General features: G+C 45.5%; 6 protein-coding genes and 1 pseudogene across 7 annotated transcripts; 2 read left to right on the top strand and 5 right to left on the bottom strand.

Annotated features, from left to right (window-relative positions):
- Nucleotides 1-3,748: 3,748 nt before the first annotated feature.
- LOC119442119 (angiomotin-like) lies at nucleotides 3,749-23,237 on the top strand. Its single transcript, XM_037706869.2, is given in 14 exon segments — nucleotides 3,749-3,859; nucleotides 3,861-3,885; nucleotides 5,210-5,637; nucleotides 7,733-8,324; nucleotides 9,790-9,830; nucleotides 9,923-10,001; nucleotides 10,220-10,365; nucleotides 10,821-10,970; nucleotides 11,775-11,891; nucleotides 11,993-12,060; nucleotides 13,113-13,247; nucleotides 16,430-16,632; nucleotides 17,673-17,815; nucleotides 19,760-23,237. Coding segments are annotated over 14 exon segments (2,244 nt in total). The 5' UTR covers nucleotides 3,749-3,808; the 3' UTR covers nucleotides 19,826-23,237.
- Nucleotides 23,238-29,224: 5,987 nt separating this feature from the next.
- LOC119442121 (PAXIP1-associated glutamate-rich protein 1) lies at nucleotides 29,225-30,441 on the bottom strand. The gene has a single exon (XM_037706873.2). The coding sequence runs from the start codon at nucleotides 30,174-30,176 to the stop codon at nucleotides 29,694-29,696; it is 483 nt and encodes a 160-aa protein (XP_037562801.1). The 5' UTR covers nucleotides 30,177-30,441; the 3' UTR covers nucleotides 29,225-29,693.
- Nucleotides 30,442-30,639: 198 nt separating this feature from the next.
- LOC119442120 (SH3 domain-binding protein 5 homolog) lies at nucleotides 30,640-62,910 on the top strand. Of its 2 annotated transcripts, XM_037706870.2 has the most exons (9): nucleotides 30,641-30,737; nucleotides 38,480-38,542; nucleotides 41,202-41,330; nucleotides 43,724-43,891; nucleotides 44,832-44,962; nucleotides 46,602-46,644; nucleotides 47,955-48,159; nucleotides 52,715-53,182; nucleotides 56,692-62,910. In XM_037706870.2, exons 1-8 carry the CDS (start codon nucleotides 30,693-30,695, stop codon nucleotides 53,104-53,106), a joined length of 1,176 nt encoding a protein of 391 aa, XP_037562798.1. In that variant the 5' UTR covers nucleotides 30,641-30,692; the 3' UTR covers nucleotides 53,107-53,182; nucleotides 56,692-62,910. The 2 variants fall into 2 exon arrangements, with proteins under 2 accessions (XP_049517863.1, XP_037562798.1); XM_049661906.1 differs by lacking the exons at nucleotides 44,832-44,962; nucleotides 46,602-46,644 and having other exon boundaries at nucleotides 30,640-30,737.
- Nucleotides 62,911-72,107: 9,197 nt separating this feature from the next.
- Nucleotides 72,108-72,292, bottom strand: LOC119443266 (U1 spliceosomal RNA; annotated as a pseudogene).
- A 4,014-nt stretch (nucleotides 72,293-76,306) lies between these two features.
- On the bottom strand, nucleotides 76,307-79,674 carry LOC125939610 (progranulin-like). The gene is made up of 2 exons (XM_049661907.1): nucleotides 79,537-79,674; nucleotides 76,307-77,929 (listed from the first exon to the last, which is right to left on the bottom strand). Exons 1-2 carry the CDS (start codon nucleotides 79,628-79,630, stop codon nucleotides 77,250-77,252), a joined length of 774 nt encoding a protein of 257 aa, XP_049517864.1. The 5' UTR covers nucleotides 79,631-79,674; the 3' UTR covers nucleotides 76,307-77,249.
- A 3,817-nt stretch (nucleotides 79,675-83,491) lies between these two features.
- On the bottom strand, nucleotides 83,492-88,336 carry LOC119440553 (progranulin). The gene is made up of 2 exons (XM_037705452.2): nucleotides 88,181-88,336; nucleotides 83,492-84,739 (listed from the first exon to the last, which is right to left on the bottom strand). The coding sequence occupies exons 1-2, from the start codon at nucleotides 88,269-88,271 to the stop codon at nucleotides 84,015-84,017; spliced, it is 816 nt and encodes a 271-aa protein (XP_037561380.2). The 5' UTR covers nucleotides 88,272-88,336; the 3' UTR covers nucleotides 83,492-84,014.
- A 23,813-nt stretch (nucleotides 88,337-112,149) lies between these two features.
- On the bottom strand, nucleotides 112,150-132,595 carry LOC119440554 (uncharacterized). The gene is made up of 8 exons (XM_037705453.2): nucleotides 132,130-132,595; nucleotides 126,278-126,406; nucleotides 125,844-125,933; nucleotides 115,511-115,583; nucleotides 114,748-114,813; nucleotides 114,041-114,073; nucleotides 113,892-113,951; nucleotides 112,150-113,800 (listed from the first exon to the last, which is right to left on the bottom strand). Exons 1-8 carry the CDS (start codon nucleotides 132,357-132,359, stop codon nucleotides 112,526-112,528), a joined length of 1,956 nt encoding a protein of 651 aa, XP_037561381.1. The 5' UTR covers nucleotides 132,360-132,595; the 3' UTR covers nucleotides 112,150-112,525.
- Nucleotides 132,596-144,179: the final 11,584 nt, after the last annotated feature.

The following is a 144,179-nucleotide window of genomic DNA, read 5'->3' on the forward strand; positions in this document are numbered from 1 at the left end:
TGTTGGAAAGGGTGAAAGATTGGGTTAAAGTGCAGCGCGATAACTGTCTCTCAATAGAGGACACCTCAACCGCGCTGCACAGGGGGATGGGGAGTGAAAGGAAAGAGAAGGGAAAGAGGTCGCAGGCGCAGGAGCGGAAGCAGCAGCAGCATCATCTAAGGCGCCGCAGGCGCGTGGGGTTCACGACGCACACTGTCGCAAATTTGAACAGGTCGTAAGGAAAAAAAAAAAAAGTAACAACAACAACAATAAAAAACAACAACAACAAACAAACAAACAGAGGAAGGGCGTAGCCGCCGAGAGTGAGTGAGTGAGTGAGTGAGTGAGTGAGTGAGTGAGTGAGTGAGTGTGTGTGTGTGTGTGTGTGTGTGTGTGTGTGTGTGTGTGTGTGTGTGTGTGTGTGTGTGTGTGTGTGTGTGTGTGTGTGTGTGTGTGTGTGTGTGTGTATTGGCGCTGAGCCGTGCTCCCTCAAGGGCTGCAGAAGATAGCGCCAACCTTTCCAATTTCCCCACGAACCACTTACTACTACTGTGTGCGTGTGCGTGTGCGTGTGTGTGTGTGTGTGTGTGTGTGTGTGTGTGTGTGTGTGTGTGTGTGTGTGTGTGTGTGTGTGTGTGTGTGTGTGTGTGTGTGTGTGTGTGTGTGTGTGTGTGTGTGTGTGTGTGTGTGTGTGTGCATAAATATGTCTAATTCCTGATGCGTAAAAACTTGTGCTGGTTGGCATAAACGCAACGTGTGCGTCCTTTTTCTTGTACGCCGTCTAACCGCTGGTTCACAATGACTACATACCTGTGGTCTGTCCTTTCTTCATGACCGCTTGTCCTCGCACGTGTCTTTTGTCACTATATTTGCAGGGGTCCCCGGTTTAACGAGATACCATTTATAACGAATTTCTTCACCGTCCTATTAGTTCAGTTATGAAAGAGCCTCGCATGTTGCATTTTCTACATCGGGGTGTTTTTAAAAATGCCGTGGATGTTTGGCGCACGATAAACCAGGACCGTATGTTAGTATCAGTGTAGTGTCACCGGGAAGGTAGGTGGGTACTGCATAAGGCGCAGAACTGTTTACAACGACGTTACGTTAGGCGTGCGAATGAGAAGCACACATCGACTGCGATATCGAGTTAGTGCGTAAATCCTCTGCCCCGGCGACGTAGCTTTTCCTTATGAGCTTGAGAGAGAAGACTTCTAGTCTTGGAGAGCGGCCGTCATTATAGTTATTTCTATTCCTCCTGCGAATATGTAACGCTTTTTGAGTGACTTCTAACATGTTTCCTCCTTGAAGAGACGGTAAAGGTATTCCACGCGCGTATTGCAACTCCGCTATGAAAGCTTGCTTCGATGTGCTTTTTATTTAATACCGGAGACATTCCGCATGGTATTACGCAAAAAAAAAAAGAAAGAAAGAAATCGACGTGTTCTTCATTCATTCTGCCAAACAAGGTCGTTGCAAGCGCGTAATCGCAGAAGCTATGCCAGAGATTCGTAGTTGTCTGCAGCAGGAGAATATATATATATATATATATATATATATATATATATATATATATATATTATATTTTGGGGGGGGGAGGGGGGGTTGACAAGCTGCGGTCGGGTCGAGTAAGATTAGCCTACATAGACAAAAAAAAGGTGGTAAGGGAAAACTCACGTTCCTCCTTTTCAGGTGGATTACTTGAAGAGGCGGACTTCACTTCCAGAATTCACAATACTCAGTTAGCTATTTAAGAAGGTTATAATAAATAACTTTAATCGCTTCTTTAGACCACAAATGCAGCTGTGGAACTGAAGCCGGGCACCACTGAAAGCGGGGGCGGAGAGGGGGGATCACCAAAACATGCACAGAATGTCGAGGGGGGGTTGGGCAGCGCCCATTATGGCTCTGCCGGTAAGTGAAAGCATACCGATTTCGTCAAAAATCTTGAGACTGGCCGCAATTTTACGGAAAAACTGTATTTGCTTCAAACGCTAGAGACGACTGTGCATTAAATTGTAAGTGTGCTGCGGTATGTAAAATGCATTGTAACAAAACGCATACTAATTTCTGACACCGTTGTTCAGATAAACAGCGCAAATATGACTAGAATCGTAGCCGAACACGTGACTGTTCGGAGCGCTGACATTGCTGCAGTTGGCAGTTTCTTCTGTTTCTTATTGGAGCTCAGAGGAAGCCAACTTGCCGTCGCAAACAACGCAAGAATCACCGACAGAAGAGAGGAGGGGGTACTCCGCATCCTCTGCGCACTAGCAGCCACTACGGCGTCACCGCGAGCGAGCCATCTGCTTTGCTAGCCAGCGGAGCTCACCAGCGGAGTTCTTACGCACAAAAAGAGAACCAAAAGCAAGACACGCTGAGCGCCCTTTCATTGGTCAGTCGCCGACGCGTGACTCGAAACTCCGTATCGGGAGTTCCATGCGGCGTAACGGAACGTACAGCGTCGTCCGCGCCCCGTCGAGCCAATGTGGAGAGAACGAAAGCGCGCGGACGTCGTCGTGTTCCGCTGGAGCAAGACAGACGTGATAAAATATACTTCTTTCAGTTCAATAAGCTCAAATTAATAAAGGTTCATATATGGTTTTACCGGTGAATAAATTGTATTTTGTGTTAAAATGTGAATATAAACGTGTGTTTTAAGTTTCACATGCAGAACTATTTTCTGTCGCGTAGGAGAAAGCGGCAGAATAGGCACCATCCGGTTTTATAGCGCAACCAACGCTGCACCCAACTCTCCAGGAGCCGCCGCTCTCTCCGCTAAGCCTGAAATTCCAGAGGGAGAGAATGCGCTTCCTTCCTCCTCGTAAGCGTTTATCCGTGGGCGAATTCCAAACATTTCTTTTCTTTCCGTGTCTTTAGTGTGCTTTATTGCTCGAACACGTTTCGTTTCTGCGCTCTCATTTTTGAGTTTTCTCGCGAAACCGACCAACGCGTACGACTGCGACCCAAGCCTACGAACAACTCTGCAGCATAAGGTAAGCATCAGTGGTGTTCTGTTGCCCGCTTGGCGAGTACGGGACGGAAGGCGCTGCGGCGGCCCCGGAGCACCCATCGCGAACGAAGAGGATAGGCCTAAAGCCAGTTGACTGAAGAATGCGCACGTAATCGTGGACGCCCGAGCGGACTCCGGATGCCTTGGATGTTGTGCCGATGCGTCTAGTGTGCGTAAGGGCCCTCTGTGAGGTGTGTCTGCGACGATCTCTCTGTCTTGCTCTGTGGCAAGCACATACGGGCCGTATGCGTCCCGTGCGGGAAACGAAAATGGAGCAGAACGTGCTGCGTTTCATACATTGAGGAAGACTGTGCGGCCTCCAATGTCTCGGCAACGCAAGCATTCCCGGTTGGGGGTCATATTTCTGCGTGTAATCTGTGTGTTACCTCTGCGACCTGGATTTGACTGTCATTTGCGTTAGGATTGTCTGTGTGTTCCTATGTGTGCGATACGTCGTAACTTGGCGGCCCCGAGACAAGCAACACGGCTCGCATTCCTACGATAAAGTGCTCGTCCCGCGTCCGGCGTCCCGCGTTTTGTTGTGGTTTGGTCGCAGTGATAACGTACCATGACATCGATCAGCGCTTGCTTTGTCTGAGTCGCACACTGTGATGACTAGCGATGCGATCGTTAGCGTATTTGCAATTCGTGTTGTTGCAGCATTGCGTTTCTGGATTTGGGGTAACAACAGCGGTGTCGATTACGTGTTCTAATTCGTGTTATTCTTATGTGTGCGTACTCTTGCCTTTGTTGCAGCATGCGCGAATGATCGAGCGGATGACAGTGTGAAACTATTACAATATCAATCAACGCTTGAAGATGAAAGCTGTGCGTAGTACCCTCTCCTCCACATCGTACTGCCACCCACAGTGGCCAAACGCCGTTCTACCAATCGAGTAAGTACTGCGCGTGTTTATTGCCTGTGTACCGTCGTTTTCATAGTACAACGTTGTGATGATCACGTACGCGCAGCCTAGCTATCGCGCACTTCCGCAGCGATTGCTGTCGGAAGCAGCGAGCGTCTTCGTGATAGTGCGACGTTAGCTCTCGGTGAGCTCCGCCATTTGCTCTAAATCGTTTTTGCCAGTTGTGTGAACTTAGAGGCGGTTTCTCCATTATCTACAGCACAAGACCCAGCCTGTGGCCTTGGAACGTTAAAATGTACCGATCACGAATTTTTAAAGTTTTACGTACAGTGAGCTTTGATGCGCAAAATCTCTGATGCAAATGTTAAACAAATTTCTCATGACTGATCAGCTGATGGATGTGTAAATGAAAAGCACTGTTTTAGTGTCAGGGTGGTGCGAGCAATCATGGCCCTTCTCCCACGAGAGCAGTTTCTCAGGCTTTGGATCTCCTCGAGTGCCTGCGATGGTGATGTGTTGTCGCACAAATAATCTGAAAAGCCTACCTACACTGTATACTTTCTTTTATGTTTGGCTTGATATGTTCTGACCTCATATACGACATATAATTACATTGACTCTAACGCTTTCTTCTGCATTATGTGTTTTGCTTCACCGTCATCACTACCTGGTGTGGCATCGTGTGGATGGATAGGTCAATCCTTATGATTTCCATTTAAAATTATTTTTATTCCATTTCACTTAGCTGTGCATGAGCATTGAGTCACTTAAAATTATGCTCATTTTATTTTGTCATTGATTTAATCAGACTTACTCATCAGTGACTAGATGTGTATGTTTGGTCTGTCTACATTCAAAGCAAGATGTTCCTTTTTCAGCAGTTCATATGCTAGGTGCAGATGACACTCCCTATTCCTTGCACAAAACTAGAAAGCAAATCTGGTAATATGGCATTATGAATATGTACAGTGGTGTACAAAGCATTGACACACCATATGATATGGGTCCCAACAAATTCACAGCTGCCAATCATTAAAGTAAGAAAAATGGGTATATTAGAGGAGTTTAGATGTAAATTTGAGCCTTATTCGGATGCTATGCAGTTTGATTATTGAGTATATTTTTGTACAGATCGCAAATATTTCATTTTACTATCTCTTCACTTTCTAGAGCATATATGATTAGGTGTCTGTATATTAGGAGACGGCAAGAACAGTGAAAAGAAATTACTTTTCAACTCTAAATTGTTGCAGTTTCACCATGTGCTGTGATATTCCTTAAGCTTTCTCCTTTTCTTTGTTAAGGCCCGAGTCAAGTACCCAGCAGTAAACACAATGAAACTGTCTTTATGCAGGCTACTGCCAGAGCTGCTCTGGGAGCGAGACAGATGTCTCCACATCGACTGAGAACTTGAGTGCAGAGGAACGACTTGCCCTGAGACGCGGGGAGCGACAGGAACCCCAGGGCGAGGAAACAGCGCTCACCGAGGACGAGCTCAGCTCGCGTTCCAACACTCTTGTGATTCGAAACAACAGTTCCATTGATGGTTTTACATCACCATTCTATGGGAAACCACCTGAGAGTGGTCCTGTAAAGGGCATGACACCGTTGCCAGCAGCAAATGCGCCTGTGCGTGAAATCACCGAGATACCCAAGCATTACTTGGACCAGTCGGAAGTGCTCAAGCACCTTGCCAAGGAAGTACACAAGGACCCTCAATGTGTACGCAAGGGCTCCACGGGAAGCTTCTCCTTTTCCCATTCACACAACGACCTCAGCCAGGTGAGCTACATTTGTAGTGTGCATCTCTTTTGAAGCTATGAAGCAAGCTGGGGCATCAACAGTGTCTTTTTGTTGGGTGCGAGAAGGTGGGGGTGGCGGTGGGCAGGCTGCACAATCCAGGGACAGGAATAGTTGGAGGGCATTGAGTGAATTAGAGCGATGATGATAATGATGGTGATTATGATGGTGCAATGACAGATCAAAAGTTACAAATTGTAGTAAGGAATCTGCCACAATGTACTGCGACTAGGGTGATGGCAGAAATAATCTGTGTGTGTGTGTGCAGCTTCAAGTTCAGTACTATATATGTCTATTGCAAATGCAGTATCAGTATGTTCTGCATTATTTGACAGACTTCTGTGGTATGTGTGGCAGTTTGTGAGCTGGGCACTCGGATCATTCATTCCGAATCGGTACAGTTGTGAATCAATGTTTCCCAATTTTGAGTTTATATTAAAATCCTGTGTGCCATGTTTTACTGCAGGGCATGGGAAACTAGCAAGAAATTTGTATTGGCAGCAATTTTTATATGTTTCTTGCATTTGCTAATAATACTTTTGGATAAAAACATGTGTCGGCTGTGGCGCTCGCCTCGAGTAAACAATGGAAAAAGCCTTTCTGGGCAGTTGTGCTTTGGCTTTGTGGCCTTGATCCACAAGCAGACTACTTTTTTTTCCCCGTTGTATTCTATAGCACCTGTTTTATCAGCTCTGTGCAGAGTTCGTATGAGGCAGCACAAAGGTATGCAGCAAACATGTGTAGCTTTGTACTTCTTACCACTCGTACGATTCCATTTTAATGTTGTTAAGGTTTATGAAATTCAGCATTTGCACTGTATAAGTTTCACTGTTAAAATGTTGGTGCAATAGAACCGATGCTCTCTTTTCTCCTATGGATATTCTTTTTCAAACAATATTGTCGCCCAGAGTTCATGCTTATTGCATATAACACTCACAAAATATTGTACTTGCATGCCCCATTTGTCCCGTATACTGTCTGTAACTATCACATGTGTGAAGTACATGTGAGGCTTTCTATGCTTACACTTCCATTCACTTTAGGAATTTAGAAGGCAATGTGGGAATATGAGGGCATTGTGTTTGTAAATTGATATGGCATGTGCTATGTGAGAACAAAAATCACAGTCTTGAGGCAGTGGTTATCATGATGGTGATGTGTTTTGACCTGAATAACATTCAAAACTCACTAGAACCTGAACATTTTCAGTTTCCAGTTTGCAATAAAAAATACACTGTTAAGCGTGACATTTGGTCACCGCTGCTTTTTCTGCCTGTATTGCTTAACAAGTGAGAATGTGTAGGGTACGAAGTGCAGCTTGTACTTTCATTGCCTCCTGCACACTCAGTTTGCAACTGCTAATCTTATTTCTAGCTTGCTTGCCTCCTTTGCTATCAATAACTCTGCCGAATGCCCATGTTGTAATATTGAATTGCTCATGCTGCTAGCCTGTTAGCATTGTGTCTGTGGAGCGGCCTCCACATAGCATGCTAATTGTGATTGGGCCGTCTATTTATGGCTGTGCATTATATGGCATCATGAGGTTTGGCGCTTCTTGCCCTGAGTGCAACAACAGGTTCGTATTTGTAGCCTTTATCTGACGAAATTTAGTTGGAATCCAACACGGTTCAATTTCAATGCAGATTATCATCAGTTCATAATGCTGATTACTGTCAGTTCATGCTTAGCTATTATTTAGCAATCTGCTGTCATGGCTTGTTTGATTTCTTCGATTATTATCGGTGTGCAGTGAATGCACAAAAAACAAAAAGTTGGCATAAACTCCTACATAATGCATATTGTGGGTGGACCTAGTAGATTACTAAGGGAGCCAGGTAGCGCATTCGCCAAATGACGAGCTGTACTTGTGCCACACTGGCCCCACTTGCCGAGGCAGGCTGGCCTGCTTCACAGTTTTTCATGTCTCACCCTCATGTTTTATTGCATCCTATTTGCTGCCCCTTCATTTCTCTTATCCTCATGGGCTTGTGATTATCGAGACACATACACGCATTTAAAAAAATCGGTAGATGTGTTCAACAACATCAAAATTCCCCTGTTTCTCTCATTCTTGCAGGTTGTGAATGGAGGCAGCAGCTCTCCACGTTGGAAGGTGGCAGCAGCTGACATTGAGGCAGCAGCAAGTGGAGGCGTAGGTGGTGGTAGGGGATCGCCGCCACGCATCTTTTCGCAGCACCAATCAATGCAGCAGCAGTACCAACAGCAGTTGCAGCAGCAAACCAACATGGCTGCTGCTGCAGCTGCACTTCTTTACCAGCAGCAACAGCAGCAGCAACTACAGCAGCAGCAGCAACTACAGCAGCAGCAGCAACTACAGCAGCAGCAACAGCTACAGCAGCAGCAACTACAGCAACAGCATCAGGCACATGCTCGTCCCAGTGGAAGTGCCATGACCTTGGAACCGGAGACTGCAGTGCAGGCGGTGCAGCAGTTGCTTGAAGAGAATAGCGCTCTGAAGGCTGAGCTAGACATGTACTACAGCAAGGTGTCCCGGCTGCAGCGGCTGGAATTGGAGCTTCAGAAGCTACAGAACGACCATGACAGCCTAGCACAGTCAACAGAAAAGCGTGAACGCTTGCACGCTGCCATGCAGTCTCGCCTTGAGCGGGAGCTCAGCAAGTCACAAGAGGTGTCACGCCGGCTCAAAGGTAGGCCTTTTATGGTCATCATGAAGACGGAGGCAGCTGTGATTGCAAGCACTTTGTGAAAAGCATGAGGGTCATTTCGAAGTGTAGTCAGGCAGTGCAGTTGGGCTACCCCGTGGTCTGTGTAGCATCTTCCCGTGATTTTGTTAGTGTGGATGCTTTTAAACTATATGGCTGATTCCATGGTACTGCGGTTAACCTGATATCAGCAAGGTAATTGAGTGTGCAGACACCACAGACACATGTTGAATGTGTTTTCTTACCATCACTGCTTGCAGCATTGGCCAAAAAATCATCCATTACCAGCATAGTGTTACCATTGTGAAAGGATGGCAGCACTGGTCTGTCATTGTTGAACTAGTCTGTATTGCCTGTCTATCATCAGCCATACGATTCGGGTCATGCGCGACCAAAAGCTAGTTTGTCATTTTACTCGCAATTGCTAGAAAGTGGCGTGGTTGTCATTGGTGAGCCACTGTGCTTTTTTGGGAGGTTAATCATGCCTAAAAATGACCACGGGAATAGAGAGGAGATAAAATTATGAGAAGCCTAAATTTCAGCCATCCTCGTCAGTCAGTGCTTTTAAGACCATTATTAAGGGGAAGGATAAGCCTGCCTTCTTGTGGCTTGCACTTATTGAGGCATTGTGTGGTGGGTTTACATATAGCTAAGGTTAGACCTCTAAGCTTTCAAGCTCTTGCTCACCTTGATCACCTCGATTCAGGGGAGGGCTGCACCACCCCTCAACTGAAATGGTCACTATTCTTTGATAACACTCCTTGGCAGTTCCTGAAATACAATTTTGGGATTTGACACTTTTAGCATTGGTAGGGTGTTTCTCAAGAAACTGTTTGTCACAGGTCAGTAAAGAGTGCTTTCGTAGCATAGTGGCTGTTTCCTTTCACGTGAGGGGCAGCAATTTCGTCTTGTTAATGGAGTTAAATGGGGTAGTCATTGAGGTCAGTTTGCAATACAGTTGTAACCCTTAGACCTCTGTCAAGGCCTTAAATGCATTGTGGCTCAGACTAAAACCTCCGTTAGCATGTACAAGTTACTATTTACTAGAGAAGTAAACCAGAAGAAGGGCATAATTATTAATGAGCATGTGCCCAGTAATTTATGTGACACTGCACAAAATGAGGTCAGAAAGGGCAAGGGGACAAGACAGGCAGTAATATGAGCTTGCACACACCCCATATTGGGAACAAAAGTTGTGTTCCTTCATGTCTTCTTGTGTGTGTGTGTGCGCGTGCGCATGCACTTGCACAGGTCATATTGACCAAGGGAACCAAAACAGCACTTGGTAGTTTTCTGTGTCATCGACCTAAAAAGTCAGCAAACACGAGGGCTTGTTCTTTAGGAATGATCCTTGTATTTCACTGTGGGGCTTATTCATGCACAGCTGTATCTAGAACCGCATTTTCATGCAAGGAAGGTTAAATTGTATTTGTTTACTTTACTTGTACAGAGCAACTGGATACCACGCTGGCACAGCTGTCCATTCGATCGGTAAGTGTTGCAATGACTACTTACATCACATCTAGTTCTTTCTTTTATGTACTGCCAAGAGTTCTAAAATGTGTCATGCATTTGAATCGCAGCTGCCAGATCACGGTGACTCTGAACTGAAGAAAGAAGTCAGCAGAAGGGATGTGCTAATTGCACAGCTTCTCACGCAAAGTAAGTAACCCTTCATTTAGTTTTGCATACACATATACGAGATACCCAATCTGAGGTGACTCGAGTGCAGACATATGTGTGCAACTTCATTTAACGATAGGTGCACAGTGAGAGATGTTCTATTCATGTAGTACTTGTGGTATTCTTGTAACATTAATCATTATATATTTGCCTAAGGGAGTTTTGCAGCCGTGCAATTCCTGTTTTGCTTTACGCAGACAAGGAGCTGACTGCTGAGAAGGAGCGCAAGGAGATCGAGCTACAGGCACAACGAGCGACGCTGCAGGAGCAGCGCAACCACATCGATATTCTTGACAATGCACTGAACAATGCACAAGCCAACGTGGTCAAGTTGGAAGAAGAGGTAGGAACTGGCAACATGCCTGCTTGAAGGATGCGTCCACATGCAAACTATATGTGCATGTGTGCATGTGTGTTGAATGATAACATTTTTCCATAGTGTAACAGGTTGTTTGACTCTGGGATCTCCAACCACTACATCCTCTTCCGTGCATTTCACTGTGCGTGTTTATATAGTCGTCGTGCGCCCTGCTCTGTCTGGGCCTCGGGTATACTACTTGGGTTGTCAATGGGGCATAGATTTGGTAAATTTATGATGTTGAGCACACTGAGTATTGTGAGCTAATTGTCTAGACTTCTAGTTATAGTTCTTGACATGCAATGTTAGCATTATATTCAATCTTGTTCTGTTAAGTAGTGGAATTTTTTAAAACCTGCCTGTCATTGTTTCCTTCTACTTCTTTGATGTGTTCGAGAAACACTGTGTCACACTATGTTTTCCTTTTTTTTTATTTGCAGTGTCGCAAGAAGCAGTTCTATGTGGAACGGGCTGGTCAGCTTCAGAAGCATCTAGCTGAAATGCAGATGGCAAGTGAACGGAGGCTGCAAATGGAGAAGCGTTTCCGAAGCCAGCTGGAGCGGGATGTAGAAAACCTAACCGCACAAAAGGTGGGTCACCTGTCTCTGTCTTATGACACACATTGCAGGAGCTTTCTGTACTTTTTGACGGACTTTCTCAGTTGACTGCAGTTATTTTGTCACAGCATACATGCTCAAATGATTCTCATTCGAATAAATTCTTTATTTGCTTTTCTGTTTCTTTAATAATGCCAACCCTACAGATTTGTTCCTGTAGATATATGATACCAGGTCATTTTGAGTACTTTAGGAATATTCTTCACAATTGGTGTGTTTGAAACCTATGTTGCTCATCCCCGTATTTCTTTTCTTATTATTCATTTTTTTGAACACTGCTAGTTCCAGGTGTTCATACACAACTTGTGCACATGTACCATGTGCATAATAAAAAAATCTTGGTTACTCTGTTGCAGCTCTGAAAAGAAAGAAAAGCTAAAAATGAAAATCAAGGGGAAAAAAATGCTGTAAATGGAGCGCTGTAGCTTTTCATAGTGCACCACTAAAATGTGCTGTTACATGTATAATTGGGTAACTCTTTGTTAAATGTGAATGCTCAGTTCTATTTCACATTTTAACTTCGCATTCTAACCAAGTACTCTGAAAAGTGTGACTCACTGAGCAGGAACTCAAGGAGGCTCACAGGCAGTGTTAAAAACAATTTCATTCACATGCCAGGATATTTAGAGGTGTGCTTCCAGAGATTAGCTAAAGTTGCAGGTTGGCAATACTGCTTATCAACAGCAGTCTGCCCATTGCTTGCTGTGTAAAATGTGTCTAAAACGCATCTGATCTGCTGAGTTGTTAGTAAAATTGCTGAATTTTTTGTGCCTTCAGACCGATGGTAAATCACCTAGCAATCCAAGAAAGGAGTCGGAGGATGTGGAGATCCTCAAGAAGACATTGAGAGAGTATGAGGAGAAGATAATTGGCCTGGAAAATGAAGTGGCAAAGGTGGGTAGCCAGTCCAAAATGGAAGGGCATATGTGCCATGTGAGCAGCATGTGAAATTCTCGGTCACATTGTAAGCCTCGTATTGTTTTCTATGCTTCCAGTGGGAGCAGAGATACCTGGAGGAAAGCACAATGCGGCAAATCGCTGTGGATGCTGCTTCTGTGCCAAAGTACGTAATGCTGCACAACTTGTTTTTGCTGTTGTTGGTTGTTGCAGGCATGGTTTTAGCATAGACTCTCCTACCAAGTGGCATTTTCACCATCATATGCTGTATATATGCCAGGCATGGAGAAGTGCGACATACCGGGACCACACAGATAACGATGTACCACGTAAAATGCTACCAGCACCATTTTCTCTTGGTTCAGATCTCGTCTCAATCTGTGATGTGGTAATACAGCTGACCAATTTTTTGCTCAACAAGGGTACTAAAAAAAATGGCCAAACACAGTGGAATCTTGTTAATTTGAACTTCCAGTTTATTCTAGCTGATGTCGTGGTCTTGTGAAAATTATTTGTATTTTAATGTGCGAAAACGCCCGATAATTCAAATGTATAAGCGTTTGGAGCGGTTCATTCGAACATACCACTTCGGCCGACCATGCTCTCTGCTATGCATCAACTCATGCGCCGGTGCATCCAACCCGGCAGTGCGGTCGTGCACTGGTTGCTGCTCCCATCTATGTATGGGCCTGCTTTGATGCCTCATCATACGGTTCCAATGTAACTGTGCTGTCTTATTGGCAACATTGCTGCGCTGTTGAGTTGGCAATCTTAAGTGTAGTCAATCTTAAGTGCAGTTTGGCACTAAATCAACGAAGCGTCTGATAAACGGTCATCCCAAAAAGACAATCACGTTCCAAAAACCAAACTAGACACCATATTGCATTCAAAATTTGTCATTGCTATACATTGCTTCAATAGTGCTCATGACAGTGCCACCAGTAAGTCGAAATGATTGGTTAGTGACTGTGTTTTAGTTGTGCAGATGGCATTGAAATGGTGTAGTGGATAGTTGTGTCCAAGTGCTGAGTTCTCCACCAAATGGATAATGAGCACAAAGATCAGAGCTGGCATGCTTGTAGGGGATGCCTAAACTTGCTTCAAAAGTTTGCCATTGCCTGATGCACTTCTGTGTGTTGTGCCTTTTGTGAAATTTGAAAAGCCATAGTGGAAATGTTAAGTCTCTACAACTTGCGATCACTTTCACATTGTTTGCAGGGATGCCAAGATAGCTGCGTTGGAGCGTACCTCCCAGGAGAGCGAGAAGCTGATTGCACAGGTCCGGTCAGAGAAGCTCAAGCAGATGGACGAGCTATATGCATCGCAACGAAAGTGTGCTGAGCAGGAAGGAAAGTAAGTGCTTCCTTGGCCTTGCCATTTGCGAGCAATGACTTTGCTTTACTGTTTTTCTGGCAAAATTAGCAGCAGTGACGTGGTGTATCATCAGCTGCTTGGCCATTGTTCTATGGATGTTACAGTGGATGACTGTTGTAGGTTCATTGCGTATAGTTTTCAGGTTCTTTGTGTATGCATGTGTAACCAGGGTTCTCCCCAGAAAATTTTGAGAGGTGAACATTTGAGGAGCAGAGGTGGGGGCACAGGCACATACTGAATAATGATAACACAACAGATGTTCGAGTGCAATCACACAACGCAACAATGCAAGAGACATATCTGCTAATGCAGCTTACGGGTGCTATTCTGGATACTTGTTAAAAACTCAAGGTCACCTTATCTGATTGGTTGAGAGTGCCAAAAGAGAGAAAGAAAAAAAAAGACCGGTAGGGGACTTTCTCTCGTTTTTATTATTGCGATAGCAATTATATGGACACTCCAGGAGCACATCGTCATCGTCTTCGAGAGGTTCCGTATAAAGTCCACGGCCGATGAAATCGTCGCCGTGCGCCGAATGCTCTTAATGCAAGTGAAAGTGTGTGAGGGTGAACCGGCAATCGCGGCTCAATCGCACGCACGCAAGGGCGGGAAGTGGAAAGGAAGCGTGCCGTCCAGTCGGTTCTCCGCGCTGCCCGAGCGACCGCGCATGCACGCCGGGCCGCAAGGCTCCGGGGCGTGGGTAGCAAGGGGGGAGGCTGGGTACTACGCCGCGCGCTCCCGCCCGGGCAGCTGTATCTTGAAAGCCATCTGCAGCGAGGGCAGTGTCCTTCCTGTTTGCACTGTGTTTTCGTGGCTTAATTCGCATTGATGCCAGCGGCAGGACATAGGTCAATTCGGTCGCTGCTGCGCTTACTCACTACAATGCTTTGACAGCGACTTTCTGCAGTCATCGAGTGAGATGCGTTCATGTTTGCTTGTGCGCGCGTGACACCATGCTTGTTAATTTAGTTCGTATGCCTCTGTTTACAAGTTTATATGGCCAAGAAAACTACTATCCTTACTGCGTATAGCTGTCCACTAGTTTGCTATCGCAATCGATGCTTTGCCCTTCGAGCGAAACTGCAACTTTTCGTGTTTGTTATTATTTTTTAAAATTCTATTGCGGGGGAGGCGACGACGCATTGGGTTTTGCCCTTTCTTTCTGTGCACCTGTCTCCTTTCTTTCGCGCTTCTTTCTGCGGCCATACCAGCTACGCACGTTGAGAAATGCCACACGGGGATGCCACACGGTCGCACTTTCCGAGGTCTAGTACCGCGATCGTTCACGTTCACCGCCAGCTTCCTGGCCTTTGTTTCTTGCTCTTGAGCGTGTGCGGCTACTTCCCGCCAGCGTCCATTCTTGCCTGTAACAGCGCGCTTGTGGAAGGCGGCCCCTCGCGCTCACAGCTTCTACTGCATAGGCACAGAAAGTTGTCCCCAAGTACAGAAAACTTAACCCGAGAGGTAGGCGGTGGTGGGCGGGTGGTCATAGAGGTGGATGGTAGGTGGGAGTGGTGGGCAGCAAAACCACCGCCACCCACCGTGGGGAGAACCCTGTGTGTAACGAATGTTGTTTGGTGAACCACCTTAAAGGTTGGCCTGGTGTGCTGCCTGCAGAAGAGGATCGGACTGAAATATATTAGATTACAGGTGCCTGCTGCCCTCAGTAATTTTTGTCAATTTCTATTTGAAAGAATAGCATGACAAAGTTACGCAGAGAATCAGAGTGGCAACGGTTGTTTTATATCATAGGATACTGGAGCACTGTGCATTTGGCTTCCTGCATATGGCTGCACATAATTGCACGGGATTTCACAGTAACCAGGAGTAGGACTCTATAATCACCAATGCATGCATTGACCCAACATTTTATTGAAATCTTGCTGTAATAAAGGTGCTTGCTATGGGCCATCCTAAGCATTTTAAATATGTATCTCAGTAGGCGCTAGAAATGCAATCCGAGCAGCCATTTGATCCCTGGTTATGTATTTGCTTGTTAAATACATACGGCCGTGGTATCTGCGCTACGTAGCACGACCGCAGCTACAAGCAACTGTAGTGCATATGTGCAGCGTTTGCTTTGTGCACGACAGGGCGTGAGTGCGTGCTCATATGCTCCAGTCTGGCTGTGCTACGTGGTGCAGACTGGCTTTATCCTGCACTAGCTTGACCAATGGATAGTAGCCACATCCAACTTGCGCATTTTGAAGCGCTATCAATAGCTCAATATAAAGCAAGGTCAGCCAAGGCATCTAACCAGGAGCGGCCAGCAGTGAGCTCGTGCGCACTGGCAAGCATGTATGTAGTCTGACCTTTAGTTTCACATGGTTCGAGGCTAGTTGAGTGTTCAAAACTAGTTGGAATTAGCAAAACCCGAGGGCTACGGCACCGATATCGGAAAAGCAGGGTGGCCAAAGTTTAATTCCCATGCGGGCGGCCGCGGCCAAGCATGAGCAGACGATCGTCTACTTCTGGAAGTACGTACTTATTATCGAAATTCGAGAGCAGGTTTTCGCTTACTTCAGCTTGTTTGTTAAACTGCGTCAATAAGTATGCACAGTAACAGTAAGAAGTGCGCGCACTGGACCAAATGTCCTTCTTAATTGATGTCAGCTGTTGGTCAATAGCAGCTGCTTATGGGAATCTGCTATATTGCGAAATAAAGCAGCCCGAAAAGAGTGAGGAGGAGGCTTCTGTTGAAAAGAGAGTGTGTGAGAGAAAGGTGACTTGGCGCTCCATTTGCGAGCTCAACGCGCTGCACACAACTGCAAAATTTGGCTATGTTCATAGCAGCGTATTCTAACCACGGACTCTTTTTTCACGGAGTCCGAGGGGTGGTTCAGGGCACCTTTAAGAATGGCAAAGGTGGAAATGAAAGGACGCAATCTAGTTAGGCCTAACTTGCTCACATTTTGTTTGTGTCTAATAATATATGCCACTGTCTAGAAAGGTTGGGCTGTGTGGTTTCCATGGAAATACTAATCAAGTCGTGCTTCTCCGAGCGGGATTTGAAAACTTAAGGAGCTGAGATTGAGTAACAGTGCTACATAAAAGACAAAGGCCTGTAGACATGACAGTGCCGTAATATTCATATTTGTGTGCTCTCACGGAGCATGTGACTTGAGCCCCATCTTCACGCGTGCCCTTCTTGCTGTGTGCAGGCTGAAGGACCTGGAGTCCCGGCTCGCAGAGAAAGATGCCATGATTCGGGTACTGCAGCAGCACTCCCAGGAGAAAGACGCGGTACTGCAGAGTGCTGTCATGGGGCGACCAAGGCATGCCCGGGCAGCTTCCTCTGTGACATTGGGCTCTGCCGCTACGGGGGCAGCTGCACATCGCAGGACAGGCAGCAAGGACGAGATTGGTGAGAATGCCGCTGCCATTATTTGTGGTCCATGCCTGGAAGATACCTTTTTGATACATTTGTCTTGGAATTGAAGGAAGATATTGTCATGCATGATAGAATTTTACGTACGCATGACCCATTCCATGTCACAAAATTGAGAACCTTGTGTCACGCATGTAGGCGACAGCAAGAAGCACACAAGACAGAATGCTAGCATTCTGTTTGTGTGCTTTTTGCTGTCGAGTCACAGCTTGTGCTGTTTCCAGTGACACACACACAGAACCACACACACACATGCATAAAGAGAGAGGAGTTGTCAGCAGCAAAAGTGTTGTTACTCCTGCCTTTGTATGTAATTTACTTAGCTTGCACAGTTCTTCCTTTTGAAGCTGCATTGAGGGGATCAACTAGTCAAAGTGAACAGGTTACTCCCAGTCCCACTTTTGCTTCCAGTTTGCCTCCTCCTTGCTAAAATATCACTGAAAGTGCAGTACAGTGAGCTCGCCGTAACAGAAAGTAGGCTAATTTCGGTTAATTAAAACAAAGCTAAATATTTTTGTTGGGCTGCTGTGTTTGCAATGCACTTTCAAGCTGCCGTACTCAAGCAAGACAAGCAAGTATTTCAGTTAATTTGGACTTTATGGCTAAACATGGTAGGGGAATGAAACAAAAACCAGCTTTAAAGAGGACATTCATGATGTGTAAATAGTCAAAGAGAAGCCCATGTCTCAGATTAAGGCTACTGCATGCATTTGTTGATGCGCAAAGCAACAATATGGTGCAACAGACACAGTTGCTGCCAGGTCATGCATGAATCTTTTCATATCGCTGCACTGACCATCTAGCTACTGGAATGCAACGAGAAATGCATGTGTAATAAACCACATTCTACATTGGCCCATATTTGTATCCACTTTGGCTCATCCAAGATTTCGATAATTCAAGCAAAATTCTGTTGATCTAGAAATTATAACTAATGCAGCTTTAGGTGCTTCCTTCTATTTGTGTTTGATTCTGCAACAGATAGTTCTGAACTGACAGAATGGAACTTGTTTCAGGCTCTTCTAGTCTCTCCGGTGTGGTCACCAGTGAAGCAGCAGCTAGTGCAACAAGTACTTCAGTCTCGCAGTCACAGTGCTCAGATTCCAAGAAGAGCATCGATGAACAGCTCAAGGAGTTTGGGTCCCGACTCTCCAACAAGGTCAGGAACATTCTGTCTTTATGTCATATTGTTGCTAGTTCATTAAGCCTTTGGCTCATTGAATGAATGTTTTACTTTCTCGCTTTGTTTTGTTTACATTCTGGTTGTTTACCTGAAATTCAGCATATATCAACAAGTACATTGATCATAAAGTACTGCCCGCAATGCGAGGTTTACAGGAAGATGACGTTTGAAGGGATAAATTGTGATTGAACAAGGGACGTCTCAGGCTGGAGCCAATGTTTCAGTGTTTCCGTATCCTGGTAAAAACCAGTCTCCTTGCCAAAACGTTAGTGCCAGGCTGAGACATCCCCTTGTTTGACTACTGTTGCCCAGAACATAGTTTTTCTGTTACATGCCATCGCTTCGGAAGAATTGTGTGGCTGTGATGATGAGGCTTTTGCAGACCGTTTCAAAGAGGTTGTGTTTAACGATCACACAACTTCGGTCAGTATGATAAGCAGGATCTGGTTGCTTTTCAAACTGCAGATGTGGCAGAAATACCCACCGTGGTAGCCCTGTGACCATAGTGTTGCGCCGCTGAGCTCGAGGTGACCGGTTCAATTCTGGCCATGCTGGCTACATTTCAATGGGTGCAAAATAAAAATTTAAAAACACTCAAATACTTGGGTTTATGTGCACATTGAACAATCCCAAGTGGTCATAATTAATTAGGAGTCCCCCACTACCTTGTGCCTGATAATTCGATTGTGTTTTGGCACGTAAAACCTCAGAATTTAATTTAATGTGGCAGAAATATTTTATCATAGTTAGCCATAGGTGCCTTGCACAGTTATGTATTGTAACTTTCACATAACTGACTGTGTGACTCGCTGCCCACAAGTACTCAGTCTTGGTGAAAATGAATTCTACTGTAGTAGTTGTGGTCATAATGCAGTTGTAGCTTGCTCGAGTCACCATTCTGAAGGTTTGCAACTCTTTGCATTGCAGTTTTTCTTTTAAATCACCGGCAACATTGATGGGCGTATCGGCTCGTGTCGAGGGAAATGAGGTAAACGCATGGGTGTGAACTATGAATGATGAAAATCCATAGTGCCCACTGTGTTGTTGCTGTGTGCTTTCTAACAGCCTGAAAAGCTCAATGTTTGCTACCATAATTTGTGATAACTATATCATGGATGCGATATGTCCTAACCGTGTGCCTACTTAAGACAAAATAAAGCTAATTGTGTGTAATCTACTATGTTTTGTTTCTGTGCTCGGAAGGTGTAATGCAGATGCACAGCATGGCATAAATTGACATAAATTGAACTGCATGGCATTATGTTTGGTTTATAGAGCTGTCCTTGCCCTATGTGTGTTGCGTGTGAGTAAGGAAAAATATGCTCCCTTTTTTGTAGGGAGTTCATATCTAGCTTATCGTAGGTAACTTTGGCATCGTGGATTGCTGCTATGAGAATGTACTAGCATCAATATACTTGGTTTGCTTTGATAATGACTTTGTGTGAAATTGCGGTACAAAATTATGAACTTATTCCCACGTTGGCATTTAAACTTGTGGTTTGATTTTCTTACATTTCACTAGCATTAAAATCATGAATAGTCTTCCTTGCGCCAAACGAGGATGAGATTATTGCTATAGCATTCACTTCTAAGAAGCTGCACATATGCACGCTTTCTTCAGCTGTGCTTTGATGAAGAGATGGGCACTACTACAAGTTGCTCATCCCCTTCAATCATTAGTATTTGTGTCATGCTTTGCCTACATCACAGGATGCTTTTGTGCCATGCCAATGTGTAAGGCGCAAAGTAATATGTCAGTACTCCTTCATTAATGGAGCTGACCCAACACAGAACACTGGAGAAACTTAGAAAGGACAGTGATGGACGTTGTACACTATACATGGCTGGCAGTGACCGCGCTGATGATGTGGCTGGCAGTTTTTACTCACTTTCTTGCAATCTATTTGTTTGCTGCTTCAGGAATCAATAATCGACACATTGCGGCTCGACAACGAACACACCACCACCCGGCTTTGGAGGGTCTGAGGAGAGAGAGCCATCTACTTGCCCAAGCCTGCTGCGATCACTCACTTGACTCATCTGCTGCTGCCCATTCCTGCCTCACTGACTTCTTTCCTCTACGTGCCTTTGTTCTTCCTCAGTGATGACTCCTCACTGCACTCGCACGCACGCATGCCACCATCACACCCACTGCAGCTGAGACAGCTCGCTGGCTGGCCAGCTGGTTTCACTGGCCCCAGTTTGATGTACAAGGAAAACAAGGGAGCTTGGCGAACTTGATTTTCATTTTTCTTTTTAGGAATGCGTTCCTTTTTGTTTTTGACTGTTTCCAACATGGGAGTGCTTGGTAAATGATAGCGTGTGCGGAGTTCATGTCTTTGCTTTTCATGTGCTCGAGTTAGTACGAACAGGAAGAGACACCAATTTCACTGTCATCAGGAGGCACTCTTTTACATTCTTTTGATGTCCTCTCTGTCTTTTACTGGCTGTGCCACTTCTTTTTGTCCCCGAAGTTTCAAGGCAGAGCGGTGTGTGTGTGTGTGTGTGCCAGGTCCCAAAGTTTGCTGTGCTGATATTTACACCACGTGGAAAAGAAACTGGTGAACAATGTTAGTGCCCTGCTTCTAAATGAAGCCTGCATTGTTTTAGACGGTCGTGCCATTACGGTTGGAATCTTGTGTTCTTTTACACTTTATGGAATGTATAACATTCTGGCCCTGGTGCAATCGGTCTCTCCTGCCCCTTTGCATAGCATTGTGAACCTTCTGCGAGACTGTGCACTGCATCAAGCGTGCATGTTAATTTGGTGGGTGCTGGGGGATCCATGGCTTGTTGTAAGGTGTGTGCCTTTTGTGGTGTGATCTGGTGCCTCTGTGAAGAAGCTAGTCAGTGTTTCTTGGTGCCAGCAAAACTAAATTAGGAAGTGTGTGCCGGTCTATAAAATGTGGTTTCACCCTCTCCGTGCTCCAGAAGAGAGCGGACGACTTCCCAGTGTGCAAGTTTCTTTTCTTTCTTCTTCTTTGCTGCTCACTTGTAGCCCGAAGAAGAAAGCGAAAGAATTAATTTAGCTGCGGTCCCTTTTAGTGTTAGTTTTTTAGCTTATTTGGTTGCACATTCTTCATTTGTACCTGCTGTGAAGAGATTGTGTCAGCACCGAGTGCTTAGTAAACTATCTGCTGCCATGAACAAGCCAGTTTGCGGATAATGCTCTCTTGCGCATGTCAAAGAGCATTGGAGAGGGTCACGTTAACATCAGCTGCCTGTTTTAATCAAGCTGATAAGCGGTTACCTGCACATACTCAGTGGCCCCCTCCCCCCTTCTTTTGTGTATTTGTCTTCTTTCTTTTAATTTTCTGTCAATATGATTTGTATTATGGATGCATTGATAACTAGGAGCAAATAATTTGTGCTCCTTGGTGCCTTTCTTGTGCCTCCATTTTGGCAACAAAACGGTTGAAAGAATATTTTAATATATTCCATGTAAATGTTACATTGTTGAAAAGCACTGTAAGATTTCAGTTGTGCCTTCACATTTGTAGAGCCTACAGTTCAGTAAAGCAGTGTTTTAGGAAACAGTTTTGAGCTCTGCACTGCAACACAAGCAGAATATGTTAGTGGCGAGGTTGTCACATTTACATTGTGAAACTTCTACAAGCCACCACTGAGCACAAGTTTAGTCCTAAGGCTTGTGCATTGATGAAAGGTGGAATTCTATGCCACTCAATCATTTGTGGCAGTAGCATGTGCAAGATGATGTCACGATAGAGATACAAGGACTGTAGAAGATATGTGCATTTCTTGTCCAGAACAAAAGAATCTCTTACATATTTTGTCTACACAGCTGATCCATCCCCACGCCGTTTCTGTTAATGGGGTGCCTATTGACAAGGCGGCAGGTGCTATTGCACTCTTTGTGGGAACCATCCTTTTCCTGCAGGAATGACTGACTGTTGTGTACGACTGTGCTGAAACTTTTTATACAGTATTCCACTGTTGACCACGTTCCCCTCTGCCTCGCTGTTGTGACGTGGCAGATTCGATTGTACTAGAACTTAGCTCTGCAACAAGGCACACATTCTCTTAATAGTACTGCATCGCGTTCAAGTCTCTTCAAGAACAAAGTAGGTCCTTTGTGTTCTCGATGCTTGACTCTCACAAGTGTGGCAGCCTTTATTGGGAAGCTCTTTTTTCAAAGTGGAATACTGTAAGAGCTTTTTAGTGTGCTTTAGTAGTGGATCCTTTTACATTTTTGAGCCAATCGAGAGTGCATTGGCACAAGTCTCTGCCACAGGAAAGTGTGAGCTAGCTACATCTGGCAGTCACCTTCGGGGGCTCTTTTTTTTGTTCCAGAACTTCCCATTTCCATTGGAAGTGCTCTGTAGTGCTAAAGGAGACTGTGCCACCTGCCTGCAGTTTGGCTTTGTGGTGTACATATATCTTGTGCTTATCTGTTAGCATATGGGTGCGTGTGTGTGTGTGTATGGGTGTGCTGAGAAAGAAAGTGACTGGCGCATTGAGCACTGTGTGCTGGCCGCATATGCACAATGCCAGAGAATGAAAAGATGTGTTTTGTTTTTCTTTGTGGTGTGTGCTGGCGTAAACAAGCAAACAAAAGCCCACTGTTCATTTGTTTTTCTTGTAATTTTTATTGTTTAGAGCCTTGCTTTTTTTTTTTTTTTTTTTACTGGTACAAAACTATAGCGTAGCGTCAATGACATGTGCTTGCTCAAAAGTGGCAATGTCGGCGTGAATCGGAAGTCTGTCTGACATTTGTAAGCTGTCAAAAAGGGCTAAGGGGACTACAGTGAAATCCTTATAGCCTTTATTTTCTTATCACTTGAGATGTAGCAACATTGTGGACTTAAAAAGCTGGTGTATCCCAGTGTCCCGGATGTTCTCTGGAAACAAAATTTTCTCCTCTGCCTTACTTGGTTAATTTTTAGAAAGAAAAATTCACACATGCCCTCGTGCTTTTTTTGCACCTGTGCATGTTTTTTGGCAAGGCAAACCAGAAAAGCTACCTATATGAATGTTTGGGGATGAGAGGTTACCTGCACTTAAAAAGGGGGGACTGTTCCGATTCACGTTGGCTTCTTTATGTTTATAAATTTTTTTAGACCTTCCTATTCATAAAATTTATTAGTATGCTATCTGCTGTGCAATGTTCTAATTGCTGCAAAAGAAATATATCGTCTAGTCCTGGTGCCATTTATGTTTAGCAAGTTTGTTTTGTTTTACTGCAAGTTTTTTTTTTTTTTTTTTCAAGCACAGAGATAATGTGGGTCATTGGTTATTATCTCAATGTTTTATTCAACAAGGCTGTTTTCTGTATAGTAAGTATTCTGCACTGCTTCACAATTTGTTCAACTGGTGCAGAAGTTAGCCTCCTTATATAACTTCGTGACAAATAAAAAAAAAATGAAAAGAAAAAAAAAAACTCCTCTCCTGTCACTTCATTTGTGAGCTCATTTGCGAGCTAACATACCACATGCACTAGATAGCTTGCAGATTAGATGCTTCAATTACACCACAAGGTCACCCCAGCATGAGCCCTCAACAGGAAGATTATTTCAGCTGTATTAGTAAACTACCATTCTACAATACCGAAATAAGCTCTGCCATGAGAGAAGGCTTGACAAGCCAAAAGAAACAAATGAAAAACAGGTGGTAATGCTGCCTCAAGTTTCTTACTCCAGATCGCCATGACAACGTAGATTGTGATGGTGTTTGCTCATGCTTAGTTAATTTTTTATTATTGAAGATGCACTACATTGTATTTCAAAAGAGCCGAAGACAAGTTCGCAAGTTTTGAGAACATTAACTGGGCCACAACAACCCGAAGCTGAAAAAAAAAAACAGAAAACTTTAATATTGGTGACATCACACTGATGGACTGGGGCTGGCTTTCAACAAAAAAAATAAAAGTTCCTTTTATTTAATAATCAACCCATTACCATAACATGAATGAAAGTAGAGCTTTTAAATAATAGTTAATCAGTATAAACTGATTTACTGCTTCTCTAGAGTCCTTTACAGCTTTGTACCTCACACTTCTGGAATTGCAACCACATGCCAGTCTTGCTTGCCATGACTGCAAGCCTAGTTTAGTGTAGAATACATAAAAACCGAAGTAACCAGTGGAAACACTACCTTTGAGAAGCTGCAACTGAGGCTTGTAAGTTTTGAGGGCCTCTTCTGCAGAACGAGAACAAATATGAGTAAAGAAAGACGCTGTGAAATCTGTGGCATCATTATAGTGTCCCGGGTGCAGCCATGATTTAGGCATGAAATTTCAGAAGTTTTTCATTTCACTGCTTATAAGTGATCCTCTTATGCCGAAAAAATGCAGCAAGTGTTGAAGTCCAATGGGTCAAAAAGAGTGCTGAAAGTGTAGGAGCCCAACACCTGTACTTGATTGAGCCTTATTGACTATTGCTTCATAATTACTTGTTTAGCGCAAAAACAACGGACACGTGAAAGACGACAGGACAAGGCGCTACTCTCAACTGACATCATTTTATTGCAGCCCTCCTTTATATAGAGCAGAAACAAGAACATGCGCAGTGAGCACCATGCGCGGCAACCACCACAACATCTGATCGCCAGAGTGCACTCATGACACATAATCCAAAAAACCATATTCAGTGCTGTACAAGCTTAAGGAAGGCACACTAATGCACTGCGAACCCAGTGACTGTATGAAAAAAGCTTCTGATAATTCTCGGGCGGTGGTATCACGGCTCTTTTTCAAAATCGTAGTGTCATGAAACATAGCTTTGCACTTGCATATTTTGCAATGTTGAGCTAAATGGGAACCTGTGCCTGTCGGTATAGATCGCTCGTGTTCTCTAAGGGGCTCGCTAACACAGCCGCCTGACTGCCCTACGTACACTTTGCCACATGACAACGGAATCTTTTATACTACACCGACGCTACAATCTACAATCTTCGCGTGGTTCTTTTCACAATCTGGTTTCTTACTTGTTTTTGAAATACGGCTACACAACATTGACAATTTCTGAGGAGCAGAAAACACTACTGGGATATTGTGTCTTGTGGCGACATTCTTTAGATTGTGAGCCACTCTATGGCAATACGGCACAACTTCAGGCCTCTTCTTTTGAGTAACACAGTTACTTTTGTGGCGCTTCTCTTTCAGTCTCTGAAGCAATACCTCAGAGACCGAGGTCACCATCACACTTGGGTAACCCGCCGCGCTGTACAGCGATGAATATGGTTTTTTGGATTATGTGTCATGAGTGCAACTCTGGCGATCAGATGTTCTGGTGGTTGCCGCGCATGGTGCTCACTGCGCATGTTCTTCTTGTTTCTGCTCTATATAAAGGAGGGATGCAATAAAACAATGTCAGTTGAGAGTAGCGCCTTGTCCTGTCGTCTTTCACGTGTCCGTTGTTTTTGCGCTAAACAAGTAATTATGGATTCGCATCAACTAGCCCGCCAACGCATTGTGCTGGACTATTGCTTCGTTTGCCCGAAACTGAGTGTTTGTGTCGGCTCATTTCCACATGCACAGTTGAAATATTATTTGTCCACTTTATCATGTGATTTTCATCCATATAATACAGCAACAGAGATCGGACATTGAACCCACATGTGTGTTGAGGGACACATCTATGTACCTGCCAAACTATGAACATTAAACCTGGTAAAAATTCCACAGACACTGCACTGTAAATGGGGGAGGGTGGAGGGGATCACATTATAAAGTGAAGTTTTCTAAGCGAACCTTCCCGGACTTTGCAGGTCATTGCTGCTGCTTCTCTTGTAGAATATATTTTTCTTTATTGTCTTGCTGAATATCGCACACAAACCTGCTCTTGTATAACAAATCGGCTTACATGTAGCCTCATCTCTACTACCACTGAAGATGAGCTGTTTGCTGGCTGTATTCTCTAGGGAATTATGCAGTGAAACAACAAACAGTGCCTAAATATCCTCAATGCAAGAAATGTATGCCTTAAGGTGCATAATTCCTTTAGTAAATTGAATCTTTTCATGCCTTCTTTCCCGGCATTTGGCACGTTTGCTCTGAAAGCTTCTTGCCGAGTGAGGTGGGCTGCTCTTGGACATAGCACAAACTGACAAGAAACACAATGTTTAGATCACAGTGACGTTGCTCTTGCTGATTTTGCCTGCTTCAGGAACTTGTCTGAATAAAAGTGCTTGAACAGCTACCCCTCTGGTGTCCTTACACCATCAAAAGACTTCGAAGGGTTTCATCAGGTACTGACGAACTTTTTCGGAAACAGAATTCATTTATCATTAAACTTGATGAAACACCCGCAATATCGTAGAAAAGGCCTGAATTTGTAAGTTTTATGGAAAATTCAGGACTTGGCACGTATGCACCTATCCCGCAGGCCCAAGCTGGTTGAGGGTGAGGGGAAATAAAGCCAGAAATTGATTATGCCTGTCAGCTCATTTCAGTATACACACATTCGAACCTCAGCATTTGCCCACTTTATCTTTTGGTTTGCATTTGCATAGTGAGAGAGTTCAGACATTAACAAACTTACATGTGTGTTCAAGGACACATCTATGCCACAGGGCAAGCAGCTCAGGAAAAAAATATCCACAAGCTTTGCTTTTTCAATATTTTAGAGCACAGCTCTTAGGCACCCGTTCCTGCGTTGAGCGTCGGCGTCCCGCGGTGTAACCGAGCGAACGAGCACAGCGAAGTATAAAAGAGCGAACGCGGAGCACAGCGGCGAATGAAAGATGGCGAGTGCGAGTAGGATAGCGGAGGAGGAGGGTACAGCATAAGCACGAGGAGGAAGCCACCTTGAAGCACCACCAGATGTTGCTCACGTCCATGCATCCGCGGCAATTACGATACTCCCTAATGCGAATAAAATTGAGCGCAGCTTTATACGCGTTTCCATTTCATGATATATTGAGGCATCGCACCAATCACCGCACCGAGTGGCAGAACTGCGACGCGCGCGCGGCACTATATATAGACCGGCAACTGCAGCTTATGCAACCGTAATCTTTACCGGGAAACACTTGTGGCGAACACTATACGCGGCGGCGAGTTTTCCGGTTCTTCTTATCTTTCCCCTGCACGGACAGTGCCGCGAATGTGTAAAGCCCTTGGAAAAAAACTTTAGCGAATGCGCAGACGTGAGCGCCATCTGGTGGTACTTCAAGGTGCCTGCCTCCTCATACTTCCGCTGCACCCTCATCCTCTCGCCGTCTTTCCTCCCGCTGCGCTCCGCGTTCGCTCTTTCATCCTTCGCTGTGCTCGTTCGCTCGGTTACACCGAGGCACGCCGACGCTCAACGCTGGAACGGGCACCGAGCTGCGCTCTAAAAGAAGAACCAGGAAGCTCGCCTTTGCGCATAGCATTCGCCGCAAGCGTTTCCCGGTAAAGATTATGGTTGCATAAGCTGCAGTTGCAGGGCAGCGGCAACCGCGCGTCGCGACTCTGCCAGTTATTGCGGTGATCGGTGTGTTGCCACAAGAGTGCTAAAGCTTGCATGTTACTTTTCTTTTACTCTGTTCTTTATGTTAACCTTATGCACTAAAATTGTGGCATAATAATAATAATGAAAAAAAGTTTTGCAAGTGTTTTCTTCTCTTTTTAGAGATAAAAGCATGGGAGTAACTTGGACCCCCCTTTTTTGGCAGGCCTGGAAAATTTCCGAACTGTCACATCCGTCAACAACAACAGCATGTTGAAACACTGCTATTAAGTTATACTGACATAATACGCCCTAGTTATAGTGGCTACACTGTAGCTGTGGTGATAGTTTCACATAAAATATTTTTGTTTGAAAATGCGGCTGTTATCAATCATAGCCGAAACCAAATGTATGCAGCGAGGCTTCCCATGTCAGAAGTCGCACTGCACTTAGGGTGCGTATTGAACCGGTCACTAGTATGGGTGTAACAAGGGGCTCTTTTGATTGCAATCGACCTGTATTGGGATCAAAATTTTCTATTGCCATTGGCTTCTTTGCACAAGCTGCAGAGAGGAGCCAATCGCGATCAAGAAATTCAATCACGATTGGACTCTATCGCAATTGAAAGTGCTCGTATGACGCCCATATAAGACATCTTTGTGGGCTAGTTGGCTCATTTCTATTAGCATGATTGATTGTGCTTGTCCTGTCCATGCTTTCTTGTGTGGTTTGTGCTTGTATGCACAGTCAATCATGCTAGTTGAACTGGTGGCATAAGAGACAATGTAATTCTTCGTTGTGGTCTCGCAGAATTTAAGCTCCATACCACAATTTCTTCATCAAAGGCAACCATAGTGCCATGAAAACCATAAGTGGTTACATTTGTTCTGCGATAGTCTTTAAATACGGGAGAATGCAACACAGTGAATTTTTCTTAGCAACATTAATTTCCAGATGTGCGGTAATTTACTGCAACAATGAAAGTCATATAACAGTCATGTTGAAATGGCAGTAGTGTTCATAGCACAATAGCTTTAAATCGCTTATTTGCATCCGAACAGAATATGGAACTTATGTTTCAAACTTTTAGGAACTTCCTACAGACCTCGTTTCGTCCGCTACCACTAGTGTTGCCATTTTAGCCATTTTGTCTCTAGACTTGGCAACATTTTGGTCTGCTAGCAACAAACCTTTTTATTTAGCGACCAGCAATATTCTTCAGCAAAATGAAATAACCATTGGTGACATGTTAGCGGCTTCAAAAATGGTGTACAGGAGGCATTTTAATATTGAAAACCTACAAGTAAGTGGCCCAAATTAACTATATGATGCACCGTGATGAAGCAACGGCTGTCTTCACATAGTGCTTGTGCTTCACAGATCGGTGTTTCAAGCAGGTCTCAGATTGTGCTCACAAAACACACATTTTTTTGCATAACCGATTCGAATGAATCTTCCAATCATTGCAGAAATTGCAGGTGCTGCAGTTTCACTAAACATGCTAGCTTAGTGAACATTCGCAGCCGTAGCTGTAAAATATTACCAAAACTAAGTGCAAAAAAAGAATCCGAGGACACTTAAGCACTAACGAGTTGTGAATGCGAAACCATTAATGTTCAATTGAACACCGCTGAGCAATCCTTCAAGTTATGCACTCCTTGCATGCAAGCGAATGCGTTGAGATGCTTGGTCAACGCTTCTTAGATAGAGCAAGGCCAGTGCACTTCAATCCGTGACGTCATGCTACCTTGCCTGATTGCCATAGAATCTAATGGGGACGCTCCCAAGTAAGCTGTGGCAGGGCGGCTGCGTGCGAGCAATGCGAAGGGGTGGTTCAGTAGCAGATGACGCGCGGAATGTGCCGCACCTGCGTCGTTTCACACGTGCGCTTGGTTTCCGCCACTTCTTGTACATGACGCTGCGCAGAGCATGAGCACGTGTTCCCTCTAACAGTGGACCCACCTGTACATATATCAGAAAATTAAAGGCTTTATACACCTTGGCAATAAATGTACTGTTTATTTCTCACCTGCGCGGACACTCGACAAATGCTTTGGTAGATGATTCACACCATGCTAGCTAATTTACACTGTTCCAAACGCCTGCGTTATTTACAATTCACTAGATAGGTTTAGCGACAGTTTCAGCGACCTTTCTGTCTCAGTTTAGCGACACGCATCAAAAAATTCGAGCAGCACTAGGTACGAATGGCATCGCGTAATTTATCCATACGTCACATATAAAATATGAATACAATAAAGAAAAAAAAAAGGGGGGGGGGGGGGGTGACGGGTGACAATTTAGCAGCATGCGTTGCTTCGCTCGAATCAGTAGTGCAAAGGATGGTGGCGCTTTGCACAACGCATTCAGACACAGCACGAAACTGCGAGAGTGAGTGTGCACTTGACTGAAAGTCATCACAGCGCGACGCGAGAACAAAACGTCCCCGCCGATTTCATGGCTCGTCATCACCGCTTGACGCTGGGTGACGAGCTGCTTTCCGCTTGCTGGGGCTGCTGTCGCTGCTCGATTTTATCAATGGCATCGAGCTCGCGCTGTCTGCGCACATCAAAAACGACCTTGTCAAATTTCGCGACCCGCTTCTGTACACTGCTAGCCGGCGCCGCTCGGCGCCGAGGCGTGATCTTCGGGCTGCAGCTGGTGTCCGGGCCCTCGTCGTCGTCGAAGTCGAACTCGTTTGGCTCGGACATCTTGGTCTGGTCCTCTTCCACGGCGCGCCGTTCCGCTCCTTCCGACTCGTTCGAGTGGACGCTCGGCGAACGCCGGCCCGGGCAACGCCATTCGAGCTCGAGCGTACCTTTTTCGACCAAAGTTGTGTACAAACGGATGATGTCCTCGGGACTGGGCTCCCAGCTTCTACCACCATGGTCATCGCGCTGCGACAGGTATTTCTCATCGTCGCTGCACTCCACTTTCCAGTCCTCTTCCATTGCGTTTATACACACTGTTCCCGTCGTGACAAGATGCAATATTGCGACACACCTGTCGACACAAACATCTAAAGCATTTAGGACGTATTTACAAGGCTGCCAGCCACGGTAGCCACACTACTGTGAGCTGGAATTCTAGCTATTCTAGCTCATATTCCCAAATTCTACCTCGCCGCACTTTTTCCACCGCACTCGTACAAGGCGCCATCGTAGAATAAAGAACCAACTTTGGCGCTTTAATAGGCGCCATTGCCTTATGAACTAGAAAATGGCGAGTTGTTTCGCGCATTTTCGTACACATTGTAAAATACTATTGTCAATAAAATGCTTTCATTTGACAAAAAATAAATTTTGTACTAAATATGTGTATTCAGATTTATTTAGTCTAATAATGCATTTCTTGTAACCACGTTGTAACATATATTATACGTGACTAAACGTTTGGTGAGACGAAATGAAAGGCTGAATCAAATCTTTTGCTTCAATGGCTGAAGTGGGTTTGGTCAGCGACGGCGGATGGCTGATGACGCTGGAGAGGAAACTTTGGATCCTCGAGTTCAAGTAATGTGACTCGCGATCGAAGCGCTTGATTGAGTTGCCAAGTGTTAGAATTTCATCCTGCGTAGTTAAATTATGCTGATAACTCGCTGCCTGGAGGTTCTTGCGTTGTCTTTGCAAAGTTTGTAAACAGTGTTGTGATCGTGGTAGGGATTCCTGACGATCCGCAGTTCTCTTTCGCTGCTTTGTAAGCTGAAAGCAATTGTGCTGTCACAACAGTGCGCACATTTTTTTGGGGTTGTGTACGATTCGTTTGCATTGACGTTGGCGATATCTAGATGCGTGATTTAGAATCAGTACTTTCGCATCGCAGGGCACTGATGAATGTAACCCCGTTGACCTTTCGGTCAGTGTTCTGCTTTCTTAATCTTGCTAGTAAGTACCTCAGCGAATGCGATTACCATACCTGACCTGCTTCGCAACGTGTAGCAGCAACGCATTGATTTTGTTTTTGGCGGTCGCTAGTAGCGGTTCCGAAAATAGACTTGGCCGCACGACTCGAGGAAGTGATCGATGCTATATACAGCATACGTGAAGCAAAATCAAATTTGTGCGCATTGATAATTTTTTGTTCCGTATCGAAAGACCGCTGTTGTTTTCCGCGTCCGTGACAGCGCTGTGCAGTGCCCGCGCGAAGATGCGTCTTGGAACGCGCGGAAGCTCAAGGCTGCGCGTTGCGTAAACAGGATTCCGCGAATCAAGCGTGCGTAGTCGGTCACCTATTACTCAGCTGCAAAGATATTGCACGCGAAGCGCGCGTGAGCAATTGCGCACTCTTCTGTTTCGTGGTTTCGCGCCTGCGTCGTCAAGTACGAATACGTATTGAAACTGAGCGAAACCGCTTCGCTGGAGGTTTAAGAAGACGCGGCATTCAGATTGTCGACTGCCGCGAGCATGTACACATAATTGCTGCTTCCGGCGTGTAGGCGACGAAGGACACTTGCTTTATTATTATTTATTGTCTCCTTAGCCTGTGTACAAATGCCACCCAAGGCTGCGCTCAGCTGCTCCAGCCTGTTGCAGGGCGTAAGGGAATCCAGTCGTAAAAATCTCCTGGCTATTTCTCCTAGTTATTTTCATGTAGCGCACGACGTATAAGAATTTGTAGCTTACGCATGCGGGCCCTTGCATACGCAGAGAAATAGATTTGGTCTTTAAATGTTTCATGGACAATGCAAACTCTAGGAATTTGCTTTCGAAGGCAGACATTTCGGTGCACAATATACTTTTGTTCTTAGTTACGGGTGCTCTAATACAGAGCGAAGTGTTTTCTAGTAAAGTTAAGCTCTTTTCGGCAGTTTGTGAATATTTCCAACTTCAGTGTCTGCATTGCCGTTATGACCTCTGCCAGAGGTGGCATTCATAGTATTCTTAAATATTGAGCACCTGTAAATATTAAACTTGGTGGTAAAATGTAGCAGAATGGAGAAAGCAGCTCAAGGATAGGAGAAACAGAGTGTACAGATTTAGCACCATCAGCCTTTTTGTTTTTCACACATGAAGGAACAGCCTTTCATGTGCAAGAAACATAGCCTTCGCCTGAATACTGCTGAAAAGTGGAGAATGTGCTGGTGGGGGGGGGGGGGGGGCGACTTGGCCCGAGCTAGTGCTCGCTCGTTGTTACACCAGGAAAGCTCATCATCTGGGCAAAATGTGTGGTTGTGGACCTTATCAGTAAAGCATGAATGGAAAAATGAAGCCCCTAAGCTACCATGCCTCGATTAGGATAATTGTTCGCAGTCTTCTGGATATAAAAATCTCGATTATTTTGCACACGGAAATAGAATGTTGAAGCGTAATTTTGCAATCAAAATGTTAAAAAAACATTTTTTTTTGACCCACATCTCCCTTCAGGATGTTATAAACATTAGGTAAAAGCTTTAGCTTAGACAAACAATTATTAATACTGGTATGTTATCGTTACATCAAGGCCAGCCAGCAGCTGTCAGTGCTACTGTCATCTTCTCAAGCTCTCTTTGACAGAGATACTGCATAACTGCTACTAAGATGGTCAGCTGTGCCCTGCCCATCTCCTGGTCTGAATCTTTTATCACTGATGATAATCTCAATGCAGTCACTTTTGTCTACCTTTACTGAGGACAGTGACACAGTAAATGAAATGTTACTGTATTTCGGTTAACACAGCTGCCTGAGATGGTGCCACTAACACTGCAAAATTTAGCTTTGCGGGGATACAGTTGACTTGTGATAAAGGAAACATAGAAGTTTAAATTTCAGGTAATTATATGATAGCTTTAGAACAGGAAGATGAAGACAACACAGAGGTAATGAATGAAACCGTAACTAGGCTGATCTCGGAAGCAGCAATTGAAGTGGGTGGTAAGGCACCAAGGCAACCAGTAGGTAAGCTCTCCCAAGTAACAAAGGACCTAATAAAGAAACGGCAAAACATGAAAGTGTCAAACTCGAGAGATCAGATAGAATTCACTGAACTGTCGAAACTGATCAACAAGAAGAAAGTAAGGGATATCCGAAATTATAACGTCGAAAAGATTGAGGAAGCAGTAAAATATGGACGTAGCATGAAATCAGTGAGAAGAAAACTTGGCATAGGACAAGGGAAAATGTATGCACTGAAAGATAAGCAGGGTAATATCATCAGCAATTTCGACACATAGTAAAAGCAGTGGAAGAATTCTATACTGACCTGTACAGTTCCCAAAGCAGCCAAGCTACTTTCATTCAAAGTAGTGATGAACAGGATACAGAGGCTCCTTCTATAACTAGCGATGAAGTTAGAAGGGCCTTGAAAGACATGACCAGGCACGTTAAAGAACCCCAGGTAGTCCAAATTTCCGGAGTCCCCCACTACGTCGTGCCTCATAATCAGATAGTGGTTTTGGCACGTAAAACCCCACAATTCTTTTTTTTACTGGGGGAAAAGCTGCTGGAGAAGATGGAATAACAGTCAATTTAAACAAAGGTGGAGGAGATATCACGCTTCAAAAGCTTGCCGCCCTTTATACGCAATGCCTCACGACTTCAAGTGTACCAAAAGGCTGTAAGAACGCCAACATTATACTCATCATAAGAAGGGAGACGTTAAAGAATTGAAGAATTATAGGCCCATTAGCTTGCTTTCAGTATTGTATAAAATATTCACCAAGATAATTTCCAATAGAATCAGGGCAACACTTGACTTCAGCCAACCAAGAGAACAGGCTGGCTTCAGGAAGGGATATTCTACGATGGATCCTATCCATGTCATAAATCAGGTAATAGAGAAATCTGCGGAGTACAATCAACCTCTCTATATGGCTTTCATAGATTATGAAAAAGCATTTGATTCAGTAGAGATACCAGCAGTCATAGAGGCATTGCATAATCAAGGAGTACAGGAGGCATACGTGAATATCTTGGCAAATATTTACAAGGACTGCACAGCAACCTTGTTTCTCCACAAGAAAAATAGAAAGATACCTATCAAGAAAGGGGTCAGGCAAGGAGACACAATCTCTCCAATGCTATTCACTGCATGCTTAGAAGTATTCAAGCTCTTAGACTGGGAAGGCTTAGGAGTGAGGATCAACGGCGAATATCTCAGCAAGCTTAACTTGGCAGATGACATTGTCCTATTCAGCAACAATGGGGATGAATTACAGCAAATGATTGAGGACCTTAACTGAGAAAGTGTAAGAGTGAGGCTGAAGATTAATATGCAGAAGACAAACATAATGTTCAATAGCCTGGTAAGGGAAAAAGAATTCAGGATCACCAGTCAGCCTCTAGAGTCTGTAAAGGAGTATGTTTATTTAGGTCAATTACTCACAGGCGACCCTGATCATGTGAAAGAAATTTACAGAAGAATAAGATTGGGTTGGAGTGCATACGGCAGGCATTGCCAAATCCTGACTGAGAGCTTACCAGTGTCATTGAAAATAAATGTGTACAGTCATTGCATTCTACCGGTGCTAACATATGGGGCAGAAACTTGGAAGTTAACAAAAAAACTCGAGAACAAGTTAAGCATCGCACAAAGAGGGATGGAACGAAAAATGTTAGACCTAACAAACAGGAAGAGAGCTTTGTGGATCAGAGAGCAAACAGGAATAACAGATATTCTAGTTGACATTAAGCAGAAAAAGTGGAGCTGGGCAGCCCATTTAATGCGTAAGATGGATAACCGGTGGACCATTAGAGTTACAGAATGGATACCAAAGGAAAGCGCAGTCGAGCACAGCAGAAAACTAGGTGGGGTGATGAAGTTAGGAAATTTGCAGGCGCAAGTTGGAATCAGCTAGCGCAAGACAGGGGTAATTGGAGATCACAGGGAGATGCCTTCGTCCTGCAGTGGACATAAATATAGGCTGATGATGATGATGATACCATAGCTTGAATTTTCGGGGGCTCACTACATCTGCAATGCAGTTTGAAGGTGGTAATTCAAATAAAGCTTTCGGTTAATTCAAATTTCTTGGCTTCCCATGCCAAGCTAATGTGACAAAAAACAAAAGAGAGAAAAAAATTTGAGGCAACATTCATAAGGCGCGAGTAGCCAAAATGTACCAGTGTTTATTTTTGAAGCTGCATTGTTTGTCGATGAGCACCAGTGCAAAGTGGTTCCAGTAGCCCGTACTCATGTTTGTGGCTATAAAGTATGCACGCGATCTTGCGCGCGACAGCGACAATTAAGCGACGCAATGGCGCAATGGCTGTGGCGTTCGCTCGTCGCGTACAAGTTGTACCAAACGCGAGCGACGACTTTGAGCGATGTCTCTCCAGTGTTGCCGGTTTGAAGGCAGCAAATATGCGCTGAAACTGGTGTGACACGTGCTTTATTAATTTAAGTTGATGTGTTTTACTGTAAAGAGCAGCATAAATTTTCAGACATAGGTCTTGCACTATGTTCTTATCCTTGCATGTATCAAAATTTAGTTCTTTGCTCATTCTGTGCGACAATCGGTAGTACTTGACTGATCTACATCCTGTTCCGGCATCGCTCTATTGGCTAGTTGCTCATAGTGCTTCCGGGCAACGAGCAACAAATTCTAGATTTCCAGAACCGAGCGATCTATTTGCGCGACAGCCCATTTCGTCGCTCGAAGCCGTCGCTCATTGCTGTTGCGCAAAAATCGCAAAAAGTCCCAAGTTTTCTTTAGTTGTATTGATGTGTACACTTGTAATGAATATTTTATGTGACAAGGGTGTCTTTCAAATGCAACTTCTTTATGCGCACAAGGTCCAACTGTAGGTTTATTGTGTAGTTTGGTGGAACAAGTTGATGCATTGTTGTATGCACGTGTGCTTGCTCTCAAGTGAACCTGTATTTCAGCCTATGTCAAGACAAAAGTACAGTCAGTGCCCTGCACTAAGTCTGCTTACAACTGCTGTGGTGTGGATTACATGTCATTCTTGCAGCCCGCAGATGGCAGCTCTCAACCACTTGGCAAGAAGTCTCCTTTTTTTTGCCTGAGACAAAATTTTTAACAGCTGACAATACTTCAAAATCACCTGAGACTGGACTCTCTGTATTTATTGCAAATAAAACGACCATCACAAGGAGTCTTTGCTTGTGAAATACACAGAGCTTCTTTAAGTTTGCAAGTCCTACATGGAATTGTTTGAAGGGAGCTCAGATAGCTCTGACAAGTTTCTATGATCTCCTTAAGATTGCATTCTACACTGATCAATTCGTTGAGTTTGGCGAATTTGTTGATTTTTAGTCAATGGGCTGGGAATTATGGATAGAGGGTTCAGTGTCAACCACCAGATATGTCACTGTAGTGAACTCAAATTAACTTTCTATATATTGTAGGGCATATTGTATGCGATGCGGTCACCAGAACATGGTGGCATCATAAGTGTACCTATCAATAAAGAACTTAAAATGGCTGTGTCCTCTGCAAGGCACTATTACCATGCCTTATAGAAATTGAAGAGAAAGCAGCGGCTTGAAGATAGGAGCCAGATGAGGAAATAAAAAGACTGACGAAAATTAAGCAGGAACTGGAAACAACTGTCGCTGCATTGAGAGCTACAGCAGACAATTTTGTGGAGAAGGCAGAAATGACCAGTGACCTTACATCTATCGAATCCAACAGCGTCAGAGAGACCACTAAAAGCAAGCATCGAGAAATTTTTAACCTAGGCATTCAAATCCATAAAAAACAATCTCGGCTCTCATAAGACACAATGAGAGCTGTCTCTTTGGATATTTTATCTTTCTTGGAGCGTTAAAGGTTTATTTCTGTGTTCAGAATAGTAGAATCGTAGAGGCTGCGTAGAATCACTGCATACAACATGGTCCTTTAAAATGTGCAGACTCGTCTTTGAAAGGCATTTGAAAGACAATTCTAATTGAATTTTCGTTCTACAAGCCAGCATGAAACTTGATACGAAAACAGATTGTTCAGTTGTTGGAAGCTGTGCAAGTTGTTCAGATAACTCGGGACAGTGCTGCTTTGCAGCACTCTTTCTTGTTAGTGGCACTGGTTATTCATGGTTGCTTAACATGATTGTGCATAGGCAATCATATGAGGAGTTTTTAAGAAATAAACTGCTTGAATTTTGTCGCAGCATAACTATACACAGTAAGTAACAAAGGAATCTATGTTCACTTTGTGCTTGTAAGTGCAAAGTAAGCACTGTGGCTTTCAGTTTTGGGCTTTGGAAACTACAGCAACCACTTTTGCCTTTATGATCCACTGTTTATGGTAATTACGTGGATATTAACTCGGGACTATGGCATTTTTTATTGAGCACAGGGTTATGGTATTCCCAGCCTTGGCAGCCAGCCACATCCTCATTGGGGACGCAATAAAAAAAACATGCTGGCCGAACTTTGGGTGCACATTTAAGTCCACCAGGTGGTAAAAACTAATCTGTAATCTTCCACTGCAGCATAATTCATAGCCATTAGGTTAATTGGGATGTTAAACATTCAATCGACAACCATTAAAAGACAACTACAATTTGAACCGCATAAAAAAGCCTAGCTTCAGATAGCGTAGTTATGTATCAAACACTGTTCAAAATGTTACGTTGGAAATACAAATGGGTGCATCACGGAAAAGCTAGCAAAAATAGAAGTATTGATATCAAATTACCGCTCTCTGAAAATTACACAGAACTAAAACATTGAGAATCAGCACAGCTCCCTTAGCATCACCTCTGAGATTAGGCAGAGCCAGCGGCATGTTGAAAATCTCGGGAATGATGTGCTAGGACTTGCATCGCATTTGCTAACCACCACCTGCATGCATTGTCTACTTAGGTGATATTTAAAGGCTGTTAATAAAAATTTCAGACAACCAACAGCCGTGAAGTTTTGCCACCATTGCTTGAATAGTATGTACTACTCATTTGTAATCATGTTAGCTAAAGTGAAATTTGGTTGCTGTTCACCTTTAAGCTGTACTGCTACACTGAACGAAGCTGGTGGCAAAAGAGCAAGATTCATTTCCATGGCTCGTTAATTCTGTAATTTTTGTTTCTTTTGTGGCAGTGGGGCATTGTTGGCCTGTCGTACCGATAACAGCAGTGCCGGCAAATCTGATAAGCATTGCTTCAAGGTTCTTAAGAGTGGCTGGCATGAGATATTGCTTGGGTTTGAGCAAGCCATCCCATAGGCCATATGCTTCCTGTTTGCCGTGCACTTGAAAGAGCCAGCATATTCTCGAAACCAGAAGGAGATAGGGTTCGAAGCTTTCCGTGGACTGGACAGTTGTGCAACTGCTGTTGCAGCTATGGCAGTGCCTCAAATCAAGGCTGTTTTCCTCACGCAGATCCAGTTGGAGAAATTGAATACCTGCACGGATGAAATCAACCGGCTAGAAGTTGAATTAGATGTAAGTAACACTGCTTAGTTCTGTTAGAAAGGCTGAGCATTTCTTCTACGTTGTTTAGTTTTGCATGCTGCATGCCATGGTACTATCATCTGACAGCTGTGCTCTGTTCAGGACTGAGGTACAGAATATAACACATTCGCGATGTATTGTTCCCTTTACAAAGTGAAAGGCCAAACTTGGTTGCAGAGCTTGACCCATCTTTCTTCACTTATTGCTTAATTTTAACTTGTGGCGAGCAGCCTATCTATATGAAATGCCTTTGCCACAACAAAGGTTTTCGTCATGTGGAATTCATTTACTGCCAGGTATCTGTTGTATACCACTGACTAAAGCAATTGATCACTTGCTGTGGTATGTGACTGCAACTGTGCAAGTATTTTATGCTGTTATTATGCCATATCTGTGGAATTGTTTTCTGCTTTTGTGTCACCTTATCAGCGACGTCCTTGTGAAAGAATGGCTACTAGAGAGATGATAAAGTAGCCGTAGCCAGCTGTTTTGATTGTGCCATGTGACTTCTCCCTCTCCAGGCTTGTATTACTTGCCTGGATTTTTATTTAAGAGTTTGTCATTGTCATTGGTTGATGATGTTGCTTTCTTTCTATCTCTTGTTTCTATCTCCTCTAACTTTTGAGTGAATGTTTTTTCCATTTCTACTTTTTTTGTTTTTTCTCTTGTGGCTTAAGAGACAATTGTTTTCATTATAGCAAACCTTGTGCTAGGTGGTAAAAGCTGTGGAAAAGCAAAGAATGATACGACACATCCTCTCTTCACTAGTCCGTGTCTTCTGCTGGCTCAACAGTTAATCTTAACCATAGCCAACGAAATCAATTTTAGTTTCACATAAACAAGAGAAACATTAACACATTTTTATACAGGTGAACCCCATAATTTGTTGAGTTGTTATAAGGGGCTCTTGTAAATAATACAACAATAAAAGAGCAGTAAGAAGTAGAGAACATTATTATTGTAGCCGAAAAGTGACACAAAACATTTCATTATTTCAACTTCAATTCCAGAATTGCAAGAATATGAAATTAAGGGGTACTAAGGTAGCTTTTAATTATATTCGTGACAAGGAAAATCTACTCTTCCAGTTCGGTTTTAAGGACCTAGTTATCTTTTTGTTTGTTATGTTCAGAGGGAGTGAATTTCACAGTTTAGAAGTGCTGTAGATGAAGGAAAAGGCTCTAGTTTGTTCAAAAAGCTGTGGACTTCAAGTTGAATTGATGGACAATATGATGCTGCAATCTTATAGCTGTTACAGAGCATGATGTTGTAAAACATCTTAAATATTCGGATGATTTTTCATTGTTCAGCAATTTGACTTACTGTTAGAATGTTTCGTAAAGAAAAAGTGAAAGGGTTAGAGTCATGCCTACCTAGAAACAGGATAATTCGCAGGGCATTGTTTTGGGTTATCTGCAGAGGAATTAATGTGGAAGGGTAAGCTGAATTGTATGCAGCAGTGGCATAAATTATGCAACAATGGACGACAATGGTAAAGTGCTCGTGAGTTTTGAGGGAGAAAGTATGTCACAATTTGTTAGTATCAACATGTTTTTGTAAACCTTTTTTGCACACTTTCTCCACGTGTCGGATAGCTTGCTAACTAGCTTGCTACATGTACATGTGCATGTAGTTACTTACGTGTACACTCTGTGACAATTCATTGTTCATGCGTAAGGTGTGTCTGAAATTAAGATGCATGTTTTTTGCATAAAAAATGCATGTAACTACTTTTGGAGTAATTAGGGACTATAATTTGTTTTCTGAAAGCCTCAAATAAATAGCCCAGTACTTCTTACTTTACAGCTGTTGTTCAGGTCATCGCACACAACAGAATAGCGGCGAGATACCTTAGTCAAGGAATTTGGTGCTCATTATCTGGATTGTTCCAGCCCGTTATTCGTTTTCTTTGTGCATTTCAAATGTAATTTTGAATACAAGGTTAAGCCTAGTGCCTTTTTCAGGCCTTTGAAGGCTTAGAGAGGGCACTACTTTTCTCTTTGAGTGGTGGCAGGGAAGTCCTAAATAGTTCATTACATATAACCTTAAAGGCAAACATTAAGTTTATCTGGACTGCTAAGATTGTGCTCTTGGAAACTTTATCAGCATTTGTCTTGTGCCAAGGTGCATCGTTAGTCACATAGAAAATTACCTATGAAAATGGCACAATTAAATTGTTAGTGAACGGTAAAGGGGTATCACCTTGTGTACACAGTTCTCAGTGCTGCTAGCAACTTTCCACCACACTGGGAATCTTTGAGGTCACACTGTCTCAATCTTAACAAGTTGAAGGGTGATGCAAACAGGTCGAACAGGTTTGAAAACAGTACCAGAAGAGTGTTATTAAGGTGTAGCATAAGTGGCATCATATTCAAATGTAATTTAATTTGTTTATCGTCAGTGGTTAGACTACTATTAATAAATCATAACCAGGACGATATGTCAGTTGCAGGTGGTTCCATATTTCTGACATGGGGGCGCCTTCTCTCTTACATTCTTAAGGCATTTTGTGCATTGCTCTCGCCCACAGCGATGCAGTTGAAAGATATTTTAGAGAATGCTGCTGAAAAAGCTTGACTTAATTTTTTCCCCTTTAACCTTGCTGGCTCATCTTGTAGTGTGTCACATATGCTCAAATTTGGGACTGCAGGATGCCAACTCCGCCTTTCGAGCAACTCTCAGTGAGTCTAGTCACAAGCTGCGCATTTTGGCAAAGAAGCTTGGAAAGTCCATTGAAGCTGCGCGACCATACTATGAAGCCAAAGAATATGCACAGAAGGTAAGTAGTTTTTCATCAATTATTGTCTAGCCGATACATTTGGAGCTTGTGGAACGTAAGCTTGACAATACATTTCTATGAAACATTGTACTACAGAAACTGGTAGCTGTAGCTGAATCAGATTGCACTTCATAGTACATTAGAATTCTTGATAAGATTTCAATAATGTATACAATGTCGTTGAAAATGCCTATATATAAATGTCTAATTGCATGCTAACACTGTTGCACCTAATATATTCAACTCGAGCATGTTGGATCTTGCTGCACGGCTTATGGCATTTTACGGCAAATAACTCTGGCATTTTAGCACATTTTTTGTGTGCTGAGATGAAAAAGCAGTTATGTATCGAACAAAAGGACCAGGCACTCGCAATATTTCGCACATTGCAGCTCCATGATGTGCTCAGGAAACTGGTTGGCTTCTTAAAATCACATTGCTGGGCTTGACTGTCAAAGGCCTACAATGCATCTTTTTGTTATAACATAGCAGTGACCTTGTCTTTTCTTTCTTGGCTCATTGCTGAGGAAAGGATGAAAGGAGCAGGACTGCCTTGTGCAGCTTCCCAATGCTATCAAGAGACATGCCGTAATGGATTGAACAGGGAACAGAAACAAACAGAAGGTCATTGCTACTTTGCCTAATAATTCTTTTGGGGTGGCTTGTCTACCATATAATTGCTTCCATTGAACAGCTGTTAATGGTTCATTACATGGTTTTTGGGTTCTCTGTGTACACAATTAGTAGGACTGCCTTTGGAAATCGGCACATTACGCTGCCTGTGAAACTGCACAGGATGGAAGAATATCAGGTTGCAAGCATGTGGTGCCATTGAAATTAGTTAAACCTGGATATAATGAAATTGACAAATTCCCGAAAAACTTAATTATAAAGCGTATTTCGTTATATGCAGGTTCAGCACGAAAATTAGAAAAAGAAACACTTACCATATTTACTCGATTCTAACGCGCCCTCGATTGTAATGCGCACCACTTTTCCGTGACCAAAAGAGAGGAAAAAAATCCTTTACAGTACCGCGCACCTCATGCTTTCATGCAGAAATACAACTATCGCTCAAGATTTACTCCCAATACACTAAAGTTGCGGTGAACAAAAAAGTCCCGAGGACGTGTGTCGTTTCGCACAAGCGCGAGGCGTCGGAAACGAAGAGCGAACGACACGATAGCATCGTAGCGTCGTATAGTGTCACCTAGTGTCAGGTTAGTGAAGTGAAGCGCAGAGACTTGCGCAGTAACCAAAAAGTGGCGCTGCCAGCGTGTTGAAAAAAAAAATTTTTTTTTCCTTTGGCAACATCAACTGGAAAAGAAGGGTGCCGGCTTGGCGGGTTAGGCCAGCTGCAGCAAGCAGTGGGATCAGGTTTGAATAAAGGGAGGGGGAAAGGTCACACCCGCGGCGGCAAGATCCCGGGTCGAGGGATGCAGGCCTGCCTCGCAGTCGCCGTGAATTCGAGCGTGCCAAGTACGACGCCGCGGCTTCGCATTCCGTCGCGGCTGAGAAGGTGCTTCCGGTTGCTGCTCGCACAAAAATGACAATATTTGGGGCGAAACCTCTAGGTTGTCAGTGGGGAAAATTCGTTATTTCGAGGGGGTCTCCCGCTGCCACTTCGTTACGTAGAGGTCTCAAATACATGTGCTTCTATGGAGTAACGGCGGGGAATAGAAAAACTTCGTTATATCCAGGAATTCGTTATATGGAGGTTCGTTATAAGCAGGTTTAACTGTATATGCCAAATTTTGTTTTTGCTTACATTTACTCGTAACTATTCACAAAATTTGACAAAGATGTGTTGAAAAGCAGTACAGCAATCACAGTTTTACATTGTAGCTTGCTGGAACATTGTGACTTTAGCTTCCCATGCATGCTTGTAGAACTTGCCACGGTGGCTTAGCGGCTATAGTGTTGCGCTGCTAAGCACGAGGTCGTGGGATCAAGTCCCGGCCACGGGGGCTGCATTTTGATGGGGGCAAAAATGCAAAAACGCCCGTGTCCTGTGCATTGGGGGCACATTAAAGATGGTGGTCAAAATTAATCCGGAATCTACGGCATGCCTCATAATCAAATCATGGTTTTTGCACGTAAAAACCCAAAATTGAATTCAATGATTGTAGAAGAGGATTGGGTAGGTTTTGCACAGGTGATACGTGATTGGACAGTATTAGAGAGGTGGTACATGGATTCACTGTGTAGGACTCTGTAAGCATTAACACATCTGCTAGACCTCGTGGTCTTTTGTTTTTTCCAACTCTAACTTCAACAGGGCAAGTTTTGAAGCATATGAATCTTATTGTCACGTTTTGTCGCATTTGATGTGTCGGCTGCGCCTCCATCCTGAAAAAATAGAAGTCAGGCGCAAACATTGCTGGTGGATGCAGGCACAGCTGGAGTGCCAGCGGGCGGCAGTGCAGTACCAGCGGGCATCGGAGGTGCACCAGGCAGCTAAGGAAACAATTTCGCTGGCGGAACAGCGCTTTCTTAGCAACCAGACACAGTGGGAGTTTGACAATGCCTGGCAGGAGATGCTCAACCACGCTACCATGAAGGTACGTGTGTAGCATGCACTGACTTGTCTGTCTGTGTAAGTGTTTCTCTGAAGAAGTATAGGTGCTACATGAGGAACTAAATTAGAGTGAGTATCCAGTGGCAGAAACTGACAACTCAATTTTCTAATGAACAGTGTGATGTCCAACGATGGGGTCATGTGCTCATTGTTATCTTGTACTTGTCCGAGTTAGCAGTTTGGATCGGGAAGCCATTGAAAGCAAAGAAAGTGCAGGATAGTTGTGGTGTAAAGTGGAGTGGGGTAATTGCCCATTTGTGCCGACCAAACCTGACTGTAATAGCTTTGTGTTCTACAAGCTATTGAGGTAGCTGCCTTTTTCTCTGGATATTGTTTGTGTGCATATTGGATGCCTGAACCATTCTTGAATGTTATCGAGCACTACTCCAGAACATTGTGAGCCTCTTCTTTGGTCAGCCTCTTTGACTTTATTGTTGAGTCCTCCCTAGCTAACAGCCGGAGCCAGCTTATTTGGATGTTGCACAAGACATCAAGTGAAGAATAGGGCTATAGCTCATTTTGTCATATTCTGTGTTATTATCTTGTAACACTCATGCAGATTCTTAATGGCTTCTTAGTTTATTGTTCATGCTCTCATGTACATTTGTGACCAATGGGCCACAGGCTTATCGAAAAAAACTGAATTTTTTCATAATTCAGATGCACAAACTGAGATTGACAAGTGCACTGGAATGTTCACAGTGCCAAGTTTGGATTGCAGTCCTCATTCCAAGTTACATTCATAAGTGGAGAAGACAGTCGGCTTTATTGAGGAATTCCTGGTCTGTGTACTTTTGCTCATGGGAGTAAATGTTGCACACAGTGCACCTGCACATGACTTTGGATACTGCTTGATGCAGCTTAGCCGGGTTGTAGCAGCTGATGACATTTAGGGAGCTGGTGTCCTGACATTTTTCTGCTAGGTGATGGAAGCAGAAGCAATGAGGCTTGATAGTGAAAGGGAGCACCGGAGACGGGCAGCTTCATTCACCGAAGCAGAACATAAGGTCCACTCACTCGAGCGAAGATTGAAGAAAGACATCGCCAAGTCTAGGTGAGTTGGCACTACATCCTGTACAATTTTGTTCATACAATAACTGAGACTGTACTATTTTATCGCCATTTCTAATGGCCTGCTTTGAAATTGCTAAAATATGTCACAATGTGTCAGTGCAGGCAAGCTAGCTAGTTGGTACGTTGATTCGGATGGGATTACAGTTACAGCACAAAGCACAAAATACTAGGTGAAGAAGACATTAGTTGATGTTCAGAACTTGTGTTTTTTTGCATTTGGAGTGTTGGGACCTAAAAGAACAGTAAAGTTCTTGGTGCTTGATGTTATTTGCTGTTAAAAGTGGGATTCTCCGCACAGACCACTTCATTTTGCTTTCGACTAGCTTGGTTCACAAATCGTGAGACTATGGTAGTGTGTTGATCATGGTTCTGAAGTATTTCTGGGCAGTTTGTTTTTTAACGCAATAGTACTATTTTATAGGGCTGGGGTTGTATTGATAGCCTTGTGACAGCGACCCTGTGCTAGGGTGGCAAGAACTGGGAGCTCTGAAGAGCATGGAGCATTTCCGCTGTCCGGAGGTGTCGCCTTGCATGCTCTCTCTACTAGGTCAAGATAGGGCATTGTGGTTGAGGGTGCCGGGGCCTGGTCAGCAGTCGAGATACGCAAGAGGCATCCTGGTATTAGTGTAAAAATAGCAAGGAATAGGAAGCTTGGAGCAGCTGGTTTTCAGACCTCCCAGTTCTAGCCTTCCTACCTGTGCACATTTATTGTACACAAAAAATGTCTTTAACTTGTTGACATGTGTAGGATGGTATTCAGCTAGCTACAGGTTTCCCTCTGTCCTGAAAAAAAAGAAGAAAAAAAAACCAGTGCACATAACAAAAAGTGGCGTAGTTGGTTTGAACCCCAGATGTGTCAACACCAGTCTGCTCAGAGGGTTGGATAAAAGAAATCCGAGGACAGCTAAGTACTTCTTATAAGTTATGAATGTGAAAGCATTAATGTCCAATTGAACGCCTCTGAGTGATCCTTCGAGTTATGAACTCCTTGCGGGCAAATGAGCATATTGAGGCGCTTGGCACGTTTCATTAGTGTGGTGCAGTTAGAACGCAGGCGAGAGCTTGCGTGGACAAGGAATGCGCAGATAACGTAGGCTTCCGAGAGCGAGGGTGACGTGGCGTCATGGTAACACCTAGCGTGCCAGCTCTGCAGCAGGTGTTCCCTTTCGCCTGCTCTGCTCTGTCTAGGCGAGCTCGTGATGTGGCATCGTAGCCAATGGCAATAGGAGCTTAAGTGCCGTTTCGCTGCTACAGACGACAGACGTGAGGTGTTTTCGCTGAATGGGCCCGGCCATTTGACGCTTTCGAATCAATAAGTCAACACTGACACTGATGGATCATTTGCAGCTGTATTGCAGCATTGTAAAAATTCATGTTAGCACACAGCTATTCCATGATCACACATTGCAGTTATAAGTAACTGTAAGCGCAAGAGCTGTTCGATTTTGTTTATTCCGGTTCTCATTTCATTACAGCATTTCAGTGCACATTCTTCTTGCATTCAGAACACAAAGCATGCGGAAAATATCTTTTTTTCCAGTTTTGAGTGAACAATTATGTGGCGTTCACATTATATGTGTGGATGTTGTGACATGTTTCGCTCAATTTCTGGTTTACAGGTTATACTTTGAAAAGAAGGCTGCCTTCCAGCAGAAACTCCAGGTACAGAAATGTTATAGTTTCTCCAGCTGCACATTGCAAAGCATCTTATGGCATCTTCTGATGGTTGTTCTCGAGAGCTCTAAAGCAATCTCAAAAGTCTGATCTTGTTCGTATGGTTGAAAAGGGGTGAGCCAGCTTCAGTTCAGCGCTTTTGTGTGGCAGTTCATATTGCTGTCGAAGCAGCTGAGAATCTAGCCTTGTTACTGGTCACGTGACCCTACCCGGTTTCATGGTTTTTGCTGCTTGTGTTAGCGCAGGTTGGTGACCTTGGGTACTACCTGCCTTGACTTCGATTGCTTCAATCATATCGTGACTTTCTTTGTTTGCCAGTGGTGGCAACATTGGCTGCGTTACCAGAAGTTCCCCTCAGCTTTTGCTTTGTTCCCTCTCAGTGCTCCGCAAAGCAGCCAGCTGTTTGGTTCGCACTGGATATCTCCGTCTTGTACCCAGAGCACCTCAGGAGTCTGTCGGTTTAGATTCTTAGGGTCTCAGCGACCATCCGAAGATGCCATTAAAGTGAAGCCCAGCACCTGCATCATCTGTACTAGATCTTTTGTTTCTCATTTTGGTGTGGAAAGGTTTCTTCAGTTCAGTTCGAGTACTCACTTGAATGAATGAACAATTAGAATCTGAAACGGAACCCTATTTAAATGTTCAGTTCATTTCAACAGCCAGCTGAAGGTGGCATTAAAGTATGATCAAAGCTTCTGCTTCGCACCCTTTGTCAGCCAACGTAGCTTCTTGCAAAATATGGGCATGGGTTTAATATTACTCATCTGCTTTGAACATACCGGGCACTCAGCTCTGCTGATGAGAATTGGATTAGTGGCCACAGGTAACTAATTTCCTGTCTGCATATGTTCAAAAAGTTCGATAGTCCAAAAGTCCAAGGTGCACTAAAAGGGTGCACCTTGGCACTTTACTATGCTCTAAAAGCACAATTTATAGCCTGATATGACACAGTTCGAGCAGCCTTTCTGGACCTAGTTACGTTTTTTGCAGTGGCCTATCCGATTGCATTCTGTAGCTCAGTTAGTTGTAATAGGATAGAATTTGAGCCGTGGTGTCTCAGCTGAGGCACCCATATTCCAAGAGAGGGCATGAATTGCGAAGACGTTTGTGTACAATGCTTTAGTTGCACAATAAATTACCCCAGCTAGTCAAAATTAGTTGTGTGTTATCCGCTACACGATCCCTCTAGCCCACTGTGCAGCTTGATGTCGTGAAACCTTATGATTCAGTATTTTTAAAACTTAAAGTACACTGATACAGTTTCTATATGACCGCATTTTCTCGGACTGACTTGACAGGAAATCAAGAGCCAGGTGGAAGTGTTGCGCAAAGCGGTGATACAGTCCAAGCAGGCGTACACAGACGCCCTGCACAGCCTGGAACAGATTTCTACGGAGATTCATGAGCGGCGTAAAGCGCACCTGCCAGCTCGAGAGCCAGGAGTTGGTGCCGAGCACAAGCCCTCATCAGTGCCAGGTGGAGATGCCAAGCCTGGGGACCCAGGTCTGTTCTTCTATGAGCCTATAACTTGCAGAGGTTTAAGCAGCCACATTATCCCCACAAAGCCCGAATGCCATTTCACATCAAAGAAAATTAAAACAGCTTATTCACATTTATTTATGGCTATACGGGGGTATATTGGTACAAAGAAAACAATGAAACAATAATTGTGTACACATTAATTAGTACGGTAATTAATTACTTAGTTATTGATTTGCAAAACTATCCACAACTGAGAACTCCCTCTGGTATATCAAAAACACGTCTATGGGCCTTGCATAGGGTTTCCAGTGCATCAGAGTTTTAGGTGCTAAAATCAGCGTATCAAAAATGATACATTGGGCTTTGTGGGGTTATATTGAAGTGAACACAAAACTCTTACATAAATTGTCATGTATTTCTGCCTTTACTTCAGCCAGCAGATTTACCCATGCACCCAGCAGATTTACCCATCCAGATATATTTTCCTCATTTTTTTCTTTTTCGTGCAAGTGTACATACACCCCACCCCATCTGTATAATCAGCGAAATTAAATCAGAGGCTGCCGAGCTGTGAGAGGGAGGCTAGCACCGGAGAAAGAGGGTGCTTGTAGGTCGGGAGGAGGTCCGCTGGTGGAGAGGTGGAGCGTTGCGAACGAGGACGGAGCAGCAACACAGTGGCAGCAGGCCAAGCGCGAGTCGACCAATCCCGAAGTCCTCGGCAAGTGCCAGGCATGAGTTGAACAAGATTGGCAAAAGGCGCAGGCTAGGTGTGCCCAGGAGACTCCTGAAGAATGTGCTAGGCGGCTTGCAACAATGCGGGTGTATCAGGCAAGACGGCATAGCTTAGAAACTCCGGAACAGCACCCATACGCTTGCATGTAGCCCATGTTCATGAAGTGAAACGTCACGATAATTTTTTTGCTTTGTATTCGCATTACAATCATTGTTCTCATGAAATTAACTATTTATTATTTGTCTCCTGGTTTTCAATGAGGAATGGATATTTTCATCGGTGAGAGCATCACTACCCACATTTGTCCAAACCTTCAAACTGTGAGTGAGCTTGACCAGAGTTGGCCTTGGAAGATCAGCAAGCACAGTTGCAATAGAGGGGAAAAGATGTATTGGTGATTTTGATAACATTGATGAATGGGTGAAAGTTTCAGAGTATGCAGCTTTGCTTACCATATGTACTGCATCCTCACCAACAAATAATTTGTGCTCATCCTCTCTAAGTGCATCATCCTCAGAAAAATGAGAAACAGGTGTTTCTCCTGTGTAACCTCATTTGTGTAACCTCAAGCATGTTCTATAAATCATCCAGCCTGTCTTTGTGAAGAAATAATTTGTCCACTTTTCCTTTTACTGCCCCTTAGCCCACGCGTGGTCTTGGTGTAGATGCAAAAGATGCCAATGTATCTTCAGAAACAGTTGCTTAACATGAGCCAAAATTTTGATGTAAAAAACGTTTTTTGCACCTTTAAGCAAGGCAACAAAAGTGCTGATACTGTATGATGTGCTCTTTTATATGTGCTATGAAACTTTGGTTAGTATAGTCATGCACAAGGAGTGCACCTGCATTTTCTTGCCATTTTATAGGCATCTTGTTCTTTTACTGTGCATTAAGGCCAACTCGTCCTGATTTGGTATCCCACAAGATCTAGACCAGGCCAAGGGCAGACATATTGCAGCCAGCCTTTTGCAAGTTTGCATGCAGTTCGTGGTCAGGCAGTAACTGTCTGCTTTGATAGAATGCAAAAATGTTTTGTTTCATTTCACAAGCGTTCATACACTAAGGCGTCCCTCATAATCATGCCATGGCTTTGGGATGTAAAATGTCATTAGTTATTGTGATTATGGGTACTCGTGAATTGAGCAAGCAATTTTACAATGTTGGCGCTGATAATTCGTACAGCTGTGCAAAGTGCAGATATTGTATGCTAACATGGAAGAGGGAGTCACTGACAGGGTGCCAGTAGGCATTGGCCGGGACGATAATGAGCCCACTCGTGCGCCCGCCTTATCGACAGTTATTGAGTCCCTGAACGTCATCCTCAGCTTTGTTGAGTGTAGCGGTGGTGACTGTGAGATGCTGCACATGATTATCAAGCTTGAGACCATGGGGGGTATTGATGCCCAATCAGTTTTTTAGATTTTAGTTTCACTTCGGCAGGACTCGTAGGCAGCGCTTTCGGATGCTGTGCCAAGCTTGTTATTTTCGCACAATACCAAAAGTACTGTTGGCCGTATACATAGTTTGCACGTGCATCACTTCCAGTCCGCTCCGTGAGCGTGTCTGCCATTGCTGGGTACATGCGGCATGCCCAGCTACTCTCGCTGCTGTGTTGTTGTTGATCCAGGTTCCTTCTCGCGTTGTGATCATGCCGATCTGCGCAATTTTCGGTTGCCGTACAAGAAGTAACATTGCCAAGAAGCCCAACTACACAGAACCAGGCATGTATAGGTCTGTACTGTTTACCAAAAGTGATAACAGGGCATCGTAAACGCACCATCCATGGAAATGCCTGTGGCTAGCCCAGAAACTCGGATAATTCAGAATCATTTCCAGAGCACAAAGGACTCCTTTGAATTCATGGATGGATTCATGGCTGGGGGTAGCGCAAGGGTTGAAGACAAAAAAAAAATTAATAAAACGCGAGCCAACAAACACGGTGCGAGCCCTGAGAGCACGGTGTTTGTTCTTACGCTTTCTTTGTCCCTTGCGCTGCCCCCTACGACAAATCCAAACCACACGCCAATTTTCTGGTCGACTGAACACATTAAATAAGATGTTAAAACGAAGCTTTTCCGATCAACTGGCTCATGTCCAGCCACTGCAGTTATGCCCAAACCACATGGTAAGCATAGAAGAGAGCTGCAAGCAGGGCAGTTGGTACTGCCCATCATGAGAATGATGGGTTGTACATGGATTTGCCTAAACTTCGTTATTCTGGCATCAAATGGCTTTGTTACTTTGTAAACTTCTAATTTTCAATCAAGTACTGTGTAAAAAGTAATTGAATACAAATTATTAAAATTGTCTGACAGCAGGATCCGAACAGAGGACCTCTAGTACAGAAGCCCGATATTGAAACCGTTAAGCAATGGACGCATGCATCCACAAGTGGCATAGAACACCTTTATGAATTTCTCGCGGGCAAGCCAGTGCGTTGAGACATTTGGCGCGTTTCGATTTGGCCACCTCGACAGGCTGAACCACTGCTAGTAGTAGCGATTGCGCGTGTTCACATGCTGCACTTTGAAAAGTATAGATTAGTAGCAATTGTGCGTGTTCACATGCTGCACTTTGAAAAGTATAGATTGCTCTGAAATTTAGGGCAGTGAAAGCAGATAAAGCATAATAAACAAAGCCACAAGAATGCCTGAATCCACAAGCATAGAGATCAGGCAAATCCATGTACTACCCTTCATTTCCATGGTGGCTGAATGATTGCAGGGCCGGAGTTCCCTCTGGTAATTATTGTAGCAAACTGTATGGGAAAACCAAACTTGCGGAAAGCAGCGAACAGCTGATTTGTGTTTCGCCCGCTCGTGTTTCACACACAGAAAAGTGCGCGCATGTTTGAACCTATGTGACAAGCAGGCCGTCTGTGACAAAAAATAATCAGGCAAGAAAGTTTTCACTGCCACACATGAAGGAGCTTGCTTTCATTGATTTCATGTAGGACGGTAATAAGACCTGCTTGCAGGCGCTGTGCTGATATGTTTCTCACTCAAAATAATGTGGGCCCACAGTGATTTGCAGATCTTCTTTTCTTGCAGAGTAACGTAGTTTGCGAACAGCGACAAGGAATTATATCCATGTGCATCATGGCTTGCAGCATATCGGGATCTGAAGTCGCATCCGCACCAATGCGCACATTGTGTAGTATATTCAGCGCTTAAAATTGGATGAAGGACGAAGAAGGTTTGCGCAGGTTGCAAAGGATGATGCGCAATTTGTATCATTCTATGCTGTCACACATTTCGACTTTTCCTTTAGTGAGACCACGTTGGCCCCACAAGACTGTCCATGTACAAAGGACAAAATTTGGGGCTTCTAACTTCTGCCATTGCACAGCTCCTTGGACCATAAACAAGTGGCGCGCGTATGTGTTGAAGCGAAGTGTGAACACACAGCCATGTACAAGTGAAGCGAAGTACCCAGCAATGGCAGACATTTAAGACAGATGACGGATGTGACATCACATGCAATAAGTATACTTCAATGTGTTTAGCACCAATTTTCGCGAAAGTGATCGCCCAAGACTGCCACTTCATGACCTTTGGTGCAGCAGACTACCATATGAAGCAATCCTGCATCAATGATTACTTGGAGTAGCCTTGCCACACTTAAAATGAAGGTGGCATGCCTGTGTCACGCAGTTTTGATCTTCTTTTTTTTTTCTTTTTTGAAAATCTATCTACTCCGAAAAGTTTTCGCAGTCCGGCTGACTTCAAATTAATGAGGTTTTACTGTAGTCAAAACTAATTCGGCAATATGCAACACCTGCAATGTCTGTCTGATATAAAACAGCCGCATTGTTTCTCTGCGGCCATCTTGTCTTGTGCGCAGCTGAATTCCACTCCCGAGTACTGGAAGCCTCCATGAATCTGCTTCGGCAAACGACGTCACGGCTGCTGGATATTCCTGGCGGTGACGGGCCGTTCTCTAAGGCAGAGTCCGAGTCCTACGGTTCCCTCGGCTCCTCGCCGTCCAACGGCAGCACCTTCTCGCTGCCCACCGACCTGTCCAAAACTACCATGTGTGAAGTTCTGTCTGGGCTTAGCCTACAGGAATCACCACCATCGGCTGACGATGAGCAGCAGAGCCCCGTGTTGCGAAGAAGCCTGACGTCATCTGCTCATTCCCACATTGGGCCAGTGCCACCTGCGATCCGTGCTTCAGCGCCACCCAGGATTTGCAGTCCAGATGACTTCGAAGAGGTGGACCTCAACGCAGACTAGAAGGCGCTGTTTTGCTACCTCGCAAGCTGAGGAGGGTACTGGTAACGAGTGGCTGCCAGGCCTTCACGCAGGTCAGGTGAGCTGGAGTGTACCATTACTGCAGTAGACAGCCTTGCTTTGCCGAAGGTGCAGATGTGCCACGGGTTAAAAAATGTGTGCTACATACAGTAAAATACCGACCAAATGCCTGTTTCAAATTTATAGACATTCATCAAAAGAAAAGTGACATGGGTGGTGGTTCTGTCAAGTAGCCGAAATGCAGACTCAGTAATTGATAGATCTGAGATCTGAATTGAACATGCAGGTAATTAATTTTGTGCAAGACATTAACTCTTTGCATACCATGAGGAAAATAGGTGTTTTTTGTAGGTTAAGGCAGATTTTTTTTTCTGAAGGAACTACTGCACTCAATATTTCATGAAATACATAAACAAAAAGCAGAATGAATGCACTTTTCACGCATAAACGTTTATTAACGAGATATATGTGATAAAAAAATATAAATTGCCAAAACCAAGATTGTGGAATAAAATTGAGCAAAGTTTGTAAAGACATGCTTGTATCTACTAAGAAAAAATGTTACGAAAATTATGAATTTAACTTCAAGCACTACAGTTGGGCGTGTCGGGCTACGGCCACCGATGTTTTGGGCTAGTTTGCGTTGTCGCTTCCAGACTCAAAGTCCAGCGAAAAGTCAGCATCCTCCGGCTTGCATTGATAAGATTGGCCGTATAGACAGCGGAATCGCGATATCTGCGATCTCCCGAAGCGCGCACACTGCTTCCGGAGCCGGACATTTTTACTTTCTACTTTAATGATCGCGAAACTTCGGAGCGCGTTTAAAAATCACCGCCTGGCGGGAAAAAAGTGAATTGCTTAGAAAACAAAAATATAGTTTCCCCTCCATCGCGCTGATGGTGCAGTGTGTCGTGAGCGACGCGGAAGGTCCCAAAAACGGCGTTTCAAACCATTGATAGCGGGCGCCCATTTTTGCTTTCTACTTTGCTGATCACGAAACGTCGGAGCACGTTCAAAAGTCACCGCCTCGCGGTAAAAAAGGGAACTGCTTAGAAAACTAAAATATAATTCTCCTCCTTCACGTCCGATAGCGCAGTATGTCTGTGAGCAGCGCGGAAGGTCTCGAAAGCGGCGTTACAAACCATCAATAGTGGGCTAACGATGCCCAATGGGCACGGTACGGACAGAGTTAACTGCACATATGGTTCATACATGTGAAAAATGCGAGGTTCTTGCACTTCAGAACATTCAAGCCCTCATAAATATTTTTTAATAGTTCCTGTAACTGGAAAGCATCAATTACATTGTCCAAGTCAGTATAAAATGCTTAAACTTTGCACCCATTGAAGAGCATTACAATTTCTGCACAGATACAAAGATACAATGGGTCAGTGGTGCCAGTAGAACCATTTTTGAAGCAAACAGCATTTGTGGAGGGAGAAGACATTCACTGACTGGGCGGGAAGCATACAAAATATGGAGCAAATTCACGATTTAATTTTGGCATGCTCTTTGAGAAGCCCGATAGAACGCACCAGTGTTGCTGTGACAGATTTATTTGACTGTGAGCTTGAGTTGTTATTCTCTTTAAAATGTGGACTGGGAACTTGCTATGTCAGAAAACAAAGTTCAGAATCACTTATAAAAAGGATGCAGGTGCTTATTAAAACCTGGGAACTTGTATGAAGCGTTACAGTAGGTTTCAGTTATGCGTTTTGTATCTTAGTCAGTAGAAGTGCTGACACATTTTCGAAGTTGTGGAAACTCTGCCACACACTTATCTCACTTGAAATGATGACACTTGGGAAGTATAAAGGTTGGGAAACAATAATAAGATTATAATACAAGGGCGAATCAGAAAGTCCTTGGCCCTATTTTTTTTTAAAGCCAAATTACGACTGTAAATGTGTAGTCAACATATCCATTCCCAGCGGTGGACCTTTCTTGGACTGCCCCGGCCTTATCTGCTGGTAGCTCCGCGGCACGGCACTGCTGTCAGTTGTTGAAGGTGGCGGTTGTGCTTCACATGTCCACGGCGTACGAGCGACGAAGTGTGATTCGTTTTCTGTGTAGCAAGGGACGAATGCCCGTCGAAATCCACAGGGAAATGCAGCCCACATATGGGGAAAGGTGTCTTGCTTTGAGATATGTGAAGTGGTGGTACCACGTTGTGAGTACAAAAAAGGCCATGAAGACTAGAGAGCAGTCCGACGGTGATTCTACCGTCAGCCGGACAAATTCTACCACAGGGGCATCTCAAATTTAGTGTTGCGATGGGACAAATGTCTGAACCGGTGCGGGTACATTGTGGAAAAATAGTGTAAGGTATGTAGAATAGTATGTATTTTTGTAATTACTTGTATGTACCTTGTTTTGGGTAATAAAAAAATAGGGGCAAAGACTTTGATTCGCCCTCGTATATTTTAATTGGATGCTAAAGCTAGTGTCAAAACGTGTGAGCTGTCGTCATCATTGTCATGCTGAAGAACTAAATTTGCTGATGTTGTGCTGCAATAAAGCTGTGTATGGCAATGTCGTTAAAAAAGAAACAAAAAAAACAAGGGGACTGCTCACGTTTCTTCTGGCTGCACTCGCGTGTGGCAGCTGCAGCAATGGCAATAACGGAGGGTGCTGGTGTGTCGTGACATCAGGAAACATCCACCTCTTTGGTATTGAACCCGTAACTTGTTCATAGAAAAAAGTATTATAATGAACTTTTTAGGATGCTGTGACGCTCGCCAATATCTTTTCTATGGTTTAGAGAGGTTTTGGACCGTCATCGGTCGCAAAAGAAATTACAGTCGAAAATTTCATGTCAGTACTGCTTTAAAGAAACTGCATCAGAGACATAACTGTACTCAAGTATTGCTACAGGTTCAAGTTTTCTATTCTGTTCCCATTATTTCCAATTTTCTTCTGGATTGGTAGTTTCATGCAGCTAGGACCGAAGAACCTAGCTGGTGTTCATGTATTCCTATGGGCCATACTTTGGTTATTTCTATCCTGAAATTGGCCTTCACCGGATAGCTCGAACTTGATCAGTCAGCACGCACGCACCTGAGCCCTATGGTGACACCAATAGCGACCCCTTCAATCACAGCATGTCTCAGTGGAGCTTAAGGGACAGTGAATGCGTTGAACATAAATCATCTCCCGTTGAAAACACTTATTTTAAGCGAAGCTTTATAGGCTCATAAGTTTCGGCGGTGGTGGTGGTGGTGTCACGCTGAAAAGTGGGCCGATCCTGGTGACAGTGCAGAAAGGGTCTAAGCTCAATGGCGCATACTAGGGACAAAAAAGAAAGAGAGAGAAAGAAAGAGAGCAAGAAAGTGAGAAAGAGGGAGAAATAAAGAAGTAAATAAAGAGAGAGAGAGAGAGAAAGAATATCACCAGCCCTTGCCCTGTCAAGAAAATGGGAGTAAGCGAAGATTGGGAACCTGAGGTCTTACGGGATTGGCATGTCCACCAATCCCATTTGTTGGATTTTGTAACTCGAACTAGTGCCAACTGACCCATGTTCAAGTTGCTGTTTATTAACAGGTGTCAACCTAATCCTTTCTTTTGCAGGCTGACCACATGTCCAATTACCGCTTCATACAGGGCTTCCTTCAGAAAGTGAGGTACCATATACCTACTTCACTGTTTAGCTCATTCAGCAACGTTTTACTCTAGGTTTTAAGAATGCATTGCACAACCAGTGATCTAACATGGCAGCGGAATCTCGCCTGAATACTGACGCTTTGCCAGTTAGTTTAGGGTTCATATTTTATTTTTGCTCTTTACGGTCTAGTATTCATCATGTGTAGTAGTTGTAGCATGCTCATACTTGCAAGTTGCTTGTTCAATTGTAGTTCGGACATTTGTTGGGTGCCATCAGTTATAAGGCCTTTTTTTTATATATATGCCTGCTGCATGTGTATATATGTTTTGAACTGATCATTCAGCAAGGACTGTGACCAGGAACTCAAACTGGTTTTGTTAGTTGTAATAATGTGCACTTCAAGTCCTTATGTAGCTGCTGTTTACAGTTTTGGTTTCTTGCTGTTCAGATGACATTGGACATTGTTATTGTTGGGACAGCATTGGTAAAAAGAAAAAAAAAAACAACTCTTACAAACTTGAACTTGCGCTTGTGTGCAGAGGCACTCGAGAAGCAATTGTTTTGCTGTTCTCATTTTGTTGTGAGAAGCCAAACTTGAAGCAAAGGGCAAGGAACGCAGGACATCTCTTGAACTGCTCATTTGAACACTGAAGGAAGATTTCAAACTGACGTGAGCTCAGAATACCTAGTACAGTGCAAAACAGAATTCACTATATTGGGTAAGGCATGTGTGTATTTAATATAAGCCGTGTGTCTTCAGAAAATTATTCTTGGTAAAACGTAGCAAATGCATGCTCAAGGTATTGGTTGATGGCTTGCACTTTCGAGCTATCTTGCAAAAGCAGCAGCAAGTGACACTTACGTAGTTTGCATTATCCTTTGACCAGTCCTTTCTCTTGTATAACCAGCAGGTTCATTTTTTACTTGACTTGCATTCGACAGCTCTTTATTATTAAAGGGGAGCAACATTTTTGATGTGTGAAAATGAAGTTCTTGTTGTCAATTGTTCATCATCCATCTTCTTCAGTCTCTTCCTTGTTCGTCTTTTATTCCCCGCAGACATTAGTACCATGTATAATTAGATTAAACTACTGGCCCCCCTTTTGTTTAACTTTGTGAAATGCTGTTCTACCTCTTTCAAGTGGCATGCTGCCACCTCTTTCTAGTCTAGATGTCCGTGTGAAAAATTTGAGTTCACGTGCATCGCTTTGCCATATCTGCGCAGCGCACATTAAGAGTTCTTTTTGGTTCAACATCTGGAAAGTGTGGCCCTACACATGCATCGTCAATCTTGGGGAGCTGAACTTCTCAGATGCCATAAATCTAAGCCAATTGTTAGAATTTTGAAGTTATTTTTAATGCTTTCAAACAATAAATCACTTATATTGATGTCATTCTTTTACATGTTATTTAGGGCTTTTGGAATACTTCGTTGTCAGTGATAAATCATTTTTTGTGTTTTGTTTCTTGTTCTTTTTTTCATGTCATTGTTTCACTAGTGCTCTAGCAGACGTCTGAGGCCTGTCTTTCCAAATTTTGTTCAACTTTTTTTTTTTCACGTGGGGCCATCCTGTTTAAAGATGCGTTAGCATCTGGTTAAAGAAGCATCCATTCATATATATGTGCATGTTGTATAATGTTACATTACTTTGATGGAGCTGTGAAACCTATGTTTCAAACTTTATTTATGCTGTTAAATTTGCTGAGCATCATCTTCAGCGATTCCAACTGATTTATGCACGCTTTCTTCCAACGTCCTTTAAGTATTGAGTAGATTGTAAACTTGACAAAACTGAATGCCTTTTCATTTGTGTTAAAATAATGTTTACTGTCTATTTCATACGTATTCGCATAGCGTGGAGTACCCTCCTTGTTAGTGTTTTATTAATTGTCTGTTGCATTCTGCAGTGCAGTTGCAACTTATAACTAATTTCTTGCTATATTTAGAGAGATCCTTAACTTAATCGGCATTTAGAATAGATGCTCAGTGGTTGGTTGATTTCTTCTATATTTTTTAGAAAGCTCACAACTTCTATGAAAGGTGCACTGAAATGCTTTTCAAACATGGCAAGAAAACATTCCCAATCTCTAAACAATGCTGCCGTGAACATGGGACCGTATTTTATTCCATTGCATAATAGCAGGTAGCCTACAATCTTGCATGATAGATTGCTTGCTCTCCCATGTGGTTTTCGAGGCACCCGCTTTTTTATTACCTCAGCCATGTCATTACAGCCAGCGCGACTTCCCATAGACTGCAGCCGTTGGGCCATCGTTCATAACCATGAAATAATTCGCGAGTGAAAGGCCATGCACACATGTCTATCTTGTCCCACCTTCCCTGTTACCACTCTTTTGCCATTCTCTAGCACCTTTGTCAGATGCCAACCTCGATAGGTTACCTTAAGTGCACCAGGGAAAAAAGGAACGATAGGCAAGGCACTGCTATCGGCGCTGTACCATCTGGAAGGAATCAATGAGTTGACGGGGAATGGGGAAAGTAAACATTCCATTCCTTCAGGAATATATTCGTTGAAAGACATCGCATTGATTCCAGCATGTTTCTCAGGTTCCAAGAAAAGTGTTTCAGTGGCCCTTTAACATACTAGCTAACAGTGCCCCTGGTCATGCACCTGTACTCTTTAAGAAAGATATGGTCTTCTGCTTTGACGGGCCTTTCATGTCAGTCAGTTGTGAAACACTGCAATATTGGCAAAGTTGTTGTTGAAGTAAGCTTGTCTTTGGGTTCGCACTCACTTGCATACCCCAGCACATGTTGCACTAGGCATAATTGCAACCATAGATAAATGTTGCCTAAACAGCAGAAATCTCTGTGCTACTTTTGCTTTTTTTTTTTTTTGACCTTGTCATGCTGGCAACATTGAAATGTAATCTTTGGCGGCTTTGGCATCCAAAAGGCTACAATAAGGCTGTTTCCACAGTGTCACGTCTGTCTAGGCTCGTTAAGGTGGCATTATTAATGCGTCATCTCCATTTTGTTCTGTAATGACAGTGCAAATGCTTCACGCAATCTGTGCGCCAGACAAACAGCATAGAACAGTGCTCCTTTTCTTTTTCAAACTCGATGAACTGAAAATTTTGACCCTGGCTTTGCAGGTGACAAGCTCTACTTTTCATTGTGAGGTTGCATGTTTAATTCAGCCATGATGGCCTCATGCTAAAACGTTGAAAAGCTTTTGGACTGAAATTTCGTTGCTCATCAAAGAGTGCTGGCTTGTTAAAATCAACCCAGCTTCTTTCATCGTGGCATGCCTCGTAGTTTACAGTGCAGTTTCCGGATATAAATTCATCATTTGAACTGAAAGAACTTGTTTAATCATCTAAGAATGTTCAAATAACAATGGGCAAGAAAAGCCATTTGAACTTGAAGCTGCCGTTGTGCAAAATTAACTTACATCGATGACAGGTTTTCTCACGGAAGGTTGTCTAGCACTTAAGCCATTGTTATGTTGTGGGAGGTTTGTATGTGCATTTGGCTTGTTTGACATTGATAGAAGCTGAAACGTTGATCAGCAATATTTCACACGATTTCCATAAAGTTTGATGGATCTTGTCTTATTTTGGCCAACCTTCAAATACCTGTTCAATGTTGTGTTGTCCATGACATTGTATGAAAATGTTTAAATAGCGACTTTTGTTGCTGAACTCGCGCACATTTTGTACATTCTTTTGTGAAGGGAACTTGCATCTCTCAATTAAGGCTTCATGTACTGCAATGTACTATTAAGCTATATTTATATAATGAAATGACATGTACAGTTACATATGTAGGCCGGAAAAGTTGAATTGCTTCCTCCTTTTTTTTTCTTTGCTAGTAATATGTAAAAATTTGCATTTAGTTATCTTTTAAATTATGACCAACGTAGTAATTATTCATCTATGGTCCAAATTTACACTTTGCCCCTGTATGTATGTAATGAATATCGAAGTGCTTTAGAGTTTATTTTTAAAACGATGAACTTCAGAACCTGTGAAACAGCTCAAACTGTTGATGTTGATAGGTTCCAGCATAGTACATGAAATTGTACCTACCATATTGTATTAGCAGGTATGTCATTCTGATGGTGCCAGGCCACAAAAATGTGTGCTTATTACAACTTGGGTGCATCATAGTGAGTCCCAGTTGACCAAAATCTTAGTGCTGTCTTAATGCCCCTCCACTGGAATATCTCTTATAGTGCCAGTATAGCCTTGGGACATAAAACTCCATCACTTTTTAGATTTCTTTCCCCCAAGCAATTCCGATGGGCCTGACATTTTAAGTTAGATTTTATAGAGAAATGACTAAACAGGTCATAGAATAGGCTGAGATAGAATGGAGATGACACTATATAAAAAGCTTTTTTTCACCCCTTCCTATTCTATGTCCTTAAACATGGTCTGATAAGAAGAGACAGCTGGTTTTTACAACCACAGTTCTCTAGGTTATGTACCCAGCTTCTCTATTGGACCTGTGAGCAGTTTGGAGATGCTTGCAAGAAAGTAATGCCAGCATGTGTAGGTTGCAGTTGCATGCTCACTCTCCAGACATTTCATTTATCCCCGCTATCCAAACTAGTTTTCCGATTATGCTAGTGTGAATGTTTTTGGAGTGAGAACCAAATGTGCGTACTGACTCATGTCAACACTTAGCCTCAACAACTGTGTGAGCATGAGTTTTCAAATAAGTGGTCAATGGGCTGCTGTTTCGCAAGAAAAGAACTTAATTTTATGCAATATCTTATGGAAAGATCTTACAACTAGACAAAATTTGTTGAGATTTGGCTTGTGCTGGATTGAAAAATGATATTTACAGCCGTCCTCTTGCTTCTGAAATTAAAGTCTGGTTATAATCGTTGGAGCTTGCATGTCCTATTGTCTTCACACGTTTCAGTTGTCACTTTTGCATTCCACATGGGAATTTTCCTCATGGAAGTGTTAGGACTGTGGAACTTGTGCTGGCATGTGCAGAGCAAGTACAGCATGCAGGGCAAGTACAGAATGTATTGAAGATTTGTCAATTCTTTTCCGAGTAGCCCAGCTTACAGTCATGTGGGGAAGACTCTTCCATTACACTACTGTCCTTATACGGTATAAAGTTTTTCCAAAGGAAACTATGTCCACCCACTTAATGCAGACTAAGAACTGTATTTCTAAGCATGCAGTATGAAATTTATCCTTTTAGGAAAGCAAAAGAAGGCCTCTTTATATGGATGTTGCATCTATTTTTCAAATTGTACACTTTCTCTCTCTATCTCGAATATCAATGTTGTGAATGTATCCACTGTTAAAACAAGTACAAAGAGTACCTTTTGCCCGATGTTAACAAAAATATGCAGATGTTTCTTGCACTGAATATTGTGCTCACCATAGTGGACAAGACAAAACAACAATGTCCGAAATCATTGAGACACATGTGTTTTTACGTTGCCAAATATTTTGTCTTAGTGTTTATAAACTAATATTCATTATGCTTTTAGACAGCTTGCACTATCTGCATGAAAGGTGTTCTGTGACTTGTTTTGTGCTTCAGTGCACCTGAAGTATTGGTAAATAATGGATTCATGCAGAACTTAATTCATTGAGGTTGCCTGTAACAGGCTCGTTGAATACAGAATGTATTTTTGTGAATACAGATGTGAATTGTTGTCTCGTTGCCGTGTTGTAACAGTTACACTGTAAGCGGGAAACGGCTGACTGTGTATTGTGATGACAAAAGCAGCAGACCTTGTATCACAATTAAGGAGTGTACACGCCATTTCACAGGAACTGCTCTAGTATTTTGAATTACACACTCTATTACCTGTTCCTTTGCTCATGTTTTTGTGATAGTGCACCATGTCTGGACTCATCCATGTCCTAATGGCTGTAGTTGTAATGTGTGCATGCTCGTTTGGTTAGGCATATGGTCGTGGGCTCCAAATACAATATTGGGAGCAATAACCTATATTCCTATATAGTATCATTAGCTTTAGTTCTCTTAAAAACGTGTGAGGGATACTTGCAGTGCGCAATAATGAATGGTGCAGCAATGGCATTGTGCACTAATGAAGCGCACAATTTACCAGTCCTGCATTGAATGGTAGGGGACCCTGCTCTTTAGAAAGTCTTGCGAGACTTCCTTGCCGTCCTCTTGAAGGGTGCAAACAACGGTCTTCTTGACTAATAAAATGGTGCCTTTGAAATTCCTGCCTTCTGTGTGGTAACTTTTGCAACACAATAATGAGCAGAAAAGCTCACCGCCTTGGATTTTATTGTTTCTGGCACTAGTTCGTTGCTCTATATATTATAAGCCAGCACAACCAGCAAGCAGACTTAAGAACTTTTTCTAATTTCATTTCTGAATGATTTGGGTGTGCTTTGCACGAGTTCTGTCTTACCCTGCCTCACCTAAAGGCTTTAGCCTCACCAACTCCGTTTACGACATTGAAGGCTGTGGGTGGCGTCAGCCAACTAGTAGTGAGAACCAGAAAGGTTCTTGCATTGGCCACTGTCAATCCTCTTGTGTGCGACACTGCCTTATGAAAGAATACTGTGAGGTTTAGTTGCGCACAATCCTCCTCCTTTTTCTGAAAAGCAGCCTGCTTGCGTTGATTGATTGACACTATCTTCTGTTGCAGAGTAGTGACCCTTCACGGAGTCGCTGCAGTGCTCACTTGAGTGCTCCCAAGCACATTTCATTCGCTTGCTAAAAAAGGCTCAGTTTCGCCACAAAGGCGTAGCATCTATTGCGATAGCCAATTAGTAAACAGCCATACGAAGTAAGGATAGTAGTTTTATCGGCCGTGTAAACTTGTAAACATAGGCATACTAACTGAATTAACAAGCATGCTGTCACGCACGCACAAGCAAACATGAACACATCTCACTCGATGACCGTGGAAACTTGCTGTCAGAACGCTGGAGTGAGGAAGCGCGGCAGCAGCAGCGAGAGATTGACCTTCGTGCTGCCTCGCATCAACACGAACTAAGCTGCGAAAACACAGCGCACGGCGGACTCTTTCTCCGTCGCAGATGGCTTTCAAGATAGCGCAGCCCGGGCGCGCGCGGCCGCGCCTTGCGCAGCAGCCACCGGGGTAAAACGCACCCCCCTCCCCTTCCTTCGGAGCCTTGCGTGCAATGAAAGACGGCACGCTTCCTCCCCGCTTTCTTCCCTTGCGTGCTCGAGATTGAGCCATCATCGCCATCTCACCCTCGCACGCTTTCACTCACGCATACAGCATACGGCGCGCGGCTACTTTTTTATTGTCCTTGGACTTTACACAGAACCTAACGGTGATGGCAGAAATGCGCCTGGAGTGTCCATATAATTGCTATCGCAATAAAAGTGCTGCTGGTAAAAGATTACAACACGCAGCTGTGGCTGCCGTGTTCTGCTTCTGAACAAAATGTCATCTGTTCTATTCCCAGCCACGTAGTTTGCGTTACAGTGGGGTGTAATGCAAAATTGGGTGTGTGCCTAGGTTTAGGTGCCTGAATTAAAACATGACGTATTTGGAAGCAGTTTGTCTTAACTCAGCGGCCTCTAGTGTAAACGCATTCCAGAAAGTAAAACCCCGAGACAGAATAATATACAGTTCAACCTCGTTCTGACGAAGTCGGAGTGGACACAAAATACCTCCTTTATATCCGATATTCGGGATAAGCATACCTGCAGATATTGACGGGGGGGGGGCTTATTCTGTAAGCGTCCACTACATGGACCATTTCAGTGCACGCTGAATGGATCGAACTTCAGAGCCAGCGGTGACGATTGGCGCCTGCCCTACCGGCTTCGAGTTCTGTTCAGTGAGTGTGCGCTGAAATTGACAGTCCACTACAAAAGACCCCCCCCCCCTGTCTCTGCAAAAGCAACGCAAACGGTGTGACAACGAAGTGCCAGCAGAGAGTCTCCTGTGGATTTTGATGACCCATCGGCATCTTGCTGTACCAATACGAGGCTCAATCACATGCGCTCTTCACCTCCGCGCTGCTAAGCACGAGGTCGCGGGATCGAATCCGGGCATCGTTGGCCACATTTCGATGCGGGTGAAATGAGAAAACACCCGTGTAGTTAGATTTAGGTGCACGTTAAAGAACCCCAGGTGGCCCAAATTTTCCGGAGTCCCCCACTACGGCATGCCTCATAATCAGATCGTGGTTTTGGCTTGTAAAACCCCAGTTTAATTTTTTTCTTCACCTCCGCAAATAGGCAATCGTGCGATCAGTATTATCACGTGGGATCGGCACGTTGGCTTGCTGACTGCGGTCCAAGCAAGTCAGGCCACTGGCAAAAACGCACGCCACTGATATTTTCCGGAAACGGAGATGACTGCACGTGAACTCGTACTCTGCTGCTATACGGCCGTCAGTCTAGCCCGTGCGCCTTATCCCACGCTCGACTGCCGATAAGGTCTACGAGTGCGAACATAAAAATGCGCAGCCGCCGACAGTCATTTTAAACACGGATGAGAACGCATGTGGTACTCCGCTACTATGGCCGTCAGTCTAACTTGTGCGTGCGTCTAACGATAAGGTATACAAATGCGAACATATTGACAGCGAGCTTCCTGCGATGGCTTGTCACCAGCCACTCCGCCGACCGCACTTCTTAGGCCAGCTAGGCCTAACCAGCACCGCTTCTTCGGGAGTCTGCAACCAAACTTTCGGTTTCGTGCCTAGTCTGCATGGGCGGCAACTAGACCGTATTCTAGTACACTCTAGCGGCAACTTTGTTCATGGCCGCCATGTTTGCGGCATGCGCGCTCGGTTTATGCCCGAGCACCGTGCAGCGTCCGAAATATTGGCTACTGCTGTTATACGTTGGTGCTATTGTTGGCGGTGCCGCAGCGAAGTCTGAATAATCATGCAGGAACAAAAAATCGGACGTCTGAATCAGTCGGCACTGTATTTGGCATTTTTAATGGCTACCAGAATATATATTTTGAATCACGTGCAAACAAAAATTTGCCTTTATAACCGATACCATGTCGGATCCCGCATTTTCAATCTCATAGTAGCAGGGAAATATATCATTGAAGTAAACCATGGCCAATCAAATTTTATGTTTACTTCGTTATATCCGATAATTTGTTATATCAGTGGTCTTGGTATAACTTCGTATATTGAGGTTCGACTGTACTTAAATGATGTGCTCGAAGCCTATTTAGGGAAGTGGATTAAAGCAAGGAAGATCAGGCCAAGTCAGGCACACTATAGAATCTTCACGTACGAAGCTTCTTTTCATGCTACCTTTTCATTATTTTCGTTCCTTTTCATGCTTCGTCAGTGGTTCGAGCGATGCTTCAGCCACATTATCGCTAGGATTGGCCACCGTTCACGGTAGAACAAATATAGAGTCAAGCTAAAGGAATCCTTGCATTATGCCGGCTGTGAAATATGGAGTGTGCATCACGTCTTTTCTCTGGGATGTCTCTCTCTATAGTGTGTCCCAGCTAATGTTAGCCAAACTGCTCACCAAAAAGTAAAAAAAGAAAAAAAAAAGATTTAAATAACGCGGTGCAAGATACAATCACAAGACCTAGGGTGGCCAGTAGTCAGTCGTCTGACAACTGAACACTGTAGGTCTTATAATTGTATCTTGGACCATGTTTTTAATACTTATTTTCGGTGAACGGCTTGGCTAACATTAGCTGGGACACACGGTACATTGTGGTTTGTATTGGTGACTCTGCACATAAGCCAAGCGCCTCTGTTTGGCTATTTTGATATAGTTCAACTAAGACATAGCTCACTGCGCCTACAGTTAACACAAGCGTGCAGGCTCGCACGTGCAGGCTCGCACGTGTGCACGCACGCGCCCGCACGCACACACACACACAGAGAGGGAGAGACAGCGAAATATTCAAGCACCACAAAACACCCTATATAGGAGAAAAAATAGAGCGTACTTGCCTTTGCGCATGGCCGGATTCATTCATAGACCAAGTTTTGGAGATGGCACATATTAAGCGGACGTTTATGTCGAAATACATTGCATTACGATTACAGATAAATTTAGGGGTGGGCGAATATTCAAAGTTTTGAATACGAATAGAATATTACTCTAACTATTGTATTCGAAAATGAACTATTCGGTATTTTCGTATATCTGAACTAACCAAATATTTTTCAGCAACCGACATTTAAATTCGGGTTACTGTTCTCCGTCTGCTAAACAGATTATCGCGAATTATCAGAAGTGAAAGAACGAAAGTTTCCAAGCAATGCACAAACAAAGTTAGTAATGCAAGTTTGTTCTCCATTTCCGATAGAAGCCTACAGCCAACCTTTGATTTTTGCTTGTGAAATTTAATTTCGTGTTTATTGCAGTCAAGTCATGTAGCAATTTTATCTTTTATGCTAAGACCAGCGATGTTTTTCTTGTAACAGGCCCTTTTACATGTGGGTACATGTAAAAACCTGTAAACATGTAAACAGAAATCCTTCAGCAGTTTTTTTTTTCTTCTTTTTTTTACGATGCGATTTTCTTCAGCAGTGATTTATTTAATGCTTTTGCAAAGCTAGTCATTCAGCAGCTATTAATTCTTGGAAACATTGCTTATAACCAGGCTCTAAAGATGTTGAGAGGCTATTCGTGCAGTTCCTTTAATAACAATTAGGGATCTTGTGTCTAAAACTTATTTTAATTGTATGTGATAGTTATGTCTTTTTTTCACTGGTCAGTATACAAGCGCGGTACCTAACTATACTAAAATAAATATTCCTGCTGTAAATATAAGCCTCTGCGTTTGACTGTTTGGTATTCGATACTGACTATTCGTATTTGATTCGTATTCGAAAAAGTTGATATTCGCCCATCTCTAATAGTTGTGCGTAACCTGCTTTTCCTTTTTTTCTTGCTGTTAGTGTTTCATTCTGGCCTACCTGCACATCATTAGCAGAAGTGGCAAAAAGAAATATTAGTATACATATAGCTTTGTTACAATGGAATATCTGTATAGTTAATTACTAAATACGACAATCAGTAAATACAGTTACTAAATACAGTAAATACGTTTTAATTGGTTATGTACCCTTCATTCAAGATGGATGTTGTATAGTTATACTACGTTACGCTCAGCAGGCAGGAACAACACCAATCATACCTAAACCCGCCCAAGCGGAGGGGGAGGGTGCAGCGGAACCATGAGACGGAAAGCGGAGGAGCAGGGTATGACGAAAGCGTGAAAAGAAATGCGTAGTGCTGCGCAAGACGGGTGACAATCGCTATGAGATGGCGCCAGAGTAGCGCGCCGTCGTCTGTTCACCGATGGCATGCGGCGAGCGCGTCCAACGATACCATGTATGGAAACAAAGCGCTCCATGAGCTGAGGTCAGTCTGCGGCGGCTGTTGTGAAACCATAGAGTTTCTTGCAATAATAACTAGAGGGAACTGTGGCGCTAGTATCTACGTGAGCTGCAAGCCAATTGGCTGAACGATCGCAGTGTCAGAGTTCCCTCTAGTAATTATTGTTGGAAACTCTACGCGCCGAACGTCGTAGGTAATGTTGGCAATTGACCTTCCGAAGGAAAGGTAAGGCTATTCTTCTTTATGACAGTTCACATATAGTTGAGTGCACTATTCAAGATGGATGTTGTATAGTTATACTATGTTACGCTCAGCATGCAGGAACAACACCAATCATACCTAAACCTGCCCAAGCGGAGGGGGAGGGTGCAGCGGAACCATGAGACGGAAAGCGGAGGAGCAGGGTATGACGAAAGCGTGAAAAGAAATGCGTAGTGCTGCGCAAGACGGGCGACAATCGCTATGAGATGGCGCCAGAGTAGCGCGCCGTCGTCTGTTCACCGATGGTATGCGGCGAGCGCGTCCAACAATACCATGTATGGAAACAAAGCACTCCATGAGCCGAGGTCAGTCTGCGGCGGCTGTTGTGAAACCATAGAGTTTCTTGCAATAATAACTAGAGGGAACTGTGGCGCTAGTATCTACGTGAGCTGCAAGCCAATTGGCTGAACGATCGCAGTGTCAGAGTTCCCTCTAGTAATTATTGTTGGAAACTCTATGCGCCGAACGTCGTAGGTAATGTTGGCAATTGACCTTCCGAAGGAAAGGTAAGGCTATTCTTCTTTATGACAGTTCACATATAGTTGAGTGCACTTCGTACTGAATTGTGTCCGAGAGTCCGACTGCGTACTTACCTGCAGTTATAACCAGTATCGAACAAAACACGCGCGGCTCGTCAACTTGGAGACTTCTTCATTATAAGGGGACTCAACAGTATATTCAAAGCGAAAGAGAATGAGAAATGTGATGCCGAGAAATATTTGATGCTGATGCAATCTTTATCAGTCGAGGAAGCTGTGGGAGGGTGTCATTTTAGGGGCACCATGCCAAATTTCTCATTGCAGCTAGCTTGTTAAGCGTATGTTTTTAATTTTGTTTTATTCAAAAACTCCATCAAAGCGACTTTTCATTGCGTTACAGTAGAACCCCGCTGATACGTTTTTTACGGGACCGTAAAAAAAAAAAAAAAAACCCGTAGGAGCCGGGAAACGCAAGTGCCGAGAAACAGGAAAAATTGAGAAATGGGAGTAGTGTTAAACTGCACACAATATTATTTTAATTCTTACTTGTGAAAAAAAAAGTAGTTTCGCCCGAAAGCCGAAGCATCGATTGCGATAGCAAATTAGTGGACAGCTATACAAAGTAAGGATAGTAGTTTTATCGTCCGTATAAACATTCGCTTATAAACTATATTAAGCGCCCACAGGCAAACATGAACACATCACACTCGATGAGCGCGGACACGCGCTGTCAAACGCTGGCGTGAGGAAGCGCCGCTGCAGAAGCGAGCGAAGTGACCTTCGTGCTGTTGTCTATCGCTTCAACGCAAACTGAGCGCCGAGAACACAGCACGCACAAAGCTACGAGCCGCTGACGCACCTACACTGCCTAGACTCTGCCCCCAACGCAGATCGCTTTCACGATACCGCCCGCGACCGCGCGCCACCGTGCAGTATGCAGTTTATGCCAGAGTACAACGCCGCCCGCTATCCCCCCCCCCCCCCCCCCCCCCTCGGTTCCTCGCCGGTGCCTCGAGCGCAACGGAAGAAGGCGCGCTTCCTGCTTTTCTTTCGCGCGCGAGATTTAGACGTGGTCGTCCTGATGGATAGGTTTTTGGAGACAGTGCGCCATATCCGATTCTGTGCGACTCTGTATGCGGTGGCGACAGTGTCGCCTGGATACGACACCCAGTACCTCATTCTCCTTGATTTAGGAACGCGGCGACGCCGCAACAGAAGAGAGCACACCAACATGATAATGATCACTGCCAACGACGTCATCTTCATAAGACATGACTTGCGTTAAGAACGAAGAACGTTAACACAGCTCCGACTTGTCGGCAGACTAAGGAAAAAGCACACGACATCTCGCACCTACAGAGAGGAGGCGAGTTTTCGTGCTGTCACCTGACTGCCGCAGCGGCTCGCCGCCAGTTGGTGTGGCCGCTCTGCCGCAGCTGCGGCGCGCCTTGCGCGTCTTACCGCTAGTGTGTATGGGGCTTTCTGCGGCGACGATCGCTTCGAGATAGCGCCAGAGTAGCGCGCATTATCTATTGACCGATGACGCCATCGGTAAGGCATGCGGCGAGCGCGTTAAAACAAAGCGCTGCATGAGCGAAAGTCTGTCTGCGGCGGGTACTCTCGCGCCTACGTGTCACCCGCGTGCTGCCTCTCGCGATCTCCAGATTAGCGAGTCAGTCGCGCCATACTTCGCTTCGTTTGCAACATGTCGCACGAGAGGGATTGTCCGCGCCAGCCAATATACCGCGAAAATGAAAACGCGTATTGAGCTGCACTCAAATTTCGCATTGGGTAGTATCGTAATCGTCGGTGAATATTTTTTTCAGTGCAGCTGTCTATGGCTTGGTTCCCAGGATTTCTTCGTGGCGTAAGGTCGACAGGGAACAGTTGTGGGCCGATCCCGGTGGCAGTGCGGGACAGAGCAATGGCTCATGACCCCCTAAGGCAGAGGCTACCAGCGGTGACTCATTGCAAGCAAAAATGGTTTTTGTGCGTTTCCGCGTAACAGAATTGTTTTTTCGTATATTCAAATTACAATCCTACGCCATCAGGGCTGCCGGTTATGTTTAAGTTGTACTTTAAGAATTTTCTGACGCATTTTACTTTGAGGAATTCTATTACTACAGTAACGCCTACGCGCCACGCGGTAGGTCGCTTGCGTGGTTACAGCGCGAACACCGGAATTTCTGCGACACGGGGCCCTTAAGGTAGCGGTCCCATTCCGGCGGCACGAGCCCCCCGTTTTCAGTACTTTTGGAGCAACCGTGGCGGCTCTTCTACTTAAGATATGAAGTTGTGGTATAAACCATAAAAATCTTAATTCTTGTAGATTCCAATTATATATAATATAAAGAAATTGATTGATGTGATTTAGAAATAAATGTTCAAGAACAAGCACGAGATACACGGTTTTTCCGAACTGTGTCTCAGTTGTGACCATATTTAGAAGAAACTACCGCACTTACTGCATTGCGGCTTGATCTGTAGCTTTAGGACATATTTATCTAGTTCCTAGACGTAGCAATATAATTTTGAATTTTTACTTTTTGCCAAATATCGCAAATTGCCAAATATCGCAATCTTCTGTTGTAAACAGCCCGGCAACTACATGCTCAAGGAAGCTACATTTTGGATAAAGTAGAGTTCAAAGAATTTACATTTAGAACGCAAAATTTCATTTATGTAACTTTATTAGTTTTCCTAATAATGCGGCCGAAAATAAGCAATATTTAGAATTCTGGTTTTATTTTTGCCCATTTTTGCGGGAAGGTAATAAAGCTACGAAGCTGCGCTTTAAAACTAATAAAGTTACATGAATGAAATTTTGTGTCCTAAATGGAAATTCCTTGAACTCTCCTTTATCCAAAATTTAGCTTCCTTGAGCATGTAGTTGCCGGGCTGTTTACAACGGAAGATTGCAATATTTGGCAATTTTAAAAAGCAAATTATCCAAAAAGTAAAAATTCAAAATTGTTTTGCTACGTCTAGGAACTAGATAAATATGTCCTAAAGCTACAGAGCAAGCCGCAATGCAGTAAGTGCGGTAGTTTCTTCTAAATATGGTCACAACTGAGACACAGTTCGCAAAAACCATGTATCTCATGCTTGTTCCTGAACATTTATTTCTAAATTAAATCACATTAATCAATTTCCTTATATTATATATAGTTGGAATCTACAAGAATTAAACCTTTTATGGTATATACCACAACTTTATATCCTAAGTAAAAGAGCCGCCGCGGTTACTCTGAAAGTACTGAAAACGGGGAACTCGTGCCGCCAGAGTGCGACCACCGCCTTACCATATGTGAACTCGTAGCAGCGCCCACGCTGCCATTTCCGCGCATCAATTCTCGGATAGCGCGAACGCAGTCCCCAACTACAAGAAATTGCATGCCCCATCTGCCCCAGTTTGGGGTAGTGGCAGGGGTCAACACAGGCGCAGTGCAATGCCCGCGCCTAACCCTGGATACACCACTATGGGTGTTCTGTGACACCACCTCCTTGATCGTGGTTATCTCGGCACCAGGTAAGTATGCTGATGCTTGGTCTTGCTTCCCCACCCCATCCTTCTATACACTCTGTGTTTCTCTGGTTATTAGCAAACTACTTGATTGAATGTTCTATAAATTTACAATTGTTAATCTAAATTTATAATGAATTTACTTACGCATTTTTCTTCTCCATATGTCCTTTAATTAGTCAGATTGTATATTTGCCGAAATAAGTTATAACAGCATAAAAGTTACACATACTATTTCCATTGTCAACGTTTACGTCGTTTCACAGGGCTGACTGGTGGTGGCGCAGCTTACCACTCCTTTTGGCGCTATTCCGGTTGGTGTTTGTTTAGCCAGTTTACCAATATTTTCTGCCGTTGATGCTTTGCATTAAGGAAGAATGCCGTTGTGTGTTCTATCGCAGTGCCACCGTGCTATGCTTGCTGAAATAGATCGCTAGCCTTCACCTGCTTCGCTTGAATAACTCGCACACACTCGTACGCACAGTTGATCAAGAACACGGCCCTGGAGGATCCAGATCTTGGTCCGTACCACGGTGGCAGTGCTGCCAACCCCAAGGAATTTTTCTTAGATCTAGGGAATTTATGTGTTCTTTAGAAAAAACTTCTTTATCCAGGAAAAATTTGGGAGGCAAATAAAAAATGTTGTACTGCAAAAACTTGCACTGCAACATCATTTAAACTTGAGCGCAGCGGCTTCATTAGTTAAAATTTATAAAAACGAGCTTGGCAATAAATCTAAACTATACTGTTGCAGTCTATCTGCATAAGAAACCAGTTTAGCTCTATGAAAAGTATATTGGGAAAGTGAAAAACTATATCCTTAAAAACTAGAGGAATCTTGGGAATTTCTTTATCTGATTTTGGGGGAAACTGCCTTCAGAGGTTGGCATCCTGTACGGTGGTCCGTACTGATACGTGTCGGTACGTGGACGTAGGGCACTGAACACACGCTGGTGATCGGTTCTGTCGTTATTTTCTTTATATGACAGTTCTGCTTAACCCTTGCTAGTTGCTACTGACTGCAATGCGTAGATGTTGCAGTGCGACGTAACACGTCTCCATCTCTCCCCGTTTGTCTGTGTTACATCGCGTTCATTGATTAACCGCGCTGCCCAAGCCTATAGCTATGAATGCCGTCCAACTTGCCCACCTTTCACTCATTCTGCAATACGAAAAGATTGCTTCAGAATTTAAACGTGGGTAAACTTCATGCGGGCGTCACTTCGACATATTGATTTCTCTTGGTGTGTGTATGCGCGAACGATCAAAAATACATATTTAGTTTCTTTTAACGGAGGATGCACATGCAGTCACGAAGCAAGTTCTCACATTACAAACATTGAAAATCTGCGTGCGCGTTTGCTCGCAAAACTGTCCTCTTCCTTGATGATGAACAAACTTTAATGTACGAAGAGACTCCGTGTGGTTAATCTCGGGTGGAGCCCTCTTGTAGAGCCCCACTCGCCGCGGCGGCTCGCCGGGCCTGGTCCAGGTTCGCCAGTTGGCTTCCCAGTGCCAGCTCGGAAAGCCGTGCCTCCCAAGACCACGTTGTGAGTGTCTGTGATGAGCTCACCAGCCTGGATACTGCCTGGGCTGGGCGCTCCGTACACTGGTAAGTAATGCGTGTCATTGTGGCTGTGTGCACATGGTCATTTCACCAGGGGCATACCCTGGTTGTGTATACCTCTGGAAAGATTGCGTTCAATCTCGATATGTACGGGTATGTGTTGGTTTGAAAGCGGTGCCAGTCCCTGGTTTGTTGGCTGCTTAACTTGGAATACGGAGGAGCGCACTTCCGTCTGGTCAGGCGTTGGTCCTCCAGAATCTGCCTGCTCGTGATGGGTTCTTCATGGTGGTCTGCGAGTGACCTCGAAGAGGGTTCCGCGGCTCGGCCAGCAATTCCGCGAGCTACGAAGTCGGCCTCCTCGTTGCCTTCCAGGCCCGTATGCCCTGGGCACCAGACGACCCCATGGTACTCAGTCAGCGTGGGGCCCAGGATATCGGTGACGCACCTGGGAAGTGTGCCTCTAAGATATAACCGACAGGCGGCTTGCGAATCCGTCAGGATATTTGAGGAGCGACCTCTTCGTTCTGCTTCTTTGATTGCGAGGGATATGGCTGCTGCCTCCGCGGTGGCGCGTGATCTGGTGCGTATAGATGCACAGGCCACCACTTTGTTTTGGCTAGATACTGACGTTTTGTATGCCGGTTTTCTGGGGCCTTGTGGTGTTGCGGAGTAAAGGCTAGCGTCGGTGTAGTAGGTCGCAAGAGTCTGGTGGTGTGACTGCAAAACGTATACGTATTCGAGGCTCGCTAACATCAGCAAATTGAGCTATATAGAACAATGCTGTTTTTTTTATAATAGACAAATTGAACAGTGAATGTAACACTAATAATTTTCAGCTATTCCTTGATGAGCAACATTTGCTTTCTCCATAAGTAAAACCAGCACCTGTCGATAGCAGTCGTTCAACAAAATCGGCTGTGATAGGTATTTACGCAGAGCTCAGATGTATATCAATGTACTTATTAGCAATTAAAATGTGCTAGAACTTACGGACTTAGCGCTGATATATCAGTGATATGTGACAGTGCGCATCTGCTCATTACAATTGATGCAGCTGAAATCTTCAGAACTTAATCATCGTTTGATATCAACATTCCTTAGCTAACCTAACCTGCTGGCCGATACATCTCTAAACCTTTCTGCTTCAGATGTAACGGTTTTCCCCGTTTCACAAGGCTCATTTATTTAAACGACAAAATACAGCAAAGGAATTAACAGTACAAACAAGAATCACGGCTCGTACAAGAGTACACAGAAAATACCACTGTGTGTATTCGAAGGATTATTTGTAGCAGTGAGAGGCTATATTGTGAATCGAAAATTTCACAGCTCATAAAGTGCCGGGCAGATTAAAAAAACAAATTATCGGAACGTACTATGCGAATGAAACGAACTCGTTTAATCAATTTCACATTGTGTATCCCTTGTAGAGCAGCTCAGCTCAGTGGATATGGTGTACTTTGTTTAACTAAACTCAGTAACTATTTTGTATTTGACAGAGAATCGAAAAAATGTCACAGTTTCGCCCTAAGGGCGAAGCGATGAATGCGATAGCAACACAGCAATGTCATACGAAGTAAGGTGAGCGGCTTTGGTAGCAATATGAATTGTAGTAAACATGAGCTGATTAAGTAAGCAGGTGTGCTGCGGCGTAAGTAGACCAACATGAAGAGAGACTCGATGACCACGAGAATGCGCGTGTGAAACGGTGGTGTTGATGAGAAGCGCTTCCCGTGGGCAGCGCGTGCGAAGGGACACACCTGTAGCGCTGCACTGCCGACCCGGGCAGCATTGCATGTGTAGCGTGCGTTGGAAAATGTGGCCCGACTATTACTAACTGATTGAAGAAGCGTGGTGTGAGCGCGCACAAACAAACATGAATAGATCACACTGAATGACTGCAGACAACGACCGTCAAAACGCTGGCAGCGAGCGGATATATACGCCGCAGTAGGGGGCGAAGGTACGCGCGGTCTATCGCTTCAACGGAAACTGAGCGGCGAATGCGCATAAAGGTCAGAGCCGTGTGGAGATAAGAGACGGTGCGGTCGAACGAACGACGAGCGCGGTTGTTGGCAGCGGAGAAGTGCGCCCCCCCCCGCTCCTTCCGGCGCTGGCTTCCCGCTTCCTTGCTTGCGCGTGGGAGAGATAAGAGACTGTGCGGACGAGCGACGAGCGCGGTTGTTGGCAGAGAAGTGCCCCCCCCCCCCCCCCTGCTCCCTCCGGCGCTGGCTTTCCGCTTTCTTGCTTGCGCGTGGGAGATTGAGTGCGTTCGCTCTCCGTGATAGCGCGCGTCCCCGCACGCTGCCTCTGGGGCATACGGCGCGCGGCGAAGATTTTATCTATACGGAACCTCACGGCGACGCCGACGGCGACGGCGACGGCAGAAATCCGGTTGAAGTCTCCATATAATTGCTATCGCAATAAAACTAAAAAAGCAGTTACTTACCTTTTACATCACCGAGTATATTTCAATGCGCGCCGCCGATCGCCCACCCACATTAACGCGGCGACGGTGCTGCCACCTGTAGCCCGATCTCGCGGCCATTGGAAATGACTCTTTCTGCTATCCAGCAGGGAGCACGGCTTAGCGCCCACAAGTAGGGTGCCTGAATGACCTTTTCCTCACCGTCAGGGAAAGACCTTTCAGGCACCCTACCCTCAAGTGTTGGGCGTAGAAGAAACGCAGCAAAACTTCAAAATAGTCCAACCTGTAAGCAGCATACAGTCGTACGACCGTGCGACAAAACCCGCACTTCACGATCTTTGTACGCCTGCATGCACGCACACCGGCCGCTCCAAAGTGTCTAGTATATAGTTCGCGAAAAATAAAATCGTTCCAGTGCCTTTGTTGCTTGTGTAATATTTCAATGTCACAACTTACCCTCGTATTCTGGAACATACCTCCATTCAGCACTCCGCTTCGACTCAATGATGATGATTTATTGGTATCACCTTCGAAACGGGGCGGCGACAAATAGTCCCCTAGCCTGCTTGAGCTAATCAAGTAATCTCTAGATAAGTCTAGCATTTTGTCTATGCCTCCATAGTCTTATCTCTCGTGTTCAAAAACATCTATAACATCTATATCTACCTTGAACACTTACCTATGCCTGTAACTGATCCGGTCCTATCAATTTCTCTCGCTTTTTTTCCCCACCAATACTCTAAATGTTTCTTCGTATTTTTGTTTTCTTGTCTATATGCTCATGCGCCTATGTAATTTCCTAATTGTCACAGCAGCTACAAACGAAATAGTAAACGATGTATGGTCCTTAGCATGGCGTTGTCGTCACGACTCGCGGCGTTCTTTACCAGAAAGCAGCCACAGGCCACGCTTTAATTGCGACTCGCAGCATACGCATATGTACTACATGGCTGCCTGGGCGCTGGAGTTAACAAGATCAGTTCTCGTAATGGCGCGCCGCGTCAATCTTTGGCACAAAGAACGGCATCGGCACGCAGGCGCCCGTGAACGTGCAGAGGAGGTTGACAGGACAGCAGTAGACAGGGTTTGAGCACTGGTAATAGTCCGGCGGACAGCGGCCAACAGTGTTCCGCGAAGAGCTTGTGGCACAGAATCCGCCTTTACATTCAGTCGGGATGGCCTTCACTGCCGTCGTCGTCCGCATCTTGTCGTACGGTTTCGCCGGAAGCCCAGTTCCCGGCGCGTCAGCGTCGTCGTAGCTGCACCGTCCAGACGCTGGCTGGCACGTGGTCCGTGCGGGACAGCAGTGTTTCCCATCAGCGCAGCACACGGCGTTCCGGGAGGGGCAGCAGCTGTGGTTGGTGGCTTTCGACTTCGACGTCGTCGTGCAGCACGTGTGGCTGGCGGGACAGACTGCGTCGTCCGGTAGACCGCACGGGACGTAGTCGTTTTGTTGTTGCCTGTCAGTGTTTTCGAGCGTCTGCAACACGAGGGCTTCGACGTGAGCCGTTCGTGCACTGGCCGGCTTGCAGGCGTCCGTCTCGTTGTCGCAGCGGTAACGGGAGGGACAGCAGTGCTCCTGGTCGTCGCAGCAGACAGCGTTGGGAAGGGGGCAGCAGCTGTACTTGCCGCTTCTCAGCTTGCAGCACGTGTCTCCTAATTAAGGTAGCGAGAGACGGACTCGGTAAACAGCAAATCATTGGCCCTAAGCATCCATTGTATCTCGACTCTTTCTAGATATTTTGGACATTCGTGGGCATTTGAAATTTTCACGAACGACGTACGTAGAAAATCAAATTACACCCATAAGGGTGTTTTTACGTGTCTAAAACGCACACCTTTAAACCATCAAAATGAGTGTTATGCATGAAGGGTGGAAGTAACACAATTACGCCTTTTTATAGGGTTGCCAACTATCGAGTGGACGAAGTCGGGACGGCGGGGAAGTGACGACTGGCCCTTTCAGTGCCAGGAGCCGCCAGTCTCTACGTGCAAACACATTTTTTTTTTTTTACTCTTACCATGTTGCGATTTACAACAATAAAGGTGCAGTATTCGCCTTGCTACGGCTTCCAATACAAATAGAGGTGCTGTGAACGGTAAGGGCCTAGGGTGCCTACATGCAACGCCATTTTAAAACGGCGTTGCATGTAGGCTCCCTATATATAAGGGCCTAAGCCACAACTAGAGGGGCCCAGCTAACGTTAGCCAAGCTGCTAAAAAAAAGTTGCAAGTAAAAGCGGTGCAAGATACAACTATAAGACATAGAGTATTCGGTCTCCAGACTCCTGACGACCAAACGCCTAGGTTTTACAATAGTATCTTGCAACGTGATTTTCTTTTCTATCTTCTTTTTCGTAGAACAACTTGGCTAACATTAGCTGGGACACTTGGAATACATATTAACCCCGCTAACAAAGCTTGGATAGCTTGGAATACATATTTAACCCCGCTTTTACACCAAGCACCATATATGCTGCTTGCGCCGTTTGGACATAGTTTAATCAGCTCCGAAAGCGCTTTTGCATGTTCTCTGAAGCTGTGATCAAAGCTTCGTGCCGTCCACCTAGTCACCGTCTACGATATCTCCGAAAACAGGTTTTCTAAGCCGCGCCGGCGTCATACACTTCCATAGTAAACAAGGAGGCAACGGAGGCAGTTGAGACAAGCAATGGACGCGTCACCACGTGATCAAACATGGCAGCGCCCACGGGATCGCCGCGAAAAGGGTAAATAGGAGATTTTAGGTATACTGCAAAGAAAGCTTAATTTGAGTAATTAATGATTCAATTTCCGTGATTTTTACGAATTGTCAGTATCCTCCGAGCAACTCTCACTGTGGATTGAAATTATACACAGACTGCGAAAAATAAAAATCATTCTATACTTAAAGCTAAATTTGGCCACCCACGGTTCACAACGAATCCACAGTTTAGGTCGGAAACGCATGCAATACATAAAGTGACAACTATAAGAATATAAACTGACATTTTCAGTGTTATTAAACGTACAAGCAGTGTGCGCGCAGTTAGGACGCGTGAGAAGAGCACGTATCAGAAACAAATCCACCCGAAGACACAAAGTTCCGTACACGTGTACACGATCTTCGTTATTTATAACGGGGCTATAGGTATTCTCCATCGATTGACCCATTCCTGGAAAACTTAACTTGAGCGTGACGATGCACCGAGTGCGGCGCGTGATTGGATGTGACACACGCGCAATAGGTTTATGTACTGTGATGCGAAAAAAAAAATCGATACCGGTGTTGCACAGTGATCCATCTGGGCAGGTCTTTTGGCTGGCGACAAGCCCCGCGAGGAGTGCAAGGATGTAGATTGCGGTTGGCATTCCCATTCGATTGCAAAAGATGAAACTGAAAGCCTAGCTGTTCCTCCCACACACGACGCGAAAGCCAAGGTCGGTATCTATCGGTGGAGTCCCGTCCCCGCGAGGTATCTGATAGCGGACCTGATATTCGAGGCATGAGGCTTTGTTCACTCAATTTGAAAGACATGTAAGTGCCAGCTATGCTGTTGAACAAGCGGAATGACCCGCCGTGGTTGCTTAGTGGCTATGGTGTTGGACTGCTAAGCACGAGGCTGCAGGCAAATAGCGGCCACGGCGGTCGCATTTCGATGGGGGCGAAATGCGAAAACACCCGTGTACTTAGATTTAGGTACACGTTAAAGAACCCCAAGGTGGTCCAAATTATTTCGGAGTCCCCCACTACGGCGTGCCTCAAAATCAGATAGTGGCTTTAGCACGTAAAACCCCATAATTTAATTAACAAGCGGAATGAAGACGAAAACAGCGGAAAATAACAATGTTATCTCTGTCTCGCTTGGCGGAGTGGTCATATGAAACGCTATAAATTTGCAATACATCCTGGGAAAGGAGAGGGTTCCAATTTGGCGATTTTTTTTTTTTTTTTCGCTGCTGACAGACAACTTGACGAAAGCTGAACAGCTAGACATGTACTGTCAGAACTTGCTGGTGAAAAATACTGTGCCGAAACCAGTCATGCATGATGATTGTCAATTTAAGCGAACAGAACGACGAACGAGCGAGCAAGCTAGAGAGAGAGAGAGAGAGAGAAAGAGCGAACGAGCGTTTTCCTTGCTTAGTCCGACCACCTATTATCGACCATCACAGACCTCCGACCATCCACGAAAACGGCCGAAAGAGCCAAAGATAGCTATTCGTTTTAAAAGCGGAAAACACATGCGTGTCAAAGCTATCCTACCCGTCGGAACGATAGTTGTTCCGTTTGTTTTATGTGTTTAAAGTTGTGACATGACCGACACTGAAGCATAACTCGGTTACTCGTCGAACACTGAATGGCAACCACAACGGATCTCGCCACTCTTTGTTCAACGTACCTTTTCAACGAGCGATGAATACCGTCCAGACTAATCGCGGTAAAACAGCTCAACGACCAAAATTTTACAGCGAAGCTGTTAAGGGCTCACTCTTCGATGGTCGCGTCCGGCAATAGGAAAAAACAAACAAAAAAAAACCTCTCATTGGCCGTATGCTGTATGTGCTAGTGAAAGCGCGCGAGGACGAGGGACGCGCGCTTTCACGGGGAGCGAACGCACGGCGGAGAGCAAACGCGACTTCCCAGTGCCTTCCGAAGGGGAGCGGTGGGCGAGGAGGGCGTCGAGGCACCCTAGACTGGGCGTGTGCGTGCCCGCTCTCCCACTGGGCCTCACGGCCTCCCACCCCACCCCGGGCCTGACCGGCCTGGCACAACACCCCTGCAGACTCTGCAGCACACCAAGGCCTTCCATCTCGGCCTGATACGTGCCGCCTATGCCTGCCGGTTTTGCTTCGCCCAGCCATGGCGACTCCACTCTATCCCTTCTTTCGCTCCCACTTACCCCTCCCCGTTGGCGCTGAGCCGTGCTCCCTCAAGGGCTGCAGAAGATAGCGCCTACCTTTCCCTTTCCCTCAAGAACCACTTATCTATCTCTCCCACTGCGGCGCATGCACGCAGCCCTGCCGGCCTCTGCCGCAGACTCTCTCTGGGCTCTCGCCCACCTCTCCCCTGACAGTGTCGACAAAGGCGTTAAGCCGTTCCGTCACGCAGCCAGCGTTTTAACAGCGGTTGTGTGCGGTCACAAAAACAACGCGCACAACTGTTGTCGACGGCGGCGGCGTTTTGACCGCGTTCGCACCGAACGCAGGCGGCGTTGGTGACGTGTTCATGAAGAACGTGCCAACCTTTGCCGTACACCCTATGGCGGTGCACCGTAGCGACCATAAGGCCATGGTCAATGTGGTCACTAAATAAATGAAAACCACCGGATCATATATATTTCTCATTCTTTAATAGTTCAAATGACCAATTACACCTTCACATCTTAATAGTCATAATTGGAAATACATAATTCCCACCATAGTACAGCTTCGCTGGTCTTCCATCTCCACCCCAGTGGAAGGGTCCGATGGGCTGACAGTTTTTTTTTTTTTTTTTGTCTTGTTTTTTACAGTTCTAGCTGCGTACTTTCATATACTGCGCTCAGAGAGTTGTGCTATGAGTCGACTTGTGCATGTTACAGAAAGAAAAAGTAACCGATTGCAATTACAACTACTTCATTAAAAATGTAATTGATTACAGTGATCAATTACTGCCTCAACTGGACAATTATTCTGGTTAACCTCACCGCCTTTCAGCGCTTGTTTTCTCTCTGTCTCTCTACTGCCACACGAAAGTGATTGATTCAATTATTAAAACGTGATCGATTACTTATACGTTACTTTCCTCCCAACCTTTATTGACATCCTACAAGTATATTCAATGAAACGAGATGGTCTGGGTCTGTCAGTGAGTCATCTGCCGTCCTTAACGTGTTAACTTCATTAACAATAGCGTTTCGAAATCTTCGTCCGCAATATTCATTCGTTTCATTGCGAAGACAACGTCAGTGACAATGAGAAATCGTTTGATGTGAGCGTTGAGGGGAAGTGCGGTGTTGTAACGTAGAGCACCTTAAGCACAAGACTGTGGTTACCCAATGCCGCAGTGCTCGCGTCTGGGTCCTTTGTGAAACGCAGCGCTACGTTGTTGCTAGGGCTCGGAGAAGGCGCTTCGGATAGGCCAAATGAAGAGTTTAAAAATTCGTCCACAGGTTATTTCCTGGCATCAATGCCCGAATTGTGGCCATCGCTATTGAGCCATGGCAGCGCCGGTTCAAATCGTTTGCCAACATGTGGTGGAGCGTGGAAATGAATATTGAACACCCTGGTGGCCCGGGCCTTGGAACGTGCGTTTTAATTGAGACTGACGCAAGGCATTACGTCTGCGAAGAAAATCGCGGAAGCAGAAGAAGCGTGCCAGCTTCACTAGGAACACAGTTCTCTACGAATGAACAGCCTGCATGGTCTTCGCATCTACAGTTTGGCTACAGCTGTGCACTCTCATTTGTCGTAACACTCGTCGTGCACTTTAATGCACCAATACAGTCACTTCGATACACTTCGCGTCCGTGAGGGTAGGATGCCACATTAAAGTTCCTTGACAAGACCATATTTTAGGTAGATTATTTTTATTTTTCAAAATAATTAAATAAGGCGTAACTCTGGCTGAAGCACCCAAACTACCCTATCTTATTTTGGCAATTCAGCGACAGTGACAACGGCTTCACAGGCTTATCCGTAGCTGCGTTTCGCTATCTTGAGATGACGCTGAATTTACAAATATGTGTTGCAGAAATTCATACACAAGAAATTCACGAAATCTTCACAGATGGATGCATTTGTGCAAAACACAGACACTCACCGTTTCGTTCGGTGCCCTCCGAAATAGAAGGCTATAAATACCCGTTATAGGCAGCTCTAACGGCGTCTCTCGGAATGGGTTGTAACTTGTTCCATTGGTCATCCACCTGCTGTCTGTTATCATGTGCCGCTTAGTGTGCAAACCATTGTCACCGTATTGCAATTCGGCGATGTTTGCGCCAAAATACAATTTTCGTCGCAAAACGTTCTCTCGTTCCTCAGGCATGTATTGCTTGTCTATATGCCGGCTATTACGCAATAAACCCCAGTCGTCAGCTCAACGCCGAGGCTGTACATTTTTGTCTATTACCTACCCAGTGCGGAGGAACAAGAAAAATTCTCGCGCAAACTGTTTTATTCTTTGTTACAAACTAAAATGGGTATCTGTTCGGCTTTCAGTACACATAATTTGCATATTTCTAGGCAGGAGCAAGGTTGAGTCATATAAAACAAGCGGCTTTTATCTTTATCGATTGCTATCAATCATGTAGCACATATGTTGAAATACAGACCATAGGCAGATGCTGTCCACTTTGCCGTGGTTGATATTCTGCGGTGTTCATGCGAGGTGGCGTCGGGCAAACGGCGCTGACATGCATGCCATGTGGGACCATTGCTCGGCACTGGCGTTGCACGAAAACGTTAATTATCAGTCAGCATCGGCTGCGACTGATTATACCATCAGTGAGCACGAAAGCCCGGGCGCCTTGTATCACGTCTTTTTCTTCCCGTTCTACGACAAACGTACCTACTCCGCATTTTGTCATCTTTTCCGCACTGAAAGTCGCGCAGCGACAGGTGATATGCGTGTTCCGTACGTTCAAGACAGCGAACAACCGCACGCCAAAAACGAATGAAAGTGGTAGCGTGAATAATGAGATTATACTCAACTTTATAATTCATATTGCCACTAAAGGACTTCTCAAAAGCGACGGCTTGGTGTTTCTCGATGACTGCTTCACGAGAGTGTGGTGGCGGGAACCTTGGTACTCCAAGGCACGTGCAAAAGCCCTTCCTTCTGGCAGGCACCGCGGTCTGGGTTGCACACGGTGCCGTGTGGGCAACAGTGCACGTTGTCGTTGCAACAAACAGCGTCTTTCAGCGGGCAGCAGCTGTACGATCCGCTAGGCGCCACGCAACAAGTGTAGCCGTCGGGGCAATGAGACTTCCCGTCGCTACAAGGCACTACGGTCCCCGAGACGGGGTGTGGCGTACTTGTTCGCTTCTTTCCGTACTGCCTCGCAGGAGTCAGCCTGAGCGTTCTGGTTCCCTGTGCATCGACCTCGTTGTGGGTGCACCGTCCAGCGGCAAGATCGCACGTTCTTCCTTTGGGACAGCAGTGTTTTCCGTCAGCGCAGCACACGGCGTCCCGGGACGGACAGCAGCTGAGGTTGGTGACGTTGTCCAGCGTCATCGTACAACATGTGTGGCTGGCGGGACAGACCGTTTCGCCTAGCAGACCACAGACGACGTAGTGGTCCTTCGGTTCGCGGTAGACGTTGCCAAGCGCCTGCGGCAAGAACGCCGCGTGAGCCACTCCTGCTCCTGGCGGCTTGCACGCATCGGTTTCGTTGTCGCACGTGTAACCCGATGGACAGCAGTGTTCCCGGTCCGGACAGCAGACGGCGTTGGTAAGAGGGCAGCATGTGTACCTTTGGCCGCGTAGCTTACAGCACGTGTCACCTAATGTTGGTAGAAAAGATAATGATCGAGAAGGGCGGATTAGTTAGCTGTGTTACGTTGACGTTCATGTTTCTTGAGTCTCAATTCACGAGAAATAACATATGCCAGTTATGTTTAGTTGCACAAAAAACATGAACTTCAACTTATATAAACCTCAAGGAGCTGTTCCAATGCTCCTTGATTATACGAAACAATGAAACGAAAAATGTTATATATTTTATCCTCTAGAAAGTGTACCCCTTCGAAACGTCTTTTTTTTTTTTTTTTTGTCGTTCCGAGTTCACAATCACCAAGAAAAAATTGATGCTGCATATATAGGGAACAACGGTATATATGCGAAATTAGGTTCTATAATAGACAACGTAGTGGAATTCCCGAATCCATGTTGCTTTGCATATACGGATGGGTTATCTGAAATGCCTCGCCGGACGATTCGCTCGCTCTTCGATAGGCGGCGTTCATCAATTGCGCTCCTAGCGTTGGGAATTCGCTCGAGGTCCCCACGGAGTCCGTGAATCATGTGCGAAGTGCCGTATACAAGAGGAAAATATTGAGCCTGAGTAAGAATGGCACGTCCCACGTCTCGAATGGCAAATAGGTGATCTATATAACAGAGAGCAGAGGGTTGGTATGAGCTAAAGACGACGTGAAAAGCAGACCCTAAGTGCCTATTTCGGCAAATTTTTGCGCTAGGCATCGAGTATAGAATGTCAGAGACAAGCGATATGTGACATCAAGTCCTCGGGACGTCATCTAGCCGAGCAGCCGAGGTTACTTTTTTTCGTTACTTATACACAGATGTGACCTCCCGATTGCTCGTGCGTGCGACAGGCCGCACTTTTTGCTTATTACCTTCTTCGTGGAATAATGTACACTACAATTAGGAGTGACCACTTGTCCATGCGTCTTCCTTCTTTTCTTCCTGTTTGCACCACAAACCATTACAATGTGGTATGCTCACTAATCAAAACTGCGAAGTGCAAGCGAGTGCTCGCGCGATACAGACATGACGCTGCAAGATTATTTTGCGAGTCTTGTGATGTACTCCTTGCCATCGAAAGGCTGCTGTGCACAGATAGTGAGCTCTAGCTTTGTCACTGTCCAGAACTCTGGAACACAATTGGCAATAGGTACAGGGTGCACCAGCAGTATGTCGGCTCGAGTTAGACACAGAGCAGTGTGAAAGAACGAGGACAAGAAGCTATACAACATATGCGGGTTAATTACATGATTACAGGTCACCGTAGCAGTCTTTTCCTTTCTTTATTTCCTCGAGCACAGAAGGCATTTGCGGTACCAACTGATCGCGTCTTGTTTAACTGCTGTTTTAAAATAGAAAGCAGTTGGGCCTATTGATGTTCGTTTTGCAAGGAATATTTTATCTCTGGGGGTCAGGTACAGGCCTGAGCGAAGTGATTATCTGCATCGTATCAATATAGCAGCAGCAAATTTCAGCAAACATTCGTTGTCGTCGTTTTGAGATCACAAAGTTTTAGTATCGTGCGCACAAGCTTTCTTATTTAATACACACATGCTTCATAGCGACCGGTGTTCACATGTTCGATTTCTTCAGTTTATACTTAATTTATAGGACTATGATTCTTCTGAATTAAATTCATATATATGGGCGTAAGTCGTATCGGCGATTGTCGACCAGCTTTTGCTTAAGTCGATCGTCATCCTCTTTTAACACGAACGTTGTATACAACTATGTACTCAAAACGAGTAAAAATTTGTTCTCTTATATATACCCACGCCATGAAAATATCTCCAGCGAAACGCCAGATTAGTAAAACACGCAGAAGGGAATGTGAGTGATACCAAAGGCTATGAGAAATAAAAAGTGTATAGTATTGCAGACACGTAGGCATATACCTGGATGTCTGAATGAGTACGCCCAGAGATTTTAGTCCCCACTGCATGTATATAGTACTTTTATTTTCAGTTTACTATAGTTACTGGTTTAGTTAATGCACATTTATTTGAAAATGCATTAACTAATTTCACACCGCTCTAAGTGATTCTGCACGACCCGGAGGCATGCAAATTAGGTTCTCTCGCGCACTGTCCGGAAAGCGCGAGAGAAACACGACACTATTGTCCTTCTTCCTTCTATCGTGCGCAGTATCGAGACGAGTATGGAGCTCAACTGCCGCTTTCTTTCTTTCTTTCTTTCTTTCTTTCTTTCTTTCTTTCTTACTTTCTTTCTTTTCTTCTCTTTTCTTTTCTTCTCACCACGGAGACAACACAGAGAAATTCGCGCATCCCGCGATCGAGCCGTCAAGCTCGGCTTGGCGGTCCCTACGTGGGACTATATCCGGGTGGCGCGGGGTCTCCCTTGCGTCTTCTCTGGACCTAAATAAAGTTATTTCACTCACTCATTCTGCCTGGCAGCTGATCACCGCGCGCGAAAGTGCATGCATGATACACCTGTTGCGTCGAAACAAAAGGAGCCTTATATATATATATATATATATATATATATATATATATATATATATAGCACAACTTCGCGGTTATCTTAGGTTTACCCAACAGTATCGGTCGGTGGACCGACTTTTTCAATATATATATATATATATATATATATATATATATATATATATATAGAGAGAGAGAGAGAGAGAGAGAGAGAGAGAGAACGCCGAAAGACAAGTTTAGTACGACGTAAATAGACTCGCATATGTATCGATCTTTGTACTTAGATAGTGTGTTGCTGATACCAATGAGCTACAGCGGAGGAACGGGCGACCCTCCTCTCCTTTCACCTTCACGCTGAATGTGCTTGCAACACGCAAAGGTGCAGAATTTTCTTCTAAAAAAAGTGAGTGCAGTCGTCAGCGAATATATGAAACGCGACAAACCGTGCGCAGGGCCTTTTCTATACATATTTCGCGGTACACGGTGAAAAATGTCCGTTAACTACACACATGATTGCTGATGTCGCGTTATGGTACACCAACACTATATACTGTATAGTCGGAGCGCACACTGTGTCAGACTAACGCAATCGCATTGTCAGGTTTCAGCCGTTGGAGACAACCATTCCAAGCGCCGCATCTGCAATCAATATCTATGCCGCGCCCGTGTCTTCTATTGCGGTCGAACGCTCTTGTCCATCTATGGCTGTCCTATTAAAACTGTGCAATGCTATACACAAGTGGCAAGGGTTCTCGACTGGCCAGCTCACGGCTGTCGACTGTGACAACTTGCACGCATGCGCACAGTCTCGGGAACCGCATATACCGAAACCGCCCAAGCTGTACTTTTCACAATATCGCGCAGAGATATATACGATCACTTTTAAATGTGCGACCGGGTGATCATCGTCGCAAAGCGTACGCATCCTTTTTGGCCGTTTAAGGACTATGCTATACTCACTTCTGCCTCTTAATATGCATGCATCGTGACGTACGATACAGTATACTAAATATATATTACCAGTGTTGCACACAGATCCATCTGGGCAGGTCTTCTGACTAGCGGCGACGAGCCCAGCGAGAAGCACAAACACGTACATCGCGGGCACCATATTTTTCGGACTGCTAATGCCCACTGTACATGCAGACCTCTGGTTGTAGTACGCGCCTCCTTGCTTGTTTCTCTCTCTCTCTCTCTCTCTCTCTGTTGCTTGAACTCGAACCCAGCGGAGATTACCGGGACGTCCCGTGCCCGAGAGCTCAGATAGCGAATGTGATAGCCGAGTCGTACCCTTGTGGCGTGTTCGCTTCCGTCGAGGAACGTGTCTCTGGTCAGCGCAGGGACCGAGCGAGATACGAAAAACTTCACCCTATCTTGTAATATATTGCTTTAATTTTTATTTGTCCAACGCGCGTTGACGCTCCCTTTTAACGGCTGTCCTTGTGTACGCAGTCTGGCAAAAAACACCGCCGGCCCGCAGTATTTGCTGGTTTAAAGTAGTAATTAACTAAGTTTGGTGAGGGATGAAAGTGTTGATCTTTCGTTCACAACCTTCTAAGCAAAAAAAAAGAAAAAAGAAAAACAAGAAAAGCGCTTAACCTTGCACGCCGCGCAACGCTTGAAACAGCGAAGCTGGGCGATCGTACCCCAGCATTTTCCGGAAGTGCGCGCGAACTTTTAATCTTATTACTCATGATGATGAGAATTTCTTTTCGCGCGTCTCGGACTTAGGGCCGTCAGTGCGCGTTGCATAGCGCACCTTGCAACACCGACACCGCGTTGCATTACCGACAACGCGTTCCAGCAGACACGCTCCGTGAATGCGTCCCTCTCTCTCTCTCGCTCTCATTTTCTTTATCTCTCTCCTGGGCATAGCGCGCAAAACCTCTTCTTCACCTCGCAGAGCACGAGCGTGCGAACAAGGTAAATACATCGACCTTGGTGCGAACGCGCCAGCTGTGGACGACGACGACGACGCGCGAACGCAATCATGTGGTTCGCATAAATGCACGTTCTGCAAGCGGGAACCACTATAGCTATACATCCACTTTTTTTTTTTTTTTTTCAATAAAGAGGGACGCGCGAGGACGCCGACTAGACCGCCCGAGCAAATATCGGCTCCTGCTTTCGAGAATGTATCCGGTCAGTTTCTTGCCCATTTGTGAGCGAATTTTTGTGCCACTCAACGCATAAAGTCACAAGGATTCCATCGCGACCAAGTTTTTCACGGTGGGTGGACTTTTCGACCTCTTTTTCAAGACTTTTTTGCCTACCGCGCTAGGCCTAGCTACCCATCGGCGGAGCGGCCGCCGGCCGTTCCCGCAAGGGTTTTCCCGCACTCTACGCCGAAGATGTCTATGCAAATCTCCGTCGACGGAGAGGATATCACTCCCGATGATCTTCAAGACTCTGGGTGGTCCGTGGCCACCGCTAAACGCAAACTTCGTACGACGCATACCCCCACGAACGAGACGCAAGCAAGCGTCTCGATGCCCCGCAACGCGGAGTCGTCTCATCGCTCCCGAGCTGCATTGAAGAGGCGCGTTATTGCTGCTTCGAGACTTCCTCACCTCCCAAAAGACCACCATCGAATCATCGTGAGACCTAGAAATGGCCTCGACATGAGAAATGTGAGTCAAATCAAGTTTGCCCAGTCACTCGCAATGGCTGCAGCGCTCAGTGAAGAAGACGTCGCAGAAGACGTGGTTTGCCCGAACATGATGCAGAACATCGCAGTTATCAGTACCCCGGCGGAGAAGAACGCCAGGGCATACTCCAAGATCAACACTATTACTATCGGTAAGGCCAGTTTTGAAGTTAGAGCCTACCGAGCTGCCCCCGACAACACATGCAAAGGTGTCATCAGGGGTATAGACTTGGACATTGGTCAAGAACAGCTTTATTCACTTATCGTGCACCAAAGGAACCCTACTGCACTACAGGTCAAGAGAATCAAGAATTCCACCACGGTGATAGTCCTCTTTGACGGACTAAAAGTTCCTAATTACATCATGTGTGGCACAAGCTTGGTGCGTTGCAACCTGTTTCGCAGACAGACGGATGTCTGTTATGCCTGTGGAAAGCTCGGTCATCGAGTCGATGTTTGTCCCAACCCAGAAGAGGCGGTCTGTAGAGGCTGCGGTATTCAATCTCCTCCGGAGGGTCACGTCTGCACCCCGGAATGCAAGTTGTGCGGGGGTCCACATCCGACGGCAGACAAGACGTGTAAACAACGTTTTCAAGTGCCTTACATAGTCCGAAGAAGAAGAAGAGAGCGGCTGATGCAATATACGTCGGCCTTTGCGGAAGACATCGACGACGACATAAACTTCACAGATGGCGGCGGAGACTTCCCGCCGCTACCAGCCGGCGCAGGTGGACGCGATACCGCTGCGGGCCCGAGCAGCAGCTGGCGCTCGCCTGACGTCAGCCAACAGCTACACCCATCACGAGGGCGCTCCCGTTCCAGGGGCGGAGGGAGTAACCGTTCGGTATCCAGAGGCCGTTCGAGATCCAGGGGCCGTTCCCGCTCCAGGGTACCTGCTGTCCGCATCGCTATGCAGCAAGGAGATCAGCACCAGACCTGGGCATCCAAGGTTAAGAGCCTACACCCACAGGTAAAGGGGGGCACTCATCCAGAGCAACATACGGATATTTTTGTACAGATGCAGAGAGAAAATGCTAGCCTTAGAGCAATTGTTGAGCAACTTAGAGCTGAAATAGCCGACTTAAGGAAATCCCACCCGGTTCCATCACCGTCTCCTCCTATCACGCATCCCAGTACAGTAGCCGCATCGGCTACGATCCTCGATGAGGTCCCTATGGACGTCCAGCCAGGGGCAAAACCCACAAAAAGGAGAGCGCTAGCAAACCCGGCCAAGGACGAGGATGCAGATTTCAAAACGCAGGTCAAGGATACCTTAGCCGAGATCAAAAATGCACTAAAGGCAGTGGTCCAGTCGATAGCGGCATTGGACAGCAGAATCACAAAGATTGAAGCTAACCAAATGAAAGTTGTACACTCAGCCGAGGCTACCCCGGTCAAAGTAAATCCTAAGGTCACGATCGCACAGACGCTGCCATCCTGTAGCAATTCGCAGGAGAAAGCTCCAGCGATACTGAACAATGGCGGGACACCATAACAATTTCGTAATTTGGCAATGGAACTGTTGGGGCTTCCAGTCAAAAAGGGCAGCCCTACAGCAGTACATCAAATCCCAGTCAATCCGACCACAAGTTATTATGCTGCAGGAGACGCTGACGGAAATGGTGAGCCTGTCGGGCTACACACCCCACATCACGAAAAGTCCAGATGGCAGAGGTATCTGCACGTTGGTGTCTAACCAGTACACTTCAATCACGCACAATCTACACATGAGACACAGCAAGGTTGAACACTCTCTGATAGAGATCATACCAGGCAGCAAGCTAAGAAACAGCATCTTCATACTCCACATATATAGCTCTCCAAAAGGTAGGCACCATCGCTTCACCACGTTGTTATCGAAAGCTATTACGATCGCTAGCAATGCGGGCGCACCCATAGTGATAGCGGGGGATTTCAACGCACCCCATCACGCTTGGGGCTACCCTCGCACCACTGCCAAAGGAGCCGAGCTCTGGCAAGCGGCCTCGGATCTACACCTGACTCTGGTAACGGACCCCGCGTTTCCTACCCGCACTGGAAATTCTTGCTCTAGGGATACCACCCCAGACCTCACCTTTGTTGCAACCACGGGAGAGGTCTCGTGGTCTAACTTGGCCGAGGACTTGGGGAGCGACCACTATATTCTAAGTACAACATTACAAATTCAGGGCAAACCCCCTAGAACTTTCAAGTTCACAGACTGGGACCTCTTTCGTAAGATCAGATCTAGGAACACACAAGAAGGCAATGACCCACCGGATTTCGCCAAGTGGCTATCTCAGCTTGGCGAAGACGTCAAGTCGGCCACCAAAACGATCAAGACTGATCTTAAGGTCAGTAAAATGGATAGCAGGCTTGCCCATCTTCTGGAGGCAAAAAGCGCCCTCGTTACCAGGTGGAAAGCACACCGCCTGAATCGCAGACTACGCAAGCGCATAGCGAGTCTTAATCGGGACATATCCGTACACTGTCAGACGCTGGAGAAACAGCATTGGGACGAAATTTGCAACACGGTTGATGGCCAAATGAGAGTGGGGGGGAAATGGAACCTCCTCAAACACCTGCTGCAGGAGACCAAATCCAGATCCACACAGACACGTCTGGTAGACAGAATACTACACTCGGAAAGAAAAGCGAAATCAGACGCGGAAGTAATGGAGTCTTTAGCGCGAACATACCTACCTTTGGCTATAGCCGACCTCCTTCTGGCTACCCGCAATACACGGGATCGCCAGCCCTCGAGATGGACAAGCCCTTCCATGAAGCAGAGGTCCGGAACGCATTAACCAATCTTAACGGGAAATCCGCCCCCGGCCCAGACGGCATCACGAACCAGACGCTACGTAATCTAGACGACGATTCTGTCACCATCCTCACCAAAGAAATCAATCGTATTTGGGAGTCGGGGGTTTTCCCCGAGCACTGGAAAATGGCGTCAGTCATTCTCATCCCCAAACCAGGCCGGAGTCCCAGTCTTAACAATTTGAGACCGATTTCTCTCACGTCTTGTATAGGCAAGGTCGCCGAGCACGTCATCAACCATCGCATATCAAAACACATTGAGGAAACAAACCTCTTCCCTATCAACATGATAGGTTTCAGACCACACCTATCGACTCAGGACGTCATGAAAATGTTGAAACATCATATTATAGATCAGGAGACAAAGGACGTTAGGGCCATTCTCGGCCTCGATCTAGAGAAGGCCTTTGACAGTGTTTCGCACTCCCACATACTCGAATCCATCTCTCGCCTCAACCTAGGAACCAACTTTCACAAGTTCGCCAGCTCGTTCCTTAGGGATAGAAGAGCCACTATCAAGCTAGGGGACCTTAAATCTGAGCCCTACGATCTGGGTTCCTTCGGCACTCCTCAGGGCTCAGTCGTCTCCCCGCTGCTGTTTAACATTGCCATGTGCGGGCTTGCTGCCGAGCTCTCAAGCCTGGACGGCATCAAGTACTCCCTTTACGCGGACGATATTACCATATGGAGTGTCGGTGGCTCGGAGGGCTGCGTGGAGAGCTCCCTTCAGGAGGCCGTCGACTGTGTTGAAGTGTACATCAAGGAAATGGGTCTCAAGCTCTCGCCGTCAAAGTCCGAACTTCTTTTATATCGGCCCACGAGAAGGGGTCCTAAACCCAAAAACTGGAAACCACTGGCCGACGTCGACATTAGGCTGCACACGGCTGCGGGGAAGCGAATCCCGAGGGTGGATTTCATACGTGTTCTGGGCATGATCATCGAAGCCAACGGACAGAACGGCCGTACGATCGACCGTCTGACTTCCAAGGCGGAAGGGGTCATCCGATTAATCGTTAGGATCTCCAACAATCGGGGTGGTCTTCGGGAGGACAACCTCCTCAGACTGTTCCATGCCTTTTTGATGAGCCACATAAACTATGTCGCATCCATGCACAAGTGGCAACGCCACGAGAGGACTAAGTTAAACACTCTCATTCGAAAAAGCATCAAGAGAGTCCTAGGTCTTCCGATGCGCACGAGCACAGAGAAACTGATGAACCTTGGAATCCACAATACGCTTGAAGAAGTCATCGAGGCTCAGCAAACGGCACAGGTTGCCAGGCTTTCAATTACATCAGCAGGGAGAAAGATCCTGATTGACACGGGACACAACCCCCTCACGCTCGAAGTGCAAAACACACATCTCTCTGATCGCATGAGATCTTGCATCAAGGTCTCTCCCCTTCCACGAAACATGCACCCACAATACAACGTGGGCAGGCGTGTCGCTCGAGCCTCCTCTCTTTTAGCCCACGCTCACGCCCACTCTCCGCTAGCATGCTTTGTCGATGCCGCCCAGTACGGCGCTTCCGCTCACTTTGCAGTAGTATCCACAGATACTAAGGGTCGGATTCTATCCTCAGCATCGGTTCGAACCTCTTCTTCTCACAAAGCAGAGCAGATGGCCATCGCACTCGCCCTCCTTGATCCGCAAAGAACTGATATTTACACTGACTCTAGATCGGCTGCTAGGGCCTTTGCTTCCGGGACCGTCTGCAAGGAAGTTTTTAGAACTCTCGCTCACAAGGAACTCACACACCACACCATCACTTGGTTCCCTGCTCATCTTGGCTCGAGGGTCGGGGGCCTTTCCAATGTCAACGAGCTAGCCCACTCCCAGGCGCGAGGTCTCACTTGCCGCGCCGGGACTTGCGCGGCTCAGGCGGAGGAACCAGCCCCCAGCCTTCATTTTAGGGACATTTTGACTACTTTCAACGAGGTCACGAAACACTATCAAATGGGCCGTAGGTCCTTCCCAATCCCACACGAAAAGTTGTCTCGGCCACAGGCAATCTCTCTTCGCATGCTTCAGACGGAGACATACCCCAGTCTCTCCATTTACAGTCACTACTCAGACATTTCAGCACATTGTCCAGACTGTAACGATCGCAGTGATTTCAGACACATGCTCTGGAGGTGCCCCTCTTTACAGGGAAAGCATCACGACTTCTCTGAAGATGAATTTCACTCCATGATCAAGAGCCCGGTCCTACTACAACAACTCCAGGCTGTCCAGAAGGCCCACGACGCAGCGGTGAGGCTAGGCCTCCCCGTCCCTACGTGGGAGCGGCCCGCGATTCTCCCCCTATAAAACGGGGGCGGAATCCTTCAGGACCTCAATAAAGTTCTTATCTATCTATCTATCTATCTATCTATCTATCTATCTATCTATCTATCTATCTATCTATCTATCTATCTATCTATCTATCTATCTATCTATCTATCTATCTATCTATCTATCTATCTATCTATCTATCTATCTATCTATCTATCTATCTATCTATCTATCTATCTATCAATAAAGAAAAAAGAAGTGGCTGTATAGCCTAGTGGTTACGACGCTCGCCTTGGGACCGTGGGTACGCGGGCTCGAATCCCGCCACGGCAAGAAAGTTTCTTTTATTCTATTTCTTTAGAGTTTCTTGATACGAATCAGACACCACAAATTACGGCTGGCTTAAACAGTTTCGCTGTTAAAAAAGAATGCTCTGGAAACGGTGTCTATTTGCGTTCCGCGCATTTTTCCACTGGTTCACTGAAGCGTTAAAATTCACATCTTGTGTGGCCCGTTGTAGCATGCGCCCACATTTGAATTCTGGATCACATTGGAGGGGGGAAAGAGTTATGCAGATACAACGCACATGGTGGAATCCATGTAAAGCAGCTAGAGCTTTCGTGAAGCGAATTGATAATTGCTATATAAATGCGATGCTGACAATTGATTTCAATCCAGTGTAACGCGTAATCTCGCGCAATATTTATATCTATGTACACCACAGGCCATAGCTTAATGTATGCATGCATAACTTAATGCGATGCTACGTTTTTGCACTATATACACTGCTCGCCCCCAAGCTATGCCATAATACAAACACCGATACAGGCGGATACGTGCGTGTACAGCTAGCTGGGAGACGTCGACGCAGCGATATTTCGCTCGGGCGAAGGTGGTGCATGATGCTTATTATCGAGAGGAGAATGGTGATGAGCCTTGCATTTAGAGACGTAGGGCATATACTACCTAAATACATTTTGTGCAGCAGTGACACACACCCAGTGACCCAAGAATATAGAGCAGCCAAAATATAAGAAGATGAAAGAAGCCCTGCAATATTATCTATCATGCGCAGTTCTATTAAGAGGTCTTTGTGCTTCAGAGATATCTGCCGACATTATATTGTGTACACACTGTGTACTTCTCGGCTACTTTGACCACTGGCAAGAGTTAGCCAAGACACCGAAGACGTATGAAGCGCTGAGAGATAGCATCGTGTCGGAACAGTTTTTACGACGCTGAGAGGCAAAGTTGGCTATCTTTCTCGAAGAAAGAGGGTGTCGTGACCTTGACACCCTCGCAAAGACAGCCAACCAGTAAGTACCTGGAAGCGCAAGGTATCAGAAATCTTGCTAGAGGCAAGGAAGAAAAGGAAGACGAAAGAAAGCTTCTAGCGCCCAATAAAGCACTGGCTACAAATGAAAGCAAGGGAAAACCGCTCTGCTTTCTTTGTAACAAACAGGGTCACCGAGCTTCCGATTGCTGGACTCGATCCAGAGCTCCAAAGGCATCACCATGCTGGATATGCAAGAAGACAGGTCACAGGGCAGATGCTTGCCCTACTGGCTCTTAACAGGCGTGGTGAAGCGTCATGCTCTCTCTTACGACCGGAACAAGTCGAAGGTGAAGTGGAAAAAAAACAGGAACTTGCTCAACCAAGTGCGGCAGACGATCACGATGTTCTTTACGTTGCTCAGAGTGGTACAACGTGTGTAGGTATGTCGAAACCGATGCCGACGGTAATGGGTCAGCTCGAAGGGAAAAGGGTGACCATCCTGCGAGATACCGGCTGCGATACAGTCGTAGTGAAACGGTCCCTAGTTCCGAACTCCAAACTGACTGGTAGTACCCGCATAATACGCCTATTAGACCGGTCTGCAAAGAAGTTGCCAGAGGCGGAGGTTCATATTGACTCGCCGATTTTCACGGGACACGTTCATGCAGTTTGTATGGAGAATCCTTTGTACGACGTTGTACTACGAAGGCGTCTGTACATATTGTGTACATATTGTCGTGTACATATTTTTATGTCGTGTTTTATTGTTTCATTAAGCAGAACGGACGTGCGCTCACTGGCACTACTTTACCCGTCAAAATTTCGTATATAAGTCGGAGCATCCGGTGGCTACATATCCAGCGACCCAACAATGGACAAGGCCAAATACAAGAAATTTTTTTTAAAAATAAAAATTTGGAGGACGCTTAAGCTTGGCTTCTAAGAGGGGAACGCGATAGCATTGAAAGATCCCTGACTCTTTCTCGCGCTTCCCGGCAACTGCAGCTTATGTAACAGTAATGTTTACCGGGAAACGCTGGCGGGGAACGTTATGCACGAAGGAGAGTTTTCTGGTATATATAGAAACACGGCCTCTTGCATGGGCCTATCCCAGAGGTAGTGCACCAGCCACGCCAAGAAAATTACACCATTTTCAGATTTCTGTTATCGCTTCGCACTTTTAATGTTAGAGTCTGAGAAGGTTCAACATAAAATACATGCGCTGTCGGTGTTTTGTTTCATGGCATTTGTTTGTGGGCTGTCGTTCTCGAAATTCAGAGGAATGACTTTGTCAAGAATGTACGATAAGTATAAGCAACTTTAGTGATAGAATGGTGTGGCAATATAACGCGCATATACCACATGTTATATAGCAAGGCGTGGCATACATATACACATACCTAAATATATACGGCAATTTTCACTCACGGGACGCCAACCCCGGCGCCGACGCCGACACTGGTTTTTCTCCGACACGGGGCCCTTAACTCTGTCGCGTTAAAAGAAGCAGTTGAATGTGAATGCTTTAGAGATATAATACCATTGGGCCGAAATTATACGTGAGGTTAATTTTATTTCGTGAATTATTGCTTGATTACGTAGAACTGAGGTGTGCTCACTGGCACTACAAATGAAGCTTTAATTTTAAAATTGCTATAGCTTGTGGATCCACTTTGTCCACCGAAAAACCCAGTAGGTATTAAAAATGAAATTATGGGGTTTTACGTGCCAAAACCACGATCTTATTATGAGGCACGCCGTAGTCGGGGACTAATAATTTGGACCACCTGGGGTTCTTTAAAGTCCCCCTATATCTAAGTACACGGGTGTTTTCGTATTTTGCCCCCATCGAAATGCCAGTAAGTACTGCTAATCTTTTTTGTGTCAAAACGTGCTGTTGGGCTATTTGGTTTATCGGGGCGCCTTGTGATCGCCTCGATCTCCTTGCTTGTCCCTCGTGTGCTCTGGTGCCGTTTGCATCATCGTGTGCCGTTTATGCGTGGTGTACAATATGACAAATGCAAAGGTGGATGCAGAAAGCTAACCACATCGCGCACGCTTAAGAAAAGGAAAGGAAAGAGAAAATAAAATGAAAAAAGAAATCAGGTAGGCTATATCGGGAACGCAGCCACATTGTCGAACCAGTACGTGAAACGCCTTGTGCGTTTCGCTGATAGTGTAAACAAATATACAAAAGACTTTTTTCCCGCGTTACAAAGCTTACAAGCTTAACTCATACAGATAGCGGGGGTCCTACGGTCTAATCTTGCGATTGCGCTCGCTCCCTATCCGTAGTGGGCCCGCCGTGGTCAAAGGTGGTGGTTGCGGATTGGCGCATCCCTCTGTTTTAAAGCCCGAGTCTCCACGCCGTTTCAGGACATATATACATGTCAAACGCCGCGGGGGCGCCATAGCCAAGCAACCGTCAAATTTCTGCAACAAATTGCACACTTGTAAGCCTTACAACTCCTAATGAGCACAGGTTTGAATTTGGTGGATTGTGCCGACTATATAGACGTCAGACTCTGGAGTTTTTCAAGACGCGTAGCGCCACCTGCCGGTGCGAAGAGGTAATAATTGAGTAGTGCAAAGTCCGACTCCCTCGCTAAGTTGCCTAAGCAGCTAGCGAGTGCGAAACAACGATTTAACTTAATTTTGGTTCATATTGCGAATGTTTTGCGCATTTAACACCCAGAATGAGAGCTATGAATTTCTCTGCTAGTCGGACGCGCTGCCGAACTGCCATAAATGTTCTTGTTGACGATGGCGAGCACGACGGCAACCGCGATCAGCTCCGCGCGCTACGAAGAAACGCCGCAATCGACGTTACTGTTGCGTTGTAAATTGCCATGAACGTGAAGGACTGAATAACAACGTTCAGTTTTACCGATTTCCATCCCGGTCGTATGAAGGAGAAAGGCGAGAGCGCTGGATACGGGCCGTTCGCGTGTTGGGTAAGCGAATTACTCGCATTCTCCACAACACAGCCGCTCACATGAGAAAGTGTGATAATGTTGGTCTGCTGTAATTGTGTTGCGTAGCCCTGACGAGGGACTATGGCAACCAAGCGAAAACTAAAGAATCTGCAGCCGCCACTTCGTTGGCAACAGAATAAACAAAGTTGTGAACCATCCTGCGTATGTGCCATCGATATTTCTACCTGTTCACACATGTCCGCCTCCGCTTGACTCAGCAAGTGGAACGGGGAGATTTGGTAGGTCAGTTTAACCAAACATTTTGGTGCACTTATGAATTCAAAATCGTGTTCTAGGGCATTGTGGTATCGCGAGCTCATTTCTAGTTTCGGCTTTTCCGATACAACAAGCACGTTTCGCAATGCACTGAGCCCTCTTGACTGCGTTTTTTTTTTGTTTTTTGTTTTAATCTGAGCAATAAAGTTGCTGTGGGCAATAAAGTTGCTGTGGGAGCACTGGATGAGTAATTGCGAAGTAACGCACGTGTGTAGAAAAAAAAATTCACGTTTATTTACATTCATTTGTGCGCGTGTGTTGTTTTAAGCGTCTGCTAAAAATTCAAGGGTACTGAGCCGGTGCTGTAGCTCCCGCGAGACAGGAATATGCTTCGCGCAGGCACTGTAAGAAGCTTACTTTCGTTATGTTCGCAGGCTGTTTGCTGCCTTGGAAAAATGAAATCTCCATTTGCAGTAAATACAAACGGAAAACAACCATGAAGAAAACATTCGAAGATGCGCGATAACACGCTCGAACGCCCAGGAAGCGAGAGCTGAAGCGAGAACGCAACTGAAAAGGCGAAGGTCGCCAGGGCCGTTCACCCCTGATAAAGCGAGCTTTGTACCACTGACCGTAAGCTACATAGTTAACTGACTTAATCATATATGTACTTCATCGCTTTGACATTATGTACGTACCCAAATTTAACACATTTAGGCGCTAGAGAACGGACGTCGGAGTGCTTGCCTCGAACTCGACGTTGTACGATGCTCGCTGTACTTGCGAGTTGCAGCGCGCCGAAATAACACCTGAAACTTCTTTTACACTTCGCTCTGCTCCCTTTCCGAAGCGTGGATGGGCGGAAGAAGCTTTCCAGGTCCTTGATTTTTAGGAAACCGTGCCTTTACAAAACCGAAAGACGGGGCTCTATTGTGGCCTATGCAGCTTCGCTTGCGGACAGCTCTCTTTGCACTACTCAGTTTGCGCCAAGGCTGCGATGGGGGCGCTGGTGGCGGGTTTTTCCGCAGCGCCGCCTGGGCAGAGTCTGAAGTCTATATGACAGAGTGAACTCTATCAAACGCGACCACTCCCGCTCGGCTCGACAAAAGTACTGCCGAGCGACGCCTCACTGAACGCCGAGCGAGAGGATAAATTTAGCTCCGATTGCGTCATGCCTGGCGCGACAACGGCGCCATCTGAGCAGGCGAAACATACATGATTAAGTAATGGCTTTTAAATGCGTAAGCATTTCTGTGCCTACACAACGAGGAAACTTCCATCATGAAAGACGATCGCTTTCAAGATAGGGCCCGCAGCAGCAAGCGAATTGACCTTCGTGCTGTCTCTCGCTTCAACACGAACTAAGAGGCGAGAACAGAGCGCACATGAAGCTATTATAGCACTCGGCGCACTCTGTCCCCATCGCAGATCGCTTTCAAGATAGGGAACTGCGCGCCTCGCTTCAACGCAAACTAATTAAGCGGCTAGAACACAGCGCTCACGATGCTACCAGCACTCGGCGCAATCTGTCCCCATCGCAGATCGCTTTCAAGATAGGGACTGCGCGCCTCGCTTCAACGCAAACTAATTAAGCGGCTATAACACAGCGCTCACGATGCTACCAGCACTCGGCGCAATCTGTCCCCATCGTAGATCGCTTTCAAGATAGGGACTGCGCGCCTCGCTTCAACGCAAACTAATTAAGCGGCTAGAACACAGCGCTCACGATGCTACCAGCACTCGGCGCAATCTGTCCCCATCGCAGATCGCTTTCAAGATAGGGACTGCGCGCCTCGCTTCAACGCAAACTAATTAAGCGGCTAGAACACAGCGCTCACGATGCTACCAGCACTCGGCGCAATCTGTCCCCATCGCAGATCGCTTTCAAGATAGGGACTGCGCGCCTCGCTTCAACGCAAACTAATTAAGCGGCTAGAACACAGCGCTCACGATGCTACCAGCACTCGGCGCAATCTGTCCCCATCGCAGATCGCTTTCAAGATAGGGACTGCGCGCCTCGCTTCAACGCAAACTAATTAAGCGGCTAGAACACAGCGCTCACGATGCTACCAGCACTCGGCGCAATCTGTCCCCATCGCAGATCGCTTTCAAGATAGGGACTGCGCGCCTCGCTTCAACGCAAACTAATTAAGCGGCTAGAACACAGCGCTCACGATGCTACCAGCACTCGGCGCAATCTGTCCCCATCGCAGATCGCTTTCAAGATAGGGGCCCGCGCGGCGGCGCCATACGCAGCCGCCACCGGAGGACGGTTGATAATGGTTCGACGAGGATGGATAACGCGCTATAATGAGCGATAACGGCTTATAATGATCGGAACGTCATCAGCGCACCTGGCGCCGCCACCTGCAGCAGTTTGCTTGAGTCATCAACTCACATTGCGTCGCCGTTTGCAGCAGTCCGTGTCGCTGCAGCGCTGTCATTTATACTGGTCGGATCAAGTTTTATAACAATGATAATGGCAGCTGGCTGCGTGGAGAGGAGCAAATGACGCAATGCTTACGCATACTTCGACAACTTCCAGAGGAGTTTTGTTTTTCCCTCTACACAATGATACCAAGTAAGGCGCGTGGGTAGTACGGTTGCAAAGACATACGCGATATTAGCATTAAACGGTTCTCGCTACATTTCGTAACATACGGTTTTAGCAAGCGACGTCCCCATGGTGACCGAAATGAAAGGCATCACAAGTCAAAATGCGCAAGCTGGAACAGGAGTCCGCCTTAAAGAGCAACTCCGGCGATATTTTGACCATGTCAAAGTAATGAAATAGTTAGATTCTCGACACCACCCGGTCACGTGTCTGATAGTAGAATTGTTCCGCGAATTCGAAAATAAGCAAAAGAAGTGCAAAAACGAAACCGAACCTCGACCGAGCAGCCCAGCGAACCTCTTCGTGTGACGTCACGAGAGGACACATAGCAGGGAAGGCGTGCAAGGCATGCCGGTCTTTATTCTATGTGCCGGTCTCGTCCGCAGGGCGAACGAAACCGGCGAAGAGAAGACGCGATTCGTCACCGCGCCGGACCTTCTGGTGACAATGTCAGCCTCACCAGCTCTTCCGATTTGTCAAACAGTGACACCTACGATTCTGACGATTGCAACAGCCACGAATCGCCGTTCGCATTCGACCCGCCACCACGACAGCCAGCGCCCATGCGCAACATATTTCGCTGCAACATGAAGACCAAGGGTAGCACTAACCACTGATTCTATACGTGCTGATTGTTATTTTAGGTGTTTTACCTCTTCCCGGGGAAGCGCTTCGCATACTCACTACAATATATGTGGAGCACGACTTTCCGCATTTGTAGATCCCGCAAGAACGCCGCTGACAGTCGAAAGCACCGACCGGTGCATTTGTTTACATCGGCAGGTACAGCCACCGCTCGTCGTTCGCTTGAGATATAATGCTAGCCGCTCATTCGTGACATCAATTAATGTCAGAACATAGCAAAACACGCATATTTAGTGCATGTAAGCGCCTTTGCATCTCTGAGTCGCGTTGATAAGAGCGAACACACACTTTCGAAAACAGCGAGCGCGAGACCGTAGTACGTGAGTGTTGTTGTGCTGCCTATTTATCATTCTTCGTATTATTACGAGCTCATTTGTATGGACACTCCCGGCGCACTTTCGCAATCGTCGTCGCCGTGACGTTCCGTATAAAGTCCAAGTGCGATAACACCGTGGGCGCGCGGCGTATGCTGTAGGTGAGAGTGAAAGCGTGCGAGGGTAAGCCAAGGATGGTGGATTTAAGGCGGGGAGGAAACTCGCCGTCTTCCACCGCGCGCAAGGCACCGGGGGACGGGGCAGGGGGCGTTGTACTCAGGACTCAAGGATTTCAACCTCCTTGGTTGTACTCCGGCGGCGGCTTCGTATGGCACGACTGAGCGCCGCCTTGCGGGCCATACCTTGAAAGTGATCTGCGATGAGTACAATGCAGATTCAACCGCGCGGGCCCTATCTTGAAAGCGATCTGCGATGAGTACAGAGTCTAGGAGCACCGAGGGCTGGTAACTTTGTGTGCGATGTGTTCTCGCCGCTTAGTTCGCGTTGAAGAGAGAAGCAGCACGAAGGTCAATTCGCACGCTTCCACTCTTCCTCACGCCGGCGTTCTGACAGCGAGCGTCAACGCTCATCGAGTTAGATATGCGTTCGCTTGCTTGTGCACGCGTGACACAATGCATGTTAATTTAGTTAGTAAGCAAATGCTTACGACATTATAGGGCCGATGAAACTACTATCCTTACTTTGTATAGCTGTCCACTAATTTGCTATCGCAATCGATGCTTCGCCTTTCGGGCGAAACTGGGACGTTTCTGTTCATACACACAATTTGTTTGTTCCGTAATGTAGAGATGGATTAGGACATTGTCCGTATGATCGTTCATTGAGAGAAGGCGCAGTTTTCTCGCGGTTATGCCGATGCCAGTATTGACACCGTTGGCAGCTGAACGAGGCGGCTTACGCTGCTGTATCGAAGGGACTTCGCTTGCTGCCCATTTGGGATACGAGACAAACAGTGCACCTCAGAAGCTAAATGATGAGTCAACATAACCATACGTTAAATTGCACCCATGTGTACGTAGCCACATTTAATTTAGGGAAGTGCCAGAGAATGCGACTGGCTGCTTTCGAGAACGGCAACATACCGGTATTGATAGCGCGCCGTGTCGTCGCTTCTAGCTTTTCGTATGCGCACTGTACGAAATGAGGAATGATTTATTTAAAATACGTATTGTCAAAACTGAACTAGGCAAATTTCTGCCGTCGCCGTGAGATTCCGTATAAAGCCCAAGGGCGATTAACACCGTCACCGCGCGCCCTAAGCTGTATGAGCGAGTGAAAGCGTGCGAGGGGAGCCGACGAGCGCGGCTCAATCTCGTCCACGCGAAAGGAAAGAAAGCGGGCGTCTTTCGCCGCCGCGCGCGAGTCACCCAACGTTGCGAGGCATCGGGGGGAGGCGAGGGCGGCATTTTACTCCGGCTATATAACTGCATATGTGGCAGCTGCGTGCGGCCGTATCTTGAGAGCGATCTACGTTGGGGGCACATTCTAAGTGCGTCGGCAGCTGAAAGTTTTGTGCGTGCTGTGTTCTCGGCGCTCAGTCTGCATTGAAGCGATAGACAACACGAACATCACCTCGCTCGCTGCTGTAGCCGCGTTTCCTCACGCCAGCGTTTTGACAGCGAGTATCCGCGGTCATTGGGTGTGATGTGTTCATGGTTGCTGTGCGCGCTGACACTATGCTTTCCAATTTAGTTAGCAAGCGAATGTTTACACAAGTCAATAAGGCCGATAAATGTACTATCTTTACTTCGTATGACTCGCGAATGCTTCGCCTTTCGAGCGAAACTGCGACATTTTTTGTCCACTTTTGTCCTGTCATGACGTTACGATAATGTCGATGACACCAGTTTCGGCTTTTTGAGACCACTGAAAGGGGCTATGACTACAACACGGTTGTCCTACGCGCGTGCTATCGTTCTCTGCTACCCCCCCCCCCCCCCCCCCCCTCTCTCTCTCTCTCTCCACACACACACACACACACACACACACACACACACACACACACACACACACACACACACACACACACACACACACACACACACACATTTTTTTAATGAGCGAAAACCAGTGTTTCGCGCCATGATATCTCGCTTTATTTGTCTCATCGTCCTATCCTGCTTTCTCGATAATTAGCTTGGCCCGGGTTACCTGGGACACACTCAATACAGGTATACCATTTACATCAAACTGGCCGCCATCTTAGGTCTCTAGCACGCCAAGAACATGCGTTAAAAAGAAGTGAGAGACAACAGATATGTCACTCGCTGTCTCAATCGGTGTAAGCGAAGCTTTAAATGGTTGCTGCGCAAAACGGCACTCTAGTGTAAGAAGCGCGCAGAAAGCAAACCATGTTGATATGCTAACAATTACTGGGGTTTTACGTGCCAAAACCACGATGCAGTGGCCATATATATAACTCCGGATTATTTTGACCACCTGAGGTTCTTTAACGTGCACATAAATCACGGGTGTTCTTACATTTCGGGTGTTCTTACATAGTACACGGGTGTTCTTACATTTCGCCTCGATCGCAATGCGGCCGCCCCGTAGCAGGGAATCCAACCACCGTCCCCCAGCCAGCAGCGCGACACCTCAACTGCTAAGCTAACACACTGGGTGATGTTCATGTGACGTGGGGCACTGATGGCATCGTGGCAAACATGTTTCGATATTAGCACAATAAGTACCTGCATCAGTCACGTTACGGGCAAACTATCTATAAGTAAACGCACCAGGACCCACTTTGGGCTCGAGGTCTCGCTCCCATTCTTTTTATACTTCCTCGCATACTTGGCTAACTTCCCCATGGTTCGATTCTCCTCTCCGAGGAGCATTCGATCTTAAGTCTAACCTATGGAAATGAACCTCTAATGTAAGCACAAACAAAAACTCATCTCGCAGGAAAAATAAAATGGCAGTAAAGCTTGGCGTGAGAAACGTGAAGCAGGTCGAAAGCTGTGCCCGGCGCGACAGTTCACCAAGAAGCCATGGAGCGTGTCATCTACCCGTGCTTCCTTCATGTCGGCGCCACGATCACCCGACCTTATTTTATTGCTCTCTGAGCATAGCGATGTTAGTACAGTGTACTGTTAAAGACCCTCTACTGCCAGGCTCATCCCGATGCCCGGGGATCGGGTGTTTGATGGTGAAGCGCGAAGTAAGTTTAAGTACATAAAAGATCAAAGCCACGGGCTCAGACAACGGCGCAGAGAATGGAAGGGGAGGGGTGGGGCGGAGGGCATTTCTCGCACACACACACGCACAGGCGCGCTGCCGGCTCACCCAGCTAAAACATAATGCCTTCGAGATTTATTTCTACTCGATCAGAACCCCTCTAGAGCGTTGAATAGGGCACCACTTACAGCCCAAACAAAGCCAAATCGCAGATTTTCAGTAGCCCAAATATAGCCACATAGCCAACTTGTCCAAGTCGACGCCAAAATTTTTTTTCTGTAGCCCAATTTGGCTATATATAGCCGAACCTGGCAACAGCTGAGCTCGCTCTAGATCCTAACAGCTCAGCAAGGACATCGTCATTAAATTGTGCCCGCAATTCGTTCACCCGTGCGGTAAAAGCAGCACGAAACGGAACGCCTGCAGAAACGATCGTGGGCTGACCATTAAGACGCACATACGAAAATGAAACAAAGCATGGCTTTCGAGATTGGATTCCATTACTACCCAGTGAGCTGTTGCTGGGGGTGCAATTTCATTTTGTCACCAGACTGCTGTACGGTTTAAGTGTGATATGAAAAATTGAAACAAGTTTCCTACCGCACTGAGCGCGCTCAAATTTTGCTAGCTTGCTGTGGGATGCAAACGGATTAACATGCAATGAGTAATTTATGCTCAAAAATTGTGCCATGGCCCTTTTTAAGTGTAAAATTAGAATACTATATGCATTCCACAACTTCATACTTTCTAAGTGTCATCCTTTTACGTCTGACAAACACGTTGTAGAGCTTCTATACCACTATGAAAATTTGTATCAGTATTTTGTCTGCGCCGTAAGTCACCAGCATGCTCAAGCTACCAAAGCCACACATGTACCAAACTGATTAGGATTGTTTGCGAGGCCATTGGTGTGCACAGGGATGCCTGAAACTGAACAAATACAATGTAAAAAAATAATCTGGCCATAGGCGGAAAGTTTTCATTCTTCCGAGGAGGGGGGGGGGGGGGGGGGGGGGCTGACCAACTTTCCGAAACCTACCCATGTATATACGAGGTCTGTTACAACAGTATCCGACCTCATTTATTTTGCGAACACCTGATGGATATGAAACAAGCGCGCTTGCATCAGCCAACCTTGAACCTTCGTGCACATGCGCAAATTTTATTCCCGCCTGCCGATAGCGTCAGTCGCTGGGACGCAGCGTTGAGTGAGGTAGTGCGCAGTGCTTTCGTCGTTTTTTTTTTTTTTTTTTTTTTTTTTGTTATTATTACAAGGAAAATGACGGTGCGACTGGAGCAGCGCTACTGCATCAAATTTTGCCAGAATCTGGGCGACAGCCAAGCGGAAACCATTCGGAAGATTCAGACGGCTTTCGGTGACGATGCTATGAGCAGCACACATATTAAGAAGTGGTAAAACTGTTTTAAAGACGGCCACACATCGGTGGAGAGCGAGCCACGCTCCGGTCGGCCATCAACATGCCGAAATGACCAGGTCATTGCCGAAGTGAATGAACGCTGTGGTGATGCGGGACCGTCGTGTGACTATCCGAGAAATTGCGGAAGAGGTGGGCATTAACACCTTTTCTGCACATTCCATTATGACCAAAGATTTGGCCATGAATTAAGAGAGTTGCGGCGAAATTCGTGCCGAAGCTGCTCACGGTGGAGAAAAAGCAACTTCGTGGTGAACTCTCACAGGACATGCTGGATTCCACAAACAGTGACCCCGACTTCATGAACACCATAATCACTGGTGACGAGTCTTGGGTGTACGGGCACGACCGAGAAACCAAATCCCATTCGTCACAGGAAATTGGCGCATCCATCACGACAATGCTCCTGCACAATCCACGCATTTGATTCAGACTTTTTTGGCGAAAAGCCAGCATTGCACGTCACCAAGACCAAAGAAAGCCTGCCAAGTGCGCAGCGACGTCAAAGTGATGCTGACTGCTTTATTTGACTCCCGCGGTGTAGTACACCACGAGTACGCACCACAGGGTCAAACTTCACCAAAGAGTACTACAGGGATGTCCTCCGTCACCTACGTGATGCTGTGCGGCGCAAGAGACCGGAGTTGTGGTCAACAGGAAATTGGCGCATCCATCACGACAATGCTCCTGCACAATCCACGCATTTGATTCAGACTTTTTTGGCGAAAAGCCAGACTCCTGTAGTTGAACAGGCTCCTTACTCTCCTGATATGGCCCCTTGCGACTTCTGGCTGTTTCCCAAAATCAAGAGGCCATTGAAAGGAGCACGATTTCAGACAAGAGAGGACATTATGCCTGCAACGAAAGCCGAGCTAAACTCGCATTCCGAAAGAGGCCCTCTCAAAATCCCCCCCCCCCCCCCCCCCCCCCCCGTGGCCAAGTTAACCCCTCCCCCCATGCGTCTAGCCTCACCAGTCCAACGTGTACCTTCAGTACTCTAGTTCACATTGTCATTACAATTCAGGAGGTGGCTTGAGGTCGAATTTTCCTGATTAACAAAAAACACTCTATCCCTATATTGTATGTATTCATTCGCTCCAAAATTACTTCGAGTAAAATGCTGAAGAAATAAACATCATCATTCTTGGTGTCATTATTATTATAAATCTTAGGCATTTTATTTGTTGTTGGACTTATCTGGCTAAAGCAAAAAAATTGCATTACGCAAGGGCTTGCTTACCCCCCCTCCCCCCCCCCCCCTGGCTGAGATCCTATGTGCGCTACAGGCTGTAGGTCACGTAATCAAACGCGGATGGGAAGGAGAGCACGCGTCTTCTCCTCTAGCCCTGCCGTAGCTGTGATTGACTTGCGCGGCTGACGCTTATGCGGCCCGCGTGCCATATCGAATTGTTAGAAATCATTGGTGGGTGCAATGATAAAGGGCGAGCTGGGATGGCTGCTAACTTCATGCGCGCTTTCTTGCCGGGCTGTCTTTCAGCGTCCCTAGCGTTGCAGAGTTAAGATACAGAGGTCATTGCAGTTTACTGACAGAGGCCGTCTGTAGTGGAAGATACAGAGGTCATTGCAGTTTACTGACAGAGGCCGTCTGTAGTGGACATAAAATAGGCAGTTAATGATGATGAATCTAATTTTTGGAATTGCGGTGAATCGCGCGGCTGTACGTTCGTTCACCTCCGCTGCGTTCTTCATAATGCTTGCGTAGCGAAAGCGAGTGTTCGAGGTAATCCAGTTAGGTATTTACAGGTTTACATGGTCCGTGCATTACACTATGATTGCTATTTTAATTTTAGGTGAATGTTTACTACAATGCATATGGACACTATAACTAACCTATAGACTCACGTAAGGGCCACACTTTTCTGGCGCGATTTTGACAGGCCTTTCATGGGACCGGGCCATTTGGCCTCATTTTTCCAAGTACGAATATGAAGTCCACCGTAAACCTCCGCGATCGCCTCCTCTCGACATCCAGTAGCGACGCGCGAAAGTACGCTGCGCGCGACAATTCGCTGTTGAGCCCGAGCTGAATCAGCGCACAGAAAGCGATTGCTTCTCGGTTGGATGTGTTTTTTTTTTTTAATATTGGCTGCCAAGTTGGGGGTGCGGCCCTTACACTGATTTACACGGGAAAAATTTTCCTTCGTGTAATTGTCTTCTACTTCGCTATCACTAACACTGCTTCGCCTTCGCGGTCAAACCACCCTTTTTTTTTTTTAAGTAGTTTGAGCCCGAGTATAAGAGCTGCTGCGCATGACTTCTAGACATATTTATTCTGCTTTCGAGTGAATCCGGCTTGGCATCATTTCGGTTACTGAGTGAATTCGATATACAAGATGTTTCAACGAACACTTTAAAAATTTTGTAAAGGTTGCCTGTGCAGATAGCACAATTCTAGTTCATGAGCTCGTCTACTCGAAGAGGCGGACATTACTTGCACAAAAAATTAAAATGCATAATTGACTAATTAACTAAATTTAACCAATTAACTTTTAGCTAATTACCTTATGGCCCATGTTGCAATTTACAAATTCTTGCCATGGAGTACGTATCTACTTGGAGCTAATCTTCAGGCTGACACCAGTGTTGAGAAATTAATTCTCTAACCTTGCGGTGAAATGCATTGGCGTGCCAGTCACTTAACAAAACGTTGTTTTATGCATCGGAGCACAAAAGTATGAATAGATACATAAATAATGGGTTTTACGTGCCAAAACCACGATCTTATTATGAGGCACGCCCTGGCGGAGGACTCTGGAATAACTTAGACCACCTGAGGTTCTTTAACGTGCACCTAAATCTACGTATTCGGGTGTTCTAGCATTTCGCCCCCAACGAAATGCAGCCGCCGTGGCCGTGATTTAATTCCGCGACCTCGTTCTTAGCAGTACAACACCACAGCCACCAAGCAACCACGGCGGGGAAGCACAATAGTAACTGGAACACCAATGCATTTCTCCGCAATGTTCGGGAATTATCTCGAAACTGGTGCCATCCTGCGAATTGGTTCCTAGAGCATCCACCTTGCGAACTCCACGGTTAGAATTTGTAAATTGCAGCATGGGCCATAAGTTAATATGTTAAAAACCTTATTGGTTAACTTTTGGTAATTAGTCGATTATGCATTTCAATTTTTTTTGTGCTAGTAATGTCCACCTCTTCACGAGTCGACCAGGTCATGAACTAGAATTGTGCTATCTGCCACAGGCAACCTTTAAAAAAATTTTGAAAGTGTTTGCTGAAACACCCCGTATTTATGGCCTCTGCATGCAAGAGGCGATGTTTCCATCCCTAATGCGTAAAAGTTGTATATATAATTAGAACAGCTTTTAGTTCTCTTTTTTTGTCTCCAGTCATTAGCATTGCCTACTCTAAAGAGAATCAATATTGAGACGCATATCACTCATGTGCTTTTCACAGGCCGTTGATAGAAGACTCTGTTGAAGGGGTCACTGAAGTCTGGAGGTCTTTTTCAGGGTCAGAAAAGCATGCAAAGCAATTTGAAGTGAAGTGAACATTAACATAATCATTCTCTAGGCATAGGCTATCGATTTAGTTGGCTACCTCCTTTTCTTTAAAAAATATCATAAACTCTGTCCTGTGTATATATATTTAAATATATTGTGTCTGCATGTTCACAGCGGAAATTAAAAAAAAATGTTGAAGTGAGGAAACACGGATGACGTAGCCAACACTGGTGCTTCTAATGCGCTTGTCCTCCTATTGTCAGGAGGACAAGCGCATTAATGCGCATGTCCTCCTATTGTCAGCAGTAATGCGCATGTCCTCCTATTGTCAGGATTTGATGAAATAAAGCGAAAATATAAACTAAGAGCCGTGCAGGTCCGCACCAACTATGATTCTGTAAGATTTTAGCCACAACCAAAGTGAAAAGTAAGAGGCAACGCAAAAGAATCCTCAAATTACGTGGGTAACAGAACTCCGGTAATCAGAGGCGCGCCAAAGGGGGGGGGGGGAGGAGGGGGTTCGGGTGTTGTAACCCTCCTCCCCCTGAGGCCGAGTTAACCCCCCCCCACGCGTCCCGCCCCAGTCCAACGTGTACCTTCAGTGCTCTCTACACATTGTCATTACAATTCAGGTGGCGGCTTGGGATCGAATCTTCCTGATTAGCACAAACACTCTATCATTGTCTTGTATTTATTCATTCACTCTTTAATTACTTCGAGTAAAACGCTGAACAAATAAACATCGTCGACATCCTTGGTGTCATTAAATTATTATAATTATTAGGCATTTTATTTGCTGTTGAATTCCTCTGGCTAAATCAAGGAAATTGCATGTTATGCGAAGTGCTTGCTTCCCCCTCCCCAAAAAAACTGCAACACCCCCCCCTTGGCAGAGATCCTGGGTGCACTACTGCCGGCAATGACACTGTCGGGGAGGGAGGGGGGGGGAGGCTAGAGATCGTCGGGGGGGCCCTGCAACCCCGGGAAAACTCCGGAGGGGGCGCGAGCACCGGAGCCCCCCTTGTAGTTGGCGCCTATGGATCTGGCAATGCTTTTTGATAGCTAGTATTTCTGCAGGTGTCATATTGGTCATACTCAGTAACAACAGTGCATGAGCCTTTATTATATCTGTTCTGGGCTTGGTCACTTTTATGCAAGACATTCTTGCTTAATACTCCTTTCGGTAAAATTTAGCATGGAACAATTAAAGATTCAAGGATGGCTATAGATATTACACTGTGGATGAGCACTGCACGTTTATTGTACAATGTCACATTGAACACAGGTGAAAACGATATCATTGAGATCATTCAACCGTGACAAGTTAAAGCTTTGATATTTCATATGTTGCTTTCATATGATACACAGCACTGAGAGACATAAGGCATAGCAAGCTGCTGTAAAATGACTGTCAGGAGTAACAAAATAAATAAATATAAATTTTGTTTTGTAGGTGCCACAAACAATAAGAAAATCCTACTTTCAGAGGATATGATCACTGCTTTTTAAAATGCTACCCTGTAGGTTTGCCAGAATGCAAATGACATGCACAATTCGATCCATTTTATCTTGAAGATCAGATGAAAGTGGCAGGTTCAGAATGTTAAAAAACTTAAGCCTGTGAATCATTCGGTCCACGTGCATACGAACACTGTACACTGAATGGACTGCAGCTACTCTGTCAGAGTTTGAGCATTCTCCATTTGATGATGGAGGCGTGACCGGAATTTCACTTGACTGTGACAAGTTGGCAGATTTTGCAGAGGGTTTGTGAGGGAGAACATCTGTGGGATCCAGTGGGGAGGCAGCAGCTGTGAACTCATTTAATAAACTACCTCTCTCCTCCGCACTCCTCACAAATGTCAAGGCTCCATTTGGGGCAACTCCAAACAAAAACTTCGCTGAAAATGTTCCTTTAGAACAGGTGTAAAAGTCCCGTATCTCTACTGGTGCAGGCTGTGCCACCCGAGCCTCTGTGCAGTCAATAATGATCTTGCAGTTTGGATAGTGCAACTTAATGTAGTCTGGTGCCTTAGAGAGCACATCAGTGCTTTGCTTCCATTCTATCCATGAACATGTTTTTTCAAACAGTGCATTCAGAACACTGTGAAAACACCTTGCTACTGTTGTGCTGTGAATACCAAACAGTGCTGCCAATGAACCATATGTGAGTCCAGTTTTCAACTTCATCAGAAAAAGGGTGAGACGGTCAGCTTTGGAGATGCCATGGAAAGTTCTCGCACTGGGAATGATGCTCACCAGAAGTGCGAACATGGTTGCAGTCACCGCACAGAGGCTTTGCATAGATTCGTCATCTTGATGCATAGACTGTGCTCCAACGAAGCAGACTGTCTTGTGGTCTGGTCCCACCGCCACATTACTAACAGTCACCGGTGGGCGATCACAGGATGCTGCTGCTGACTGTGCTCCAGGAAAACCCACTGACTTGTGGTCTGGCCTCACCATTGCATTACTGACCCCCACCAGTGAGCAACCATGTGAGGCTGTTGACTGTGCTCTGGCAAAGCACACTGACTTGTGGTCTGGTCCAACCGCTGCATTACTAACTGCCACCAGTGAGCGACCACGTGGTGGCGGTGGTGGTGCTGTAGCAAAAGGTGTATGAGTCTGAGTAGATTGCACTGAAATGTATTTGCACCAAGTCTGTGTGGATGCATTTCTCCCATCTGACACACAGAAGAATGCATAAGGCCGGCAAGGGAGCTCTCCCGGCTGCAAAAATGTCATTGTGCCAATCTGAAACAAGAACAATAACCCATGACAGGTCACAGCATTGTTCAATCCCGCCGCACACAATCAATACAAAGTAGTACAGGAATTTACGTACGTGCCGTCTTTTCACTCTACGACGCTCGCCACAATCTTTGAATGGCATCAAGGTGCCAACCTGAAATCCATTCAATAAATTATTTTGAAAATCTGCACAACCTTTTCGTTGCAACTAGATGTCAACAAGTGAAACATAAATATAAGTACCTCGTGAACTTCAAGTGATGTCATTGTTCCAACCTGAAACACAGGCAAACAGCAGTGACATGCGAGTTTTATTTTAAAGGGAAAATGAGACATCCACCCAAATGTAGCAATTCCTACAAAGGAAACCCATACGGGTTCCTCAAAAGAAAGCCTCGCAGTGGAAGAAAAATTCGTCCTGGTCTGGGACTCAAACCTGGGACTACTGCCTTTCCGGGGCAGCCGTTCTACCATATGAGCTAACCAGGCGGCTAGCAGATGGCAGGGCGAAGTCGAATTTGTCAACAACTCGAAGCAAAGGCAAGTGTTTGATGTAATAGTTCAAAGGAAACCCGCTAGGTGGAGAGAAGTAATTAAAGGAAAAATGAGACATCCACCCAAATGTAGCAATTGCTACAAAGGAAACCCATACGGGTTCCTCGAAAGAAAGCCTCGTAGTTGAAGAAAAATTCGTCCTGGTCCGGGACTCGAACCCGAGACCACCGCCTTTCTGGGGCAGCCGCTCTACCATCTGAGCTAACCAGGCGGCTAGCAGATGGCAGGGCGAAGTCGAATTTGTGAACAACTCGAAGCAAAGGCAAGTGTTTGACGTGGGACTGACATGGCAAGTGTTTGACATCCTACTTCTCTCCACCTAGCAGGTTTCAGCTGAACTATTACGTCAAGTTTTATTTTCTGAGTTATGATTATTCATAAAAGCATTTACATACCTCACATCTTTCCACTTGATTTTTGCCATCAAATTCAATTGTAGGAGACCCTGGACTAGCAGTTGGCTGCAGGAGGCAAGAAGTAGAAGCTTTTGGTGAATGAGGCTTCAAAAATGTAAAGGATAAATGACAATAAACCAGTGAAACCAGGTGCAATCACAAATTGCCACCCAGACTGACATCACTAAGTTCCACGTCCTTATTCACCCGAAAGCTCCATGTAAGCCCATTCATTTATTTATTCGGTACATTTTTTTTTCTGTACTTTGTGCCAGCTACTTTTGATGATGTCTTGCCTTTTCTATTTCATGCTGACATCTTTTCCTATGCACACAGCTTACAAAGGTTTCTAGTTATCTCGTACGATTTTTTGCTTACCCGCACATTTCACTTATTTTCGTTGACCGTTACAGGCTACTATTACTGGTTTAGTTAGCAATGTCTTGCCTGCTTCGTTTTCATCTTTATCTGGCTACAATATGGTTTTTGATAATGTATATAATATCTATTTCCCTCTCTTACTGTAACCTGTGCTTGTGCCGAACCTCTACATCGCAAACACTAATATAACAAATTATCTAATATAATGAAGCAAATATAAAATGCTTTTTTATCAATATCTTCGGCAGGTGAAGAACGAAGCTTGCAACAAATACTGTATATAATGAATGTATTTTTGTAATGGATGCAAATTCATTATTATGAAGTTAGACTGAATTGTTTTGTTACTTATCGGTGCTCATATAAATGTTGAAGCTGGTACCTGGTCGTAATCTCCGCAGTTGTTCGTGCTGGTATGCTGCAGCTCAAAGGCACATGCCCTCCTTTTCTTCAACCTGATGTCAATGCAAAAAAAAGGTGAGGCCAATGCAGTAGTGCATGCACAATACAGAAATGCTGCACTAAAATAAAGTCCTTCATTAAACATTGCATCAATAATACTGTGAAATCAACCTATACACATGAATGTTCAAGTGCAGTGCAGTACTTTTTATCTATTTGGGCATTATGATTGGTTACACCCAGACACATGCTTGAGTAATTCAGCACATAATTTTGCCATTATTGTGTGTTAAAAATGATACAGCTATGTCTCAGCAGTCTTAATTACGATTCATGCTTCTATCGTCAACTTTCCAGTTTTATGTGCCAAATAGTCATGAATATTAGCCAGTTAAGAAAGCCTGAAATTGGTGAGAACTGGACATCACTGGTATTTAGCCACAGCTGGTTGAAATGATGTGTATTTCCAGAACACTTACTGCCTGCTGGGAAATGGAAAAAAAAGTGAAGTTAATTCTGGCGCGTTTTCCGATGGGTATCATCGGGTGCTGAGCGAGGTGTTCTCACTTTTTCAGAGGTCGGTAATTATCATATTTGGTGATTTCAATTTTCCAAATATCAATTGGTCGTCACTCTCCGTATCAGCCACGGATGCGGCCGCACATTCTTTTCTGAGCACTTGTCTTGACTTTTCATTAACCCAATTTATTAGTCAGCCAACACGATCCACTGAAACTTCTGTCAGAATACTAGACCTAGTTTTAACTAACAATCCTGATATAATTTCCGACATAACTCATGAAGAAGGCATCGCAGATCATGATGTTATAACTGGATGCATTAACTTTTGCGTGAGCAAAAGAACAATTACCAAAAAGAAAATAAGATGTTACGGTAAAGCCAATTTCGACGCAATTAACAATGAATTAACCACATTTTCAGATGAATTTCTGCATGATTTTTATTCACGCTCCATTGAAGAGAACTGGGCCCTCTTTAAAGCCAACCTCAGTTCTCTCATTGACACGTTCATTCCTATGTTAGCCATTTCCTCCAAAAACAGTTCTCCTTGGTTTACCAACAAGCTTCGGCGGCTTAATAACAAAAAGAAGAGACTGTACAGGCAGGCAAAACTGACTGGTCTCGCGAGTGCCCATGACAAACACAAAGCGTGCGAAAAGGCTTATAAGGCATTGCTAAAATCTACTCGCCATAACTTTTTTTCTCATGATTTACCATCCATGCTAAAACATAATACTTGTTGCTTTTGGCGTGTTGTGAATCCTGTAACTCGCGCTGACATCAGTCTTACTGATTCTCATGGAGTTCCTATCCCCGATTCAGATTGTGCTCAACTTCTTAATGATACGTTTGTAACAATTTTCACTCATGAAAACGTTAACTCATTGCCAACTTTAAAGGCATTAGTAGGAATCACAATGCGCGAGGTAGTCATCAGTGAGTCTGGTGTTTTAGCTCTACTAAGCAATCATAAAACGTCATCTAGCGCCGACCATCTAGGCTTCAATAATAAATTTTTAAAGAATACATCGCATAGTATTTATTCTATGTTAACCGCTCTATTTTCCCAGTCACTATCAACTGGATGTATTCCCAATGACTGGCGCATTGCTAAAATAATACCCATTTTCAAATCAGGTGATCGTGCTTGTCCGCTCAATTATCGTCCCATTTCCTTAACCAGTACTATTTGTAAATTACTTGAACATATAATACACACTCAAGTCATCAACTTGCTTGAAGACCATAACATTATTTTCAAGTATCAGCATGGTTTTCGCAAGGGCTACTCATGCGAAACCCAACTAGCCGGATTTATTAACGACAAACACGCACTGATAGACGCTGGGTTTCAAGTTGACGCAATATTTTTAGATTTTTCCAAGGCATTTGATCGTGTTCCACACCATAGGTTGTTACTTAAACTTTCACAGCTTAACATTCACCCTACTATAATTGCATGGATCACCGATTTTCTCTCATCTAGAATTCAGTTTACATCAGTTAACAATTCTAACTCATCTTATGCTGATGTTACGTCTGGAGTTCCACAAGGCAGCGTACTTGGACCTTTACTCTTTCTAATCTATATTAATGATTTACCCAGTTGCGAGTTATCCAAAATCAGACTATTTGCAGATGATTGTGTACTTTATCGATGTGTAACAAGTAACACTGATAATCACTTACTACAAACTGACCTGGAGGCAATAAGTGCATGATGTTCTAATTGGTTAATGCCATTAAATATTTCCAAAACTAAACTCTTGTCTTTCACCAATAGGCAACAAATTCCAACCACCTACTCCCTTGATAACAACACTGTAGAACTCGCCACAACTTACAAGTACCTTGGCATCAATCTTCAGCCAAACTTATCATGGAATAATCATATTAATCTTAGCCTTGCCTCTTCTAACCGTACTCTCGGACTTATTAAACATAACTTAAAAGAAGCCCCAATGCATGTTAAAAAACTAGCGTACACAACACTAATCCGTCCTAAATTAGAATACGCATCTACCATTTGGGATCCCGAACAAACTTATATCATCAGTAACATCGAAGCCTTGCAAAACCGTGCTGCGCGATTCATTTTTTCAGATTATTCACGTTACACCAGCGTCACCTCATTAAAGAATAAAGCTGAGTTGGACACCTTAGCACTTCGCCGTAAAATTTCTCACCTATCAGTTTTCCATAAGCTTTATCACCATCCATCACTTCATGATGATTTCTTTCAGTCACCACCAGTTATCTTTCCACGTCGTGACCATCCATACAAAGTCAAACGCATTAACTGCCAGTCATCCCATTATGCATATTCATTCTTACCGCGCACAATAACTGAGTGGAACGCCTTACCATCAGTCATTGCCACTGAACCTGACTTGACAAAGTTTAAAGATTTAATTCGCTCACGACTTGTCAACTAATCTTATTATTATTATTATCTTGGGACCTTTACAGTGTTTTCGATGTTTGTTGCTGTTTTGCTTTTCATTGTAGTTGCCTTATGTTTCTCCTAATATGTACTAATGTTTTCTCCGAAATAATTGTGACTTATTTTGTATATTACCTATGTTTCACTCTATTATTACTTTTGTTATATTGTTGAAGGCGTAAGTTGAAGGCGTCATCTGCAATGTCTTTGAGGATCTGGGAAACCTTGTCCGGCTCAGTCATGTGTGCGTCAACTTTGCGGCACAAAGCCAAGAGGTCCGGAATGTACGTGACATAGGGCTCTGTTGACGTCTGCACACGGCCGGATAACGCCTTCTGCACGGCAAGTTGGTGACCATAGGGGTTGCCGAACAAGTTTCGGAGCTTTTGCTTGAGCGAATCCCAACTGGTGAGCTCATCTTCGTGTGTCCAAAACCAAACCCGAGGTGTGCCACCGAGATAAAAGAGTACGTTGGCGAGCATGACAGTAGGGTCCCACCGGTTATTGCGGCTGACGTGTTCATACAGGCTGATCCAGTCCTCAATGTTCGATGATCTTTCATTTTGGCTGCACTAGTTGAATGGGCATTTCGAAATGATCCCCACAAAAAGATTCTATGTCCTGTATCCTCAATATTGTGACAGAGCGATGAAGCAGACGTTTTGAGATAACTTGAAGAAGATGACGCTCTGGACTTCGCGAGCTAACTATGATCTTGTCAGCCGCTGCCATAAAAACGCGTTGGCCGCGGGATTTCCTAGTCGCCATCCATCATCGCGTCGATAGCTGCCGCGGTTTCTTCCGCAGCGGTTGCGGCAAAAGGTAGTTTCGTTTTGAATCAATACGCATGTCGGCCGCGTGCCTAGAAAGCTGCGTAGTGGCCATCCATGATCGCATAAATAGCGACCTCGATTTCGTCTGCAGTTGTTGCAGCGAACGGTAGTTTCGTTCTGACTCGGTGCGTGCGTCGGCCGGGTACGGCCACGCTAGCGGCAAAAACGCGCGCGTCATGCCACGAGCGGCAAGTTGCCGCGCGTCAGCGCCTTGCCGCGAAGTCCACCGTGGCAATCGCGTATCGCCGCGCAGCAGCGCGATATGATCTCGCGCGCTCTCGGAACGCGGAATCACCGTGAGCGAAAAGGGTGCGATCGGACAGCGTCCAGAAATCCCTCAATAGAACCGCGAGAGACGACGATCGTCAATTGGAAAGCCGGGGCGGAGCGGCGGTGGCCCGGTGCCATGGCTCCGTGACGTCAGCCTCGACCACCGTAATATAGTAACGTTGGCCTCGACGGTCTTGATTGGCCATTCATTTCGCGGCACGCGGCACTTGCCGCAGAAATGGGTCTCGAACCCAAGTCGCATGGCACGCCGCAAAACCCCCGATTCCTGCCGCTTTTGCCGCGCGCAGCATGACGCGTTGGCGCTCCCGGCATGACGCGCACGTTTTTGCCGCTAGCGTAGCCGCACCCTTGGCACGTACACACTAGCGGCAAAACGCAGCTGCGGCAGGGCGGCCATCACCAACCGGCGGCGCACCGCTGCGGCAATCACGTGACAGACTAGACTCCTCCCTCCTTCTCGAACTATCCGTCAGCTCCGTCCGGGAGCTCACGTGTGCAAACGATAGTGCGAAACAAGTTTCCGGCTAAACCGGACAGTAGCGCACCCAGGATCTCTGCCAGGGGGGGGTTGACAGTTTGCCAATACCATCTAAACAGCACTAATTTCGATTTCTTCACGGGAAATTGTCGAAAAAATGCGCTTTTTGCGAGTGTGCAGACGATTGCGCGTCTTACATCTTAGTTGCAGTACTCAAATGCGTAAGGAAAGAAAAGGGGTTAAACAAAAGGGGGAGTTAAGTCGGCCTCAGGGGGGGGGGGGGGTTACAACCCCCGAATCCCCCCCCGTCGGTGCGCCACTGCCGGACACGAGTACGAAACGAGCGGTCGGGCGGGTCCGCATGGCACCAGTTTCCCGCAGGCACGTCACGGAAGCGGGCCGCTGTCATTGGTCTCCTTCATCCGCGGCACGCGGCAGACCGCAAAAAAATCGGGCCGGGAGCGATCCCTCCCGCGGCAAGAAAAACCTGTTTCGCGGCTGCTCTCGCGGCGCGCCGCGCGCGCTTTGCCGCTTGTGTGTACGTGCCATAATTTGCCGCTAGTGTGTACGTGCCACGCAAGGTCTCCGTTCATAAGAGAGGTTTAGCTTGTCCGGTAACCGGGAAAACGCGAGCGGACCGGGCGTTGGGGCGTTTTGCCGGAACCGTAAACGTGAGCGGCCTGTATGGTGCTGCCACCTGGTCGCGCAGAGCTCAAACAGACAAAAACAGCTAATATTGCAGTAACCATGTGTATTCTACTTCTCTGCTGGTGTAAATTTTCGGCGGCAACACGATTACGCCACTGTCGAACATTTACACCAGCAGCGAAGTAGAATACACTTGGTTACTGCAATATAGGCTGTTTTTGTCTGATTTCTGCGCCACCAGGTTCCGGCAAAAACGCCCCAACGCCCGATCCGCTCGCGTTTTCCCGGTTACCGGACAGGCTAAACCTCTCTATAATCGCGTCGATAACGGCCGCGGTTGCGACAAACAGTTGTTTCGGTTTGACTCGGTGCAAAGCTGTCGAGGATGAAGAGCACCGGCTACATCGCGATGGACGTGCGATCTGTTGGCGGTCAGCTTACTGGAGCAAAAATAATCGGGATGTGCGCGCGGTAGTGCAAAGCGTGTTGCAAATGATGGCGCGCGCCACGGCCGTGCTGCGAAGAAAGTCGCGAGGCCTCGATCGCCGCAGCGAGAGTCAATCAGTCACGAGATGATGAGAATTGCAGCTTCCGCACTGCTTTTGTGCAAAATAGCAAAAGGATTAGCTCATCCATTACACTAATAAAATCGTGCTGACGTAGTAAACATTTGCTTATTGTTTTCTGGATACCCTGATAATTCGGACATATTTTTTTCTAATCCCGAGAAATTCGAATTAACTAGGTTTTACTGTATTATGTGATATATACTATTCGAACTATTCGATTCGAAATTATTCGACCAAATCACTATTCGCTTCGAACCTCAAATCCACTATTCGCCCATTCCTAAAAAATAATGATGTAAATGCAGGAAAGGAGTGGTGCCGTGACTGTAAATATATGGTTCCAGCTGTCCAGACGTAACATGCCCGTTTATAATTGGTAAATCAAATAATAATGAAGTAATAACAACAGCTTCATTTAAACATGAAAGAAGGTTCGAATTTGCAAATTTCACCACTGAATTTTCTTACTTACTGATGTTAACTGCTTCACACCATTCTGTCAGTGCTATTTATGGGAACGCGGCATCCTCTCTGTGCAGGCCTCCGAGTCACAGCAGACAGTAATGCCTAGAAAAACGTGGCCTCTTGAGATCACTAGTGCAGCTCTGATACCTATGTAAGTGGGGCTTGACAGATGCCCACAACTGTCTATCATGGGAAATTTGAATTAAGGAACAGTTGTGTCATCCTATCAGTTATAGCTTTCTCTGCAACTAGGTAATTTCATGGCATAAAAGAAATATTGCGACGTTTCTCAAAGGGCAATCCAACATTTTAGATTGGTTCAATGTCTTTAGTGTCCTTTTATGTGTGAAATGGCATATAAGTGCAGGCCTTCCTATGCGACATTTTCACTAGAAACTGCTTCAAACATTGCTTTGAAAACCATCAATGCACTGTCGAGCAGGAGTAAGAGCGAACAAGTGTGCATTGCAAGATGCAACTGATGTTTTGGGAATTAGATTAGCACTAAAGGTGCTAATCTAATTTCTGCTAAATGGATATGGCTTCTTTACTGCCAACATTTGTACCTACAATTGCAACATTTGCCCTAAAGTGAATAATTAAAGAAAGTATTCGTATAGCTTTGCTACTTACTTCACTGATTTGTACCTACTTAATTTGTTGTGCAAGTAATGTCTGCCTCTGAGTAATCTACCTGGGAAGGTTAAATGTCTCTCCTACCACTGGCAATATATTCAGACTCTGCTCCATGTAACCAACCACAACAATAAAATGGAAAGGGGGCAGATTTAGTGATTCCTCCCTATCTGAACTCATTTACTGTGACAGCAGCAGGCTCCCACAGTGCACACCGCTGTTTTCGCAAAAACAACTTTTTTTTGCGATGCACACAATGTCATCCTCAAATGCTACAGTACTGCCATAGAGTTTCCTACAATAATTACTAGAGAGAACTCTGACGCTGGAATTGTTCAGCCACCATGGGAATGATGGGAAGTACATGGATTTGTCTGATCTTCATGCATGTGAATTCAGAAATTCTTGTGGCTTTGTTTACTACACTTTATATGCCTTCATTGTCGTAAATGTCAGCGCAATCTATGCTTTTTGAAGTGCGGGAGACGCTGCGAAAACGCACAATCGCTACTAATTGCAAGGGTTCAGCTTCTCGAGGTGGCCAAATGGAAATGTGCCAAGCATCTCAAGGCACTGCCTTGCCGGCGATGAATTGATAAGGGCGTTTTATCTTGCTTGTCGATGCATGCATATGTGGCGTAATGGTTACAATATCGGGCTTCTGTGCATATCCTGCCGTCGGACAGTTTTAATAATATTTACTTATTTATTGTGCAGTACTTTGTTGAAATTGACGAGTTTACAAAGTCACAAAGCCGTTTGAAGCCATATGGACGAAGTTAATGCAAATCCAGGTACTTGCCACAATTCCCATGCTGGCTGAACCGCCCCCATTGTAGTTCCCGTAGACGCTAGTGCCAGAGTTTACTCTAGTAATTATTGCATAAATCTCTATGAGTATAGCCTGTTGTGGCCTCCAAAATACATGCACAGATGCCACCCTTCTCAGAGTCTATGTGGGGCACAAGAACCTTGCAGAAATTACCGGGCGCTAAAGCTGAAGAATAGTGTAGTCATTAGTGCATTCAGCTATGAATTGCACACTGCTGCATCCCGGTGGTGTGGGGAAAAGTTTAGTTTTTTCTTTGTCCTATGGCAAGGGGTAAAGCTGAGGATGAGGTAACCTCAGGTCACATGGTATCAGATGGTTTCTAGTCTTGCCAATGTGAGTGTGCGTGAGCATCAGAAAAGCAGTGGGACCAGGGTATGCGCCACAGTAATATGCCATCAAGCAATGGCAGAAGATGTCTAAATTTCTCATTCTCCTTATTTAGCTGTTTTATGCTATTCCCAGTGCCCCTTAGGTTTTGTCATGCGCAGTGGTTGAGAAAATCTTGCTTGGTATTGAAGTGGTGTTGTTATTAATGTGAAAGCATTAAATGACTCATGAGGTGGAAAATCTGGCATTGGCGACGTGACCAAACAATGCTACAAAAAGGCTACGAACCCTCGACCTTTGGTGTGAGCCAAAACCTCGACCTTTGGTTTTAATTAAGGCTATGAACCCTCGACCTTTGCTGGGAGTCAAACCCACAACCTTTGGTGTTAAGGTAAAATTAATTAAGGCATAATTAATTAAGATAGAGTTAATTAAGGCACTTGAACCCACAACCTTTGGCAGGAGTCAAACCCACAAACTTAGGTGTTAATGAAGGCACAGGAAATTAAGGTAGAGATAATGAAGGTGCTCAAACACACAACCTTTGTTGGGAGTCAAACCCTCGACAATTGGTGGGAGTCGAACCCATGACATTGCGTTGTGGCATGTCTATACACGCAAGGATAACTAAGTACCTATTGAATTTTTGCCCATTGTTACAGGTTGCGACAGAAACTGCCGTAGAGAACTTTGTTATTTGACCTCCTTCCACATAAACAGTTCTCAGTATTAAACTTGCTAAACATTTATAATCAGTTATTAATAAAATTAAACACATTATAGAATTGCATAGGTGATTGCAATCACTCTAAATATACTCAGAGGGTCTTGTGGTGCTATATTGAAACTATGGGCACATCCAAAATAACAATGAACTCTAAATTCCGTGTTCTTTCTGCTCAAGCCCTGAGCATCTTAGAAAAACTAGACAATTTTCAAGAACTGTACATCGTCTGGGCCCCGGGACACAAGTCCCTGACGGGTAATGTAGCGGCTAACGCCACTGCCCGAGATCACATTCTCCGGGCTATCCCACCGGGTTCACGAGCACCGGTAGACCAACATAATAGCATTGATACGCCGATATCCCGAACGCCGTAGGATACGCCGATATCCTGAGTCATTACAGACTAGGTAGGAGGATCTACCCACCCCCGCATCCCAAGCTGACAAGAGAAGAGGCGGTGATCTTTCGCAAACTACAGACCGGCACACTCCCGCACCGCACCCTTCTGCACACCATGTATCTTACGAGCTATACTCACAAATGCACCATCTGCTCTGCGCCCAATACCTTCTACCACATGGTATGGGAATGTCGACAAAACCCAGGATACCACCCATCACCGGACCAACCGTCGAGCAGTGGGAGGCCCAGCTGACAAGCCCGAGCCCTTAAGACCAGCATCGCCTCGTGAGCAGGGCCAAGCTTCCACTGCTTGGCCCTGCTCTTGCTCAGGCCCAAGGCATCCTGGACTAGGGACGCCGCCCACCTCGGACGATTTTACCGTCTGCTCATTTCTCTAAATAAAGTTTATTCCTCCTCCTTATGTTCACAAATCTATGTGTTTAACCCTTTCAGAAGCCAATGAATTCTGCCGACTGAAAACTTACTTTCACTGCATTTCTTGCACATTCAGAATCATAAAAATGATACAGCTGCAGAATGGATTATGAACCTTCAATTCTTTAGTGAGTTTTGTCAAGTTTACAGAACATGCAGTCCATGCGAAAACTCACTACAGGAACATTACATATGAGAACACGAACTATTTCATGTCTAAGAGGCTTGAAAAGCACCCATACACGCACTTGAAAATTATGCCTGATGCAACACACTGTGAAAACAATGAAAGGAGTACATCCCACTACATACAACGACATATTTGCACCGAGCAAGCACACACAACCATCTACCTTCCCACTCCTTTTTCTAAATAATTTTGAACCCATTATTCAAGCTTGCAACACAATCCCAATCAGAAGTTTCAAGATGTATGCAACACATTTTAAGTATTGTTACTTTCATCAATGCTATTGCTGTTGACAAACTGTCTTGGCATACACAATTGTGTACACAGCGTCTTACACGGTTATTGCCTTGATAAGGCAATGCACCTAAACATGACAATGCTTGAAAAATGAACAAATGATAAAAACCAAATGGACACACAGAACATTCTGAACAGAAGAGAATCGAGTACTTATGCATTATGTCATTATAGTGGGTGGTGCACAGAGAACAAGTAATCTGTTTGGGAGTACATACGGCCTACGGTGTCCTCGGAATTCAGGAGCGCGTGTCCTTTTCCTTTGCAACTGTGGCTGTGAAACAAGTTCTGGCTTGTGACAGGGAACCCTGCGGCGAGATGCAAGGTGGAGTAAATGGCTTACCTTGTCTACCAAAAAGTCAAAAAAAGCTAAATGGTTTCAACTGGGTTGTTTCCAAAACATGATTTATGCTGTTTCAAAAAGCAATCCTTTGTACTGGTATTTTTTTTAAATCAACACAATATTGGTATATTTGGTATATGCGACAACAGTAATTGCAAGAATAACAGGGGCGCAATCTTGTACGCGTTCCAAAATGGAACGGACTGCCTCCGTTCCATTTTGGAACGCATACAAGATTGCGCCCCAGATCTACTTGTAGGTGCATTTGTCGCATGAAGGACTTCAAAATCATTTGCATGTGCCCTGTACCTTTGCTTCTGTTGCTGTGGAAAGATTGATGGATTGTAGTTTTGGTTCCTGGGGTTGTCCGACTTTTGATTTCCAAGAAAATGGTGACTGCAAATGCGTGAGTTATGATTTGGCTCCCAGTCATCACCCCTGGAATAGAAATCACAATAACATTCACACGGCTGAAAGTTGTGAAGGAAGGCATTTCTTTAAAAATTACAACCAAATGTAGAACGCACATGGGTACAAATTATATATAAAAGAACAACCTTTGTCCGTAAAGTTCCGAGACTGAGTCCATTAAAAAAATGTGTGTAACATTGAAATCATTTGTGCAGCACCCCTTCAAAACAGTCTCCCTTGCAGTCTACACACAGCTTCCAACGCTTCTTGAGGTCTTGGAAACAGTTGGGCTGACAGCCCTGCTTCTTTTCGCAGGGCTGTCAGCTCCTTTGTCGTGGCGTCTTGAATGGCCTCCACGCTCCCCATCCAGCGACCTTTTAGGGCTCTCTTTACATGAGGAAACAGGAAAAAATCGCATGGGGAGAGGTCAGGCGAGTATGACGGATGGGGAAGTACAGTAATGCTGTGCTTGGCGAATGAATGAATGTTGTTTAATGGCGCAAGGGCCAGGTATGGCCAAAAAGCGCCACTGTGCTTGGCGAGAAATTTTGTCACGCTGAGAGCAATGTACGGCCTTGCGTTATAGTGGAGAAGGCTCCATTGTCCAGATGCCCATAAGTCGGGGCGACAGCGTTGCAGTGCATCACGCATGTGTTGGAGCACGCGGATATACAACTCTTGATTACACCGTCTGCCCTTGTGGGACGAGCTCGTGGTGTACGACACCTCTGGCATCGAAAAAAACTACCAGCATCGTCTTTGTTTTGGTCTTCTGCCACCGCACCTTTCTCGACGCCGGAGAGCTTGCGGACCGCTATTCGGCGCTCTGCCTCTTTGTTTGAGGATCATATTGAAAACACCATGTTTCGTCTTCAGCAATGATGCTGTCGACAAATGCAGCATGCTTCTCTGCCTCGGAGAGCAAATCGGCGCTCACTGATGCCTGCGTGTCCTTCTGGTCCTGTGTGAGGGAGTGCGGCACAAGTCTGGCATTCAGCTTTCGTTTCCCCAAGTTCTCACGCAAAATTTGGTGGCATGTTGTCTTACTAATAGCATGCGGACTGTAATGGTGCGGTCTCTTGCTGTACGATCTCCCTGATCCGAGCCACGTTGTTTTCATTCCGTGAGGCTGCAGGGCGCCCCTACCTGTGTCATCTTCCACCGACGTTCTCCCCGAAACGAACCTCTTGTACCACTCAAAAACTCGCGCCCGAGATAATGTCTCGTTGCCGTAAGCGTCACGAAAGAGCTCATACGTCTGTGTGGCTGTCTTGCTAAGCCTCACACAGAATTTTATGTTTACACGCTGTTCGAGGTGGACGTCCATCTCTCCCCATTCACTCACAGTAGAATGCGCAGATGACTAGTGACAACGCTGCTGCTGATGATGATGATTTATTGGCATCCCCTTTGAAACGGGGCAGCGACAAATAGTCACCTAGCCTGCTTGATTTAATCAGGTATACTATACATGTTCTTTATCTAGCATTTTTGTATACCTCTCATTATTATTTTTCTTTTTCAAAAATTTACCTTGTACCGCTGCCTATGATTTTAAGAGATCAGGTCCGTATCCATCTTTTCCCTGCTTTTTTTCCACCAGTACTCTAATCGTCTCTTGCTGATCTCTACAGCTGATCTGTTTGTTTCCTTCCACTTTAAACCCAAGCACTTCTGGGAGTTGCACGTTCTCGCTACAGTTCTCGCTGGGTGGATCCCGTCGCATTCCATCAGGATGTGCTGAGTGGTTTCTGGATCTTTACTGCAGCATACACATGTCTCAACTAGTTCCGAATATTTGTTCCGATATGTTTTCATCCTTAGGCAACCGGCTCGAGCCTCAAATAGCAAGGCACTGCCCTTTGTGTGATCGTACAGATTTTCCCTTCTAATTTCTTTCTTCTCATTCTTGTAAATCTCCATTGTCCTTTTTGTTTCCATTCTTTGCATCCAATTCACGGTCTCTATTTCTCTCACTTTCTTTCTGATGACTCCTGGTTGTCTATTTACCGTTTCGATTGTCCTGTACTTGGTTGTCAACTTCCTTGACCTCTTCCTCCATTCTGTGTCTACGTTTTTCATGTAGAGATACTTGTGCACTTTAGCCGCCCATTTATTTTCATCCATGTTCCTGAGCCTTTCTTCAAAACTAATTTTGCTCTGTGCTTCTCTGACTTCAAAAGATGCCCAACCCATGTCACCCTGCACTGCCTCATTTGTGGTATTACCGTAGGCTCCCAAAGCCAACCGGCCTACTGATCTTTGGTTAACTTCCAAACCCGCCAATATATCCGATTTTTAGCATATAATGGCATTTGCGAATGTTAGCGCTGGCACCATTACTCCTTTCCAGATTCCACGCACCACCTCATACTTATTGTGGCCCCACAGTGCTCTGTGTTTCGACATTGCTGCCCCCCCCCCATTCCGCTTCCCCTTTATTTTCAGATTATCTTGGTGGTTGCTTGAGTAATTCTCTCCTTCGTTTATGTGTACGCCGAGGTACTTATATTGCTTCACTATGGGTATTACTTGCTGTTGAATTGACACCATGAAGTTACTCGTGTGTTCATTAAAGATCATAATTCCTGATCTCTCTGTGCTAAACTTAAGGCCTAGATTTGTCGCTGCATTCCCACAGATATTCGCAAGTATCTGTAAATCTTTTTTGTTGTCCACAAGTAGCACAATGTCGTCTGCGTACATCAGTCCAGAGACCTTCTGTTGCACCATTTGTCCAATACGCATGTAGGATAAATCAAAACATAATTCGCTGTTTTCCAGTCGTCTTTCTATACCCTTGACGTAAAGCGTGAACAACAATGGTGACAGAGGGCATCCTTGCTTCAATCCCCCCATTGGTGAATTCCCACCATTTCATTTCCTTTTCTACCTTCCCATACCACTTTTACTTGGTTGTCTCTATATATCTCCCTCAGCAGCTCTACGAAATCGTCATCTATGCCTTCGTATTGAAGAATATCTCACAATTCCCTGTCTACGTTGTCATAAGCTCCTCTAATATCTAGAAATGCTATCCATAAAGGTCTTTTCTGAGCTACTGAAATCTCTATGACTGAGTTAGTACAAACATATTGTCTTCTAAGCGTCTGCCTGGCCTGAACCCATTCTGTACATGTACATGCATTTTCTACATGTAGTGCCATCTAGCGGCTGCCACAGCAATTAACATAAATAGCTCAGGTTAGCCCGAAAAGATGGCGCTACACATACGCACCAACATTTGTTTTGGGGAATCATTTCTAGAGAAGAAAATAAATCAGTCTCGAAACTTTACGGACAAAGGTTGTATATATTCACGCCTACATAAGGAATATTTTGGGTAAAAAATGCGGGTATTTATGGTGCGATAAGATGCTTTGTCATATGGTGAAATTTATGCTGAGCCACAACACATTTTTCTCGGCGGGTTCCTGAATGAGAGGATGTCTCATTTGTTGCGCAGAAAACTGACAAAAGCGGGAAAATGCTCAACACAATAATTTTTTAAGACGCGAGAGGCTAGATGCAAAGCCCATATCAGACCTCACCCCACTGGTGAAAACTAATACATTGCAAAATATGAAAGCAGCCCATGCCCATTTACAAAGAGAACACAAACAGCTCTGTGAATAGCAATGGCATACTTAAGCCAGCCCCTCCCAGCCTGATCGAGGTAGTTTCATAGACTGTCAAAAGTATACAAAGAAAATTCCATAGTGCAATGTGCGCACATCGCCGCTCATACAAAACTCCGTTCGATTGTGCCATGAATGTCAGCATTGTAAAGAGACTTGTTACACCTATTCCTGCGGTGTTCTTTATCCCAGTTACACCTATTCCCAGGCGTGCAAGAATTCTTCAGGTCAAGCACTCTTCGAAAGGCAGGAAACTATTGAACGCCCAGTACGTTTATGACGTGCAGGAGATTGCAAGGGCTATTTCGGCGCGCTGCCACTCACAAGTTCAGCAAATGTCATACGACATTGGAATAGAGGTAAGTTCTATGACGCATGTTCATGCGATTAGCGACAATGAATGGACGTAGAGATTACTCTTAAGAAACGCAAAATTATCTGCAATAAACGACTAAACGGAATCATGAAAGGTCCATCGACGACTGCTGGCCGTGGACGTCGGCGGCCTGAATTCGCGCATTCGGGCCGCCGTGGGTCTATGCAGGGGACTTAGATTTCAACGTGGACAGGTGCATACCTTACACGTTTTCAACGAGGTGGTCCATTAATCAGCACGCGTAGCAACAGCAATCGGGCGTTTCATAGACTGTGACGCGCGAACAAAGGAGCTCAGGTCGAGTCATCAACAACCACCACCATCCATGGAAACGGTAATTACCATTAAGATTACTACTAATCCTGATCTTGACCAGAGGGACATCACACATACTCAAGAATGCAGGGGCGGAGGTGCGACATTGGAGGCAGGCCCGGCGAAACGGTGCGTCAACCTGGGAGGGATGTTGCGACCGAGCCAACGATAGCGATTGGCCAAGCTACTGTCATCAAGATTCCCCCGTCCTGTATCCAAAGGAAGACGGCGGGATTAAAAGCGGAGACATGTGGTGCAGTGGGGGTGGTGCTGACATGACCTGATATGACCTCAAACATTGAATATGCTGATGGAGTGGGCTTCCATACCATGGGCCAGTGTAAATAATGTACATTAAACCTTTTCCTTCATTTCCTACTACCAGATGTATTCATCGATGGGCTTGGTGGATTCCTTGCCCAAACGCCACCTCGAGACGCAACAGGACGTATTCTGAAACGTTCCACTTTGGCGATATTTCGCCCCAGCGACAATTTCACCTTCAGGCGCGCGCTGACTGGCTGTTTTAGAAAAATTGGAAAAGTCAATTGGCTTTTCCAATTTCCCGGTTTTCAAAGTCCCCAGTTTCAACAGCACAGTCAATCGTGCAAGCACTTTCAGCATGCACGGCAGTTGCGCGTAATTTTCAGCCTCCACAATATTCTTCAAATTGTGCATGTGCGCGATGGCAGTTCGTAAATGCTGACAGCCGTGGTTTCGCTATCTGCCCCGTGTTGGCTGCTCGCTCCGAAACTACTTTGGCTGGTATTCGCTGGCCTTGACGGTGCCCATTGTTAACCTTGCCTGGTGCCTTTAAAAGAAGTTTATACCCCACCCAAGAGATCGCTTTAGGATGGATAGTTGGGCGTGTTGGTTAAGCATGATCTGAAGTGAAGGCGCGAAAACGACGACGGACGAAGAGAGAGCACACACACACAGGGCGCCTTGTGTGTGTGTGCTCTCTCTTCGTCCGTCGTCGTTTTCGCGCCTTCACTTGTGCGCTCTCTCTTCGTCCGTCGTCGTTTTCGCGCCTTCACTTCAGATCAAGAGATCGCGTTTCGACCAGAAAGCTCGCCTTCGTGCATAGCGTTCGCCGCCCGTGTTTCCCGGTAACCATTACGGTTGTTTAAGCTGCAGTTGTCAGGAAGCGTGAGAAGCAGTTAGGGATCTTTGAATGCTATCGCGTTCTTTGTTCTTTATTCTGTGTTCCACTCTTGAAAGCGAAGCTTAAGCGTCCTCCAAGTTTTTTTTTTTTTTTTTTTTTGCTTACTTTTTTTACTTCCATTTTTTTTTCTCATTTTTTTTGCAACGCAAGGTGCGGCGTCGGCAGCCAAGGCGTGCCGTCAGGACTAGAAGACGTGCAAGAAAGGTATTGATAAATACCCTACATGTAGCAGACAGCGTTTCTCTTGCTTACTTACTTCATGCGTCGAACAGCACGTATCCAGCGCTCCCGTCGCTCCGCTTCGTACGGCTTTCCGGGGAACCGATAGAACCGCACATCAGGATTACGACCCTCACGTTCATGACAATTTACGACGCAACAATAACGGCGGCCACCGCGCTTCGGGACCGCGCGCTGCTCACCGCAATCGTCAGGTCTCCCTGCTTTCGACGCGGTTTGTCGAAGCACAGAGCGCTCGTTTTCCATGTCCGACGATGCAGGCGGTAGCGCACAAGGTCGTGCATACGTTTCAAGCACTTTTCGAGTCTGAAAAAGCTCACCAAATTCCACACAACGCACAAAGTGAGCAAGACCTCTGTCACTCAAAGGACGCCGTCCATCTTGAACTACCCGGCCAACTTCGTTACCCGCCACCAGGCGGCGCCACCGTCTTTCAAAACTTCAGTCAGCGCCTCCTGCTCCAGCCAGGCGTTGCTCCAGTGCGTCAGCCCTGTCATCATAGAGTTTCATATTACTATTTAGAAACTCTATGCCTGTCATCAAAATTGTCAATCAAAGATTTGGACAGCAGGAGGGGTGCGAACAGCGGCTAAGAAAAAGGTTAAAGAAACAGAGAGGGGTCTATGGAAAACAGGGATTCAGACGAAATCGGCACTGGGAAAATACAGAACTTTCAAGCAAAAAATTGCCAAAGAAAATATGTGAAGCTCTTTGTTGTTTGAAGCTAGTAGAGTGTACTAGACAATGGTCGAGTGGGCCGAACGGCGCTCTGCCGCTGAGGCGCCGCGTGTGGAAAAATAGTGCGAGGGCGCTGCGAGCGAACTGAATTGGGGCGGAGACGCGCTCCGCGGCATATTCAACGTACTTTCGCAGCGGGCGCCGAGGCCGATTGCGCATAGAACGCTCTTAAAATAGCGCTTTATTTCAACTGTAACTTTATGTTTACACCATTTTGCCAAACATATATATCTTAGGCAGAGATTATACAACGCGACGTCTTCATTTTTGCTGTCGTTGTCAAGCGCGTCGTCTGCTAGCGAGCGCGCGTTCGCTACGCGGACGCTGGCGGACGCCCAATTTTTCTCGCAGAACCTCTGTGCAGTACATTTTTTTAATGGTTTAGTTGCTTCGGTGCGCCCATGACTCTTGACGGCCAGTTCCAAATGTAGTTTTAGCCAGGTGAACTGCTGTTTTACCACTGTCCTCTAAAAGTAACTGGTATGTCCGGAGTCCGCACCATGAAGGTTACGTAAGAAAATTTTATTATTGATATCGTGTCATTTTACCCGCGCTTCTTGTTGGCGGATATTGATCAGGGACAATGATCGAAGAAAACAATATTAGAGTGAAATAAACCAGGTTTATTAACTGCGTGGCGCGAAGAATGACCAATGTATTTCTAGGTAATTAAATCAAAAGGTACATAGACATATTTATTTACGATATATATATGCAGGGGGAAAAATAACAAATATTCGAAATGCAATAATTGAAAAAGTGAGAACTCCCGACCGGAATAAGCGCACGTGTTTGCAGTAACAAACACACTTATTAGTGAATACTTGAAACAAAACTCTCATTCGTAGAAATAATATTCATAGCAGGCAAAACCATCATATATATATATATATATATATATATATATATATATATATGTGTGTATGTGTGTGTGTGTGTGTGTGTGTGTGTGTGTGTGTGTGTGTGTGTGTGTGTGTGTGTGTGTGTGTGTGTGTGTGTGTGTGTGTGTGTGTGTGTGTGTGTGTGTGTGTGTGTGTGTGTGTGTGTGTGTGTGTGTGTGTGTGTGTGTGTGTGGGTGTGTGGTGTGTGTGTGTGTGTGTGTGTGTGTGTGTGTGTGTGTGTGTGTGTTGTGTGTGTGTGTGTGTGTGTGTGTGTGTGTGTGTGTGTGTGTGTGTGTGTGTGGTGTGTGTGTGTGTGTGTGTGTGTGTGTGTGTGTGTGTGTGTGTGTGTGTGTGTGTGTGTGTGTGTGTGTGTGTGTGTGGTGTGTGTGTGTGTGTGTGTGTGTGTGTGTGTGTGTGTGTGTGTGTGTGTGTGTGTGTGTGTGTGTGTGTGTGTGTGTGTGTGTGTGTGTGTGTGTGTGTGTGTGTGTGTGTGTGTGTGTGTGTGTGTGTGTGTGTGTGTGTGTGTGTGTGTGTGTGTGGTGTGTGTGTGTGTGTGTGTGTGGTGTGTGTGTGTGTGTGTGTGTGTGTGTGTGTGTGTGTGTGTGTGTGTGTGTGTGTGTGTGTGTGTGTGTGTGTGTGTGTGTGTGTGTGTGTGTGTGTGTGTGTGTGTGTGTGTGTGTGTGTGTGTGTGTGTGTGTGTGTGTGTGTGTGTGTGTGTGTGTGTGTGTGTGTGTGTGTGTGTGTGTGTGTGTGTGTGTGTGTGTGTGTGTGTGTAAGTGTTATTGATATACTGTACGACGCTGAATAGTCATTTCCGTTCGAATGTAACGCATAACAGCACTATTCCAATCTCAAAACTGAGTGACTGCATGCAAGTGAGGACTGTTATTCCGAATGATTTTGCTGCCGGAGAGTCCGATAATTAACGGACGGATGTTCCTGAGAGAATTAACAGACGGGTGTTCATCAGTCCTGCTTAATAATACTTAATAATGCTTAATATGTCCTGCGTTTTGGGGCAGCCTGCAAATCTGCTAACTTGATTCAGACAAGAATTTTTGACAGTCTCACCATGTTTGCAACCCATTAAAACTGTGGTACCACACTTATCTTCAACGAACGCAACAGATCTGCACATATCTCTACGTGTATGTGAGACATGCCGTTCCTTTAATTGTTTCATTATGGTCGTTATGATAGTGCCCCGGATAACTGAACGCAGCCGTTTATAATATACAAGCTGCAGAGTTGAGCGGTCATAAATTTGGGAACGGCATTACATTTACGCATGAAATATAGGATAAGCGTAACATGTTTTTCTCGGAAATCAGACTCGGGAATAACTTATGTTGTTTACACCCCCAGAAATATGCCGAAGAACGCAGCCACCTGCTTTTTTCTTTTTATTTATTTTTTAATATAAGCAAGGTCTTGGGTTTTACGTGGCATAACCATGATATGATTATGAGGCACCCGGTTTAGTTTTTGCCACCTGGGGTTCTTTAACGCACACCTAATAGAAGTACACGAGTCTTTTAACACGAAAGTGTTTTATGCCGGGGTCCACCAAGACTTCACTGACGTATTTCCGTCACGGAAATACGTCAGCTTACAATGTACACGAACATAATACAAAGAAAGAAACCAGAAGAAAAAGTTCCACAAACATGCAAAATCTGGAAATCGAACCCACGACCTCTCGGTCCGCGACGATAGATCGCCGAGCGTTTAACCCATTGCGCCACAAACGCATTTGCAGAGAGCTACACAGACGCGCCTTATATATCTAACACTCCTCCGTGTACCCGCGCTCTTGCTCGGGGCGGTGCCGCCGCCTACGAGCAGAAAAGAGAGGTACTGCATTATGACACTAACGCGCACCGACAGTGAACGCTTCGGTGGTCTCAGCACTACGACGCCTCGATGCCAGCATTCGAAGGGACGCTGGCATCAAGAAGCACTACCAACGCCAGGTGGCGTTCACCGTACTCAGCACAGCGGAGCGTGGCCTCCGCAATTAGCTCTGAAAATGTTTCTGAAGTTGATCGCGGAGGCTGCAATTACGACGCGCTGTACGCGCTGATTTGACTCGGTGACGATTCAGTTACGTGCTTTGTCTTGCGCGTTGTATTAGTGTGTCAGTTACGTGCTTCGTCTTTCGCGTTGGGCTAGCGTGTGCAGCGTAGTGCAGCTTCCATATGCACGACGGTTGCTCATGGTCATCGACGTTGGTAGTCGTGATGGAGGAGACGTGCCACCAGGCGTCTAAGGGCGCTTTAGCGCCCTTAGACGCCTGGTGGCACGTCTGGTGGCACGTGGAGACGCCATCAACGCCTAAGGGCGCTTTAGCCACAAAACACCAATAGACATTATATATCAATGTGCAATAAACATTACACTACTTCTGTGAAGACACGTTTCACTTTCGTGTTCTATACCGATTCCTATATAAGAGGGATCAACCACATTTTTTCCATTTCGTTCCCATCGAATTCCGCGACCTGGATTGAACGCGCGAGCTCCAGAATTAGCAGCGCAAGGCCGTATCCACGATATAGGCACTAATTGGGCTGCCGCGCAGGCTTTCTTTCTTTCTTTTTTGAAGTATCGACTGAAAAAGGTTTCACGTACGGCTTACGGCCAAAGATTAGCCTATAGAATGGCTAACTAAAACCGTTTTCGGCGCTCGAGGTGTGACTGCAATAAATGACCCTGTACCAATTACTCCGCATTCTGTTACGCGATAAAGGCGGAAACTTGATTGGAATGTTGCACTGCAGTTTACTCTTTTTTTTAATCTATACCAATGCTTCCCGTAAATCTAAGTACAAGGCGCCGGATGGGGCAGATATGCTTTACTTGTTTGAAGCGGCAAGCAGGAAGGTTACATATGTTACAATTGCTTCGTCTGCGTTTCGCAAGACCTACTAATAGAACACTATATGCGCAACAATACGCACGAGAGATACATGCTGCTTGAAGAATGAGAAAACTATTTTTTGTCCAAAAGGAACCGTACAATAACATAGTAGAATGAAAGTCGACACTGCGGCCGCAATGCACGCGCCATCACCGAGCGGCATTAGAAAATAATAAAAAATAAATAAAGAAGAGAAATGAAAGGAATTTATTCTTCAAGCATAAATACATGTCATATGCAATTATGAACCTCATTTGATCGATCTGAACGCAAATACCAGCGCGCGAAGTAGTACGAATGACCCTGCCGAAAAGTATCGCCAGCAGTTTCCAACGGCGCGACCTTGATGCGGCCCAATCCACTTCGACCGCAGCGCCGCCCCAGTATTTTTCCACGTTGGGCGCCTCACTGCAAATCATGCGCCGCCCCAGCCGCTCGTCCCACTCGACCATATTCTAGTGCACTCTACTCTAAAGCCAGGACGGTAGTAGAGTGCACTAGAAAATATTGGGTAGTTGAAGAAGCGGCGGCCTCGGCGCAAGGCATATTGTGTAGAAGCTCACCAGATGGCGCGCGCGCTCACTTCCCGAGCACCGGCTGAAGGGGTCTGCGGCAGAACGCAGGAGGCGAGTGCGGCGGCAGGGATTTTCGCAGTGCTGTGTTCATTTTTCCTCATGACAAATATGTCAATATCATTTTATGTAAGCAACCCTAAGACCCTGCCTGGAATGGCAGGGCACGGTACGTACCTAGAATGCATGTTATCGCGCTGCAGCGGCAGAGTGCACTTTTAGCATCAAAATTTCACTTTTTTTAACACGAAAGTGTTTTATGCCGGGGTCCACCAAGACTTCACTGACGTATTTCCGTCACGGAAATACGTCACACGAACATACACGAACGTAATACAAAGAAAGAAACCAGAAGAAAAAGTTCCACAAACATGCAAAATTTGGAAATCGAACCCACGACCTCTCGGTCCGCGACGATAGATCGCCGAGCGTTTAACCCATTGCGCCACAAACGCATTTGCAGAGAGCTACACAGACGCGCCTTATATATCTAACACTCCTCCGTGTACCCGCGCTCTTGCTCGGGGCGGTGCCGCCACCTACGAGCAGAAAAGAGAAGTACTGCATTATGACACTAACGCGCACCGACAGTGAACGCTTCGGTGGTCTCAGCACTAGGGAGCCTACATAAAACGGTGTTGCATGTAGGCTCCCTACTCAGCACTACGACGCCTCGATGCCAGCATTCGAAGGGACGCTGGCATCAAGAAGCACTACCAACGCGTTCTCGCAGAAGCACTACTAGGTGGCGTTCACCGTACTCAGCACAGCGGAGCGTGGCCTCCGCAATTAGCTCTGAAAATGTTTCTGAAGTTGATCGCGGAGGCTGCAATTACGACGCGCTGTACGCGCTGATTTGACTCGGTGACGATTCAGTTACGTGCTTTGTCTTGCGCGTTGTATTAGTGTGTCAGTTACGTGCTTCGTCTTTCGCGTTGTGCTAGCGTGTGCAGCGTAGTGCAGCTTCCATATGCACGACGGTTGCTCATGGTCATCGACGTTGGTAGTCGTGATGGAGGAGACGTGCCACCAGGCGTCAGCGTGGGTGCATCAACGCCTAAGGGCGCTTTAGCCACATAACACCAATAGACATTATATATCAATGTGCAATAAACATTACACTACTTCTGTGAAGACACGTTTCACTTTCGTGTTCTATACCGATTCCTATATAAGAGGGATCAACCACATTTTTTTTACCCAGTTGCACCAGTCACAAGCCCCGTTCGAAACATAGAAAATACATTTGTATTGAATAGGACTTAGACAGTGACTCCCACCAAGTAAGGATATGTATTAACCCGACGTTTCGGAGTCAATTCGGCTCCTACTTCAGGGGGTATTCTTCGGAGGTGGCGTTGTGCAGCTTTTCAAAGGTTCATCGTAAGAAAGGGGAGAGAAAGGAAGGGGGGGGGGGGAAGACACTTGACCTTGACACGGCACCTGTTATTGACACACGGAAATGGCGAAAGGGTGGGGGGGGGGGGGGGCTGCGGCGTTGCTGGTCGACTGGAATGACCAATGCCGGGGGCCGTTGAAAGGGGGAGTGGGCGAGATGTTTTGGTGTTGGTGACCTAGAGCGGGGGGTCTTTTCTTATTTTCGCCATGTCTCCAAGGTCATGGACATACACAGAGGGTGGGTGCCCTTCACGCGGTTTATATTAGGTCGGGCTAATAAATACCCTTACTTGGTTGGAGCCACTGTTTAAGTCCTAATTAATTTTCCCAAACCGACAGGTAATTCTGTCGAAATGTTTAGCTTGAAATTTGTACTGAATGCATGCATGAGCAAGCGTGAGCCTCCGGCAGACAGTTGATTTCAGTCACTGTATCAGTAGGTAAGGGGGGGGGGGGGGGCATTTTCAAGAAACATAGTGCAACAGATGAGTTGCCCGGTATAGAGTACGTACAATACCATTTCACATGCTTATGTACAGCGGCTCAACTTCAGATATCTTGAAGTCACCCGGCACAAAAACGTGCAGCCCTGTGTGGTAACATAAGAAGCTACAACCTTCACCGTCAAAGATTCTGCATGGCTGCATGGCGCACCCTATCCGGTCTTGTCGGTTTCTCTTAGCAAGAGTAATATAACAAACATCCTTAACACTCTCATGATGCAGCTCCTGTGTACTGAATGTGGCTCTGAAAAGGTTTTCAGATCTTCGAATAAACCTGAAAAGCCATCCGGTTGTATACAGTAGGCCACCATTGTCTCCTGGTGTACTGAGCTGCAGCAAGACTATCAATATCCTCCTTCTTTGGGAGAAGCAATTTGGGGCATTCATCACAGTCCAATTTCAACAAAAGCTTCCTGGCAACATAACCATAATTATAAAAAATGATCCGGTCGTCACTTTTTGCTTGAACACATGAGACATGGTCTTGTACAGGGCCCTGCTTTTGATACCCTGCAGTGGGAATGTCATCATCATCAAGAAGGCTTTGGATTACGTCAGTTTTGCCAGGCTTTGGGCATTCCATCATGTCTGGCTCAAGGAGGGCTGTAAGAACACCAGGCTCAGCATTCCCATTAGCAACAGATCTGGCAAGCCCATAAATACTTAGGCAAGACGCAGTAATGAGAAACTGTGTACTGGATAGGTATTGCAACCGGTTGACTGCCGTGCTATACCGAAGAGATATTCAACTGTGTCCTGACTCAGCTTTGAGGTCATTAAATACTTGTAGCTAATATTCTTTGTCATGCAGGTCACCAACGACAGAACGCTTGCAACTGACTCTCAGGCCAACAGCAGTAGATGCGGACAGGAAGCGATCTCGACCACCTGCATGCAGCTCCGATTCGGTCAGGCATGTCAAAAACGAAAGAAGCTTTTCCACAGAAGCAGATTCTGGCAGCAGAGCTTGGCTTGGAAATCTGGATGTCATTATTTCAATGATGTCTCGGATCGTCCTGCAACAAAAAATGCACCAAGAATTTATTTTCCAATATACACACTGTTTACCATCGTTTGAAGATACATCCAGGCTGTCGTTGCCATCCGCACCATCATCTTGGGATGATGAATCATGAACGTCGCGACGAGGCAAACGCACCTTATTCGTGCGTGCAGCTGGGCACACTGCAACGCGTTTTCTCTCTGGTCTTCTCTGACGCATTTCCTTTGAGAAGAAGTATGGCAAATCGGGCAGGAGCGTGGGCACCGCGGCGTCGGCCAGCGCCGGTTTACCTCGAGGAATCCTTACTTCCTCACCGTTGATGAAGTGAACGTAGTGGCGCAAAATAAAATGCGCTTTAATGTGCCTCTCCCACACAGTTGAAGTCTCGGAGAGTGGCTTATCTTTGCAGTGATTGCTCCCATTGTTTCCGCCGGTCATTGTCTTTAGGCACTCCAAAAAGAGACAACGTGCGCACATTTACTTCTCGCAAACCAGGATACCCGCTCTTGCATCTGGTCGCATAGCAATGCATATCGCTTTTTTTCTTCTTCTCTTGCGTTATCCAAAAAGCGACAACAGGGCAGCATCGAACAGAGAAACAGTCACGCTCGGTACTTCCAGTAGCTTCACTTGCAAAAACACGAAAAGCACGCTGGCTCGTAACACCAAGAACGACGCGGTAAAGCCGTTGCAGCTACGCGGGCAACGCGGGCTCCAACCGGCACGGTCTCCTCGATGGATGGATGGATGAGGCTGAACCCTTTAAATCGGGCGGTGGCATACGCCACCTAGCCATGACTATTAACATATTTTGTACTTTGTGGTGGGTGAAATTTCACCCCTGCCTTGATTTTATTCACCAATCAGATAACCTCTGTTTGGTTATTTCTACCCACATAAGGTCTATTTTGCCTTCACCGTCCCTAAACCCCAATGCTTTGAAAAAATCAGCCCCGTTGCTTTGCACTGTAGGGTTAAGCCCTTTACAGAAAAGTATGAGGTGTTCAGCCGTTTCCTCTTCTTTTCCACACGCACAGCACAACGTGTCTATACCTTGGTACTTGACTCGGTACATATCTTAGTCCGCAATACTCCCGTCCTGGCTTCAAACAACAAAGAGCTTCCCCTAGAATTATCGTAGATATTTTCTTTGGCAATTTCTTGCTTGAAGTTTCTGTATGTTCCCAGTGCTGATTTCGTCTGCATCCCTGTTTTCCACGGACCCCTCTCTGTTTCCTTAACCTTTTTCTTAACCGCTGTTTCCTGGTTTGCACCCCTCCTGCAGTCCAAATATTTGGTTGACAGTTTTCTGGTCAGCTTCCTCCATTTTGTATCAACATTCCTCATGTACAAATAACTGGAAACTCTCCTTGCCCACCGCTTTTCTGCCATTTCTCTCAATCGCTCCTCAAGTTCTATCTTGCTGCTGGCTTCCCTGCCCTCGAATGACGCCCATCCCATGTCACCCTGTACCCTCTGATTTGGTGTATTTCCGTGTGCTCCCAGAGCCAGTCTACCTACCCCTCGCTGCTTAACTTCCAACCTTGCTCGAACCTCTGATCTCATGCACAGGACCGCATTGCCGAAAGTCAAAGTAGGGACCATCACCCCTTTCCAAATCCCTCTCACCACTTCGTATCTATTGTAATTCCACAGTGCCCTATTTTTCATCACAGCTGCATTTCTGCTACCTTTAGCCGTTACATATTTTTCATGTTCCGTTAGGTACTCAGCCCCATTGTTTATCCACACTCCAAGATATTTGTACTTATCCACCACCTCCAGTGTAATCTCCTGTATCCTATGCTCGCTGCCCTGATTATCATTAAAAATCATGACTGCCGATTTTTCTTTACTAAACTTCCAACCTAAGCTATCTCCATCTTTACCACATATGTCCATTAATCTCTGCAAGTCTTCCTTGCTGTCAGCCATAAGTACAATGTCATCCGCATACATCAGTCCTGGTAATGACTGTTTAATCCATTCTCCTTGCTTGAAATAGGAAAGGTTGAAGCCAAGTCCGGGAAGAGCACACCAGCGCCCCTAGCGGGAGTCTTTGCTCTTGGCTTCGCGCTGCCTGTGCGCCCAGACCTCCGCTCTTTCCACTACCCAATACTTCTAGTTCACTGTAACGGGAGTATTGCGGACTAAGGGGTACCGAGTCAAGTACCAAGGTATAGTTGTGCGGTGCATGTAGAGAGGAAGAGGAAACTGTTGAACACCTCATACTTTTCTGTAAAGGGCTTAATCCTACAGTGCAAAGCAATTACGGGGCTGATTTTTTCAAAGCATTGGGGTTTAGGGACAGTGGAGGGAAAATAGACTTTAAGCGGGCTAGAAATAACCAAACGGAGGTTATCTGATTGGTGGCTAAAATCAAGGCAGGGGTGAAATTTCACCCTCCACAAAGTACAAGATATGTTAATATTCACGGCTAGGTGGCGTGTGCCACCGCCCGACTTAAAGGGTTCAACCTCATCCATCCAGCCCCATTACCAGAGACCACAGGTTGCGCGCAATTTTTATTTTTTTATGGGGTTTTTCACTGGTCGATCTGGAGCGGCCGCCGAAATCCTGGAGCGAGTGCTCGCAATTCACCAACGCTAATCTGCCAGCGGAGAGCGAAAATGCTCCGCGCTGGATCGTACCGGAAGTCTGCGCACACACGTCACAAAAATCGACTTCCGCTCTGCATGTTTCCATGGCCACCAAGATCGCCGTCCCCCAGCAAGCGAAAGTGACGTATGCTTCTCGTCCTATTTCCGCCCGAATCCGCGCCTTGGCAGAGGTGGATAGAAAAATCTCGGTTGTCGCAAGGGATTGTGGAGGTACGGCGTATTCTGCTACAACTTCCGGTTCGAGACCACATCGCCGTCTATGCCACACCGTCACTTCATGCCCATGCTTCACGCGCTTGGTGGAACTTGGTGAAAAACCACGATGCAAGCACCGCTGGGCAATTGTGGCTGTGAGCTATCGCTCCTTCGTACTTACGTTGGCGCCCTTAGACTCGTGTAATTTTAGGTGGCAGACATTTCATGCCCCGACGTGTTTGTGTCGCGTCAAATAGTCATAACGCGTTTATCAAGCGCAAACGTTTGTCGAGCGCAAATAGACGTTCGTTAACTTAAGAGATAGTTTTTAATAAGTGGTAAGTCAACCTAATAAGTGGCTGTTTGTTTGCTGTTGCGCGAACCCGTGCAACAAAATATATTCGCCATCGTTGTAACGCTTCCCATAACAAACGGTGCAGTCGATCGCTTCGTCCGCTGTTTTGTCTGCAGTAGTGACTCTAGTCTGCAGCGGTGCCCAGCGCGCGCCACGTCGTCGGCTGCTGTGCCTTCGCAGTCTCCCGTTTTTTTCTCGAGAGACGCATGTCGTGTATAACTGAGGAGAGAAAGCACTGATTTAAGTATCTGAAAAGTGCACGAATTATTTTGACGTTACCTCTCCTCCCTCTTTCGTGCAGCCTCAGTTGCCTTTTCGTTGTACCGGAATAAAGACGGCACATAATCAATGTGAATGAGGATCCTTGCTGGATGCACCTGTGTGTATTTGACTGATTGTTAAAAAGGGGGCATTTGTACAGGAACGTTAGTAGACGAAGTTATTCGCCAAAACACTTGCCTGTGACGAAATGATCTTCACATATTCGGGCTCCTACGTTCGGTACCCATAGCTCGCCGTTCACGGTCGCTCGTTTGACGGCAACTGCCCATTTACGTTTGTGCGCTTCATTCCATGGAATACGAAAAAAATTTTTTTTTTCCTTTCACGGAAGAGTTCGCGCACTCTAATGCCGCGCAGCAAACCATAATCACGTTGGTGAAGCGTGTTTTCTTCGCGAACAGCGGGAAATCACACTGCAGAAACTGCTGACATGGCTGAACGAAGCAACAGAAGCGCTAACCCTCGAACCGGAAGTCGCTAGCTGAAGACATCGTCATTTTGCTATCTACCTATGGCGTTTTTCACTGGTCGATCTGGAGCAGGATTTTTTGCTCCACGGCTGCGAATCCGAATTTCACTGGTCGATCTGGAGCGGGTT

This window comes from Dermacentor silvarum, chromosome 2 (genome assembly GCF_013339745.2).
Source record: "Dermacentor silvarum isolate Dsil-2018 chromosome 2, BIME_Dsil_1.4, whole genome shotgun sequence".
NCBI classification, from domain to species: Eukaryota; Metazoa; Arthropoda; class Arachnida; order Ixodida; family Ixodidae; genus Dermacentor; species Dermacentor silvarum.

What these genes read in the sequence shown, in the direction of transcription:
- LOC119442121 (XM_037706873.2), bottom strand. Translation starts at nt 30,176, where the DNA reads ATGGAAGAGGACTGGAAAGTGGAGTGCAGCGACGATGAGAAATACCTG.
- LOC119442120 (XM_037706870.2), top strand. Translation starts at nt 30,693, where the DNA reads ATGGCTGATGACGCTGGAGAGGAAACTTTGGATCCTCGAGTTCAA. An exon ending in CTTTGGATCCTCGAGTTCAA is followed by an intron (nt 30,738 to 38,479) that starts GTAATGTGACTC and finishes TTCCTCACGCAG; the next exon opens with ATCCAGTTGGAGAAATTGAA. An exon ending in CCAAAGAATATGCACAGAAG is followed by an intron (nt 41,331 to 43,723) that starts GTAAGTAGTTTT and finishes TGGTGGATGCAG; the next exon opens with GCACAGCTGGAGTGCCAGCG.
- LOC125939610 (XM_049661907.1), bottom strand. Translation starts at nt 79,630, where the DNA reads ATGGGAATGCCAACCGCAATCTACATCCTTGCACTCCTCGCGGGGCTT. An exon ending in TGGATCACTGTGCAACACCG is followed by an intron (nt 77,930 to 79,536) that starts GTATCGATTTTT and finishes TACCTTAATTAG; the next exon opens with GAGACACGTGCTGCAAGCTG.
- LOC119440553 (XM_037705452.2), bottom strand. Translation starts at nt 88,271, where the DNA reads ATGGTGCCCGCGATGTACGTGTTTGTGCTTCTCGCTGGGCTCGTCGCC. An exon ending in TGGATCTGTGTGCAACACTG is followed by an intron (nt 84,740 to 88,180) that starts GTAATATATATT and finishes TACCAACATTAG; the next exon opens with GTGACACGTGCTGTAAGCTA.
- LOC119440554 (XM_037705453.2), bottom strand. Translation starts at nt 132,359, where the DNA reads ATGGAAAACGAGCGCTCTGTGCTTCGACAAACCGCGTCGAAAGCAGGG. An exon ending in ACTGCGGAGATTACGACCAG is followed by an intron (nt 114,814 to 115,510) that starts GTACCAGCTTCA and finishes TGCCTCCTGCAG; the next exon opens with CCAACTGCTAGTCCAGGGTC. An exon ending in CATCACTTGAAGTTCACGAG is followed by an intron (nt 113,952 to 114,040) that starts GTACTTATATTT and finishes AATGGATTTCAG; the next exon opens with GTTGGCACCTTGATGCCATT.